The sequence below is a fragment of the Mesoplodon densirostris genome, chromosome 5, assembly GCF_025265405.1.
Source record: "Mesoplodon densirostris isolate mMesDen1 chromosome 5, mMesDen1 primary haplotype, whole genome shotgun sequence".
In the NCBI taxonomy this organism is placed as follows: Eukaryota; Metazoa; Chordata; class Mammalia; order Artiodactyla; family Ziphiidae; genus Mesoplodon; species Mesoplodon densirostris.
This window is the reverse complement of record NC_082665.1, coordinates 78,696,409-78,840,587: the sequence shown is the minus strand read 5'-3', so window position 1 is coordinate 78,840,587 and position 144,179 is coordinate 78,696,409. Positions and strand designations below refer to the sequence as shown.

General features: G+C 39.1%; 1 protein-coding gene across 1 annotated transcript; it reads left to right on the top strand.

Annotated features, from left to right (window-relative positions):
* Positions 1 to 25,297: 25,297 nt before the first annotated feature.
* Positions 25,298 to 135,650, top strand: COL6A5 (collagen type VI alpha 5 chain). Its single transcript, XM_060098823.1, is given in 42 exon segments — positions 25,298 to 25,364; positions 26,544 to 26,726; positions 26,729 to 27,133; positions 30,544 to 31,176; positions 36,298 to 36,858; positions 47,612 to 48,166; positions 50,210 to 50,785; positions 53,647 to 53,862; positions 53,865 to 54,221; positions 55,929 to 56,265; positions 56,377 to 56,462; positions 59,623 to 59,765; positions 60,608 to 60,700; positions 63,372 to 63,425; positions 65,312 to 65,383; positions 65,714 to 65,740; positions 65,854 to 65,898; positions 65,989 to 66,042; positions 67,917 to 67,979; positions 68,612 to 68,677; positions 69,119 to 69,172; positions 72,361 to 72,396; positions 72,888 to 72,943; positions 74,402 to 74,471; positions 75,713 to 75,775; positions 77,090 to 77,148; positions 78,590 to 78,644; positions 78,732 to 78,767; positions 80,430 to 80,492; positions 82,057 to 82,119; positions 83,057 to 83,114; positions 86,467 to 86,951; positions 89,645 to 89,738; positions 90,280 to 90,609; positions 90,612 to 90,932; positions 94,059 to 94,136; positions 96,919 to 96,931; positions 102,485 to 102,693; positions 133,520 to 134,023; positions 134,026 to 134,122; positions 134,124 to 134,200; positions 135,550 to 135,650. Coding segments are annotated over 42 exon segments (7,515 nt in total).
* Positions 135,651 to 144,179: the final 8,529 nt, after the last annotated feature.

Sequence of the window (144,179 nt, the reverse complement as noted above, 5' to 3'; positions counted from 1 at the left end):
CCAATGTCATTTATTCCCATGGGAAGTTTTGGCAAATGGAAGTATTAAAAAGATAAGCAAGACAATTTTTACTCTGGAGATGTTTATTCAAAAAATCTGGTGTGTGAGAATCTTATGGATTGGATGGTGGATGGGTAATAAATCCTGAAAAATATAAATCTAAGATGTTTGGGCCTCTCTTAGAGGAGCCTTCTGGATGTACCAGTGTTTTCTGGAAAGGAGGATGACTGTCTTGACTGAAAGGTCCAGACTTTGTGGGGATGGGTGGACCCCATTTCAGATCTTCAGTAGAGCCTGCAATCAATCCCAGAAGAATTAGGTTCTAATTCACAAAATGAGGGCATTTTATAGTGAAGTCCAGACCTCTTGTTTTATAAATTAGGAACCAAGTCTCAGGAAGGAACTCACAATTTGGATTATGAGTTCCAATTCCTCAATATTCTTTCCACCACCCCTGATCAAAGTTGTAGATCCCCTTAGAGTATATCAAGTGTTTTAGTATGTTTCCTTTTGCTATCTCTTCATAATGTGTTATATCTTATTCTTCAAACTTCATTCTAACTGAATTCTTCATAATTTATTCTGAAGTACCATGCTCATTTTTTCTTTCAAGATATATTCACTGTATTTTATCTTTTCACAGGACTACCCTGGCTCCCCAAGCAGGCTGTATGCTCTTGGAGGGAAAGTTTTATGCATTTTACTCTTTGTGCCCATGAATCTGTTACCGTTCCATGATCTGTACATGGCAGTGCTGGGTACTGACTGGGTGAGTGACAGCTGGTAGATTTGCTAATTAAGTTGCTGTCCATGTTTCTGATACACCTTATTTGTCTTGGTTTTAGGAGATGGTGGCATAAGAATTCCTGCCTTCAGTCTTAATCTGATTTGTTCTGAAGAAGGTGTCCTTAGAATGGAATATCAGACATTCCCCAAATAAGAAAACTTGAGAATCTGTTTCCTCGTGCTGATGCACTGTGTCCCCTAGCCATGGGCTCCTCACTGTGTTGGGTCCTTGATCTCTCCTCTTTGTGTATAATGTGACCTCTTGGTGTTGCAAAGTACATGAAGGGGCTCTCTAGTCAAGCTTCACCTGACACAAAGAACCATCCCTTCCTCAGCATCACTAGGGCTTCTCATTGCCACTCTCCCTTCAGCCAAAAACCATCATTAGCTCACAACTGCCAATGGAACAGTCTCATTCCCAAATGCTCCTCAGAGCATGTAAAGCCCTCTGCCATCCTGACATCTTTTGTCTGCCTCCCCTCATTCCTATCCTGTGCCACAGCCAGAGCAGAAGCTGCAGCTTCCAAGACACACTGCTGCTTGCTGCTGTCCAGAGCCTTTGCAGTCACTGCACCATACACACCAGAACTGCCTCCTCATATCACCTTTGCCTTTTGCTGTTACAAGCATCCTTCAAGTCTAATCCAAATGCCACCTTTTTCTTGAAGCTTTTCCTAAATTCTGCTCTACTTCCACGTACTTTGTGTATCCCTCATTGGAGATGATACCTCATTTTGCTTCGTTTGATAAGTATTTGCAGACCTTCCTTCATTTCCTTCTCTCCTTTTTTGGTTTTGTTTATTTATTTATTGAAGTATAGTTGATTTACAATGTTCTGTTAGTTTCAGGTGTACAGCAAAGTGATTCAGTTATACAAAGTTATATATGTATATATATATTTCAGATTATTTTCCTATATAGGTTATTACAAAATATTGAGTACAGTTCCCTGTGCTATACAGTAGGTCCTTGTTGGTTATTTATTTTATATATAGTAGTGTGTATATGTTAATACCAAACTCCTAGTTTATCCCTAGGAGTTTACTTTTTATGTCTGTGGGTCTATTTCTGTTCTGCATATAATTTCATTTGTATCATTTTTAAATTAGTTTTTATTGGAGTATACTTGATTTACAATCTTGTGTTAGTTTCTGCTGTACAGCAAGGTGAATCAGTTATACATATACATATATCCACTCTGTTTTTGATTCTTTTCCCATATAGGTCATTACAGAGTATTGAGCAGAGTTCCCTGTGCTATACAGTAGGTTATTAATAGTTATCTATTTTATGTATAGTATGTGTATGTGTCAATCTCAATCTCCCAATTTATCCCTCACCCTTTCCCCCCCCCCTTGGTAACCATAAGTTTGTTTTCTACATCTGTAACTCTATTTCTGTTTTGTAAATGAATTCATTGGACAATTGTTTTTAGACTCCACATATAAGCGATATCATATGATACTTGTCTTTCCCTGTCTGGCTTAATTCACTTAGTATGATCATCTCTAGGTCTTACTGAGTCCTCACTCTGTACCAACCACTAGGCATGTAAAGATATATCCAACACACTACAGTCCCAGCTTAAAGAAGTTTACTTAGAGAGGGAGGCAGACATGTCTGTAACAAGAATGGAAGTTTCACAAGAGTGAAGACTTTTGTCTGTTTTGTCCACTACTGAAGCCAAATTGCCTGCAACAGTGCCAAGAACATAGTTGGCACTCAAGAGATGTTTGTTGAATGAATAGATAAATAAATAATCTATCAGAAATGTACATGTATGTACATACACCTGTGCATACACATATGCATATACATGTAGACATGTATAGATAAATGTAGAGAAATGATATAAACAAAGTCCAATAAGATTGCAGAGGAAGGAAAACTTTGCTGAGTTAGGTTCTAAATCATGAGTTGCACTTTGCCTGACAAAGATTCTACTTCTGTTTTAGGCAAAGGTTACACCTTAATTTTTATTTCCCCATGTTGCCTGAAGTGAGCTTTACACAGCATGGTAACTCAGTAAATGTTTGTGGCACTGAACTGAAGCTCTGGCCCCTCACTGCTCACATGATTTGCCTGGCCTGTATTAAAAGACATACTGATCCAAGTACTGATGCCTGATCTCCTGACCCCACACCATCTACTTCCTCCCTGGGCTAAGCCCAGGGGATTTGGAAAGCCTCTGCTTATTATAAGGGTGGAACCAGGACTGTCCACACTGCATGGCCTCTGCTGCCAGAGCAGGCTCCAGGGTACTTGTCTGGAATGGTCTACTCTGGCAATGTAGCTTGGCCACATAACTGCTCAAATCGGTGGAGTTTGATTCTCTTGCATAAAGCATTATTTATCTATTTCAGTATACTCCAAATGTGGCCTTTTGCTCTTAGAAGTGCCTGGATTTGCTTCTATGTGAAGTTTGTTAGACAGTTGAGTGAAAATGGTTAGATTAATGGAGCTTCTAGCAGCTTCTCAGTAACTAATTCAACAGTTCTTTCTTTCTTTTTTTTAACATCTTTATTGGAGTATAATTGCTTTACAATGGTGTGTTAGGTTCTGCTTTATAACAAAGTGAATCAGATATACATATACATATGTCCCCATAACTCTTCCCTCTTGCATCTCCCTCTCTACCACACTCCCAATCCCACCCCTCTAGGTGGTCACAAAGCACCGAGCTGATCTCCCTGTGATATGCGGCTGATTCCCACTAGCTATCTATTTTACGTGTGGTAGTGTATATATGTCCATGCCACTCTCTCACTTTGTCCCAGCTTACCCTCCCTCCTCCCTGTATCCTTAAGTCCATTCTGTAGTAGGTCTGTATCTTTAGTCCCATCTTACCCCTAGGTTCTTCATGACCTCTTTTTTTTGTCAGATTCCATATATATGTGCTAGTACATGATAATTGTTTTTCTCTTTCTGACTTACTTCACTCTGTATGACAGACTCTATGTCCTTCCACCTCACTACAAATAACTCAATTTCATTTCTTTTTATGGCTGAGTAATATTCCATTGTATATATGTGCCACATCTTCTTTATCCATTCATCTGTTGATGGACACATCTGTTGATGACCTGACTATTGTAAATAGAGCTGCAATGAACATTTTGGTACATGACTCTTTTTGAATTATGGTTTTCTCAGGGTATATGCCCAGTAGTGGGATTGCTGGGTCATATAGTAGTTCTATTTTTAGTTTTTTAAGGAACCTCCATACTGTTCTCCATAGTGGCTGTATCAATTTACATTCCCACCAACACTGCAAGAGGGTTCCATTTTCTCCACACCCTCTCCAGCATTTATTGTTTCTAGATTTTTTGATGATGGCCAATCTGACCGGTGTGAGATGATATCTCAGTGTAGTTTTGATTTGCATTTCTCTAATGATTAATGTTGAGCATTCTTCCATGTGTTTTTTGGCAATCTGTATATCTTCTTTGGAGAAATATCTATTTAGGTCTTCTGCCCATTTTTGGATTGGGTTGTTTGTTTTCTTTTTGATACTGACCTGCATGTGCTGCTTGTAAATATAGAAGATTAACCCTTTGTCAGTTTCTTCATTTGCAAATATTTTCTCCCATTCTGAGGGTTGTCTTTTCATATTGTCTATGGTTTCCTTTGCTGTGCAAAAGCCTTTAAGTTTCATTAGGTCCCATTTGTTTATTTTTGTTTTTATTTCCATTTCTCTAGGAGGTGAGTCAGAAAGGATCTTGCTGTAATTTATGTCATAGATGGTTCTGCCTATGTTTTCCTCTAACAGTTTGAGAGTGTCTGGCCTTATATTTAGGTCTTTAATCCATTTTGAGTTTATCTTCGTGTATGCTGTTAGGGAGTGTTCTAATTTCATTCTTTTAGAGGTAGCTGTCCAGTTTTCCCACCACCACTTATTGAAGAGGCTGTCTTTTCTCCATTGTATATTCTTGCCTCCTTTATCAAAGATAAGGTGACCATATGTGTGTAGGTTTATCTCTGAGCTTTCTACCCTGTTCCATTGAGCTATATTTCTGTTTTTGTGCCAGTACCATACTGTCTTGATTACTGTAGCTTTGTAGTATAGTCTGAAGTCAGGGAGCCTGATTCCTCAGGCTCCACTTTTCTTTCAAAAGATTGCTTTGGCTCTTCAGGGTCTTTCATGTCTGCATACAAATTGTTCAATTTTTTGGTCTAGTTCTGTGAAAAATGCCAGAAGTGGTTTGATAGGTATTGCATTGAATCTGTAGATTGCTTTGGATAGTAGAGTCATTTTCACAATGTTGATTCTTCCAACCCCAAAACATGGTATACCTCTCCATCTATTTGTATCATCTTTAATTTCTTTCATCAGTGTCTTATAATTTTCTGCTTCCAGGTCTTTTGTCTCCTTAGGTAGCTTTATTCCTAGATATTTTATTCTTTTTGTTGCAATGGTAAATGGCAGTGTTTTCTTAATTTCATTTTCAGATTTTTCATCATTAGCGTATAGGAATGCCAGAGATTTCTGTGCATTAATTTTGTATCCTGCTACTTTGTCAAATTCATTGATTAGCTCTAGTAGTTTTCTAGTAGCATCTTTAGGATTCTCTATGTATAATATCATGTTATCTGCAAACAGTGACAGCTTTACTTCTTCTTTTCTGATTTGGATTCCTTTTATTTCTTTCTCTTCTCTGATTGCTGTGGGTAAAACTTCCAAAACTCTGTTGAATAAGAGTGGTGAGAGTGGGCAACCTTGTCTTGTTCCTGATCTTAGTGGAAATGCTTTCAGTTTTTCACCATTGAGGACGATGTTGGCTGTGGATTTGTCATATATGGCCTTTACTATGTTGAAGAAAGTTCCCTCTGTGCCTACTTTCTGCAGGGTTTTTATCATAAATGGGTGTTGAATTTTGTCAAAAGCTTTCTCTGCATCTATTGAGATGATCATATGGTTTTTCTCCTTCCGTTTGTTAATATGGTGTATCACATTGATTGATTTGCATATATTGAAGAATCCTTGCATTCCTGGAATAAACCCCACTTGATCATGGAATATGATCGTTTTAATGTGCTGTTGACTTCTGTTTGCTGGTGTTTTGTTGAGGATTTTTGCATCTATGTTGATCAATGATATTGGCCTGTAGTTTTCTTTCTTTGTGACATCTTTTTCTGCTTTTGGTATCCTGGTGATGGTGACCTCATAGAATGAGTTTGGGAGTGTTCCTCCCTCTGCTATATTTTGGAAGAGTTTGAGAAGGATAGGTGTTAGTACTTCTCTAAATGATTGATAGAGGTCGCCTGTGAAGCCATCTGGTCCTGGGCTTTTGTTTGTTGGAAGATTTTTAATCACAGTTTCAATTTCAGTCCTTGTGATTGGTCTGTTCATATTTTCTATTTCTTCCTGGTTTAGTCTCGGAAGGTTGTGCATTTCTATGAATTTGTCCATTTCTTCCAGGTTGTCCATTTTATTGGCATAGAGTTGCTTGTAGTAATCTCTCGTGATCCTTTGTATTTCTGCAGTGTCATTTGTTACTTCTCCTTTTACATTTCTAATTCTATTGATTTGGGTCTTCTCCCTATTTTTCTTGATGAATCTGGCTAATGGTTTATAAATTTTGTTTATCTTCTCAAAGAAACAGCTTTTGGTTTTATTGATCTTTGCTCTTATTTCCTTCATTTCTTTCTCATTTATTTCTGATCTGATCTTTATGATTTCTTTCCCTCTGCTAACTTTAGGGTTTTTTTTCTTCTTCTTTCTCTAATTGCTTTAGATGTAAGGTTAGGTTGTTAACAGTTGTTTCTTGAAAGCCCTCTATAGAGCCAGCAATGATCTAAGCAAGTGGGACATTCAATACTGAGGAATGGAGAGCAAAATCCTGCCTTCATCAAGGTTATAGGTGTTTGTGGTGAGTGTGTGTGTGTGTGTGTGTGTGTGTGTGTGTGTGTGTGTTTTATTGGGTGTGAGGGAGAAAAAATGAGGGATTAAAAAAGTAGTTCCATAACCACAGAAGAAAGCAAAGTGTAGCAAGCACCAGAGAAGAGGATTTCCTTGGCAGTCTGGGCATCTCAAGTTGGGGTCTGGGTGTGTCGATAGACTTGGGGGTGTGGGTGAGATAGCACACACTCTCTGAATGTGCCTTAGAAGAAGCAGGAGAAGCATGAAAACCAAGGGAAACAAAGCAATGTGGCATCTGCAATATGGGCAACAACCCCAGAAAAATAAGACTGGGTAATTATCTGGCCTCCTGGTCCCTATACTGAGAGGAAAAACCCAGTGTGCCTTCCCAGTGTTCCCAGAAATGAGCCAAAGCACCAGGGAGGCTGAGACCTACATCTTAAGCCTCAAATCTGCCATAGACTAGCTGTGTGACCTTGGATATGCCACACAACCTTACTGGACCTCAGATTCTCAGCAGGAAATGAGTGGGTGGCACATGTGTGGTTTTAGGACCTTACTGGCTGCAGGTTGTGAATCCTAAATTGTATCCTTCTCCCTCTGCTGGAGCCCCACATCCTGGTCAGAGCCTGTGGAAAGGCAGCCATTGTAAGGAAGGGAAACAGGGTAAAGGACAGGAGGGCAGATGACCTGACCTTTATTTCTTACCATCTTTCAGTAACTCTGGCACTTTTGGCTACAAAAAGAGAGGAAGAGAGAAATTCAGCTTGGTGGTTTTAGAATGCCATTTGTGCTGCGTTTGATTTAAGATTTAGTGGTATAAACTTCCAGTAAACTGATTACATGCTTATTTCCCATCCCGTGAGCTCAAGACTTACACCAGTGTGCCTTTGTTGAGTTATTATAACTTACTAAATTATTGCTGTTTTCCTTTAGCATCTGAACTTGCCAGAAGGTTGCAAGCTTTGTCATGCACCTTTGTATTTTGCTAAATTAACCTTTTTTTTCTTACTTCACCCAAGTACTTTTAGACTTCATGTCTTATGTTATAAAACAGATTCACCCATAGAAAGTACAGTTTACCATTCAGAATGTGTGAAATTTTTCTTCACAGACATTTATGACCAAAGGAATGTAATCAAAAGAAAGGAGGTAATTATTCATTAATCTAGTATTACTCTCCTATTTTGTCTCCTGGAAATGGCTGGGGAGTTTCGTTTCACATCTCTGCGTGGCTGGCTTACATGTGCTGAACATCCCCACAGGAAATAGCGAGGCCAGCTGGTTACTGCCCAGTATTCAGTGTGCAGAGTCTTCTCTCCAGAGAGACAGACCCTGAGCAATGACCCTGGGCAGCCTTGGAGCAATGACCCTGGGCAGCCTTAGAGTGTAGCCTACAGCCTTGCCTGATTGCTGAACAGGGCCTGAGGCTTTGCCCAAGTAGGGAGTATAGCCATTGACTCTGTCTAATTGTGGAGAATAGCCTGTAGCTCCAACTTACCAGGAAGCCCAGATGGTCACCCTACCCAAACTCAGAACACAGTCTCCAGCCCCACTCAACCACAGGATACAGTGGGACGCCCCACCCACCTAGAGATCCCAGACAGCATGTCACCCAACAGCAGAGTGTAGCCTTCAGACTACATGATTGTGAGCCTAGCCTGCAACCCCACACAACTTTGAGACACAGTGATGGCCCTGCCTGACTGCAGAGCAGCCCAAGACCCTGTCCAACCATGAAGCCTGGTCTGTGGTCCCACCTAAACATGGAGTCTAGTTAATACCATCCAGCTGAGAGCACAACCTGATTCCACCAGACCAAGAGCGAATACAGAGCCCAGCCACAACCCTGCGCAATCACAGAGTCTAATCACCAGCACTGCCCTGCTGAGAAACACAACCTACAACCTTGCTGGACCGGAGTTGATTGCAGGGCCCAGGTAGTGCCTCCGTAGAAATGGGAACACAACATACTGAAATTTAGGGGATGCAAAAAAAGCAGCTCGAAGAGGAAAGTTTATCACTATAAACTCATACATTAGGAAAAAAGAAAGATCTCACATAAACTTACACCTTAAGGACATAGAGAAAGTAACTTAGGCCAAAGTTAGCAGAAGGGAGGAAATAATAAAGATTAGAGCAGAAATAAATGAAATAGTGGATAGAAAAACAATAGAAAAGATCAACAAACTAAGAGGATTTTTTTAAAAAGATAAAGAAACCTTTAGCTAGATCACCAAGAAAAAAAAAGAGGACTCATAAATAAAACTATAAATGAAAGAGGAGACATTACAACTGCTACAACAGAAATACAAGGGATCATAAGAGATTACTATGAACAATTATATGCCAACAAATCAGAAAACTTAGAAGAAATAGATAAATTTCTAGAAACAAATAATGTGCCAGGACTGAACCATGAAGATATGGAAAATCTGAACAAGCCAATAACGAGTAAGGAGATTGAATCAGTAATCAAAAGCCTCCCAACCCAGAAAAGCCCCAGATGAGGTGGCTTCATCTTTGAATTCTAGCAAATATTTAAAGAAGAATTAATATAAATCTTTCTTAAACTTTTCTAAAAAATTGAAGAGAAGGGAACACTTCCAAACACATTTTATGAGGTTAGCATTACCCTGATACCAAAGTCAGATAAGGTCACTACAAGAAAAGATAACTACAGCACAATATGTCTAATTTGCCAGAAAGAATATATATGTAAAATTCTTTTTAAAAAATACTAATGAGGGAGGAGTTTCAAGATGACAGAAGAGTAAGATGTGATCACCTTCTTCCCCACAGACACATCAGAAATACATCTACATGTGGAACAACTCCTACAGAACACCTACTGAACGCTGGCAGAAGACCTCAGACCTCGAAAAGGCAAGAAACTCCCCATGTACCTGGGTAGGGAAAAAGAAAAAAGAAAAAACACAGACAAAAGAATACGGATGCGACCTGCACCAGTGAGAGGGAGCTGTGAAGGAGGAAAGGTTTCCACACACTAGAAGCCCCTTCGCTGGTGGAGACTGCAGGTGGTGGAGGGAGGGAGCTTGGGAGCCATGGAGGAGAGCACAGCAACAGGGGTGTGGAGGGCAAAGTGGAGAGATTCCCGCACAGAGGATCGGAGCTGACTGGCACTCACCAGCCCGAGAGGCTTGTCTGCTCACTCGGGGTGGGCGGGGGCTTGGAGCTGAGGCTCGGGCTTCGGTTGGAGCACAGGGAGAGGACTGGGGTTGGCTGCATGAACACAGCCTGAAGGGGGCTAGTGCATCACGGCTAGCCGGGAGGGAGTCCAGGAAGAAGTCTGGACCTGCCGAAGAGGCAAGAGACTTTTTCTTCCCTCTGTTTCCTGATGAGCGAGGAGACGGAATTAAGAGTGCTGCTTAAAGGAGCTCCAGAGATGGGTGTGAGCCGTGGCTATCAGCGCAGACCCCAGAGACAGGCATGAGATGCTAAGGCTGCTGCTGCAGCCACCAAGAAGCCTGTGAGCAAGCACAGGTCACTATCCACACCTCCCCTCCTGGGAGCCTGTGCAGCCTGCCACTGCCAGGGTCCCTGGATCCAGGGACAACTTCCCCGGGAGAATGCATGGCACGCCTCAGTCTGTGCAACGTCATGCTGGCCTCTGCAGCCACAGGCTCTCTCCGCACTCCGTACCCCTCCCTCCCCCTGGCCTGAGTGACCCAGAGCCACCAAATCAGCTGCGCCTTTAACCTCATCCTGTCTGAGTGAAGAACAGATGCCCTATATGCAGAGGTGGGGCCAAATCCAAAGCTGAACCTTGGGAGCTGTGCGAACAAAGAAGAGAAAGGGAAATTTCTCCCAGCAGCCTCAGAAGCAGCGGATTACAGCTCCACAATCAACTTGATGTACCCTGCATCTGTGGAATATCTGAATAGACAACGAATCATCCCAAATTGAGGAGGTGGACATTGGGAGCAAAGATATGTTATTTTTTCCCATTTTTCTCTTTTTGTGAGTGTGTATGTGTATGCTTCTGTGTGTGATTTTGTCTGTATAGCTTTGCTTTCACCATTTGTCCTAGGGTTCTGTCCAACTGTTTTTTTTTCTTACTTCTTAAAAATTTTTTCATTATAATTATTTTTTATTTTTTATATTAATAACTTTATTTTATTTTATTTTATTTTATTGTCTTTCTCTCTCTCTCTCTTTCTTTCTTCTTTCTTTCTTTCCTTCTTTCTTTCTTTCTATTTATTCTCGCTTTTATTCTGAGCCATGTGGATGAAACGCTCTTGGTGCTCCAGCCAGGAGACAGTGCTGTGCCTCTGAGGTGGGAGAGCCAAATTCAGGACACTGGTCCACAAGAGACCTCCCAGCTCCACGTGATATCAAATGGTGAAAATCTCCGAGAGATCTCCATCTGAACACCAAGACCCAGCTTCACTCAATGACCAGCAAGCTACAGTGATGGACACCCTATGCCAAACAACTAGCAAGACAGGAACACAGCCCCATCTATGAACAGAGTAGCTGCCTAAAATCATAATAAGGCCACAGACACCCCAAAACACACCAGAAGACGTAGACCTGCCCACCAGAAAGACAAGATACACCCTCATACACCAGAACACAGGCACTAGTCCCCTCCACCAGGAAGCCTACACAACCCACTGAATCAACCTTAGCCATTGGGGAGAGACACCAAAAACAATGGGAACTATGAACCTGCAGCCTGCGACAAGGAGACCCAAAACACAGTAAGTTAAGCAAAATGAGAAGACAGAAAAACACATAGCAGCACTTCCCTGGTGGTGCAGTGATTGAGGGTCCGCCTGCCAATGCAGGTGACACGGGTTCGTGGACCAGTCTGGGAAGATCCCACATGCTGTGGAGTGGCTGGGACCATGATCCATGGCCACTGAGCCTGTGCATCTGGAGCCTATGCTTCACAATGGGAGAGGCCACAACAGTGAGAGGCCAGCGTACTGAAAACAACAACAACAAAAAAATAAAAACCCACACAGCAGATGAAGGAGCAAGATAAAAACCCACCAGGCCAAACAAATGAAAAGGAAATAGGCAGTCTACCTGAAAAAGAACTCAGAATAATGATAGTAAAGATGATCCAAAATCTTGGAAATAGAATAGAGAAAATATGAGAAACATTTAACAAGGACCTAGAAAAACTAAAGAGGAAAAAAACAATGATGAACAACACAATAAATGAAATTAAAAATTCTCTAGAAGGGATCAATAGCAGAATAACTGAGGCAGAAGGATGGATAAGTGACCTGGAAGATAAAGTAGTGGAAATAACTACTGCAGAGCAGAATAAAGAAAAAAGAATGAAAAGAACTGAGGACAGTTTCAGAGACTCTGGGACAACATTAAATGCAACAACATTCGAATTATAGGGGTCCCAGAAGAAGAAGAGAAAAAGAAAGGGACTGAGAAAATATTTGAAGAGATGATAGTTGAAAGCTTCCCTAATATGGGAAAGAGAATAGTTAATCAAGTCCAGGAAGGATAGAGAGTCCCATACAGGATAAATCCAAGGAGAAACACGCCAAAACAAATATTAATCACACTATCAAAAATTAAATACAAAGAAAACATATTAAAAACAGCAAGGGAAAAACAACAAATAACACAAAGATATCCACATAAGGTTAACAACTGATCCCTCAGCAGAAAGTCTGCAAGCGAGAAGAGAGCGGCAGGACATATTTAAAGTGATGAAGGGGGAAAAACCACAACCAATATTCCCAGCAAGGATCTCATTCAGATTTGATGGAGAAATTAAAACCTTAACAGACAAGTAAACGCTGAGAGAGTTCAGCACCACCAAACCAGGTTTACAACAAATGCTAAAGGAACTTCTCTAGGCAGGAAACAAAAGACAAGGAAAAGACCTACAATAACAAATGCAAAACAATTAAGAAAAAGGGAATAAGAATATACATATCAATAATTACCTTAAATGTAAATGGATTAAATGCTCCCACCAAAAAACACAGACTGGCTGAATGGATACAAAAACAAGACCCATATATATGCTGTCTACAAGAGACCCACTTCAACCTAGGGACACATACAGACTGAAAGTGAGGGGATGGGAAAAGACATTCCATGCAAATGGAAATCAAAAGAAAGCTGGAGTAGCAATTCTCATATTAGAAAAAATAGAGTTTAAAATAAAGACTATTACAAGAGACAAAGAAGGACACTACATAATGATCAAGGGATTGATCCAAGAAGAAGATATAACAATCGTAAATATTTATGCACCCAACATAGGAGCACCGCAATACATAAGGCCAATGTTAACACCCATAAAAGGGGAAATCAACAGTAACAGAATCACAGTAGGGGACTTTAACACCCCACTTTCACCAATGGACAAATCATCCAAAATGAAAATAAATAAGGATACCCAAGCTTTAAATGATACATTAAACAACATGGACTTAATTGATATTCATAGGATATTCCATCCAAAAACAACAGAATACACATTCTTCTCAAGTGCTCATGGAACATTCTCCAGGATAGATCATATCTTGGGTCACAAACCAAGCCTTGGTAAATTTAAGAAAATTGAAATCATATCAAGTATCTTTTCCGACCACAGTGCTATGAGACTAGATATCAATTACAGCAAAACATCTGTAAAACATACAAACTCATAGACGCTAAACAATACACTACTTAATAACCAAGTGATCACTGAAGAAATCAAAGAGGAAATCAAAAAATACCTAGAAACAAATGACAATGGAGACACGATGACCCAAAACCTGTGTGATGCAGCAAAAGCAGTTCGAAGAGGGAAGTTTATAGCAGTACAATCCTACCTTAAGACACAGGGAACATCTCAAATAAACAACCTAACCTTGCACCCAAAGCAATTAGAGAAAGAAGAACAAAAAATCCCGAGTTAGCAGAAGGAAAGAATTCATAAAGATCAGATCAGAAATAAATGAAAAAGAAGTGAAGGAAACAATAGCAAAGATCAATAAACCTAAAAGCTGTTTCTTTAAGAAGATAAACAAAATTGATAAACTGTTAGCCAGACTCATCAAGAAAAATAGGGAGAAGACTCCAATCAATAGAATTAGAAATGAGAAAGGAGAAGTAACAACTGGCACTGCAGATCATGGGATTTTACCACAAACAACTCTATGCCAAAAAAAATGGACAACCTGGAAGAAATGGACAAATTCATAGAAATGCACAACCTTCCGAGACTGAACCAGGAAGAAATAGAAAATATGAACAGACGAATCACAAGCACAGTTATTCAAACTGTGATTAAAAATCTTCCAACAAACAAAAGCCCAGGACCAGATGGCATCACAGACGAATTTTATCAAACATTTAGAGAAGAGCTAACACCTATCCTTCTCAAACTCTCCTAAAATATAGCAGAGAGAGGAACACTCCCAAACTCATTCTACGAGGTCACCATAACCTGGATACCAAAAGCAGGAAAAGATGTCACAAAGAAAGAAAACTACAGGCCAATATCATTGATCAACATAGATGCAAAAATCCTCAACAAAACACTAGCAAACAGAATTCAACAGCACATTAAAAGGATCATACTCCATGATCAAGTGGGGTTTATTCCAGGAATGCAAGGATTCTTCAATATATGCAAATCAATCAATGTGATACACCATAATAACAAACGGAAGGAGAAAAACCATATGATCATCTCAATAGATGCAGAGAAAGCTTTTGACAAAATTCAACACCCATTTATAATTTTTTTAAAAAACCCTGCAGAAAGTAGGCATAGAGGGAACTTTCTTCAACATAGTAAAGGCCATATATGATAAACCCACAGCCAACATCGTCCTCAGTGGTGAAAATCTGAAACCATTTCCACTAAGCTCAGGAACAAGACAATGTTGCCCACTCTCATCACTATGATTCAACATAGCTTTGGAAGTTTTACCCACAGCAATCAGATAAGAAAAAAAATAAAAGGAATCCAAATCAGGAAAGAAGAAGTAAAGCTGTCACTGTTTGCAGATGACATGATACTATACATAGAGAATCCTAAAGATGCTACCAGTAAACTACTACAGCTAATCAATGAATTTGGCAAAGTAGCAGGATAGAAAATTAATACTCAGAAATCTCTGGCATACCTATACACTAATGATGAAAAATCTGAAAGTGAAATTAAGAAAACACTCCCATTTACCATTGCTACAAAAAGAATAAAATATCTAGGAATAAAGCTACCTAAGGAGACAAAAGACCTGGAAGCAGAAAATTATAAGACACTGATGAAAGAAATTAAAGATGATACAAATAGATGGAGACATATACCATGTTCTGGGATTGGAAGAATCAGCATTGTGAAAATGACTCTACTACCCAAAGCAATCTACAGATTCAGTGCAATCCCTATCCAAATACCACTGGCATTTTTCACAGAACTAGCACAGAAAGTTTCACAATTTGTATGGAAACACAAAAGACCCCGAATAGTCGAAGCAATCTGGAGAATGAAAAACGGAGCTGGAGGAATCAGGCTCCCTCACTTCAGACAATACTACAAAGCTACAGTAATCCAGACAGTATGGTACTGGCACAAAAACAGAAATATAGATCAATGGAACAGGACAGAAAGCCCAGAGATAAACCCAAGCACATATGGTCACCTTATCTTTGATAAAGGAGGCAAGAATATACAATGGAAAAAAAACAGCCTCTTCAATAAGTGGTGCTGGGAAAACTGGCAGGTACATGGAAAAGTATGAAATTAGAACTCTCCCTAACACCATACACAAAAATAAAATAAAAATTGTTTAAAGACCTAAATGTAAGGCCAGACACTATCAAACTCTTAGAGGAAAACATAGCCAGAACACTCTATGACATAAATCACAGCAAGATCCTTTTGACCCACCTCCTAGAGAAATGAAAATAAAAACAAAAATAAACAAATGGGACCTTATGAAACTTCAAATCTTTTGCACAGCAAAGGAAACCATAAAGAAGACCAAAAGACGACCCTCAGAATGGGAGAAAGTATTTGCAAATGAAGCAACTGACAAAGGATAAATCTCACAAGCAGCTCATGCAGCTCAATAACAAAAAAGCAAACAACCCAATCCAAAAATGGGCAGAGGACCTAAATAGACATTTCTCCAAAGAAGATATACAGATTGCCAACAAACACATGAAAGAATGCTCAACATCATTAATCATTAGAGACATGCAAATCAAAACTACAATGAGATATCTCACAGCAGTCAGAATGGCCATCATCAAAAAATCTAGAAACAATAAATGCTGGAGAGGGTGTGGAGAAAACGGAACCCTCTTGCACTGTTGGTGGGAATTTAAATTGATACAGCCACTATGGAGAACAGTATGGAGTTTCCTTAAAAAACTAAAAATAGAGCTACCATGCAACCCAGCAATCCCACCACTCGGCATATACCCTGAGAAAACTATAATTCACAAAGAGTCGGGTCTTCCCTGGTGGCACAGTGGTTGAGAGTCTGCCTGCTGATGCAGGTGACACGGGTTTGTGCCCCGGTCCGGGAAGATCCCACATGCTGTGGAGTGGCGGGGCCTGTGAGCCATGGCTGTGGAGCCTGCGCCTCCAGAGCCTGTGCTCTACAACGGGAGAGGCCACAACAGTGAGAGGCCCGCATACCAAAAAAAAAAAAAAAGAGAGAGTCATGTATCAAAATGTTCATTGCAGCTCTATTTATAATAGCCAGGACATGGAAGCCACCTAAGTGTCCATCAACAGATGAATGGATAAAGAAGATGTGGCACATATATACTATGGAATATTAGCCATATAAAGAAACGAAAGTGAGTTATTTGTAGTGAGATGGATGGATCTAGGGTCTGTCATACAGAGTGAAGTACGTCAGAAAAAGAAAAACAAATACTGTATCCTAACACACATATATGGAATCTAAGAGAGAAAAAAAAGGTCATGAAGAACGTAGGGGCAAGACGGGAATAAAGACACAGACCTACTAGAGAATGGACATGAGGGTATGGAGAGGGGGGAAGGGTAAGCTGTGACAAAGTGAGAGAGTGGCATCGACATATGTACACTACCATATGTAAAATAGATAGCTAGTGGGAAGCAGGCGCATAGCACAGGGAGATCAACTTGGTGCTTTGTGACCACCTAGAGGGGTGGGATAGGGAGGGAGGGAGGGAGGGCGATGCAAGAGGGGAGATATATGGGAACATATGTATATGTATAACTGATTCACTGTGTTATAAAGCAGAAACTAACACACCATTGTAAAGCAATTATAGTCCAATAAGGATGTTAAAAAAAAAACAAACGAAATTCATGGGGCCCAGAATATCCAAAACAATCTTGAAAAAGAAAAGGTTTGTAAGGCTCACCACTTTCCGACTTAAAAGCTTCCTACAAAAGTGGCCAAGACTGTGTGGTACTGGCATAAGAATATATACAAGTAATAGTATTTGGAGTCCAAGAACAAACTGAGATACTTATCGTAAATTTGTTATTGACATGGGTGCCAAGATAATTCAATCGTGAAAGAAAAGTCATTTCAACAAATTTTCAACAAGTGGTGCTGGGACAACTGGACATCCACATGAAGAAGAATGGAGTTGTATCCCTACCTCAAACCATATACCAAAGTTAACTCAAAATGGATCAGATATGTAAATGTAAATGATAAAACTGTAAAATTCTCAGAAGAAAAAACAAAGTAAATTTTCATGACTGTGGAGTAGGTAATGGTGATTTAGCTATGACACCAAAAATCACTAGTAAGAACAAAAAAATAGACAAATTGGACTTCATCAGTTTTTAAAATTTAAATATTATTGGCTTTACAATATTATGTTAGTTTCAGATATATGACATAATGATTTAATATTTTTATACATTACAAAATGATCACCACATAAATCTAGTTAACATCTCTCACCATACAAAGTTATTACAATATTATTGATTATGTTCCCTATGCTGTACATTGTATCCCCATGACTCATTTATTTTATAACTGGAAGTTTGTACCCTCTTGATCCTGTCACCTGTTTAATTCGTCCCCACACTCCCCTCTCATCTGGCAACTATCTGTTTGTTTTCTGTATTCTATGTTCTGTTCCATTGTTTTGTGTTTTAAATTCCAAATATAAGTAAAATCATACACTATTTCTCTTTCTCTTTTTGACTTATTTCATTTAGCATAATACCCTCTAGCTCCATCCATGTTGTCACAAACAGCAAGATTTCATTCTTTTTTCGTGGCTGAGTAATATTCTATTGTGTATATACACCACATCTTCTTTATCCATTCATCTATTGATAGACACTTAGATTGCTTGCATATCTTGGCTATTGTAAATGACGCTACAGTGAATATGAGGGTGCATATATAATTTCAAATTAGTGTTTTGTTTTCTACAGTAAAATAGCTGGAGTGGATTTGCTAGATTGTATGGTAGTTCTATTTTTAATTTTTTGAGGAACCTCCATACTGTTTTCCATAGTGGCTGTACCAATTTATATTCCCACCTACAGTGTACAAGCGTTCCCTTTTCTCCACATCCTCACTAACATTTGTTAGTTGTAGACTTTTTGATAATAGCCATTCTAGCAGGTGTGACGTGCTATCTCATTGTGGCTTTGATTTGCATTTCTCTGATGATTAGTGATATTGAGCATGTTTTCATGTGTCTGTTGGCCATCTGTATGTCTTCTTTGGAAAAATGTCTACTTGCATCCTCTTTCCACTTTTTAATTGGGTCGTTTTTCTTTTAATATACTGAGTTGTATGAGTTGTTTGTATATTTTTTATATCAACCCCTTATCAGATAGATGGTTTGAAAATATCTTCTCCCGTTCAGCATGCTGCCTTTAATTATGTTAATAGTTTACTTCACTATGTAAAAGCTTTTTAGTTTGATGTAGTCCCATTTGTTTATTTTTATTTCTGTTGCCTTTACTTGAGGAAACATATCAAAAAAATATTGCTAAGACTGATGTCAAAGAGTGTACTGCCTATGTTTTCTTCTAGGAGTTTTTAGGTCTTAGCATTTAGATATTTAAACCATTTTGGGATTATTTTTGTATGTGGTGTGAGAAAGTACTCCAGATTATATCTTTTGCATGTCACTGTCCAGTTTTCCCAGTATAATTTATTGAAGAAGTTGTCTTTCCCATTGTATGTTCTTGCCTACTTTGTCATAGATTGACCATATACATGTGGGTTCATTTCTGGGCTCTGTTCTGTTCCATTGATCTATGTGTCTGTTTTTGTGCCAGTACCATGCTGTTTTGATTACTGTAAATTTGTAGTATAGTTTGAAATCAGGGAGGTTGATACAGCTTTTTTCTTCCTCAAGATTGTTTTGGTAATTGGGGTCATTTACATTTTCATATAAATTTTAGAATATTTGTTTTAGTTCTGGGGGAAAATTTCATTCGTATTTTGATAGTGATTCCACTGAATCTGTAGATTGCCTTGGGGAGTATGGTCATTTTAACAATATTAATTCTTCCAATCCACGAGCATGGTATAACTTTCCATTTGTTTGTGTTGTCTTCAGTTTCTTTCATTGTCTTATAGTTTTCCTAGTACAACTCTTCTACATCCTTATTTAGGTTTATCCCTAGAATTTAATTCTTTTTGATGCAATTGTAAATGGAATTCTTTTCTTAATTTCTCTTTGATAGTTTGTTTTTAGTGTCTAGATACACAGCATATGTCTGTATGTTAATTTTGTTTACTGCAACTTTACTGAATTCATTTATTAGTTCTCATAATTTTGGGGGACATCTTTAGGATTTTCTATATATAATATCATGTCTTCTGCAAACAGTTATAGTTTTAATGGTTCTTTTTCAATTTAGATTCCTTGTATTTCTTGTCCTGTCTGATTGCTGTGGCTAAGAACTTTCAATACTGTGTTGAATAAAAGTGGTGAGAGTGGACATCCTTGTCTTGTTCCTGATCTTAGAGGGAATGCTTTCAACTTTTCATCATGGTGTGTGATGTTGTGGAGTTTTCATATGTGGCCTTTATTATGTTGAGGTATGTTTCCCTCTATATCCACTTTCTGAAGAGTTTTTATCATAAATCGATGTTGAATTTTGTCAAAAGCTTTTTCTGCATCTATTGAGATGATCATATGGGTTTCATTCCTCAGTTTGTATTGTGGTGTATCACGTTGATTGATTTACTGATATTGAAAAACACTTTCACCCTGAGATTAATCCCACTTGATCAATGTATTCTTGAATTTAGTTTGCTAATATTTTGTTGAGGATTTTTGCATCTGTGTTCATTAGTGATATTGGCCTGTAATTTTCTTTCTTGTGATGTTTTTTTCTGGTTTTGGTATCAGGGTTTTGCTGGCCTCATAGAATGAGTTTGAAAGCATTTTATACTCTTCATTTTGGGGAGGAATATTTTGAGACGGACAAATGTTAACTCTTCCTTAATTGTTTGGTAGAATTTACCTGTGATGCCCTCTGGTTCTGGACTTTTGTTTGTTGAGATTTTTTAAAAATAACTGATTCAATTTCACTAGGGGTAATCAGTGTGTTCATAATTTCTATTTCTTCTTGATTCAGTCTTTGGAGATTGTATGTTTCTAGGAATTTATCCATTTCTTCTAGGTTGTCCATTTTATTGGCATATAGTTGTTCATAGTAGTCTCTTAAGATCCTTTGTATTTCTGTACTGTCCATTGTAACTTCTCTGTCATTTCTGCTTTTATTGATTTAGGCTCTCTCTTTTTTTCTTGATGATTCTGGCTAAAGATTTATCAATTGTGTTTAACTTTTCTGAATCTGAATCTTAGTTTCATTGATTTTTTCTATTATTTTTCAGTCTTTGTTTAACTTTTTTTATTAGTTTCTGCTTTATAACAAAGTGAATCAGTCATACATATACATCTGTTCCCACATCCCTTCCCTCATGCATCTCCCTCCCTCCCACCCTCCCTATCCCACCCCTCCAGGTGGTCACAAAGCAACGAGCTGATCTCCCTGTGCTCTGCGGCTGCTTCCCACTATCTATCTACCTTACGTTTGGTAGTGTATATATGTCCATGCCTCTCTTTCGCTTTGTCACAGCTTACCCTTCCCCCTCCCCATATCCTCAAGTCCATTCTCAAGTAGGTCTGTGTCTTTATTCCCGTTTTACCCCTAGGTTCTTCATGACTTTTTTTTAAAATTCCATATATATGTGTTAGCATACGGTATTTGTCTTTCTCTTTCTGACTTACTTCACCCTGTATGACAGACTCTAGGTCTATCCACCTCATTACAAATAGCTCAGTTTCGTTTCTTTTTATGGCTGAGTAATATTCCATTGTATATACTTATTTCTGCTAATATTTTTATTTTTATTCCTTTTACTAACATTGGCTTTTGTGTGTCCTTGTTTTTCTAGTTCCTTTAGGCATAAGGCTAGGTCGTTTGTTTGAGATTATTTTTGTTTCTTGAAGTAGGCTGTATCACTATAAACTTTCCTCTTATAACTGCCTTTGCTGTATCCCATAGATTTTGTGTTGTTGTGTTTCCATTTTGATTTTTCTCTGGGTATTTCTGATTTCTTCTTTGATTTCTTCAGTGACCCATTGGTTGTTTAGTAGTATATTGTTTAGCCTCCTGTGTTTGTGTTTTTTGCAGTTCTTTTCTTGTAGCTGATTTCTAGTCTCACATCACTGTTTTCAGAAAAGATGCTTGATATGATTTCAGTCTTCTTAAATTAATCGAGGCTTGTTTTGTGGCCTAGCATGTGATCTATCTTGGAGAATGTTCCATGTGCACTTGAAAAGAATGTGTATTCTGTTGTTTTTGAATGAAATGTTCTGTAAACATCTATTAAGTCCATCAAGTCTAATGTGTCATTTAAAGCCAGTATTTCCTTGTTGATTACCTGAATGATCTATCCATTGAAGTAAGTAGAGTGTTCAAGTTTCCTATGATTATTGTGTTACTGTCAGTTTTTTCCTTTACATTTGTTAATATTTGCTTTATGTATTTTGGTGCTCCTATGTTGGGTGTATATATATACTTATAATTGTTATATTTTCTTCTTGGATTGATCCCTTTATCATAATGTAATATCTCTTCTCTGTCTCTTGTTTTAAAGTCTATTTTGTCTGATATAAGTATTGCTAGCCCAGCTTTCTTTTCATTTCCACTTGCAAGGAATACCTTTTCCATCACCTCACTTTCAGTCTGTGTGTGCCTTTAGATCTGAAGTGAGTCTCTTGTAGTCAGCATCTATATGGCTCTTGTTTTTTAATCCATCCAGCTACTCTATGTCTTTAGATTAGATTATTTATTCCATTTACATTTAAAATAATTATTGATAGGTTTGTACTTATTGCCATTTTGTTAACTGTTTGGGGATTGTATCCATAGTTCTTCTTTGTTCCTTTCTTCTGCTTTTGCTCTCTTCCCTGGTGATTTGATGACTTTACTTAGTATTATGTTTGATTCCCTTTTTTTGTGTGTGTATCTATTATAGATTTTTGGTTTGTGGTTACTATGAGGTTTATATATAGCAATATATATGTAGTTATATATATATTTAATATTATATATATATATATATATATATATATATATATATATATATATATATATATTTCAAGTTGATGATCTCTTAAGTTCAAACACATTGTAACTGCCCTGCCTTTTTACTCCCCCAACCACACATTTAATGTTTTGACATCATATTTTACATCTTTTTGTTTTGTGTATCCCTTACCTACTTATTGTGGGTATAGATAATTTTATTACTTTTGTCTATTAACCTTCCTACTTGCTTTATAAGTGGTTGATCTATTACCTTTACTGTATATTTGCCTTCACAATGAAATTTTTTCCTTTTGTAATTTTTAATGTTTCTAGTTGTGGTATTTTCTTTTCTATTGATACATTGATATGTCCTTTTAACAGTTCTTGTAAAGCTGTTTTAGAGGTGCTGAACTGTTTTAGCTTTCACTTATCTGCAAAACTCTTGATCTCTCATTCAAATCTTAATTATAGCCTTGCTGAGTAGAGTGTTTTTGGTTGTAGGTTTTTTCTTTCATCACTTTAAATATATTGTGCCACTCCCTTGTGGTTTGCATAGTTTCTGCTGAAAAGTCAGCTGATAGTCTATGGGAGTTCCCTTGTATGTAACTAACTGCTTTTTCCTTGCTTCTTTTAATATTCTCTCTTTATCTTTAATTTTTGCAATTTTAATTACAATGTGTCTTTGTGTGGATCTCTTTGGGTTCATCTAGTTTTAGACTCTCTGTGCTTCCTAGAGCTGTTTGTCTGTTTCCTTTCCTAGGTTAGGGAAGTTTTCAGCTATTATTTATTCAAATAAGTTATCTGTCCCTTTCTCCCTCTCTATTCCTTTGGAACTTCTATGATACAAGTATTAGTATGTGTGATGTTGTCGCAGAGATCCCTAAAACTAGCCTCATTTTTTAAAAATTCTTTTTTCTACTTTCTTTTCAGCTTGTGTGATTTCCACCACTGTCTTCCAATTTGCTGATCTGTTCCTCTGGAAAATCATATCTATGTTGATTCCTTTTAGTGTATTTTTTAATTCAGTTATTTTATTCTTATCTTTGGTTCTTCTTTACATTTTCTAATTCTTTGTTAAAATTCTTGCTGTGTTCATTCATTCTTCCTGTGAGTTCATTGAGCATCTTTATGATCATTACCTTGAATTCTTTATCAAGTAGACTGCTTATGTCTCTTCACTTAGTTCTTCGTCTGGGATTTTATATTGTTCCTTCATTTGGAACATATTTTTCTGTTATTTATTTTGCTTAATTCTCTGTCTTTATTTCTATATATTAGGTAGGTAAGTTACATTTTTGATATTGGAGGAGTGGTCTTATGTAGGAGATGTCTTATGGGGCCCAGCAGCACATTTCCTTCTGGTCACCAGAGCTATGTGCTCTATGGGTGCCCCTTATGTGGGCTGCATGTGTCCTTCTGTTGTGGTGGGGCTTACTACTGGCCACACTGGTAAGAAGGGCTGGACTCCAGGCCAGTTGGTTGCCAGGCTCTGCCTCATGCTCTTGGGCAGGGCTGGGACCCAGTGGCTACTTGTGGAGCCTATGGTGTCCAGGGGCTGGTGCTGGCCTGCTGGTGGATAGGGGCAGGTCACAGGTGGCTGGCTGCAGGGCCCCTGGGCCTGGGCCTGGTGTTGACTGGCTGGTGAATGGGTAAGTCCCCTGACACTAATAGTCTAGAGGGAGGAATCTAAAGTGGCAGTAACTAATACCAGTGTCCTTGTGGTAGAATGAACTTCCTAAAATCGCTGCTGCTGGGATGCAAATACTATTAATATACTAAAACACATTGAATTGTCCACTTTAAAGGGTAAATTTTGTAGAATGTGAATTATATCTCAATAATAAAATTAATGAATAAGTAAAATATATAATATATTAAAATATGATGAGTATAGATCTGAAAGTCGTCGCTAACATGATTCAGCCAATAACTACTGGGGATCCTCGATTTCCTCCTTAGCAAAATAAGGGTTTAGTCTAAATGATCTATAGGGTGACTTCCAAATCTAGTTTCCAGTGATTCCCTCAGTCTTCCCGCATGATTAGCAATTTTAAAGTAACTGATGGAAAGGTCACCTCTAGAATAAAATCCAGTCCTTATACCTTTGGTATCTCATTGAAGGCATCTCTATTTTTAAGTATTGGTTATTTTATCGATTTCCCTATTAATAGAGAACAACTTTGACTTGGTGGAATTTCTGTAAGTTTATAAATTCCCATGAAGATTTCTGATTGTGTGCTCATAGAGAGAAATACTGAAGTTAAAGTAATTTATAAAACTGAGTATAACCAGAAATGAGGGAACAGCTCTTACAAGGGTTTAATGAAGAAAGCAACATGGGTAACTGTTGGATTTTTGAGCCAAGTTGTGAACATATAAAATAGTCATTGTTGACATGAAAATAGATGGTCAAAAGTAGTGATTACATAAGTTCTGAGTCCAAAGATTTTGTATAAACCTCACGGCACAATGGTTAAGAACTTGGGCTCTGCAATCACCTTCTCTGGGTTAGGATGATAGATCCACCACTTACCAAGTCACTTGTGCCTGTTTCCTTATCTGTCACGTGAGTATAGTAGTTGTACCTCCCAGTAAGATGGTTGTGAGGGTTAAATAAGATGATGCTTAAAAAGCACTGAGAGGGCCTCCCTGGTGGCGCAAGTGGTTGAGAGTCCGCCTGCCGATGCAGGGGATACGGGTTCGTGCCCCGGTCTGGGAGGATCCCATATGCCGCGGAGCGGCTGGGCCCGTGAGCCATGGCCGCTGAGCCTGCGCGTCCGGAGCCTGCGCGTCCGGAGCCTGTGCTCCGCGACGGGGGAGGCCACAACAGTGAGAGGCCCGCATACCGCAAAAAAAAAAAAAAAAAAAAGCACTGAGAAAAGTATCTGAGCCATGGTAAGGACTCAGAAAACATTAGCATTATCTATTTTCAACAAATACTCAAACTCTTGATGAATGTTTTAAACATAACTGGCGTTGTTGACAAATACAGTGTTTACAGTGTATTGTGCTGTAAACCAACTTTACCAGTAGTTATTTCTTGTTAGACAATGAGATTTTTTATATTGTAAATAACATTTTTTACAGAGTAAAAGCAAGAAAACGTCACCAACAAAATGAAGATCATGCTCATTGTATTTGTTCTCATCCTTTGGACTGAAACACTGACATATCAGAGCCCAGGTACCAGTACATTTTATGTTTATTATTATCAGGAAAATAAATATTTTATGTCTCAACAAATCTTTATTTTAATAAATAGAAACAAGGAATTTATTTCTTTACTAAAAAAATCAAAGCAGACAGCATTTATTTGTAGTTGGTAATATATTATATCAAGCAAATGTAAGCTCTCAAAGATGATGGAAAGCCATGGGCAAAAGGCATGTATTATTCTACACCTGGCTAGGAAAACCTTTAATTATTCATTGATTTCTTGAAGTCCTGATGTTCCATGTCTGTATGAATAGAGTCAACCCATACGTTTTGTGGGTCAGTTTGCACCTTGGCTTTAATAAATGAAAGAAAAGGAAAAAAGGAACACCACAGAGGAAACTATATATATATATATATATATATATATATATATATATATATATATATATATATATATAAGCAATATAAAAGCTTTCATATTCCATACATGCATATATGGAATATGAAAGCTAGGTTTTTCTACTTTTCTGTAATTACTAAAAACATCATTCAAAGAAGTTTTTTTTTTTTTTTCTTCTTGCTGTATGCGGGCCTCTCACTGCTGCGGCCTCTCCCATTGCGGAGCACAGGCTCCAGACACACAGGCTCCGCAGCCATGGCTCGCGGGCCCAGCCGCTCCGCGGCATGTGGGATCTTCCGGGATAGGGGCACGAACCCGTGTCCCCTGCATCGGCAGGCGGACTCTCAACCACTGCGCCACCAGGGAAGCCCCAAAGAAGTATTTTTAACCCTGCACTATGCTACCCTAAGACTTCCTAGTAAATTTCAGGATCATTTTGAAAGAAATGTCCTGCTTAGTTAAACATTTACCAGTAGATCACTAACTGGGTGGGTGGAGGTGGCTGACCATGACTGCTAAAGTCAATGCTCCTGGTGCCTCCCCTTGTCCAGACTCTCTTTATGAGTCAGGTACACACTCCCCCACCCCCAGCTTCTGTGAATATTGCCTGCAATGGCAATAACTCATGGCTGTACCCCTCTTTCTCAGGACATTTGCCCTTGGCTTTCCCAGAGCCACCTTACCCGTAACCCTCCACTCCTTCCCTCCAGTTCTTGGGAGAAGTCTGCAGCTAATGACTGACTGATAGGCGGGTACAAAAACTATCCCTCTTGACCCAAAGGGTTTGTTGTCATTTTATTTTGTAGGGCCAGGCCCTGAGTATGCCGATGTGGTGTTTCTGGTGGATAGCTCCAACCACTTGGGAATTAAATCCTTCCCATTTGTGAAGGTGTTCATCAACAAGATGATCAGCAACCTCCCCATAGAGGCCCACAAGTACCGTGTGGGCCTGGCCCAGTACAGCGATGGGCTCCACGGAGAATTCCAGCTCACACCTTCAAGAACAGAGGACCCATGTTGAACCACCTCAAGAAGAACTTCAGGTTCCTGGGCGGTTCCTTGTGGATTGGGAATGCTCTCCAGGAGGTGCACACGACCTACTTTTCAAACGGGAGGGACAGGAGACAGTTTACTCCAATCCTGGTGGTCTTGGCTTCAGCTGAGTCCGAGGATGCCATAGAAGTGTCCTCCAAGGTGCTGCGCAGCGATGGGGTGAGGATCATCTCAGTGGGGATGCAGGGGATACCTGAGGAGACTCTGAAGGACATGGCCACAGGCCAGTTCCACTACAGCCTCCAGACGGTCCAAGATCTCAGCATGTTCTCCCAAAACGTGATGCAGATTCTCAAGGATGCAGCTCAGTACAAGGAGGAAGCAGTCCACTCTCATACAGTAGGTAAGGAAGCCTTTGGTTGAAGAGGTGTCCCATCCCCATGTAATCTGGTCCAGAGAGCCATCTCCTATTATCTCTATGGTGCCACTCACCAGAAATCTCAGTATTTCATGTGGAAATGCAGAAGACCTCCTTCTCATCAACTTTCAGTCTTGATCCCTTAGGCTGAAAGGAGGGCTACTTTTACCCCCATGACTTACAGCTTCTCATTTGAAAAATGCTTTATTTGTGTCTTAAGCAAGTTCTCCATGAAGACCTGAAACAGAAGACCCTTGAGTACAAGTAGTTTCTGTGGGAGGTAATCCTAGAAAGCATTAGTAAAGAAAGGGTAAAGTGAGACAGGAAGCTACACATGCACTGTTGATGAACAGACGAAACAGGCCAGTACACACTCATGGGAGGTGCCCAGTAAGTGTGCTGCACTGATAAGGGGCCCCAGCCATTGTCTCCAGAGTGAGGTAGAAAGAGCCCCAAGCAAAATGGATCTTCCTGGCTGTCTCTGTGCTCTATTGTTGATGAGGGGCTATTCTAAGTAGGTATTATCTTGTTCTAAGACTTGAGGAAGCCACCTGGTTTGGTACAAAGTACCCTGATCACAGGTCAAGAGGTCCAGACAATGCCACTAGCTGGCTGTGAACTTGAGGAAGTGATGTCATCTCTCTGAGCCTTGCATCATCATCCTCCTTTATAAGATATGAGAGTTGGAATGATCTTGAAATTTTTTCCTTCTCTATCATTCACCAATTCCTTGGCTATCACTATGGGTTGATTTTGCAGTCAGACCAGCCTAGGCCTTAATAACAAATAGACTTCCTGAATCATAAGAAGTTTATTTATTTCCCTTGTAACACTATAGGGCCAGTGTTCAAGTTGACAAGTTGTCTTTCTTCTATTTAGATAATTAGGTTGGCGGTGGCTCTTTCATCTTCAAATATTACTTTCAAGGTACCTTGGGAATTGGTATAGAGTTGGTGGAAGGGAAAAAAGATGGAACGTCACTCAAGATGTGGTTTTATGGGCTAAGCTTGGAAGAGACACACACTACTTCTGCTCACATTTCATTAGCCAGATCTCAGTCCCATGGCCACACCTAATTGCAGGTGAGGCTGAGAAATCAGGTCTAGGCCTATGAGCAAGAAGAGGAAATAGGTTTGGGTAAGTATCTAGAAGACTCTGTCACAGTTAGTGCTGCCCCTGAAGCATCAGGGAGTACTTTTACCTCCAGTCTTCCCATCCCTCACTCTTCCTGCCTTGGGAGAAATAGCAAGTTCTTACAGCACATGTGCTTCTCTTCCCAGAGAAAAAAACTTTCCTGTGACCCTTCACCCTGAGGACCTTGGAGATATTACAACCCTGTAGGTAGCCTGAGCTTTCCAAGACCATAGGACTTTACCACCTTCTTAGAAGGCTTTGTGTACTGATCTGTTTCTCTCACTCCTCCTAATTTATTTCACAGCAGTATACAGTACAACAAGGTTTTGTTTGTCAAGACCCTATCCTTGCCTTTAGAGGTTAAGAGTAAGGGCTTTGGAGTCTGGATTCAAACCCTGGCTTGGCTGCTAGAGACCTTGAGTAAGTTACTTAACCTCTGAGCTTCAGTTTCCTTACCTATAAAGTGAGGATAATAGTATCTACCTTACAATATGGGTGAGATGACTTGTATGGAGTTTGGCAGTTTACTGTCATTAATAGTAATAGCTCTTTGCAAATAAATACTGAGCTGAGTGGGCCATGCTGTAAGTTTGTTTTAGCCAACTATGTGAGGTTCAGAGTACATTGGTAGATTTATGAGAATTATTATAATTCCACAAATATTTCTGAGCTCCCAACAGGCACCAGGTACTGGAGAGATAGAGATAAGTAAGACATGCCTTCTGGCTTCTAGAGCTCATAATTTTGTGTATAGTTCTTGGCAAGATTGAGCTTATCTCTTGGCTACATCCCCCACAGTTGTGACTCCTCCACCTGTTCCTGGAGTGGGCATTCTGTGCATGTGATATACTCTCCTGTGGATTCCAGATTTATACAACCAACTGCTTACCTGGCATCTTCAATAGTATCACAAACTTAATATGTCTGAAATGGAGCTCTTGACTTCTCCCTCCAACCTGTTCTTCCCACTATCTCCCCTATCTTGGAGAAAGATACCACCAATATCCACTCAGTTGTTCAGGCCAAAAACCCAGGAGTTTTCACCACTTTCTTCCTGTCTCCCAATACTCATATTCAATTTCTCATCAAGTTCTCTCTGTTCTATCTCTAATTCATATATCAAAACTACTCTTGTTGTTCTGTCTTACCTGCTTTATTCTTGACCAAGAGCCATTATCTCTTTCCTGGACTAGGGCAATTGTTTTTTAATGAATTTTAATGAATTCATTATCTCCCCTCAGGAACTAGGGTGATATTTAAAAGATTTAAATAAGATCATCTGAGCCCCATATGATTGGGCCCTGCTTCCCTCTGACCTCTGACCATGATTGTTCCCCTCACTCATTGTCTCTGGCTACTCTGGGCTTCTTGCTTGTTTCTATTTCTTGCTTTTCTTTCTGCCAAAATTCTTCTTCCTTTCACACAATGTGTAGTTCAATCTTTCTCTTCATCTTTCTCAACCCAAATGTAATCCTTTCAGAGAGGTCTTCCCTGACTTTTTATGTCTCAGATCAGTTAGTGCTCATCCCACATCCCCAACATAGGGTAACTCAATTGAGTCACTTATTTTATTTCCTTGTTAGCATTTACTATGGTCTGAAATAGCATAATTTACTTATCTGTCCTCCCCATAGAATGTGAGTTCCTTGAGGTCAGGTATATTTCTACTAATTTATGCCTATATTTCAGCATTTGAAAGTGGTGGTGGTGGTTGTTCATACTGATAGTGGTGGACTTGGAGGTGGTGGTAGTGATAGTGTTGGAAGTTCAGGTGGTAGAGTTGCTGAAGATGAGGGGTAGTGGTGGTAGTCATAGTGGTGGTGATGGTGGTCACGAAGACCATGGTGGTGGTGGAGGTGGTGGTAGAGGTGGTACAGGTTGAAGTAGTAGTGGAGGTGGAGGTAGAGGTGGTAGTGGTGGTGATGGTGGTGCTGGTGGAGGTGGTTGCTGTTGGTGGTAGTAGTGGTGGTGGTAGTCATACTGGTGGTGATGGTGCTCATGAAGAACATGCTGATGAGATGTGGTAGGAAAATCGTAAGAAGCATTCTTCAGATAGAGGGAATAGCATTGCAAATCCTCTGAAGTCAATGGCCCATGTAAATTTTGCTGAGAGTTTTTATCCTTTGTTCACTAAAAAATGTGCTAACTGCATCCATCATGACTGCCTCTATTTTCAAATGCCTTCTGACAATCTGTAGAGTGCCTTTCTCACTCTGGGCCAGGGGTGTGTACTAACATTCCTACTTTTTCTCCCTCTATATTCCCCTTCCCCAGTGCCTGTCAGAAAGATTCGCTTGCCGACCTCATGCTCCTGGTGGATGAGTCTGTTGGGACCAAACAGAATCTAAGGAACCTGCAGAAATTCCTGAAGAATATCACCTCCTCCATGGATATGAAAGACGACTGCCTGTGGCTTGGTCTTATGAGCTACAGTGACAGAGTTCAGGCTTTTTCTCTTCTGAGCTCAAGCACAACCCAATCTGAATTTCAGAAGCAAATCCAGAAGCTTTCTCTGCGGGCTGGGAAATCCACTGCTGGTGCTGCCATTGAGAAGATGAGTAGAGAAGGCTTCTCAGTATCAAGTGGCAGTGGAAGGGCACAGGGAGTGCCCTAGATTGCAGTCCTGGTCGCTGACAGACCATCAGATGACAAGGTGCATGAGGCTGCACTGGATCTCTGGATGGAGGATGTAACTGTGTTTGCTATGGGCATCCAAGGGGCCAACAAGACCCAGTTAGAAGAAATAGTGTCTTACCCTCCAAGACAGACCATCTCCATGATGAAGTCCTATGCAGACTTGGAAATTTACAGTAAGAACTTCTTGAAAAGGCTCCAGAATGAAATGTGGTCCCAAATTTCAACTCATGCTGAACAAATGGAACTTGATAAAACTGGTATGTCTTAAAAAATCCTGTTCATAGTATAAAAATAATATGAGCAGTTGTCTAGGGCTGGGGCAGGAGTGAGGACTTGTTGTAGTTGGGTAAGGGAACTTTAGGAGTTATGAAAATGTTCTAAAACTAGATTTTGGTGATGGTTGCACAACTTTATGAATTTCCTAAAAATCATTGAATGATTGCAGTGGATGAATGTTTTAAGCATGTAAGTCATACCTCGATAAAATATAAAAAATGTTAATTATAAAATAGTTTGATAGTGTTGATGAACATAAAGAAGAAAATAAAATCACCTGTGATCTTATCTTTCAGATAAAGCCATTCTTATCATTTATTTCTCTTATCTTTTAGTCTCTTCTCTGTCTCTACACTCATGTACACACAAACACATGCATACACATTTTTTGAAAAACGATGTGACATTATGTGTATCAGTACTGCCAAACAGAGTTTTTTGTAATGATAGAAATGTTCTTTATCTTCACTGTTCAATAAGGAGGCCACTAGCCAATCATGGCTATTGAGCACTTGGAATGAGGCTAATGGAACTGAAGAGCTGCGTTTTAAATTTAATTTAATTTAATTTTTAGTTTAATAGCTACATGCTGGAGGCTATCCTATTGGACAATGCAGGAACACACTGTTGGATAGCTTGTATCAGTTACAATTACTTCTGAGTGTGACTAACTAAAGAAAAAAATAACAATGATTTCAATAGGATAAAACTATCTTTTATTTCTGTTTCACAAATAAGTCCTAAGGTAGGTATAAGGAGCTGGGTAGTACAACACAGTATCAGGGACCCTGTCTCTTTCTAAGTTATTTTTCTGCTCTTTGTGGTCTCTATTCCCAGCATCATAATCCAAGATAACAGCTCCTGGCATTACCTTCACATCCAACAACAAGAATTATAAAAGAGAAGGAAAAGACAGGCTTCCCCCTCTTTTTCTTCAAGGATATTCCCAGGAATTACACTCACCATCTTTGCTTACATTCTATTGGCCAGAACTTAGTCACATGTCACTCTTCATTGTAAAAATGAGAGGTAGAAAATGTAGTCTTTACTTGGGGCAGCCAAGTACCTAGGCAAATACTGGGGACTAAATTAGTGTAGAAAAGAGAATGGATATTGGGGATAGCCGGTATGATATGCCTTATTCACTTTTCTGTCAACCGTATAACATGAACTTTTGTCCATCTCCTTAAATATTTTTTGGCAATATTCTTTTTAGGTTGGGAATAATATTCCATCCTGTTATATATGGATATAACATAATTCATTTTTCTATCACTTTTTAGGTTGGGAATAATATTCCATCCATGTTATATATGGATATAACATAATTTGTTTAACATGTCCTAAATTGTTGGATATAGAGGTCATTGCCAATGTTTCGCTCTTATAAAAGTCTTGCAGGGATCATCATTGTACTTATATCTTTATACACAACCGAATCTGCTATAGTTTTACCAAGTTCTTTTCAAAGATGCCAGGACATACTGCCAAAAGATACTTGATGTGACTTCGAGTTTATCTAATTCTGAGATATCTGCTGACATTTCCCTGCAGATAAAATGCTTCTAAACAATTAGAACTCAAATTTGGCAGCACTCACATGGAAAAGAATCCTCCAATGATGTTAAAGGCTAATTTTAAATTCAGATTAGTCGATTGAAAGTTTAAAGATGCAATCCTGGACCAGCCCTTGATTTCCTCTTGCATATATACATTACAAGATAGCAGCAAAAGACCAGTCCCCTATTACCTCCTGAGTGATACAGAGAGGAGTCTCTCAGAGTGGCAGCTGCCTTGGTCTAGTAGCAACTTTTTGGGAATAGGAGGGATGTGTATCGTGATCTCTCTCAGAGAGTTTGAAATTATGTGACAAAAAACTATTATTGTCATTACAGAATTTCTAAATGGGAAGATATGGGACCAAGGCTAGGACAAGGGCCATCCTTATCTTCCATAAGACCTCAGTAAGTGGCTTCTTATTAATTCAGTGGCTCTCTAATACTGGTACCTGACTTAGATTGAGTTCCTCAGATGTAGATGTCAGATAAGGATTCATGTGAAACTGATATATTACAAATATACCCAGGAAAAACTGGAGATTGGTAGAGAAGGGAGGATATGGGACCAGGAAGGACAGGATGATAAGCAAAGACCCATGGAGGGTCAATTCCACAGGACCATTTGAGAGACAGTGTGGGTTAAACCTTAGATTTGTCCTAGTAAGGGGGCAATGTAACTGGAGAATTTATATTCCAGAACACAGAAGGGAATGTACATTTCCAGACACCTCTGGCTTAATACCAAGCAAAAAGGGTTTCAACAACCTGAGAGCAGCCCACCCACCCACAGACACAGGTGCTAGCTATTGGAATGAAAGTGCTGGGAACTGGTTACACAAAAATGGTAAAGGATTTGAGGGGATACAGGCGGAGCACCAGAAGTGTCTGCTGTAAATTTATCAGGACTTCCTGAGGAGCTTGTTAATAATTCAGTGGCCCAACCCAATGACTCAGTCTCTGCAAGTAGGGCCTAGGCCACCTGGATTTTAGAAAACTCCCCAACAAACTCACTCTAGCAATATCTGAGAACCACTACCTCAGTGAATTTGCCATGGTCTACAGTGGGGTGGTCAGCTTTGTAGTTTCAGAATGGTCAGACACAGAGAACCAACCTCTACTGACTTAATCCCTGCTGTATCCACCACCTTTGGCACCACTAGGTATTCAATTTATTAAATAGAACTTCATTAAAGCAAGGAAAGACTTACATTAACCAAACCAAGAGGCTATGCATAGAAAAAGATTGACAATTATCTCTGCAATGGAAATATTAGTGCCCAGGGACCTAGACATTCATGTCCGCTGAGCAACATAGTCTCTCCCTGTAGACATATAGACAAGTCAGAAGCTAAACTGTAATCAAAAGACTGCTGGAGGATGTGGAATCAGAGCAAGGGAGTTAGTTTTATGACTGAAATGTCTAGTGGTATTTAATCAGGGGAATGACTATTTTAAAATCAAATATATAGATCTACATCTCTGTCTATCTCTCTGTATAACTGTGCAGGTGAGGCCTTGTGCCAGGAGACACATTTCTCTTCAACCCTGTGCACTTGAACTTTTTAGATGGATATATTCTGTAATTACACTGTCCAATATAATAGCCACTAGCCACATGGGACTGTTAAGCACCTGAGATGTGGCTTTTGCAACTGAAGAGCTGACTTTTAAATTTTATTTAATTTTAATCAGTTTAAGATCACATTTTAATAGCAACATGTGACTCACAGCTCCAGGCAGGGTTGGATGGGTATTGCCATGGTTACCCTTGGACTCAAATTTTTCTCTTCTTCATTACCGACCACCATTCTTCTTTATTGCATATGTAAGTTAATTCATTCTGGTTGCTGTCAAGTTTTTGTGGCCTGGCATCACCCCTGTCTTTTACAGATAACTGCTTACCTTTGCCCTGCTACTTTTTTTTTAAAATAAATTTATTTATTTATTTTTGTCTGTGTTGGGTCTTTGGGCTTTCTCTAGTTGCAGGGAGCGGGGGCTACTCTTCGTTATGGTGCATGGGCTTCTCATTGCAGTGGCTTCTCTTGCTGCAGAGCACAAGCTTCAGTAATTGTGGCCCATGAGCTCTAGAGTGCAGGCTCAGTAGTTGTGACTCATGGGCTTAGTTGCTTAGCGGCATGTGGGATCTTCCCAAACCAGGGCTCGAACCCGTGTCCCCTGCATTGACAGGTGGATTCTTAACCACTGTGCCACCAGGGTAGTCCCTGCCCTAATACTTTATATGTAGATTTCATAGTTTAATTCTCAGCATCAAACTTATTTCCAGTATTTCTGATTTCTTAAGGACCAACTCCTCATAGCCTGAAGTAGTGTCAATAGCCATATATTGCCAAAAGCTATCAAGAAAGAAAATATTTCTGAAATGACTAAATTGTGTTGTATTTTAAAGACCTTTTCACATACTCAACCAGGAAATTGTGCACATAACTAAATTTTAAACGTATGCTTTTCCTTCTACCTAACTTCAAAAATGGTTAAATAGAGTTGTAAATAGACTACTAGGAAATTTAAAGCACATTTTCAGAGAAGCTGCTCAACAAAGGAAGGAACATTGAGAGCTCCTTTATTTACAATTTTCTGTTGAAATCCTGTGATATACCAGGCCTACCGGGCAGAAGCAGAAAATTAGGCAAAGTCTCGCCCTCATGGAACTGACATTCTGTGACAGGAGACAGGCTGTACTCATGAACAAATGAATAGGTAATTTCAGATAGTAATGGGCATCATAAGGAAAATAGACAGGTTAATAGAATAGACAATGATCAATGTGCTTTAGCTAGAAGGGAAGCCCTTCTAAAGAACTGACATTTTAATTGGCACGTCCAGGAGGTGAGAAGGAACCAGTCATGAAGATTTGGGGGGAAGAATATTCCAGGAAAGAGGGCAGGTGCAAAGGCCCTGGGGCACATTTAGAGTACAGGAGAAGCCCAGTGTTGCTGGAACACAGTGAGGAAGATGAAGAATTGCTGGAAATAGGGTCAGAGAGAAAAGAAGGGGGAAAGATCGGTTGATTTTTCATTTTTAAATTCTAAATACAATGATAAACCATTTAAGCAGAAGAGTAATATGATCTGGTTCTAGCTTTAAATACATATTCTAGTTCTGGACAGAAGAGGTTATTGGGGAAGTAAGAACAGAAGGTCATTTATCCCGTCCCATTTCTCAGGAAATGATAAGGCATAAACTAAAAAGCCAGGTGTCAATACCAGAAAAACGATTTTAACTAAAATCCTGGAGACTTGGGAATCTCGTCCTTACTCTTTAATTCACTGGCTGTGTGACCTCAAACAAACCACTAGGCCTCATTCAGTTTCAATTTCCTCAGAAGGTTGTGGTAAATTTCAAAGGAGAAAATGGGTATGAATGTGCACAGCGAAGTGTCCGGGCTCCGTGCAAACCTGAAGTGTTCTCATTCTTTAGAAGCTTTGCAGCCTCATCCTCCTCTCCAAACCCTCCTGCAATGTTCTCTCCAGATTCTCTATAGTTAACAGAGAATGGAATTTCTGCTTTCCATTTTTTTTGCAGGCTGTGTAGATACAAAAGAGGCTGATCTCTATTTCCTCATTGATGGCTCAAGCAGCATTCAGAATAAACACTTTGAGCAAATCAAGGAATTTATGTTGGCGGTGATAGAGATGTTTAGCATCTGCCCAGACAAAGTCCGAGTTGGAGCTGTGCAGTATTCCCACGAGAAGGAAGTGGAATTTGATATCAGTGACTATCCTAATGATGTGACATTAAGAAAGGCTGTTTCTAACATCAAGCAACTTGGAGGCAGAACTCTTACTGGGGCAGCCCTGGATTTCATTCTGCCACTAATAAGGAAGGGGAGGAAGCAGAAGATGAGCGAGGTACCCTGCTACCTCATTGTGTTGACTGATGGGATGTCCACGGATGGTGTCCTGGAACCTGCTGAGAGACTAAGTGCTGAACACATCACCATCCACGTGGTCGGCATTGGTGAGGCTAACAGAACACAACTGCAACAGATTGCTGGGACAGAGGAAAGGCTTAACTTTGGGCAGAAATTTGATTCTTTAAAAGGCATCAAAAATGAAGTTGTTCACAGTATCTGCACTGAGAAATGTAAGCAAAAGAAAAAGACTTTATTCTCTGTACTTCGTTGGTTGCTTCAGGTGGACCAATAGGCCGAAACAAGGAATGACGTGACCAGTTGTCTGGCTTACATTTTGCTAACTTCCTTTATAACTGTGGAGGGATTCAGCCCCTCACTTTAAGCCAGTTGCCAAGGTTGGAGAATCCCTCTATAGACAGCTGCCCTTTTCGAAAGCCATAAGTGTGAAGGTTGCTAAGAATGTCGTTGCTTTGACAAAGCCCACTGCTGTGGAGGATAAGAAACTTTTTATTTGTGTGTGTGTGTGTGTGTGTGTGTGTGTGTACACACTAATTCAGGCAGATGAGGACAGTGGAAAGAAAATGGGCTCTGGCTTTAAGTAGATTAAGGTTCAACTCACTTCACTGCTTGAACCTTGAACTTCCTCATCTAGAAAATGAAGATAATACCTACATCAGAGTATCCATATAGGTTTAGCATAATAAACACCAACCATTATTTCTCTATTATGAATGCATACCTAGGACATATGTAACCCTTGCTTATTTTTATTTATAACAGAAACACGTATTTGCATTTTTGTTCTGACTAAAATTAAGTAACAGAAGTAAGGAAGAACAATGTGCAAATTCCTGCACCTGATTGTTATTTCTCTCATTAGTAATAGCCACTTATCTAAAAAAAATACAAATGAACTTATTTACAAAACAGAAGTAGACCCACAGACATAGAAAACAAACTTATGGTAACCAAGGGGAAAAGGGGGGAAGGGATAATTTAGGAGGTTAGGTTTAACACATACACACTACTGTATATAAAATAAACAACAAAAACCTACTACTGTATAGCAGAGGGGACTGTACTCAATATTTTGTAATAGCCTATAAGGGAAAAGAATCTGAAAAAGTATATATATATATATATATATATATATATATATATGAATCACTGTGCTGTACACCTGAAACTAACGTGACATTGTTACTCAACTATACTTCAATAAAATTTAAAAAAATAATAATAGCCACTTACTAATTGAAGATGGTGTGTGTTTACCGCGAGTGTTAGCACCTGAAAATATTGTCTGTCAAGAGTCATGTTACTTATTGATTAAGATAAAGGATGATGGAGTCAAAGCATCAAAGTTCACAACCCATATTTATCAATTATTGGCTGTGGACCTTGAATTGGTTACTTACTGTCTACCTGCCTTTGTCCCATATGTGTAGGCATATTGTGAAGCTTAAAGGTACTAATACATGCAGGGCACTTAAAAGAGGACTTAGCCCATAGTAAGTGCTACATAAAACGTGGCTATTTTAAAAGTTGGTCAAGGTGTTCACTGATGTGGAAGGGAAAAGAATTCTAACTTACTTGAACTTACAAAAGTGAAAATGTGTTAGAATTTTTTCTGAGTCACTAAAATCCAAAGAAAAATAAGCCAGCAAATAAGTAGCATTAACAGCAAAATCCTAAATCACAACTTCATTGATTTTTTTCTTCCTGTTATGGACAGTAGTAGAGTAGGGTCTTCGGGATGTCTTAGAATGAGTGTAAGAGTACAGGTTCCCTGATGTTTCCTGGAGTTGATGCCAAGGAAAGTACAAGGGTTTCAGAAAACCTAAAATAGATTGTACTTCAGGTCTTCTCAAGGCAGAAAGCCATGGACCAAGCTGAAGAAAGACAGTATGTTTTTTGTTGATCAGGTAGTTGCAGGTCAGGTGCCAAAACCCTGGCACACCTGAGGCGGGGAGACAAACTGTGGACAAGGAAGTGAGCCATAATATGGTGAATAGAGAGGCAGGAAAACTAAGGACCCTATGCTGGAGGGCCTGGAAACCACTGACTGGTCTCAGAGCACATGTGGATGGAGTGACACTGTGTATTGGTTCAGGGGCAGGTTAAGTGGTTCTAGCAAAAAGACCCTAAACTACACAACATAGAATATTGTTTATCTTTTGTGTAATAGTCCAGGGTAAGCAGTACAGGTCTAGCAAAGAGGCTGGTCCATACTCAACACATAGCACCCATCTCTAGGTCAAATGGAGCTCCAGTCCTCATCACCCTGCATTTGTGGAAAGGGAGATAGGGCCAGGGGAGCCCACCATGCTCAATTGTTTTACTGTTAAGTCCCAGAAGTGGCCAAATCAGTCCTGCTAATATCTACTATCAAAAATTTAGTCACAGGGCCACATCTAGCTTCAAGGATGCCTGGGAAATATAGTCTTTACCTGGGCGAATATCTGCCTAGTTGAAACTCTTTTATTGACATGGAAGAGTGGGAGATAGTAGAGGGCAAGAAGCAGCTTCCATCACAAATAGAGATGAGGAGGTACATCCTGTGAATACTGAACCACAGGTAAAAGTCTCCTCTTTTGACATGTGTTCATGGAAGAGAACCTTCCACACTTTGCAGAGCTGGGGCTTTGCCAAGGCCACAAACGTCTTCGGGAACTTCCCTATTTACAACTTTCAAAATGGCTCCAGGGCAGCATGGATCTCAAATGATGGTTTTAATACTCTCTGGTGAGCCTTATACAAGTTATTAAAAAAAAGATAGCATCTTTTAATTCTTCTATGGCTGATACTGTATCATCGCTTTCAAATGTATCATCATTTGAAAATGATGATACATTCTCAAATACTATGGGATAGCTTCTGTGAGTATTGAGGGAGGGGCTGGTAAAAGAATGGCAGTGATAACAGATAGACAAAAGGGTTAAGACTAAGGAGATACATGCTAAAGAAAATATATTTACACTATATATAGAATATGTAATATAAATATATACTATGATACATATATATGTATATATATATATACACACACAACTCCTGAACCATGAATTAATAACACATTTTATGGCTTTTAGAACTTGGTCTTCTATGCATGTATATATGTACAGATACATATATATATGCATATAAACATCCACTTCCAGTCAGTAGGGTATCTACAAATTTTATGTATAAATAAAGGAACAGTCCATGTTGAATGGATATGTGCTTACTAATGTACTTATTATCTCTAGTAAAAGCTTTTCACCCAAATTTCTAATATTGATTTGTAGTGTTTATCACATCACTTTATTATGTTTTAACATCTTTATTGGTGTATAATTGCTTTACAATGTTAAGTTAGTTTCTGCTGTATAACAAAGTGAATTAGCTATATGTATACATATATCCCCATATCCCCTCCCTCTTGCATCTCCCTCCCATGCTCCTTATCCCACCCCTTTAACTGGTCAAAAAGCACTGAGCTGATCTCCCTGTGCTAGGCAGCTGCTTCCCATTAGCTATCTATTTTACATTTGGTAGTATATATATGTCAGTGCTACTCTTTCACTTCTTTCCAGCTTGTCCTTCCCACTCCCAACGTCCTCAAGTTCATTCTCAACATCGACATGTTTACTCCTGTCCTGCCCGTAGGTTAGTCAGAAACATTTTTTTTTTAGATTCCATATATACGTGCTAGCATATGGTATTTGTTTTTCTCTTTCTGACTTACTTCATTCTGTATGACAGACTCTAGGTCCATGCACGACACTACAAATAACTCAATTTCGTTTCTTTTTATGGCTGAGTAATATTCCATTATGTATATATGCCACATCTTCTTTATCCATTCATCTATCGATGGGCACTTAGGTTGCTTCCAGGTCCTGACTGTTGTAAATAGAGCTGCAATGAACATTGTGGTACATGACTCTTTTTGGATTATGGTTTGCTCAGGGTATATGCCCAGTAGTGGGATTGCTGGGTCGTATGGTAGTTCTATTTGTAATTTTTTAAGGAACCTCCATACTCTTCTCCATAGTGGCTGTATCAATTTACATTCCCATCAACAGTGCATTGGGGTCGCCTTTTCTCCACACCCTCTCCAGCATTTATTCTTTGTAGATTTTCTGATGATGCCCGTTCTAACCAGTGTGAGGTGATACCTCACTGCAGTTTTGATTTGCATTTCTCTAATGATTAGTGATGTTGATCATCCTTTCATGTGTTTGTTGGCAATCTGTATATCTCCTTTGGAGAAATGTCTATTTAGGTCTTCTGACCATTTTTGGATTGGGTTATTTGGTTTTTTTTGAAATTGAGATGCATGAGCTGCTGGTAAATTTTGGAAATTAATCCTTTGTCAGTTGCTTCATTTGCAAATATATTCTCCTATTCTGAAGGTTGTCTTTTCGTCTTGTTTATGGTTTCCTTTGTTGTGCAAAAGCTTTTAAGTTTCTTTAGGTCCCATTTGTTTATTTTATTTATTTATTTATTTATTTATTTTGTGGTACATGGGCCTCTCACTGTTGTAGCCTCTCCTGTTGCAGAGCACAGGCTCCAGATGCACAGGCCCAGCAGCCATGGCTCATGGGTCTAGCTGCTCCGTAACACGTGGAATCTTCCCAGACTGGGGCACGAACCCGTGTCCCCTGCATCGGCAAGTGGACTCTCAACCACTGCGCCACCAGGGAAGCCCTGTTTATTTTTATTTTTATTTCCATTTCTCTAGGAGGTGGGTCAAAAAGGATCTTGCTGTGATTTATGTCATAGAGTGTTCTGCCTATGTTTTCCTCTAAGAGTTTTGTAGTGTCTGGCCTTACATATAGGTGTTTAATCCAGTTTGAGTTTATTTTTTGGTATGGTGTTAGGGAGTGTTCTAATTTCATTCTTTTACATGTAGATGTCCAGTTTTTGCATCACCACTTATTAAAGAGGCTACTTTTCTCCATTGTATATTCTTGCCTCCTTTATCAAAGATAAGGTGACCATATGTGCATGGGTTTATCTCTGATATTTCTATCCTGTTCCCTTGATCTATATTTCTGTTTTTGTGCCAGTACCATACTGTCTTGATTACTGTAGCTTTGTAGTATAGTCTGAAGTCAGGAAGCCTGATTCCTCCAGCTCCATTTTTCTTTCTCAGGATTGCTTTTGGGTCTTTCTTGTCTCCATACAAATTGTGAAATTTCTTTTCTAGTGTCTGTGGAAAATGTCACTAGGAGTTTGATAGGGATTGCATTGAATCTGTAGATTACTTTAGGAAGTATAGTCATTTTCACAATGTTGATTCTTCCAATCCAAGAACATGGTATACCTCTCCATCTGTTTGTATCATCTTTAATTTATTTCATCAGTGTCTTATAGTTTTCTGCATACAGGTCTTTTGACTCCTTAGGTAGGTTTATTCCTAGATATTTTATTCTTTTTGTTGCAATGGTAAGTGGGAGTGTTTCCTTAATTTCTCTTTCTGATTTTTCATTGTTAGTGTATAGGAATGCAAGAGATTTCTGTGCATTCATTTTTTTATCCTGCTACTTTGCCAAATTCATTGATTTGCTCTAGTAGCATTTTTATGGTTCTCTATGTATAGTATCGTTATCTGCAAATAGTGACAGTTTTACTTCTTTTCTGATTTGGATTCCTTAAATTTATTTTTCTTCTCTGATTGCTGTGGTTAAAACTTCCAAAACTATGTTCAGTAATAGTGGTGAGAGTGGGAAACTTTGTCTTGTTCCTGATCTTATAGGAAATGGTTTCAGTTTTTCACCATTGAGAATGTTGTTGACTGAGGGTTTATCATATATGGCCTTTATTATGTTGAGGTAGGTTCCCTCTAGGCCTACTTTCTGGAAGGTTTTTATCCTCAATGGGTGTTGAGTTTTGTCAAAAGTTTTTTCTGAATCTATTGAAATTATCATATGGGTTTTATCCTTCAATTTGTTAATATTGTTTATTACATTTATTGATTTGTGTATACTGAAGAATCCTTGCATTCCTGGGATAAACACCACTTGATCATGGTGTATCATCCTTTTAATGTGCTGTTTGATTCTGCTTGTTAGTATTTTGTTGAGGATTTTTGCATCTGTGTTCATCCATGATATTGACCTGTATATTTCTTTTTTGTGGCATCTTTGTCTGGTTTTGGTATCAGTGTGATGGTGGCCTCACAGAAAGAGTTTGGAAGAGTTTGATTACAACAGGTGTTAACTCTTTTTTAAATGTTTGATAGAATTCGCCTCTGAAGCCATCTGGTCCTGGGCTTTTGTTTCTTGGAAAATTTTTAATCACAGTTTCAATTTCAGTGCTTTTGACTTGTTCATATTTTCTATTTCTTCCTGGTTCAGTCTCAGAAGGTTGTGCTTTTCTAAGAATTTGTCCGTTTCTTCCAGGTTGTCCATTTTATTGGCATATAGTTGCTTGTAGCAATCTCTCATGATCCTTTGTATTTCTTCAGTGTCAGTTATTTCTTCTCCTTTTTCATTTCTAAATATGTTGACTTGAGTCTTCTCCCTTTTTCTCTTGATGAGTCTGGCCAAAGTTTTATCAATTTTGTTTATCTTCTCAAAGAACCAGCTTTAGTTTTATTGATCTTTTTTATTGCTTCCTTCATTTCTTTTTCATTTATTTCTGATCTGATCTTTATGATTTCTTTCCTTCTGCTAACCTTGGGGTTTTGTTTTTCTTCTTTCTCTAATTGCTTTAGGCATAATTTTAGGTTGTTCATTTGAGATTTTTGTTGTTGTTGTTCCTTGAGGTAAGATTCTATTCTTACAAACTTCCCTCTTAGAACTACTTTTGCTGTATCCTATAGGTTTTGGATCATCCTGTTTCCATTGTCATTTGTTTTCTGGTATTTTTCGATTTGCCCCTTCATTTCCTCAGTGATCCTTTGGTTATTTAGTAGTGTATTGTTTATCCTCCATGTGTTTGGTTTTTTACATCTTTTTTTCTGTAACTGATATCTAGTCTCATAGAGTTGTGGTCAGAAAAGATACTTGATATGACTTCGATTTTCTTAAATTTACCAGGGCTTGATTTGTGATGCAAGACCTGATCTATCGTGGAGAATGTTACATGAGCACTTGAGAAGAAAGTGTTATCTGTTGTTTTTGGATGGAATGTCCTATAAATATCAATTAAGTCCATTTGTTTAATGTGTCATTTAAACCTTGTGTTTCCTTATTTATTTTCATTTTGGATTATCTGCCCATTGGTGAAAGTGGGGTAAGTCCCCCACTATTATTTTGTTACTGTCGATTTCCCCTTTTATGGCTGTTAGTATTTGCCTTATGTATTGAAGTTGTCCTATGTTGGGTGTATAAATATTTACAATTGTTATATCTTCTTTTTGGATTGATCCCTTGATTATTATGTCGTTCCTTCTTTGTCTCCTGCAATAATCTTTATTTTAAAGTCTATTTTGTCTGCTATGAGAATTGTTACTCCACCTTTCTTTTGATTTCCATTTGCATGGCATATCTTTTTTCCATCCCCTCACTTTCAGTCTGTATGTGTCCCTAGGTCTGAAGTGGGTCTCTGGTAGACAGCATATATATGGGTCTTGTTTTGGTTTCCATTCAGCCAGTGTATGTCTTTTGGTTGGAGCATTTAATCCATTTACAAGTAAGGTGATTATCATTATGTATTTTCCTATTACCATTTTCTTAATGTTTTGGGTTTGTTTTTCTAAGTCTTTTCTTTCCCTCTTGTTTCCCTCCTACAGAAGTTCCTTTAGCATTTGCTGTTTAGCTGGTTTGGTGGTACTGAATTCTCTTAACTTTTGCTTGTCTCTAAAGCTTTTATTTTCTCCATTCGAATCTGAATGAGATCCTTGCTGGGTAGAGCAATCTTGGTTGTAGTTTTTTGCTCTCATCACTTTAAATATGTCCTGCTACTCCCTTCTGGCTTGCAGAGTTCCTGCTGAAAGATCAGCTGTTAACCTTATGGGGATTCCCTTGTATGTTATTTGTTGCTTTTCCCTTGCTGCTTTTAATATTTTTTCTTTGTATTTAATTTTTGATAGTTTGCTTAATATGTGTCTTTGCATGTTTCTCCTTGGATTTATCCTGTATGGGACTCTTTGTGCTTCCTGAACTTGATTGACTATTTCCTTTCCCATATTAGTGAAGTTTTCATGTATAATCTCTTCAAGTTATCTTCTCAGACCCTTTCTTTTCCTCCTCCTCTTCTGAGACCACTGTAATTCTAATGTTGGTGCATTTAGTGTTGTCCCAGAGATCTCTGAGACTGTCCTCAATTCTTTTCATTCTTTTTACTTTATTCTGCTCTGCAGTAGTTATTACCACTATTTTATCTTCCAGGTCACTTATCCATTCTTCTGCCTCAGTTATTCTGCTATTGGTTCCTTGTAGAGAATTTTTTTCTTTCATTTATTATATTGTACATCATTGTTTGTTTGCTCTTTAGTTTTTCTAGGTCCTTCTTAAACATTTCTTGTATTTTCTCCCTTGTATTTCTAAGATTTTGGATCATCTTTACCATAATTACTCTGAATTCTTTTTCAGGTAGACTGCCTATTTCCTCTTCATTTGTTTGGTCTTGTGAGTTTTTACCTTGCTCCTTCATCTGCTGCATTTTTGTCTGTTTTCTCATTTTGTTTAACTTACTGTGTTTGGGGTCTCCTTTTCACCAGCTGCAGGTTCATAGTTCTCATTGTTTTTGGTGTTTGTCCCCAGTGGGTGAGGTTGGTTCAGTGGCTTTTGTAGGCTTCCTGGTGGAGGGGCCTGGTGCCTGTCTTCTGGTGGGTGGGGCTGGATCCCATCTTTCTGGTAGTCATGGCTGCACTGGTGGTGTGTTTTTAGGTGTCTGTAAACTTAGTATGATTTTAGACAGACTCTCTGCTAATGGGTGGAGTTGTTTTCCTGTCTTGCTAGTTGTTTGGCACAGGGCATCGAGCACTGGAGCTTGCTGACCATTGGGTGGAACTGTGTCTTACCATTGAGATGGAGATATCTGGGAGAGCTCTCACATATTGATATTATGTGGGGCCTGGAGGCCTCTGGTCGTCCAATGTCCTGCACTTGACTCTGCCACCTCAGTGGCTCATGCCTGACACCAGGCGGGAGCACCAACACCTTGTCAGCCACATGGCTCAGAAGAAAAGGGAGAAAAAAATAAAAGAAAAAAAATTTTTAATAATTTTCAAAATTATTCAAATAAAATAATAATAATAAAAAGAAGAGAGAAACAAAACCAATAAACCAATCCACCAATGATAACAAGTGCTGAAAACTATACTAAGATAAACATAAAAATCAGAAACCAGTCAGTTGCAGACAGCAAACCCAAGTCTACATTTGCTCCCAAAGTCTACCGCCTCAATTTTGGGATGATTCATTGTCTATTCAGATATTCCACAGATGCAGGGTACATGAAGTTGTTTGTGGGGATTTAATCCACTGCTCCTGATGCTGAATGGAGAGATTTCCTTTTGTCTTCTTTGTTCGCACAGGTTCTGGGGTTCAGCTTTGGTTTTGGTCCCACCTCTACATGTAGGTCACCCTCAGGCATCTGTTCCCACCCAGACAGGACAGGGTTAAAGCAGCACCTGATTATATGTCTCTGGCTGATTCAGGCTGGGGGGATGGGGGTATGGTAGTTATAATTGGAACACGGGGCGAGCCTGTAGTGGCAGAGCCTGCCATGACATTGAAACAGCCTGAGGTGCACCATGTGTTCTCCCAGGGAAGTTGTCCCTGGGTCACGGGACCCTGGCAGTGGTGGGCTGCACAGGCTCCTGAGGGGGTGTGAATAGTGACTTGTGTTTGCACACAGGATTCTTGGTGGCTGCAGCAGCAGCATTAACATTTCATGCCCATCTCTGTGGTCCGAGCTGATATCTGTAGCTCGCACCCATCTCTGGAGCTCATTTAGGTGGTGCTCTGCCTTCTGTGGGCAGACAGGGAAGGAATCCCCTCTCCTCATGCACCCCAAAACAATTATCTCTTGCCTGTTAGGCAGGTCCAGACTTTTTTCCAGACTCCCTCCCGGCTAAGTGTGGCACACTAGCTCCCTTCAGGCTGTGTTCATGCAGCCAACCCCAGTCCTCTCCCTGGGATCTGACCTCTGAAGCTGGAACCTCAGCTTCCAGCCCCCACCCATGCCGGTGGGTGAGCAGACAACCCTCTCAGGCTGGTGAGTGCTGGTGAGCACTGATCCTCTTTGAGGGGATCTCTTCTCTTTGTCTTCTGCATCCCTGTTGCTGTGCTCTCCTCCATGGGTCCGAAGCTTCCCCCTTCCACCCCCCGTCTCTACCAGTGAAGGGGCTTCCTAGTGTGTGGAAACATTTCCTCCTTCACAGCTCCCTCCCAGAGGTGCAGGTCTCATCCCTATCCTTTAGTCTCTGTTTTTTCTTTTGTCAGCATTCAATAGGATTTGTTCCACATGTATATATATTTTTGATGTAGTTGTGGGGAGGAAGGTGATCTCCACATCTTACTCCTCTTCCATCTTGAAGGTCCCTGCTCCCCAAATCACTTTAAATTATCCCAGAAGATAATGCTATATAAAGATTACCTGGAATTTTGTGTTTCAAGAATATACATAAAACCCTGGAATATTAGTCATATTAGAGCCAAAAATTGCTTACTTTTCTCTGTCCTTCTTTTTTGATCACCATTGCCTCTTTAATGCATGGCCTGATGCTTTCTATTTCATAAACTTTGAAAATTATGAATAAATAAATGCATATATGCATAAGTGAGTGAATGAATAAATACTTTTGAAGTTGCATTTCTTCTCTAAAACTTCTTAGGTAATCTTCAATGAATTTCTGATTTAGGGTTATAGTCAGCAGGCTTCTACAAAAGAAGCAGATAAAATTTTCAAATGCAATGGAAATTGCTTGAGTTAATTTTAGATGTTTTCCGATTAAAGGATTTACTTCTGCTTTACTGTCTTTTATACATTCTGAGGACAATTCCAACCTGGTTTATTTCTGGTTTTTTTGATTACATGCAGGATGTGAATACATGAAGGTCGATATCATGTTTCTGGTGGATGGTTCTAGCAGTATAGGATCTGAAAATTTTGGGAAAATGAAAACCTTCATGTAAAACCTGTTAGCTGAGGTTCAGATTGGCCCAGACAAAACCCGGATTGGTATCATTCAATTCAGTGATTATAAGAGGGAAGAATTCCAGCTCGATAAATACTATACACAAAAAGAAATTTCTGATGCAATAAACAGAATGTCTCCCATCAGCCAAAACGCTTTTACTGGAAGTGCACTAACCTTTTTGGATCCATACTTCACTGAGCCCAAGGGGGGCCGTTCAATGGTCAAAAAGTTTCTCATCCTCATCACTGATGGAGAAGCCCAAGATGATGTGATAGACCCTGCAAAATCTCTTTGGGACAAAGGTGTGGTCATCTTCTCTGTGGGGGTGTATGGGGCCAATAGAGCTCAGCTGGAGGAGATCAGTGGGGACGGCAGCCTGGTCTTCCAAGTTGAGAACTTCGATGATCTAAAGGCAATAGAGAGTAAACTCATCTTCCGCGTGTGTGCTCTTCATGGTAAGTGACCCTGTTATCCTTCAGGACTCAAGGGTGTGAGCTGTTGACTTTATAGTGGGGTGAACAGTGACTTGGACACTGGGCATGGCCTCCATCTGGACTTTGGTATTACATTTTGGTCTTATCTATGCTATGTTAAAATACCCATGACCTCAGGAACATATATACGAAATACCAAGGCATATTCTAGAATAAAAGTTTTGTCAACTAATTTGGCAAAATGTACTCTGATTTTGATGACTTTAAATATATTCCAAAAAGGTCTCAGAATTTTACATTAAATTTCCAACTCTTTAGTACCTGCATACCTAGATTTTCCAGAGACAATTTTTAATCCCAAATAATTCCCCAAATTGTTTCTTGGCTACCCATAACCATTGTTAAGCAGTAAATAGAAATACAAATTCATCTTCCTCTTAGTTAAATTAAAACCAATATCCTAAGCACAGCATCCCCCCAACAAAAATCCTCTGTATTTTAAAGTTATAGTGTATATTTTCATTACTTCACATTATTCTCTTACTCTCTATCACCTAAGTATCATGTATCAGCTGTTCATGTGTCTATCCCTTTGGAAATTTTTAATTTGCTACTTTTCTTAAAACAATTGCTTGAGGTCCTCACTTTTATCTGAAAAACTGTAATCCTTTTCAAATTGAATTGAGCAATGTTCAGTTTGAGCCCATCAATTTTAATGACTCGAGTAAGAACTTGCTATAAATCCACATGTAAGGTTAACTTTTAAATCTACCACGTGCTGTTGTTATCTGTGTTTTGGATACAACTAAGGGAACAAACCAAAACATTAGTAATTGTATATTGTTCCTCTGGCAACAGAGGCCTCCTTTGGACTTCGTTCTTCAGGATTATGTGTTTCAAAATTTCAGAAAGTTAACAAATAAGATGTCTGAGCTTTAGGCAATAGCTCTAAAATTTCTCTTGCAACAGCTTAACTGGAAATTTTTTTCTTCCTCCAAGAATGGCAGTGATTCCCAAACTCTTGGGATTGTGGAGACATTCTAAGAAAGGCTTACCTTAAGGCCACGGCCCCACCTTTGAAATCCAAAGGGCTCTTTCTGGCCTTTCTTCATTTTGAGAAATGTAATGTTTGTGGAGACCCTGTCTATAGCAAGAGGTGAAGTTTTAGCTGACTCATACATTAGATCAGTTCATAAATATTTATCAGGTTATGAGTAGTCACCAAATCACACTGGGTTTTTTTTCTGACATAGCCTGGGCTCATCCACATTGGATGAGACTTGAAATTTTGAGGCCTCATTGCCAGAAATAAGGATTGGAGGTAAGATAGGCAAGTGGAGGGTGAACCTTTGGGAAGCATGTGCTTAAGTTACTTAGGGAAGGAAAAGAGTGGAAACAAGCTCACACTTTGGAGACTGAGCCAGAATGGTTGCTTGGCTTCTAATGTGGAAGAGGGCTTGGGGCTGGGGTGAGGTGACAGGAGACTTAGCTCTCCCCCTACGTGGGCTTTTCTGGGTTCCAGTTTGAGAAATCAGGGGAAGGAATACATATAAATACAAAGAGGCATGGTGCACATGGGAAAGTTTCTCTACTAGAAGATGAGGAGACAGCTGGAGCCTGAAGGAGCAGGATGAAACTCCAAGTTTATCCACTGAGCCCCTGACCCTTTCAAAACTACAGGTCTGGCAAACATTGGTCGTGTCTCACCACTATACTACATTGAATTACCTTCTGACATTCCCTTCCAGTTGAAAGCCTGCTTAGAAAAAGTTGTTGCACGACCCGATGAAATTTAGCAGAATAGGGTCAGGAGGCATGAGGAGCACCAATCTGATCACGGAGTTATATAGATAAGGATGCCAGTGTCCTTAGAATCATGATATGGGCAAGTTGTACATCTCTCAGCCCTCAAATTCTTTCTCTTTAAAATGGCAACAGTACCTAAGCGAAGTACAGTATCTGGCACTTGGGAGGGATGTGGCAAATATAGTTTCTTCCCTTCTAGTCTGTCTGTGCAGAACACACTGCAGAAAGTTTGTGATGCCTGCTCTCTTCTCCTTTCAGATTGTAAAAGGATTAGACAGTTAGACATTGTGTTTGTGCTGGACCATTCAGGCAGCATCCTTCCCCAAGACCAAGAAAGCATGATCAACGTCACTATCCATTTGGTGAAGAAATCAGATGTTGGCCCGGACAGAGTTCAGTTTGGAGCACTCAGATACTCGGATCATCCTGAGGTTCTCTTCTACCTCAATACGTACTCAAACAGATCAGCCATCATCGAGCATCTGAGGAGGCCCAGGGACACGGAAGGGAATACCTTCACTGCCAGGACTCTGCAGCATGCAAACAACATGTTCATGGAGGAACATGGCAGCCGTCTCAAACAAAACGTGAAGCAGATGCTGATCATCATCACAGATGGGGTATCCCATGACCGAAATCAGCTCAATGACATGGCTTCAAAATTAAGAGCCAAAGGCATCATCATCTATGCAGTGGGTGTAGGAAAGGCTGACCAAGAAGAACTGGAGACTATGGTGGGGAATAAAAGCTATACTATCCACGTCAGTAATTTCAACAAACTGAAAGATATTTACCTGCCTCTGCAAGATAGTATGTGTACCAATGCACAAGAGGGTAAGTTGGGCTGTTAAAGTTTCTACAGGGATAGCAATACAAGTTTACACAAAAAAATATATGATAACTTGGCTTCCCATTACCTGGGTGTCACAGGATGAACATTTCTCTGCTCAGGCTACCAGTTTTCTCATCTCTGAAAGAAATGCATTTTTTTTTTTCTTTTTGCGGTATGTGGGCCTCTCACTGTTGTGGCCCCTCCCATCGCGGAGCACAGGCTCCGGACGCGCAGGTCCAGCGGCCACGGCTCACGGGCCCAGCCGCTCCACAGCATATGGGACCCTCCCAGACCGGGGCACGAACCCGTATCCCCTGCATCGGCAGGCGGACTCTTAACCACTGCGCCACCAGGGAGGCCCGAAAGAAATGCATTATTGATTAAGCAAGAGTCTAAAGGTCCTTTGCCACCATACTGAAGACATTATACAAGAAGGTTTCAGAAGCAGTCCTTGCTATCTGGCCTCCCTGTTTCCTTTTTCTTGGCAGAAAGGACTCTTCTTAGGGCAATATTCACCTTTCCTCATTTCACGGCTGCCTGTGCTACCCATTTGCTTAATGGCCCCAAGTGCAACTACTCGGTATCAGTTTCAGGCCAAACTCAAGTGGAGAGTTTCATGGTTTAAACAGATAGACTTTTGTCTTCAAAGTTCCAGGGGCCTCTAAATGGGATTGTTGGCATCCTGTAGGGCCATTGGAAGTCCAAGTGGTATAGTGAACTTTTCTGGATAAAGGCCAGGAATGGGGTAATAGAGACTGGCTGCTAGGAACCAGTAGGGAAGGGGCCAAAGCTGATCCATGAGATACCCCGGGGCAGGAGGGGCTGGAGGCATCACATCTGAAGGAGGAAATGGTGAGATTTGACACCTGACCTCAAAGCGGCAGATATTGACAAGTCATCTAGGAGATCTCTGTGCCTCCTTGGAAGGCTGGAATCCTGGCCAGATATTAACCCAGGCCTCCCAACATGGCAGATGCATCAGTCAACCAGCTAACTTCGTTTCTTCTTTCCTCTTCCCTCCCTTCTTCTGACTTCCTTCTCTTTTTCTTTTCCTCCTCCCTTCCTTCCTCTCTACCAGTTTGAAACCTACTTTTGTGTCCAACACAAATCATGTTTCTACGACTGACATTAACTCACTCTCATCTCTGTGAAATAGTCCAGCCCCAAACAAAACCTCCCCCCATATGCTGTGTCGGACCAGCATTTGCTAGGCTGGGTGAAACTACTTCTGATCTCCACAGCTCTACTTTACTTAAGTAAGCAATAAATTCAGCTTCTTGGTTTCAGATACTGAATAATGGTATTTAAGAAAAACATGACTTTTCCCAAGGGAGTGGGGCCAGCTCAATTCTTGCACCTGTCTGGTCCTTCCCTAGACCCCCACCCTTGCCATCTGTCCTGCTCCCTTCCAGACCATCCTTAACACGGAGTGATCTTTCTGATACACAATGGGCTGTGTCACTTATCTCCTCACAGGTTACAGTTTCTAAACTCCTGTGATCCACGTAGCCCCTGCTGACATCTCCCACTTCATCTCTTGTCCCCCATTTCACCTCTTGTCCCCCATTTCACAGTCTTTCCCATCATCCTGAAATTCCTCCATCTTTGCATGCATCATTCCACCCACCAAGAGCCTGCCACTTCCCTTGGCTGCACCTAGCTTGTCTGTCACATCCAGCCTTTGTTTGCCAGTTTCCTGACCCAGCACCTGGCAGTGTCCCCACCGTGGTCCTCAACTCCTGCACCTTCTATTTCTCCTGGTGGTAGCACTTAACACATACTTGCTATTTCATTACCTGTACCCATCACAAGACTACAAGCTCCTTGGGCAGGCTTGGGCTTTTTCTATCACTGGGTCCTCACCAAATCTAGGACATTAGTAGGACTACAGTCTTTTCCTAGGAATATGGGGACTGCTTTCTTCTCATCTCCCACACCTGTCTTTTTGGAGTACATGCTGAGATGGAGTTTGGGATGCAAGAAGTTTATTAGGGAGACACAGATGTGAAAGAAAGGGGGGAAAGCAGATCAGGCAGTAGAAGTCAGTGATGCATGCTCCGTCATCTCAGTTACCTTCAGTGATCACTTTAGTGCTGCCCCATCCCAGCCTTCGCATTTGAAGGGAACCGAGCATCATCCCTTGGTTATGGACCATGGACTTCAGGGAGATGACCCTGTACCCTGTTTATTAACACTTGTCCATGAAATTTTAATATTTGGGTTATGATATTATTAAAACAATTTGTAATATAAAAAAGTGCTGGGTTTAAGGATAAAAGGGACCTAGGTACCAGCTCCTCTGCATAGTAATTGTGTATTCTGAGGCAACTTACTTAACCTCTGAATTCCATTTCTTTACCTAACAAACAGAATAATTCCTCACAAGGTGATCATGAATACTAACCATTATTGTATGCTAAACAGGTTTTTTAAATGATAATTTTCAACACAAATGTAAAATGGTAGCATTAATAGTAACAGGATTACTAATAATAGTACAGTGGTACTTGACTTGGGTGAACGTTCCAGTATGGGTATGTTGAAGGGAGTTCAAGCCTTTGTAATGACTTTTTAAAGAATATATTCAACCTGGTCAAACATCTTACTTTCTTTCTCAGAGTAGTGTTCAGTGTCCTTTCAAATGAATCATGTAACTAATTGAAATTTGAAACAAAGTCTATTAGCTTTCTCGTCCCCACTGTTTTTTCTTCTCTTCGAGGGCCAATCGTGGTTCTCTCGTCTGTTACTTTATCTCAATTTGCATTGAAAGTGAGGATTTCGTAAAGCAATTTAAATATTTGAACAAAGGGAAAACTTAGAATGACTCACAAGAACAGTAACTGATTTATTTTTTCAACTGCAGTCTGTAACATTCAAGAAGCCAACGTGATTTTCTTTTGTGATGGCTCTGACATGGTATCTGATTCAGACTTTGTTACCATGACAGCTTTCTTGTCAGACTTAATTGATAATTTTGACATTCAGTCTCAACGGATGAAAATTGGGATAGCACAATTTGGGAGCCACTACCAAGAAATTATTGAGTTGCAAAACTCTCTGACTAAAACCCATTGGAAGTCTGAATTCAAACTATTACGAAGAGCAACGGGCTTCCACGAATGGACTTGGCCCTGAAACAAGTGAGCGTTATGTTTGAGCAATCCGCTGGTGGGAGAAGGAAGGCTGGTGTCCCTCAGACTTTGGTGGTTATCACATCTGGGGGTCCCCGCTATGATGTGGCAGAAGCAGCGAAGACTCTGAGAGAAGGCGGCATTTGCATTCTGGCTTTGGGCATAGGAGATGTTTATAAGGAACAGCTCTTGTCGATAACGGGCAATTCTGAAAAAATCATCACTTTTAAAGACTTTGATAAACTAAAGAATGTGGATGTGAAAAAAAGAATGGTCCGTGAAATCTGCCAGAGTTGAGGGAAAACCAGTGAGTGCTCCCTTTCTCTTTCTTTGTTATTATTTGATTGCAGCTTCCCAGTTGTCCATTTCCCAAGGTGTTTGTGGGTGAGTCCAGCAGAACACGTGTGTGGTGAGAATAGACATCTCCTCTGTTTCCAGAAATCGAGATCGGTCAGCCTCCCTCAGAGACAGGGGAAAGGATGCAGAGGCTGGAGGAGGCCCTGGGTTGTGTCCCCTGGTCAGCCCTGCCCCCTAATGTAATCCAGTGGTTATACTCCTCTAACACCTGGAACTCAGCCTCCTATTTCTACCCTCTCTGCTTCTGGAAGTCCTAGAGCAATGCCCTGCATCCCACAGGAAGTAAGTAAAATAAACATTTGCTGATTGGACATTTTCCTATTTTAACTTTGTTAAACCATCTTGTAAGGGATTCAGTGCGCATGTGTGTGTGTGTGTGGTCCATCTGTGTCAGATGTGTCAGCACACATCTGTACATTTTCTTCTTTGAATGATGGCATTCATATAATCATAACATAGTTAAGATCTGAGTTGTCCTTGGGAATTATTTAATTTCCAGAGTTCACCAATGCTGATGGCTACAAAGGCCGGGTGGGTCATGGAAGTGAGTCAAGTGGGCAGGGAGTGAAGAAGATGAACGCAGAGCCACGGCTCACCTGATGAGGATGTCATTTTTCAGCTCCAGCTGAGAGTTGCCGCGTGGGACTCAGGTTCTGTACACTTGAGGCTGAGAGTTGGGAGGACAGAGCAACAGTGAAGGCTAATATTTTGTGGAATTTGCACAACAGGCAGAAATTCCCCAGAGTGCTGCTGTTTCTAGACTCGTTATGATGGAAGCAACTTCTTTTACAAAACACATTGGTTTTTCCAAGCTCTCCATTGGGGTGCTCACTGGGGGCAGATGACAGTGGTGGAGAGCCCGGGACTGGAATCAGAATGCCAGGGTTCCCACTCTGGTTCAGCAACAGAAACCTCCATGCATGACCATCTCCTCGTGTGTAAAATGAGCAACTGGACAGGGTCAGGGGTGACCAAGTGGCAACTTGTAGCTGAATTGGGTTTGTCCTATTTGGTGTTGACAGCTTCTTAATTAATTGATAACTTTTACAAACTGGAGATATTGTATTAAAATGCAGATTTCAGGTTTCTTTTTGAAAAAACAGACAACGTAACCACATTAGGCCCCGTTTCCCACATGGCTACTCTCAGCTGGAACTGAACGGTGAACAGATGTGTTGTTGCTCTGCGTTCATTTTCTCATTTCCTGCCCACTTGACTCGTTGACATTACCCTCCCGGCCTTTGCCGCCAACTGAGTTGGTGGCCTCTGGATTAAATAAACTCTAAGGACAATTGAAATGTTTAATATGTTATAAGTATATGCATCATAATATGTCATCATTAAAAGAAGAAAATATGCACGCACGCACGCGCACACACACACGAGGCCAGCCACTGAGAATAAGACTAAACCATGATTAGACTTCAAACAATTACTGAAACATGTAACATTTGAACGGGACATGCAAGGGTGGGGAGGGGGAGGGTGAACCTGTGCTACATGTTGACCGAGCAGCCAGTATTTTCCTTCTTGGACACTTTTGGGTCCTAGAGACCCTCTAGCCCTAGACCATGACTGCTTCCCCTTTTCCTGACCCATCTGCCCTTCCTTGCTCCTGCCTGTTCATTAATTTGGCCTTATTTCCCTTGGTCTCCAGACTGCTTTCTGGACATAGTGGTCAGCTTCGACATTTCCACTCAACTGCTGGGGCAGTCATTGTTCCATGGCCACCCCCGGCTGGAATCATACCTCCCAGGTATCTTAGAGGACATTACTTCCCTCAGGGGTGTGAGCTGCAGGGCAGGCACAGAGGTACAGGTGAGTGTGGCCTTTAAGGTGAACAGTGACCAGAATTTCCCCGCCAAGTTCCAAATCTACCAGGAAACAATATTTGACAGCCTACTGCAAGTCACTGTCAACGGGCCAACTCACCTGAATGCACAGTTCGTGCAGTCCATGTGGGACACGTTTAAGGATACCTCTGCATCCCGAGGACAATATCCGTGTCACATTCTAGCTCCCATCTCTATGCTCTTGTATTGGTTTCTCCCTCCCAGTTATATGTTTTGTTCTCATGTCACCCCATTCTATGCTTTCCTCTTTCTCCAGGTATTACTCATCTTTTCAGATGGTCTTGGGGGTGAAAGCAAAATAATGCTTGAAGATAAATCGGACAGGCTCAGAGAAGCAGGTAAAGTTGAAATTGAAAAAGTAAATGATGAAGCATGGAATCTGCTGAACAAGTCTGTACCTACTAGGGTGCTCTGGAATTTGGGATTTGCCTGGCCACTTGAAGCAACTGCTGCTAGTGTCCTGCCCAAACCCCCTTGACCAGCTGCCCACTTATCCCCCAAAGGCTGCAAATGCTACAGCCAAGTTCTTATACCTGTGATCTTTTATAGATGTGTGCCCTTGACTGGCCCCAACAAGGACCTGATGCTTGGAATGGGGGTTGGGGTCACACATACCACCTGAGGGATGGGAGTAGGGGTAATTATTGCAGAGGGATACAGAAACCCAGCACTCTTGCCTGAAGTGGGTCAACTCTGGTACAGCCTACACTCCAGGGACCCTCAGAAATCAGACCCAGGTGAGGACTTTACTGAGACACATCCTTGCTCACAACCTCCCCTTCCCTTTCCTGCTTCTCTCTCTCCCTCTGTAAGCCACTTACACACAGATTCCTGTCTCAGATTCTGCTTCTAGGAACCTAAGACACTTCTTATTGTGTCTGATTTTCCATGGGATAGATTGCAGCATGGATTTTGAAAAGCACTTCTCACTATACCTCCCCTGTCCGTGTCATAGTTTCAGAAGAGCTGGGAGCTAAATGCAGAAGCAGAGAGTCACATACAGAGACAGGAGGCAGGCAGGTGACTGGCAGGTGGGGCATGTTATTGGAGGCTTCCTTGGTGTAGCCCTCATGGCTTCCAGTGTTCAGCTTCCATGGAAACTCCCAGGGGCCATAAATGTCCTGGTTGTGTCACCTTCCCTTCTTGAATCCCTACTATATATTCCCACTGTTCTTAGAATATCAAATTCCTTCATATGGCCTGTGAGGCTTTACAGGATCTGGCCCCACTTCCCACTCAGCTTTACCTGGCTGCTCACACTCTGTTCCAGCATCAGAACTTTTTCCATTCTCCCTCCAATGTCCTTTTCAACCTCACCCTCCCCACCCTTGCATGTCCTCTTTCCTTCTGCCTGGGACTCTCCCCACTCTCAGCTTCCCCCAAGTTCTCACCACCTCCCTTCTCTGGTTCTTTCCCTTGACCAACTTCCATTCATCCTTTAGGATCAGTCTAGACATCAGTTCTTCGCAGAAACCTTGTGTGACCTTCCAGAACCGAGTTAGGAGCTTCTTCTTCAGACTTTTGTAGCATCCTGACCCTCTCCCTGGTACAATGATTAATACATAATAGGCTCCTAATAAGCAAATATTTGTTTAATGAAAGGAGGGAAAGAGTAAATGGACCAGCAAATGAATTAATGAGTAAGTGAATGGGTGAATAAATGAATTCCTGGGTATGGCCAGGAGTTCAGCTGAGACTGGAATCACCCTAGGCATTCCTCAAGCTTCCAGGGCCCACCCAGCTGCCAGGGTGTTTGGCAGTAGAGATGATTTGAGAGCTATTTACATTCTATTTACAAATTTTGTGATTAATTTACAAATTACTGTGATTAATTTACATTCAGAAAAATTCATAGTTCATAGAAGCACTATTTACAATAGCCAAGACATGGAAACAACCTAAATATCCATCGACAGATGAATGGATAAAGAAGATGTGGTACATATATGTAGTGGAATAGTACTCAGCCACAAAAAAAGAATGAAATAATGCCATTTGCAGCAACATGGATGGACCTATAGATTATCATACTAAGTGAAGGAGATCAGACAGAGAAATACAAATATCATATGGTATCACTTTTATGCAGAATCTAAAAAAATGATACAAATGAACTTATTTACAAAACACAAATAGACTCATAGACATAGAAAACAAACTTATGGTTATCAAAGGGAATAGTGGTGGGGGAGATAAATTAGGAGTTTGAGATTAACACATACATACAACTATGTATAAAATAGATGAACAACAAGGACTTACTGTATAGCACAGATATTGACTATATTCAATATCTTATAATAACATATAATGGAAAAAATATATATATTCTGTTTATATATATATATATATATATATATATATATATATATATATATATATATAACTGAATGACTCTGCTGTGCCCCAGAAACTAACACAACATTGTAAATTAACTATACTTCAATTTTAAAAAATGGTGAAAAAAATAAATTAAAAAAAGTTACTAACTACCATGTTAAAAAAAAATTCAGAAGAGCTCTGAAGCTGAACAATATCCTTTCTTAAAAAATTGCTTTCAAATGCCCCAGAACTGCATTAAGATTGGTGGTGAGGCTACTGGGCATATACCCTGAGAAAACCATAATTCAAAAAGAGTCATGTACCAAAATGTTCATTGCAGCTCTATTTACAATAGCTCAGAGATGGAAACAACCTAAGTGTCCATCATCGGATGAATGGATAAAGAAGATGTGGCACATATATACAATGGAATATTACTCAGCCATAAAAAGAAACGAAATTGAGCTATTTGTAATGAGGTGGATAGACCTAGAGTCTGTCATACAGAGTGAAGTAAGTCAGAAAGAGAAAGACAAATACCGTATGCTAACACATATATATGGAATTTAAGAAAAAAAATGTCATGAAGAACCTAGGGGTAAAACAGGAATAAAGACACAGACCTACTTGAGAATGGACTTGAGGATATGGGGAGGGGGAAGGGTAAGCTGTGACAAAGTGAAAGAGCGGCATGGACATATATACACTACCAAACGTAAGGTAGATAGCTAGTGGGAAGCAGCTGCATAGCACAGGGAGATCAGCTCTGTGCTTTGTGACCGCCTGGAGGGGTGGGATAGGGAGGGTGGGAGGGAGGGAGACGCAAGACAGAAGGACTATGGGAACAGATGTATATGTATAACTGATTCACTTTGTTATAAAGCAGAAACTAACACACCATTGTGAAGAAATTATACTCCAATAAAGTTGGAAAAAAAAGATTGGTGGTGAGGAATTAAACACAGTTTCTGCTAGTGTTTTTCTGCAAGATTTCTTAGATTTCATGCTGAGGTCAGGAACCAGTGCCTCATGTGTGTACTGAAGATGCAGGCAAAGTGCTGTTGGGTTCTTCAGTATCAAGAACACTCCTTTCTCTTGGAAAGGAAATAAGATGGGCTTTCCTTCTTTTTTGTGTACAATTCCTGGGGTTTTATATCTGTTGTATTTACTGCCTAGGACTTGATGCTTTGCTGGTGGTTTCCCTAAACTCAACCTCTCATGATGAGATTTCCAGCTTTGAATTTGGAAAAGGATTTGATTACAGGATTCACCTGACCATTGGAATGAGAGAATTGGGCAATATGGTATCATAGTATCTGGTGAGTTGCTGAAGAAAAAAAACCCATTATTCGGGCCTCCCTGGTGGCGCAAGTGGTTGAGAGTCCGCCTGCCGATGCAGGGGATACGGGTTCGTGCCCCGGTCTGGGAGGATCCCATATGCCGCGGAGCGGCTGGGCCCGTGAGCCATGGCCGCTGAGCCTGCGCGTCCGGAGCCTGCGCGTCCGGAGCCTGCGCGTCCGGAGCCTGTGCTCCGCAACGGGGGAGGCCACAACAGTGAGAGGCCCGCATACCGCAAAAAAAAAAAAAAAAAAAAAAAAAAACCATTATTCAAAATGCCCTGGGAACATTGGAATTGGAATCCTGATGAGTATTCCCAAAGATTCCCTTGTTTGCCCTAAATTCAGTTACATGGTCTTTAACATATGAAAAAGTGTGAAAGCCCAGAGCATTGTTTTTTGCTTCCCCATGCCCTTTCATCCTTTGTCATCTCGCCAAATGAATGCATAGGAAGCTAAAATCCAACCAACCCTTAATCAAATCAAAAGCCCCCAACAGTTTATGCTGCTGAAATCCCAGGTAACAAGAGCTGTCAACTAGGAACCAACCAGTCTTGTGCACACTTGGCCTGTGGCCATCTGTATAGTGAGTGCCCCTTCTATAAATAGAGGTCATTTCCTTGGAAAAGATATGTCACCAGTGCAGTTACTGATCTCGTGCTCTCTCTTCAGGGTTAAGTCAAAAAGCACCTCTTATTCTCTGCAGCCCCTCACCCAATGAGAGAGGACAGGCTGTAAGTGGTGAATTATGATTTATGTCAATTCAGTTCTTATGTGATGAAGTTCCTCACCATAGTTGCTCACCCATTTTTTCTTTTTTCCAGGGAAACATTGTGGAGAGGACTTGCTGCTGTACGTTTTGCAAGTGTTCACAGACTCCAGGACCTCAAGGGATCCGAGGATCACAAGTCTTAAAGGTGCCATTCAGTTGTGACATGCTTTTACCTAATGGGCTTTGATTTGGTGTAGGTGGAGCTGAGATTGAGTAGCTGGGTTTGCAACCTTCGCTTGATGCTGATGTAATTACTCTGGGCCATTTGTGTGACTTCTATGGTGTAGAAGCCAGATCAGAAGGGCTCACATTTTTTAAAATATACATTTTATTGAAGTATTCATTTATAATGCTGTGTTAATTTCTACAATACAGCAAAGTGATTCAGTTATACATATATACACATTCCTTTTCATATTCTTTTCCATTATGGTTTTTCATGGGATATTGAATATAGTTCTCTGTACTATATAGTAGGACCTTGCTGTTTCTCTATGTTATACATAGTAGTGTGTATAAGCTAATCCCATACTCTTAATTTATCCCTTCCCTCCTTCCCCTTTGGTAGTATAAGTTTGTTTTCTATGTCTGAGTCTATTTCTGTTTTGTAAATAAGTTCATTTGTATCATTTCTTAGATTCCATGTATAAGTGATATCATGATATTTGTCTTTCTCTGAGTTACTTCACTTGGTCTGATAATCTCTGGGTCCGTCCATGTTGCTGCAAATGGCATTATTTCATTTTTTATGGCTGAGTAATATTCCATTGTATAAATATACCACATATTCTTTATCCACTCCTCTGTTGATGGGCTTTTAGGTTGCTTCCATGTCTTGGCTACTGTGAATAGTGCTGCTGTGAACATTGGGGTGCATGTGTCTTTTTGAATTAGAGTATTTTCAAATATATGCCCAGGAGTGGGATTGCAGAATCATATGGCAACTCTATTTTTAGTTTTTTGAGGAACCTCCATGCAGTTTTCCATAGTGGCTGCACCAATTTACATTCCCACCAACAGTGTAGGAGGGTTCAGAAGGCTCACTTTTGATGCTACTATTAAGAATGACTCCCTTTTCTCTTATGTATCCTTGGTGGTGTTGCTCCTTGGCTTTGCAATTTACACTTTTGCACATTAGACAGTTTGAAAGGTGTCAAGAGCTGTTAGAAATGGTGGGGAAAGTTGTGCTTCATCAGCAATGATATGTGATTGAACTGCAAAAAGAACATAGCACTGCAGATTAATAGCCCTTAAAAAAGATTATGAAAGATCAATTACACAGCAATAGCATAGATAAATATATCATGGTATTTTAATTCAGTAGAATGCTCTAAGGTAGTGAAAATGAATGAACTACAGCTACACATAACAACAGGGATAAATTTTACAAACACAATAATGGCCAAAAAAAAGCAAAACACAGAAAAGTACATATGGTATGATTTCATTTATAAAAAGTTTGAAAAGAGGCAAAACTAACCCATAGTGTCTAGGGATGAATGATTAAGTAGTGAAGTTGTTTGTTTTTTTTTTAAGTCCAGGAAATATTATCATAAAAGCAGGAGTATGTTCCCAGGGGAGGGGTGGGGAGTTGTTTGTGATTGGGTAGCTGCTGTGTCTGGGTACCAGCCATGTCCTATTTCTTGGCCTGGGCGGTGATGACACAGATGTTCACTTCATAATAATTAAGCTGTACCTTTATATTTTATTTACTTTTATGCACTTTTCAAATGCATTTTAGATATCACAATGAAAAGGAGTCTGGGCTATTTATTTATTTATTTATTTTTATTTATTTTTTTTTTTTTTTGCAGTACGCGGGCCTCTCACTGTTGTGGTCTCTCCCATTGCGGAGCACAGGCTCCAGACGCACAGGCTCAGCAGCCATGGCTCACGGGCCCAGCCGCTCCGCGGCATGTGGGATCCTCCCGGACCGGGGCACGAACCCGTATCCCCTGCATCGGCAGGCGGACTCTCAAGCACTGCGCCACCAGGGGAGCCCGGGCTATTTTATTTTAAGAGCTCAAACACGATTCTTGCTCCTCAGTGCTGCATTGTCCATCCTTGTGAAAGGATAATTGATCAAGGACCTCCCTTTAGGTCCTTGTTGTTTATCTGTTTTATACACAGTAGTGTGTATATGTTAATCCCAAACTCCTAATTTATCCCTCCCCTTGACTTTTTACTAAGTTACAGTGTTTTGTTTAACACAGTTTCGTCTCTTATTATGTTGCTTGGTACGAGAATTCTATTCCAAGAGCAGAACTCCCCAGTATACTGAGCAGACAGTGCGGACCTGTGTTAGAGGGTGAGGAAAGCAAACCTTAAAGGAAATCCTTGCCAAAAATAAACCACGAGGCAGTTAAACGCAGAGGGAGAGATGATAGCAACTTAAATATGCGTAACCTTGTTGTTGGAGAAGGGCTTATTCTTTTTTGAGCCCTCAAAAAAGCAGAAGAAAGTAAAATGATCTCTTTGGAAATGTTATCAATTTGCCTGATGAAAGGATCCTGGTGGCCACCACTGTCCTCCATGCAACACCCCCAAGCACAGGGCTGACCCTGAAGCCCTGAGCTGCACTGGATTTCAAACTCAGCCTCCTGTAGGCATCAGGAGGCCACTTCCACAGAGGCCTTCAGAGCCAATAACAAGGACAAAATCCAGCCCCAGAACTTGTCTGACTCTCTTCACACTCACAGCCACACCTGCAAAAACCACAACCAGGTTGGGGGGAGGGTCTTGCTTAAAATGCCTAATGTAACAAGTTTGAGTTGATGGAAGATGATTAAGATCGAATTTTCTCTCTTTCCTCCCAGGGTTTTCCAGGTCTGAAAGGCAGCAGAGGACACAAGGGAGAGGAGGGAGACCCTGTAAGTTTTCGTGACACACTGCCCACCATACTTACTGATTTCCTTTTTTCATAAAAAAAGCTTTATTTTCCAGAAGGGATAAATGGGGTTTTGTTTATATATTTTTTGTAGTTTGGGGGGAGGAGAAATGGGTTGCTTTTCTTTTTTTTTTTTCCTTTTCCTTGTTTTAATGATGAGGCACTTGCTAAACCTACTATTTGGGAGAAGGAGGGAGCAGACTCACCTACATTTTGCCTGGCACAATTTTGTGGGTGGCAGTGAGCTGGGCATCCTCTTTCCTGCCCCTGCGCACAGTGAAGCTGGGTTATTTGTGAGGGGCTCTCTCTGGACCTGCAGCCCAGTGCTTTGGACATGGAAATAGAAGTTGGCAAAGCACCCCCTAAACATGGTGTCGTGGTCCCACGCCACATGTGGTTTTCGAATCTCAATCTTTGACCCCCAAACCAGAACTCTCACTTGGTTCACCAAATTATAAAAATGGATTTGGAGGAACTGAAACCACTTAGGTGGTTCCATTGGGATAAGAAAAGCTTAGGAGACATCCAGCCTGCATCTCCATCCCCTTAGAATCCTTATGTGCACAGCAAGTTGTGATTAAAAGTATAGGCTTCCAGATTGGGATTGACATATATACACTAATATGTATAAAATGGATAACTAATAAGAACCTGCTGTATAAAAAAATAAATAAAATTCTAAAATTCAAAAAAAAAATAATAATAAAATCATTTTTGAGATCTGAAAATAAATAAATAAATAAATAAATAAATAAAGTTATAGGTTCCCAAATCAGACAGTCAAGGGCTGATCTAGATGTGAAACCTTAACAAGATATGTAACTTCTTGACCCTCGGTTTCCTCATCTGTAAACACTTATAAATTCCTCTAAGACTATAGTTTACCCACCCTGTACCTGCAGAGGGGTCATGGGGCCTACTGAGCCAGCTAGGGTTTGAGTGAGGGTAAGAGTGTCACCCAATGCCTGACTGTGAGCCCACAGCTGGCTCTCAGCAACTGTGGCCTTGGTGAGGCCTCCTGCTTTTACTGGGAACAATCCTCAGAATAAAGAAAACAAAGCAGCAAAAGGAAAACCACCTCTCCCCTCACCTACCTGGAAAGAAAGAACTAAGTTCATTTCTAAATGAGTATTTATCCACACAGCAAACCATTAGCACCTTCTGTGCACCCAGATCTGAGCCAGGCACCAGGGACACAATGGGAGAAGAGACAGTTGGGGGTTCCTGCTCTCAGGAAACACAATATCGTTCTTCTCTTGAGACTCATTTTATTCTAGCCCTTATCTGTATTTAAATATTTCCTGGGAGAAGGCAGACTGACGGGAGAGGCACATGTCATTGACCTTGAGTGCTCTTCCCTGTGTGGATGCTCTAACTTTGGGGATCTTTAACCTGGTGGTCCTTCCCATGAGCACTGGCTTGGGGCAGTGTCATTTCCTATCAACTGCTTCTACTCAGTTCTGGTCCCCTGGCACAAACTTGCTTCTCTGCCGTGAGCAATTTGGGGTTTTCCAGGCCAGCGTAAGGGCCTGGGCAAGATGTTAGGGCCAACATGTATCAGTGGAGCATTGGGAATGTGGCTGTGAAGTGAAGTGACTTCAAACCTTTGGCTGTGCTTTCTGATAAGGGCAGGGAAGCAACTGAGCCCATCCCACACCTTTGTGTGATCTTGGATCTGTAAGAAAGCCCTGAAGGGAAAATGTCTGAATCGAGGGGAAAAACAGAGTTAATTAATGAATTTGCAGGAGAGTTTGCTTTGTCTAGAGCTCAGAGTGTCCAGCTGCTCTGGCTTCACTCTTGAAAAGTAAACAGCTGGCAGCTTCTGGCAAAAGAGTCACTTTGGATACCTGTTTGGGTACCTTTTCTCAGGGAAGACAAGGAGACACTGGACCCCAAGGAAGTAGAGGGATTGCAGGATGTCCAGGGGAGTGGGGTCGAAAGGTAAATATTGTATTTTAAATTCTCTATGGCATCCTCTCCGTCTCTCCTCTGTCCCCTCCCTCTTCTGTGTTCTCTCTTCCATCCCCCCTCCCACTTTCCCTTTCTCCAATTACATGTTAGTTTCCTCTTCTGCAGAGTAAGTCTATTTAGTCATCTCAAATCTTGAGCATTATTAAATTCCACGTGTAACCTCTTTGTGGTTGGAAACCCAGAAGCTACTAAAGAAATACAAAATCACTCTCTTAATGGAGGCAGCTCCTTCCTGCCCCAATAGACTGTGAATCCACATTCTCCTTGACATGCCAGTGAGAGATATTTAATCTTTTACAGGGAGCCAAAGGATTTGCTGGATATAAGGTACTGTAGTTACTTCTTCAGTCCAATTTCACTTCCTAATGGGCTTTAGTTTACTGATAAGCACGTGGCAGAGATCTCCCTTGACCTGATTGCTGCCCATCTTTGTCTTTCAGGGAGAACATGGAAACGATGGGATTGATGGACTCTATGGGGAAGAGGTAAAGCCATTTTTCCTCAAGTACCATAAAATCGTCATGAGGTTGATGTATTTCTTTAATGGGAATTTTGTTTTCCTTGTCTTCTTTTAGGGCTTTCATGGGCTTCCTGGGAAAAAGGGAGAAAAGGGTGATCCAGGATCCCAGGTAACACTTTTCAGTACATCAAAGAAGGAGAATTTGGTGTTAGAGATAGTCTTCATTGTTGTGTGTCACAGGTTATGAGGAATAAATTTGACAGTAATGAAGCCTATTACCACTGAATAGATGTTACATCCCCATTTAGGGCAAGTGGGTAACTATGCAGTTTTCAAGAATTTCCAGCTAGAAAGATTCAAGACTTGCAAGGATCTTCTATGAGCATGTTTTTCAGAAGTCTGCAAATGAATGCATTTGCCTGTTAGCAGCTTACCTCTTCTCTTTATTGTATCAGAAAAAAATAAAAAGCAAGAGAAAGAGACAAAATTATTTTGGTGGCCTTGGTGTAGCAAATCACAGAGAAACATTTTTTTATTTTCAAATCATTTTGACAGTCATTAATGTGTGCCTCCTTGGTTCCAAGCGGCTCTCCTTTTATGTTCTGATTCACTTATTTATCAAATACTTCCGAATACCTGGCATGTGTCAGGCACTAAGTTATGTGCTACTGACTCAGAGATGAACCACACTGTCCTTGTCTTCAAGGATCCCCTGGTGTATTTGGAGAGACAGACATACCAATAGCTAATGATGACACCATATGTGGTTGGGGTCATGTTATAGGTAACTAGGTGGGAGCCCAGAGAAGGGCACCTAGCTCTGCAGGGTGGGGAGGGAGTGCAGGAAACCTTCCTGGAGGAAATGATCCCTGAGCTGAAGATGAATAGGAATTAGTAAGATGTGGAGAAAGGGCAGTCCACACAGAGGGAACAGCATAAGTAAAGACATGGAGGCTTGGGGGCCCTGCAAGTTGTTCTGCTCGGTGTGAGCTTTAGGGTACAGGTGGAGGAAGGTGAGGTTCAAGAACGGGTGGGAAGAGCTGGTGAAAGCACTGGTGAGCCATGGAGGAGGAGTCTGGATTTTAGCCATTAAAGAACGGGGAGCCTTAGAAAAATTGTAAGTAGGGAGGTCACAGTTAAATTTGCATTTTAGAAATATTCCGTGACAGTAGTGTGGAGGATGCATTGGGGATGACATAGATGCAAGGCAAATATGAGAGGCAGATCTGTAATAATCAAGGTGAGAAGTGATGAAGCCTTCAAGTAAAGCAACAGACACAAGACCCATGAAGGTTGTAACAGGGTCCAGGCTGGAATGAGGACCTAGTGTACAAAATTTAAGGAAGCGCTCATTCTCAGAGTGAAGGAAAGCGTGAGCGCCTTCCTAAATTTTGCACCCTAGGTACCTTGTTTGTCTCACCCTAGTTCTGACTCTGGGATATCAGATCTCCAGGTAACCAGAGAAGCAGGGAATGAGAAGCCAGTCAAAATACCTGCAAGGATCCCAACTTGGGCAAGTTTAGTTGGGAACAGTTGAGTTTGAGGTGACCATGGAACATCCCAGTGGCAGTTTCCAGTGGACAATTTAATTACAGATGTCAGAAGTTGCTAGACTGGCTGGGATGCCCAATACGATACCCACTAGCAATATGTAACTACTTAAATTCAAATTAACTAAAATGAAAAATTCTGCTCTCAGTTGTATTAGCCACATTTCGTGTGCTCGACAGCCAACTATGACCAGTGGTTACCATATTGGACAGTGCAGATGGAGAACATTTCCATCTCTGCAGAAAGTTCTGCTGAGCAGTACTCTGCTAGACCATGAGAAGTTTTCCCTTTTCCCAGCCTTTTTATAAATAATCCTGACTATAGGCTTAAAACTGGACCTTGTACTGTTTGAGAGGTCAAAGGCAATCTGGCTGGGATAGAGGAACGTGGATCATTTTGTCTGATTGATTTTCTCCCCTCCAAACACCACGACCCTTGACATTTTAACACTCTCCTACAAGCTAACTCAGAAGCTCATTTTATTTTTTTCAGGGCAGCCCAGGTTCCAGAGGCCCTCCTGTGGGATATGGAGAGAAGGGCTTCCCTGGGGATTCTGTAAGTTACTGGGGCCCAAGTGGCTCTTAATTGTGTAGTTTACTCCACACTTCTCATGTCTCCTGCTAACCTGTAGGCAAAGACATGTCTTGGGAGGGGGTGGTAGGTGTTGACTAAGGTTTATTGGTTTGGGGAAAACCTGCATCTGATTTGGGCTGATTATGTCAAAAATTCAGAGGTGGGAACTAAAATTCCATCTAATTCATCCTTATGTATCTTGAGACTTTCAAGTTCCTTTGGGAATGAAATTTCCATAATTTTGCTTATTGGGTTTCTAACCTTATTGATTCCCTATTTGAAGACTCGATTATAGGGGAATCTTACTACACCTTTGAGAGACTGGCATAAGCATGTTTGGATGAGTGCATCAGTGAAGCTGCCAGTACAGAGAAGGGAAAATTGCCATAGCTTCAGCAAGCACTCTTTTATTTCTTCATTTATCACTAAGCCTCCTTCAGACTTGGAGAAATATTGTTTCATTTTTTTTTTAATTCGTGAGTTTCAAATATGGAGAATTTTCTCACACCTCTCGTTACTTAACCCAAATTAGTTTAGTTCTTAATATTGTACCCTTTTGAGAAAAAAAAGCTGATGTTTCTTGATTCTAAAGTATTTTTTAAATCTTCCCCTAGGGTAATCCAGGACAAAGCAATAACATCAAAGGACAAAAGGGCTCCAAAGGAAAACAAGGAAGACAAGTAATTGGACCTATTTTACATATATGAGTTGATTAATTCTGTTATCAAGCTAAGGCTTTCCTGAAGTCTAAATTATTTAGTAAAATACATAACAGTTTTTCTAACTGAACAATCACCCCTAAGTTCCCATTTAAAAGAGCCTTATTTTCTTAAAATAAGGTATGCCTGTAGTAGGTTACACCTACTACAAAGTTATGGGCAAAGTTATTAAGTTTCTAGCAGGTGATATTATTATATGGGGAAATTGGTCATTAGCAGTGCACGTTGCTATACCATTTTCCTCTTTAATGGATATATACCCAATAGGGTTAATAATGCAGAAACATTCTGGCATGACACATTTATTCTGTTTTAATAGTGCTTGAGATTTTTATGCTGATGTCTTTGTCATTACTCAGAATCTTTTGCCTTATGATCTTGGGGGAACAACTGTGTTCCTAGGGTAGAACCAGCCCGAAAGAGACACAAGGCAGTCCTAGTTCCAGAGGGAGCAGTGTAAGTATTTCCGTGGACATTTATTTCCCCTCCTTATCACCTGGAGATGCCAAGAGGCATTCAGAATATGTGTCTCTGCAGTTTGCTGATCCAGGGCAGATACACTGACACTGTTGTCACTTGGGGCCAGGTAATTCTTTGTTGTGATGGGATAGCCTGTGCATTATAGGATGGTTTGCAGCATCCCTGGTCTCTACCCATTAGATGTCAGTAGCACCCACTTCTCCCCAGTTGTGATGTCCAAAAACGCCTGCAGATCTTGCCAAATGTCAGTCAGGGGTAATGGGGATGCGGTGGTGGGGCATATTACCCCTGGTTGAGAACAACTGTGACAGTCTGCCTTTCCCTTTCCACCTTCCAGAAACTTTTAAATGTCTTTGAAGAGAGCCAGTGACTTTCACATAAAAACCTTCCTCCAGGAGCTTAGCATCTTTGAGCTTCTGTAGAATATTAAGAAATAAGAAAATGTGCTGTCTTCCTCCTCATATGTCACCAAAGGGAAAGAAGAATTACAGATAAATTCTTCCTGAATAAACCAAAACATTGGCAATTAGAGCCAAACCAGTGGCAACCTGAAGATGCTGTGGTAATTTTACAGCATCCCGTGTGATATCAAGCCTAAAACAGAAATGTTGGATTTCTGCTTCTTTTTAAGGAACAACAAAGAAATCACTTTTCCCTTTGTGGACCACCAAAGTTAGAGAGGATGTTTATAATGTGTTAGAAACCCTTTCATCATGCACTCAGAACGGAGATCATCAAAAGAGAATAATGTCCAAATGTAGATTTGGCCCTGAGTTTTGTTCACGAGGACACTGAAAATACTTGGCTTCCTTTTCTGTCACAAAGTTGGAATCTTCTCACCACTTTGAAAGCTATGGCTGATTGCCTCCCCCTCTGGGAGAGATAGTGGATGAATGTTTTAGTTCCTCTTGCCTTTGTTTATCTTGACTCATAGTTCTTAAGGGAAAGGGTCTGCAGCTGGATGGCTTAGGCCTCCCAGTGCTTCTGGTGAAATTCATTGGGACTTTGCCCACCTCTCCATACAAGGGAATTAAAATTAATCAGAGGAAGCATGAGAGCAGCAAGATGAACTAAATGTTATAAATTTTAAAGATAAATATGTAGTTTTGTTGGTTTAAGAGAAAATACTTTTAGTTTGAAATAGCTTTATAGCTGTCATCATCAATCAGGCACTTTTAAAAAAAGAGTGGGGTCGGGTAGGGGATTAGTACTTGGACAAACCAGCCAATGACTAAGTCACTCCATGGACAGGAGGCTCTCAGCCTCCCTCCCTCATCCTCACCCACTTTGCTGCCCATCTCCTCCTTTGTAATTAAACAAATCAACATGGATGGATATAAAACAATGGCTTTTCTACCCCCTCCTTCACCTTTCCAGTGAAGGCTAGAATTCTCTATGATGGTCAGAGGATCTTAAATGGATGACAAATTCTAAAAACACAAGCAAACTTAAGACATCTCCTCCCACATGACAGAATTTCAACCTGTGTAAATTAATTGTTGCCCCAGCTATTGACAAAGCAACGGATCCATGTACTAAGAACCAGAGCATTTGAAACCATGTTCCAGGCCCATTGCCTTTGGCCTGTCAGGCACAAGGAATACATATAAATAATAGTATTTATACTTCTAGAGCACATATTTTATGCCAGGTCCTAATCAAATCACTTTTAAATATTAATTTGTTTAATCCTCATAACAAATCTATCAGGTAGATACTATTATTATATCCATTTTACAGATGGGAAAAAGCAAGAAACCTTGGACAAGTTGCACAGGATCAGGATAGGTAAATGGAAGAGCTGGGGTTTGAACCCAGGTAGTCTCACTCCTAATCAGCCAGGCTCAGACCTATTGTGCAATTGCTCTGTGCCACCCAGGCTTTAAAGGGAAGGGGTGAGCTCAAGGCTGTCTGACTTCTGAGGACACGTCCCTAACCATTGTGCTACTAAAATAGGAATGCTATTTTATCCTTGCTTTTTAATGTAGACAGAATTATGACATCATGGAAACAGTGGCTTCAAACTGTACTGTTTCTGCTCTGCTTTCATCTGTCAAGAGTTCTGTGAGTCACATCAAGGTACAAACAGCTGACAAGTTACAATGGGTAACTTCTCCCAAAGGGTATTTGCACTTTAAAAGCAAAGAGTACCTGAATTGAGGGGTAGAAACTCCATGGAAGAATTCTAATCATCAGCCAAACTGGTGGAGGTGATATTTGGTCAGGTGTTTTATTCTAAGGAAGTTCAGAAGCTGGACAGTTGAAAGAAAACAGCTGCTCTGAAATCATTTCCATGGCTACCTTTCCAAGTGAACGTAGGAAAAAGTTTTTAGTATTTGCTTTGTACATAAAATAATCATAGTTGTTTATCACCACACAAAGTAGATCAATGGGTGAGATGTTCTGCCGCTTTCTCAACAAGGCAGAGGTGGGAGGTGAGGGGTGAGAGTAGACTCATCATTGCTATTTAGGGAGAAAGTTAGGATCTGGGGCTTGGATCTTCTTCCCGCTTGGCTACACTCTGGAAAGCAGAGACAGCCACTAGGTGGAGAGCCTGCACTGGCAACTTCAGGTAGCTTCTGGAGAGGTGCTGCCAGATTTTAGCTTCAGACCAGCTTTTCTCAGACAACCCTGATGGTGGCATTTGGACCAGCACAGAGCTGACCTGACCCCATCAGCCATTTCCTCCTTGGAGAATTCCATGGAGTCTAACCCCACTGGGCCCATGGGAAGCACTGTGTATAATGAGTTTGTACTCCCCCCTAAGATATGATCAGGGACCCAGGACAGGGAGAGATGGCACAGCTTGTTCTCATGCAGGAAACCTCTGATCAGCAGACAGTACTTTGTAAGATTTGCTGGAGAGGGGAGGTATCAGACAGGTGCTTCAGGATTATTTCATTCTCCAAACAGCCTCCTGGATAATTGTCAGGGTTGTCAGACTGGAGCTAGGTCTGTAATGACTTTCGGATTGGTTTGCGATCAATCCTCCAAATGTTAATTAAATGTCCAGTGTGTAAACTTGTCTTTGGAGAGTGATTTCGGGGAAAGCATTTCTGCGAGCTGCCGTTACTCTGTCTGTCGGGGACAAGACAGGCCGGGTTGCCTCTAAGGAGTCTCCATCCAGACACCCACACACTAACATTTTGTCTTTTCTGATCCAGTAAAGAGAAGGCCAGAGGGGCATCCAGGGTGCCTTGGTGAGTATCCTTCCCCCCACCCCCATCCTCTGTGGAAGGTGAGGCCAAGGAGATGTCTCACAGGCAGATGGTACTGCCAATGAGTTAGCATTTGATGAGGCTGCTGTAGGAAGGGCTGAGCACTGGACATGAGCCCCACTGACTGGGGGATCAGTTAGACTGCCAGACACAGGACAGGCCTGACCTAAGGCCAGCCTCCTTCACAGACATTTCAGAGACAGGGGACCTGTGCAGCCCTGCAGGCTGTGCTATTCACACACCCTGGGCATTGACAGCAAGAGAGTGAAATTCTATCTTAGAGTAAGAAATAACCTGGAGTTCAATTCTCAGACAGTTTGGAAGAGTACAATCCTAGACCAAGTAGGTCATGAGCCAAGAGTCAGACAAGATAGTTCCTGGGTACCATGCTCTGAAGCCCTAGGTACTATGAAGAGAAAACGTATATGGAAACCATGTGAAGAGAATCTTAACACTGAAAACTCATCCATCAGGGGGAACCAGGGAACCCTGGACTTAAAGGTACATCAGGAGCCGAAGGATTACAAGGCTCACAGTTATGTTGGAATATTTGTAATACTGATAATGCTGTTATTCTGATGGGAAGATGTAGTTCTGTATAAAAATAAATAACTGAGACAATTTGAAGCTGCCCCCACCCTCCTCCACGGTACATTTCTCTGGGATTCTACGTTTCCCATTGAGGGTGGGTGACTTTGCTCTGTCAAAATTTGCAGCTTACTGATAGAAGAAAGACTTGCTCTTGTGTATACCTGGCATCATGTCTGCATTTTAGTCATAGTGAATTATTGAGACCTTAATACTATGTTAGTAATCAGTATCCAGATCAACAAATTGATTTTTCTTAAGTGAAGTCCTGCACGCAGACTCCGATGAAGGAAAGTTAGGAATTGGCAACTATTATTCACCTCTTCCAAAGCTGACTTTACAGGGGGTGACAGTGCTTCTGGAATATCATCGATAGGTCTCCATGTGAGTCATCTGCATTTTTTCTTGGTCATATCATTAGTGAGATGGGCATTGGAATTAGGACATCTCTGTTTCTTTTCCATGTCAGAAATATGCCAGGGTCATCCTAGAGAATGGTTTGCAACACATGGGTACATAGTCACCTGATGGAGTCTACTTTAAGCCTGAACTTTTCTGGGAGGACCTGCCTACATAGATGTGTCCATTCTAAGACCTTTCCAGGAGTTCATTTTTCTTCTAGAAAGTTCTAGATTCTTCATACTAAGCCTGAATTTGGAATTCTCTTGAGTGGTTCTGGTGTCCTCCAGAATGAGTAACCATGGGACCAGCCTAAATCCATCCCCAGACTTTTTAGGGAGAGGGGTGACATTACCCTCAGCCCCTCCAGGGTCCCTTTGATGCTCAGGCTGTGAAACAAGGCCAGCCCAGGGGCTGTAACTACCATTTGCACTAGGCAACCAGGACATCTTACAGCTGCTGCTTTGGTGATGAGAAACAATACCAGCACCTCTAGTTTTTCTTTCTGTGTGAGAGAACCATATGAGAACCATGCATTTGATGGGAAATATGACCAAAAAACTATGCTTTAATTCCTCTGACAGGGATCTGCTGCTAACATGTCCTTTTGTGCTAACTTGCTTTCTCTTTTACACATTGATGCACTTTGGCCCAGGTAACCTGCCCCATCAAAGGAATCCATCTTCCTATTGTTTATGTCTCACTTCCTTCTTCTATGGGCTTTATTTCTCCTTTTAGTCTCTTTTCCATTTCTCCCTCCCTTTCCATTTCTCCCAGACCAAGAGGGCTGAGGTCTTACACCCAAGCAGGATATTCCTCCATAAGAGCTGCTCCACTGAGTCTGGGTCTCCTTTCAACTCCTCTTCTGAGACATACTTAATCGTAGTGTTAAAGCTGCTTGAAGGTCTGGATAGATGCTTTTCCATGCAGGTGTTTCAAAAGCACTAATGAAGAAAGTCAGTTTTCATTGACTTCATTGCATTGTGTTTCTTTTGTTACCACCAAAGGGGTCAAATGGACTTCGCGTCAGGAAAAGAGAGAAGGGAAACCAGGGGCACAAAGGGCCTCAGGTGTGTGACTCAGATGGTACCGTCAATGGTCTCCAACCTTCATTTTCCTCTTGCTTCAAAGACATCTTCATGTAGAGTTTATTTTATATTATCTAGTATGAAGTATTTCATTTGGGGATTAACTTGGGACAAACTGGGGACAAATCTTTAGCACAGCTCAGATTCCTTGTACATTCATCTTTCTCCTTCCCGGGGATTTGACTTGGAATGCACAAACCCACTTTATCCACCTGAAGGAAGCCTTTAGAAGATTGCACATCTTGCTGACTCATGAACATTTCAAAACCTGATACATTATTCTGCTTTTTCTAACTTTTAAAAATTATCGGTGCCATGCCTTTCTCTATTGACTATAGATATTTGAAATGGACTCTGCAAAGATCCCTCGTTACCCAAATTTATTTGATTCTTAAGTTCAGCTTTGAATTCACCCTCTGAAACTACTTGATTCCCAAGTTTCTGACAGTCAGTAATGAGAGTTTGGATGGTGAGAGATTCGTATTAAAAATGTTCTGAATCGGGGCTTCCCTGGTGGCGCAGTGGTTGAGAGTCCGCCTGCCGATGCAGGGGACATGGGTTCGTGCCCCGGCCTGGGAAGATCCCACATGCCGCGGAGCAGCTGGGCCCGTGAGCCATGGCCTCTGAGCCTGCGCGTCCGGAGCCTGTGCTCCACAACGGCAGAGGCCACGGCAGTGGGAGGCCGGCGTACTGCAAAAAAAAAAAAAAAAAAGAAAAAGTTCTGAATCTATTCAGTTTTTCAGCACAGATAGCGAGAGTTTAGAAGGCAAGCGATACCCATGTTTGCTCAGTTATCTTCCCAGCATATTTGTGAAAGACCTTTTTGCCCCTTTGCAGATCAGGAAACTGAAACACATTTGACATCCCATTTTATATGTGTGGATGGCACAGAGAACAAAAGTGACAATGACAGTACAATGTCTTGTTCTAACAAAATCAGTCCATAACAAACTTGTCACATTCAGAAATAACATGTGTTGTGTCAAGAGTGCCTTTTTTATTTCTCACTAAGCCCCCATTTGAACTAGCGATGTCCCTGCCAATGAAGACTTGGGGTCCTCTAACCAAGACTGTAGCCTGAGTCACCTGGTTTCAGGCTGGGTTTCTTGTTAAGGAGGCATCAAGAAATTGTTATAAATGACACAAAGAAAAGCAAAACTAATCTAACAGGTTTTGTACAAATTGCTGTAGCACCAACATCTGTGTTTCCTATATTTTTTCAGGGTGCTCGTGGGCCAGTGGGAGATAAAGGGAGTGTTGGAAGGCCTGGACTTTTGGGGAAAAAGGTGTTATTTCTTACAGATTTCAGATACTGAGAAAAGAGTAGCTCCATTTTTTTTTCTTGATTTTCATGTTAATTCTTCACATGATCCAGGCACAATCAACCACTCACCAGCTTTCTGCCAATATTCTTTTCCTTCCTCTCTGAAACTGCCCCATTTCACTAGGAGAGACAAGGTTTATTCACCTGTCATGAAACAACTCTGATAAACTCAACTCGCTGGTTTCCTGAATGCATCAAGGCACTTGGTGGTAGAGTCAGCCAGGGTCATGGGGGATGTCAGAACTCAGATCTGTTCATGCATGCAGTTCTCGGTCTAGCTCAACCTACCTTCTCAGAAATGTCCTTATTGGAGATTGTTAGAGAACAGACCATTGGCTGTTCAGAATCTCACTCCCCTGCTCAAAATCTTTCAGCAGCTCCCTCCCCCAGGGCCAGCTTCATGGGCCTGGGACCCCTTCAGTCACACAGGGGGCCTCTCTTAGAAGGCACCCCTACTTGCACTCAAGCTCTGCTATCACAGTCTGGAAAGTTTGCTTTTGAGTTAAGGGTCCATGCTTTCATTTGAGTCCCACAGATTATGTCACTGGTCTTAACTTCGGATGACCCTTAGGAAAATCTCCAGATTTTCCAGTAGCTTAGAAGACCCTTTGACCCTGTTTAATTCTAAGGCTTCCTAGCTCATCTACCTCCTGTGTGCCTGCCCAGGCTTCTCACTGTGCCTTCCTCCTCCATTCTCACTCCTCCCTCAGTCCTTCTTCCAGCTCGCACAACTTATCCTTTAAGCCTCAGCATCCCTGCTCCTTTCCTTCAGGCAGCCAGCCTGCCCACCCCACCAAATCTGACTTACAGTCCCCTTCTCTCCACTGCCACAGCACCCTGAACTTTTTTCTTCTACTGTATATATACACAGTGTAGAATTGCCTAATTGTCTCTCGTTCCAAACAGAGTATTCTTGTGAGGGCAGGACCACATTGGTCATGTTCAACAGTTCCTTTTCCAGGACAATAAATAACTGTTGGATGGGTGAATAAATCAGCAAATGAATCCACTTTCCCTAGAGTAAATTTTCCACTCTTTCTCTTCTCCTTTAGTCCTTCTATAGCACTGGGAAAGCGGTACTGAGTCCAGCTTTGGGCTGTGCTGGTGTTTCCTGCTTGCCTTTGGGAAGATCATTATTTGTTTCCTACACTCCCTTGCTTACTGAGCATTGAACCCTCACCGAGAGCCCTGAGTGTCCCCAGTTAGTGGACAAAACATCCTATGGTGTGAGCCAGGTTTGATTTTTACTGATCTAAAGCTTTCCTTGTCTCACTAGGGAGAACCTGGAATTCCTGGAGATCCAGGGCCACTGGGGCAAGCTGGACAGCAAGGAAAGCAAATATGAGGTTTTAGGACTCTTACCCTTTAGCAACTCCAAGGGCTCAGTAAAGAGAAGGGGGCTGACACCATTAGCTTAAGCACCTGGGGTCCTGAAGGTATTTTGGGACCTCCTAGGAAGATGTAGGGACATTCCTCCTGCTCCCTGAAGCACTCATTCTATAGCTAGTCTGTCTGCTTAAACAAAGGGAGAACAGCAAAAGGGAAAGGAGAATGCAGAGAGAATAATGGATGAGCTCAGTATTTTAACAACCTATATGGCCATGTCAGTTGAAAATCAGGTGACTTCTTGTAAAACTCCAGAGTGACAAGAGGGTAGTAGGATCAAGAAACAGGATATCTGTTCTAGTTGCTCTGGCTATACCAGAGTCTCAGTTCATAAAGCAGTCAGTATAAGAAAAAAATAGGAAAAAAAAAAATTTCTTTTCAAAAATAACATTTATTACAAATGTTAGGCATAGATATTGTAGAAAATTGACTAAGCATAAAACATGGGAAATGAGAAAGAAAAATTACCCATAATCCCACCATTTTGAAATATTTATCATTAATATCCTGGAGATAGAAAAAAAAAACATTCTTTTCCCTATTAACAATGTATCATGGGCATACTTCCATATCATTATATTTTTCCCTCAAAGTTACTTTCAATAGCTTCAAAATATTCTACTGAATGTATATACCTTAGTTCACTTGACCAACTTCTTATTACTGGATATTTAGTTTGCTTTCAGTTTTTCACTGTCTTAAAATAGCACAGCAATGAATATTCTTGTATGTAACTAAGTTTTTGGAAAAAACCATAATTAATTTCTATATAGAAATTTCTAGAAGTAGCATAGCTGGTTCAAGGAATATGTATATGTTTAATTAAGGCTTTGAACTCTATTGCAAAGTGTCCTTAGGAAAATTCCAAGGACGTATGTACCCTTGTGTTGTGCAGGAAGAGTGCTCACTTCAGGGTATACACACCAACAATGGGTATTGTCACTTTCTTTTTTTTCATCTTTACCAATTTTACTGACAAAAATGATGTCTCATTAATGTTTCAGATTGCATTTCTTTGGTTACTAGTGAAGATAACATTTTTCAATATGTTTATTGTCCATTTACGATTCCTTTTTGGGGAATTCCTCACCCAGTGTTCTTTGGACCAGCTCCTAATTTTCCAGGCAAGTAACTGTCACTGACTCCACTGTCCTAAATGACCATCCCTCTGCCTCCTGTCATGTCTGCACAGTGGAGCTGAGCAAAGAAGTACCAGGGCATATACCAGGAAGTGTGGAAAACTAAACGGCATGAATATTCCCAGAGTTCAAGTTCATCAGGCCCCCTCCACCTGGAAGTCTCCGGTGCTTTTATCCTGACACCATAATCTCCCCAGTATAGGTTACAATTAATTTTCACTCTTGAGAAATTGAAATGAACTGATATATTCACAGGGTGATTATGGCATTCCGGGCTATGGTCCTATGGGACGAAAAGGAGTAAAGGTAAATATGGAAAACAATTATTTCTTTAATTGGTGAATCAGTTAAATGGTGTGTTGATTTATTTATGTTCTCTGCTGAAAATCGTAGGGCCGAAGAGGATTCCTTGGAGATATGGGTCAAAAGGTATTGTGCACATAACTTGTCAAAGTTACCATGATCTTGACCTTCTACTTGAGAATTAAGATAAGTCTGTGGATCTGAATGAAACAGGAAAAAAAAAAAGCAAGACAATCGGTTTGCCTGAGCTTCATGAAGAAAGGACCATACTTAACTCCTATGAACCTTTAAATTGGAAAATTTGTCCTTCACTGCCTGATGTCCCTTGTCTTGAAACCCTACCACTAGGTACCCTCTCAAGTTTGGTCCTTAGTCCTTTTCTTGATTTCTCTTCCCTGGTGATCTCATGCAAAACTCTTGCCTTCTGCTATTGTACTTTGCCCTTCATTATCGTGGCCTTCACTTCCTCTTACCTGAAAGATTACCATATTCTCATTAGTCTCCTACTTGCAACTTTAACCTGCTTCAGTTAATCCCAAACACTACTCTCTTGAGTATATAAAGTATAACTAGAATTCCTCATTGCCTACCAGCCTGAAATTCACCTCCAAGCTCTACGACAAGACATTCCTTCCATTTCAACCAGAGTAGCTCAGGTTATATCTGTTTTATACATTGGAATTCCATAATAAGATCTATTAAAAAAAAAGCATCCTTAAAAATGAACTTATTTACAAAACAGAAATAGACCCACAGACATAGAAAACAAATTTATGATTACCAAAGCGGAAGGGGGGAGGGATAAATTAGGAGCTCGAGATTAACATACATACACTACTATATATAAAATAGATAAACAACAAGGACCTACTGTATTTATAGCACAGGGAACTACACTCAATATTTTGTAAAAACTTATAAAGGAAAACAATATGAAAAAGAATATATATATATTATATATGTGTGTGTGTATAACTGAGTCATTTTGCTGTACACTTGAAACTAACACAACACTGTAAATCAATTATACATCAATAAAAATTAAATAAATAAAAGTATCTTGTATGTCTTCCAATCATTGATGCTCAAATTAAAATAGAAAATATGGATTAAAAAATAGAATGTCTAAGTAAATTGAATCAACTACAGTATAGGAAAACAGCCAATTTTTGATTCCCTCAAAAGTGCTTTTAATTGATGAATTACCAAAAGAGATTCTTTCCTTAGGTGGAGAAGGGTTCAAGAAGGGACTATATAAATAACTGTTAGGATATGAGTTCTCATTGTAAAGGACCAATTTTCTAATTTGCTGATAAAGAGAGAAAATTAGCATATTTCAATTTACAGATAAATGGTAAATTAGCATATTGATAAGTGTTAAATTAGTTTTCCACCAAAGTCAGAATAAATTTCTTTTTACCTTCAACTTTTTCAGAAATGATTCATGAATTTAGGAAGTAATTCATTATTTAGTACTTTATGTAGTCAATACCCCATATGTTTTCCTTGATTTTCAAGCATTTTTCTTTAGGTATTTTTAGTAACTAATTGGATAGCCTTTGTATTGATATTGATGCATAAATATTTGTATTCTCAGAAAATTAAAATAGTTTGGAGAATATCTAGGTGTATCAATGACTTAGTTCTAAATGACAAGAAGAAATGACATTTAATATTTAATATATGATATAGTTATAAGATCAATTAGATTTTGGTTTGGAGAGAATTATTTTTATTCTTTCATAGCAAGTATTTTAATATCTTGATTTCTTATATCTGAATCTTTAGGATGTTGTTGGTGATCCTGGAATTCCTGGGGGGCCTGGACCCAAAGGATATAGGGGACTAACAGTAAGTGACCTATAATTCCAGAAATAATAAATGTTTCTTTGGAAGATTCTGGCTTTTATGTTGTAATTATAAATGTGGATTGTCAATCCAACCCAGGGTCATCTGAAATGCCACTTCCTAGCTGTGTGATCTTCAACACATCTTTTCAAGGTCTCTATTTCTATAACATGGGAGTTAAACTTAATGACACAAAAGCTACTTTCAGCTCTAAAATTCTATGGTTCCATGAATCTGAACTATTTTAAGTATTTACAGATTGATAACAGGGTATTCTAAAAATTGCCAGTGTCTTCCAGTCTTTTCTAGGGCACATGTTAAAGCCCAGAATAGTAACCCTGTGAGTGGAAATGAAGCTGACATCTTCCTACTGTGTCCTGGAGCATTTTCTGACAGTTCCAGTCCCCAGAGCCAAAGTCACCTGGGGTATTCATTTTAAGGAAGGCTGTTGAGATGTTCTAAATAGCGAAGTGCAGAGTAGAGTGTTATACTTATTAAAAAACCAAAATGCCAAGACAAGCATCCTTTCATTTTAAAGTTTCAGTGTAATATCGATGGTCATTACCAGCATGAAAGAGATGCAATTCAACAGATATTTTACATCTGACTGGACAATTTCATTAGCATCTATATCCATCACCTTGAGTTATGGGAATGATACAGCCAACCCATGTCCTTATATATGTGGGGAGTTATTTTTCTTATTTGATTCTTTGCAGATGGCAGCTTTTTATTAGATCTCCATATGCTCTAGTGTATTCACTTGTTTAAAGTGCCAATTCTAGCTTATGACTAATTTAGATTTAAATGCACAGCCAGTGTCAGAACAAAGGATATCACTAAATGAAGAGGCTAAGAGCGAAATGGATGTTTACCCATAATTAAGAATGACTATTTAGGATGAAAGATTAAAATCATATGATCATCTCAATAAATGCTGAAAAAAACATTTGACAAAATTCAACATCCTTTCAATATAAAAATTCTTACAAATTGGGTATAGGAGGAAAGTACGTCAACATAATATAGGCCATATTTGAAAAATCCACAATTAATATCACACTCAGCAATGAAAGGCTGAAAGCTTTCCTGCTAAGACCAGGAACAAGACATAGGTGTCCACTCTTACTACTCCTTTTCAACATAATACTGGAAGTCCTAGCTAAAGCAATTAGGCAAGAAAAAAAAAAAAGTCATCCAAATTGGAAAGGAAGAAGTAAAAGTGTCTGTTTGCAGATGATATGATCTTATAGATAGAAAATCTTAAAGACTTCATTAAAAACTGTTAGAAGTAATAAACAAATTCAGTAAAGTTGCAGGATACAAAATCAACATATAAAAATCAGTTGTGTTTCTATACACTAACAATGAACTATGGGAAAAATTAATTTTTCTGTGAGTTCTGCGGGGAAAAAAATGGCAATTTATATTACACATAAGGAATTTGATTAACTTGAATTAATAGTTGCTTTTGCTAAATTTTTTTTTAAATTATAAAGTCACATTAAGGCTGAGGTAGTCTTCATGGATAGAGGATGTAGAAACTCATGTATATTTCTACCTGCAGCTCACTGTAGGCTTGAAAGGTGAGGAAGGCTCTCAAGGACCCCAAGGCCCTCCTGGACGGAGAGTAAGTACACTCATGAGAACTAAGGGGCATGTGCTGCTTCCTAGGGTGCCCACTGGAATGAGCACAGAATTTAAAGTCAGAATTACTGGTTCAAGTCCAGACTCTGCTTCTTGCTACCTGGGTCCCCTTGGACTAGTCCCTGGGTCTCTCAATTTCCTTCTAAAATGGGAATGACATGTCTTGTTGGAAACACCTCAAAAGGTAGCTGTGAGGATCAGATAGTCAAATGTGAATGCTCTTCATAAACTATAAAGTTCAATGCAAATATGAGTTGTGACTGTTAATTTTTACTGAAGGTTTAAAAATAGTGATGAGAATGCATAAGCTTCATTAAGGTGTCCTGACAGGTTGATAGAATTTCACAAACCACTATTTTTGCTTTACTGACCTTACGATATAGACGCTGGGGAGCTTTGGAAATAAAATTGCAACTTTCCACTGTGATTCAATTACAAAAGAAATGGCACCTCTAGAAACGTTCCTGGGCAGAGCTAGGCACATCTCCCACTGACAAGATATCCATATCTCTATTTTAGTGCCTTATGTGTTATTGTGATGACATTAACATGTCTCTCTCCCCTAAAGAGAACAGTCAAATAAGAACTAAATGTTGCCAGCATTTGTATTTTGTGTGTGAGGTGCAGGAAGCATTGTGTAAGGACAGGAGAAACTGCTTCTCTTGTTTTGTGTGTTGTGATTGTTTTCTGACTACCTGGAGGAGTTCTTTAACTTGCAACTTTATAAAGAAATCAAAAACATGGATGTTTTGTGGAAAACTGAATCCGTAGTAGAATGATAATCAACTCACTGTAAAGGATACTCTGGTACAATCTTTTCTTTCTTTTGAATTAAGGAACTGGTGACTATTCTTAGTCATGTAGGTGAGAATCTGGTCTCTGAGTCAATCTGGACTGGTCTGGATTTGCCTCCTTTCCAGATTCTGGAGCTCTCCCTGGAGGTCCCATATCCTTCTGCTCTTGTGTTTGGCCATGCTGGTCTGGTATACCATGGTTTCTCTGTCTCATGCCTGTGGTCCTCAGTCTCCCCTTAAGGAGTTGCTCGAAGTTATTCTTAAACTCAGTCTTTTGGAACCTACTCTCCAAAGTTCTGATCTTCTGTAGGATGTGGGCTGCCTACTCTATTCATTAGCTGGAAACTCTTCCTCTCTCTGTTTAAATGGCTGTGCATTATTTTCTGTTTTCTGCTGTCACTTGTAAATGGAAGAATAAGACTCTGAATCTTTTAGTGAGATGCATATTTCTTGATTTGGGTCAGGAAGAAAATATGCCCCCAGTGGGTAGAATCATGGATGCCATGACAGTTCTGGTTAATACCAGCAGTACACAGTGGGCCACCTCAGCATTCAGAAGACACTTAACTGTTCATTGGATGGATGAATGGATGGATGGATAGATGGATAGATGGATGGATGGACAGATGCCCAGTTGTCGTTTAGAACAGAGGTTCTTACACTGACATTCATGGATGAGCTTCTGAGGGGTCAGTAAAATCGTACAGCAATCATGAGCATGTGACAGCATTTTCTGAAGCCAGCAAACATCCTAGCTTTCAGTGTTTGATCAATTAAGCTAATGTCTACCTAGACTGAACTGAATGATTTTTCTAGGATGACAAGAAGGAAAGAAACAAAAGTACTTTTTAAAGATACTTGTACTGCAGATAGAACATTTAGCTGTAACTAACACAACACTGTAAATCAACTATACTTCAATAAATTTAAAAAAATAAAAGTAAATAGGCAAAATATTTGAATAAACACTTCACAAAGGAAAAAAAAGAAACTCTCATCCCCATGGGAAAAGAAACTTCTTCCTTCTGTGCAGACACTTATTATGACTATAATTTTAAGTGTCATGTTTGGACTTAACTATAAAATGCTGACTGCCAGCTCCCAGACCCTTCACACTGCTTTTCTTTCCAGGTCCTCCCAGTTTCCAACTCATTTTCTTCACGGGGTAGGTCCTGTGTTGCTAGGCAATTCAGTGCAGGGCTGCTCACTGCCTGACCCATTCTGTTGCTCCATCTGCTGCTGAGTCCGTGGACACTGGCTCCTTGGACAGGCGATGTTTCCTTTCCTCTCTCTGACCTCCATTCACACCTTTCACCTCCATGTGCCCACCACTCGTCAGCCTGAACCGGAGGATGGAGGATGGTCTTCCTGGGGCCTAGACTACAGTCGGTGTTCCATGGTGCCTTAGACCCCTCAGATGATGTCACCCCTGAGCCCGTTAAGTCAACTCCAAGAGATCTTGGTCTCCTACAAGCCTGCTGACATAGATCCACCGGATCTTTGAGCTCATCCCAAAGTTTGGCACCATTCACTTTATTCCAAAAAAAAAAATTTAGTAAATTTAAGCACTCAGTAACACTTCAGGGGTTTGAATTAAATTTATCAGGTACCCTGCTGGGCACTTAGAAAGGGAGAGATTAAAAATAAATGGAAACTGGTGCTGCCTTCCGGGAAAATCCGTGATGATAGGTCAGCTCTGAAGATGCTATCTACCACTTCGTTAATCATTTTTACTACAGGGCTAAGAAATAAGGCATAGTTCATTTTTCTCATTTTCTTGTTCATTATTGGCTTGCATATTTTAAAAATTTTTTCGCAGCAAAATGTCTTGATTCAAAATACATCTCGAAATCAACACTTTCTCTTCTATTTCTGTTACTGGGAACAATGGTTGGGAGACGCTATATTTTTAGTTTAATGCATTTTGAGAGTTAGACAGATTGAGGAGTTGAAGGGGTGCTTAATTTTTAAGTAATTTCATTTTCTCTTCCTGTATTCAGACTTTAACAAGGACTTTGAAAAGTTTTGTTTGATACATAGGGCAGATTACCTATGAAATTCCCAAAGTGCAGTCATCATAAGACTATTAGGATTGAGCTGGAGATTGCAGACAGTCCCATCTTTATAATAGCTTGTTGAAAGCCTGCCATGGTCCTCTGTGCTGCCCCCTTCCTCCTGCCACCCTCGCTGTCATCCCAAAGCCCCTGAAATCCTCTCTCTCTGGAAACAGCCTCTTTGTCCTCTGAATCCCTGTGAAGAATAATAATCACTCTCTACCTTTCAATATCATGATCCTCCCCAGACAAGTTCCTTGAGGGCAAACTTGCATTTGTTCATCTTCGTATGTATCTCACAGCACATGTTACCCTACATTTCACATGGTGGATACTCAATAAATATTTGCACATAAGTGGATGAAAATCTTCCAGCTGACTTTATCATTATTAGTAGATCATTTCTGAAGATTTTTGAAGAGAATAAACTTTCAGATATTTTTTGAATTTTACTTTTTTTATACGGCAGGTTCTTATTAGTTATCCATTTTATACATATTAGTATATACATGTCAATCCCAATCTCCCAATTCATCACACCACCACCCCCCACCACCACTTTCCCCCCTTGGTGTCCATATGTTTGTTCTCTACATCTGTGTCTCTATTTCTGCCCTGCAAACTGGTTCATCTGTACCATTTTTCTAGGTTCCACATATATGCGTTAATATACGATATTTGTTTTTCTCTTTCTGACTTACTTCACTCTGTATCACAGTCTCCAGATCCATCCACGTCTCTACAAATGACCCAATTTTGTTCCTTTTTATGGCTGAGTAATATTCCATTGTATATATGTACCACATCTTCTTTATCCATTCATCTGTCGATGGGCATTTAGGTTGCTTCCATGTCCTGGCTATTGTAAATAGAGCTGCAGTGAACATTCTGGTACATGACTTTTTTTGAATTATGGTTTTCTCAGGGCATATGCCCAGTAGTGGGATTGCTGGATCATATGGTAGCTCTATTTTTAGTTTTTTAAGGAACCTCCATACAGTTCTTCATAGTGGCTGTATCAATTTACATTCCCACCAACAGTGCAAGAGAGTTACCTTACCTTCAGATTTTCTGATAAGCCATAGTTTCCTTTAAAAAATTTCCATACAGTAAAATTCACTCTTTTGTTCAGTTTTTACACATGCATAGATTCATGTAATCATCACCACAATCAGGATACAGGAAGTTCCATCAGCTCAAATACTCCTTCCAATTTCTTTTTAAATAGCAGACTGATGGTGGGCAGTGAAGTCTGAGCATTATATAGCAAAATATCACTGCTCTGTATTTAGGTAACACCTTCAGGCTAACAAAGGAGAGTCTTTTCCTCCCTTTACATGTGGGTACCTCTGGTTCTAGAGTTTACGTGACACTTGCATTTTCCCAGACCTCAGTGTCAACCTATCTCACTGGAGTAAAGGGAATGGGAAAGGGTTCTGACCCAGTGAAATAACTTAATACTTTTGCTTCTCATTTTTGTAGAAAAATGTCCAGTGTATACAACAGAGCTAGTATTTGCCCTGGACAAGTCCTACGATATCACAGAGCAGAGATTTAATGAAACGAGGGACATCATCATTTCTATTGTCAATGACCTTCACATCAGGGAAAATAATTGCCCTGTGGGAGCAAGAGTTGTGGTTTCCTTCGACTCAGGCACCAGCTACCTCATCAGTGGGTCTGACTACCATAGCAAGAAGCAACTCCTTCAGCTTCTTTCCCAAATTAAATATCAAAACTCCAGGGAAGTCCGAGACATTGGTAACTCGATGAAGTTTGTGGCTCGGAACATATTCAAGCGTATGTTAGCAGGAGCCAATGTGCAGAGAGTTGCTGTGTTTTTTAGCAATGGACAATCTGTCAGTAGGTCATCCATCATCATGGCCACCATGGAGTTTAGCGCCCTGGATATCAGCCCTGCAGTCTTTGCTTTTAATGAAAGGATTTCCCTTGAGGAGGCTTTTGGGGTAAGTACTTCCCTGGTCAACGTATTTATTTTTAAGATAGTAATACTGGCAGGACGGGAATACTGGGGAGTAGGGGGACAGATGTGGCCTCTTGTCCCCCTTTGCAATTTTCACAGCTGTATTTTTGCCAGGTTCCATGAAACCCAATCTTTAATAGGCACAGTAGCCAATGATAGCAGCCACCTTTGTTCAGGTCCTGCTGGGCACCAGGCACTGTCTCTAGAGCTTTACATACACACTCAGGTATTCTCCAACCCTCTGAAGTAAATGCAGGTTATCTCCATTTAAAAATCAGGAAACTGAGGCCCAGAGAGTTTGAGTGACTTCTTCAATTTTGTACAGCTATTAAGTGGCTAAATCAAGATTTGAACTAGGGCTCTCAATATAATGCTTTACCAGCCCTCTGCCAACCTGGTGTTTCTCAAATCTGTCATCTGCTAGCTGTATCTCATTAAACAACTGGTCTTAACCTGTAATGGGTGAAGTTTAGGGGTTTTTGAACCCTTAATGTTGTGTAAAACTTTGATGAGTATGAAGCTTTTTCCCAAGAGAGGTTCCATCACTTTTGGATTCACAGATTCTCATGGGATCTGTGCTTCCCTCTTTCTCCCCGCAAACTGAAGAACTTCTCCATCTACTGTTCAACTATTTTAAAATCTACTCATATTATCCATGAGCTACATGCTCCTGGACCTGGGTGGAATCATTATGTCATCCAAGAGGTTATAAAGGTCTATTTTTACACAAATACACATGTCTACTATAAAAAGAAAAGCCCTCTATAACATGAAGAGAGTCACTCTGCTCGTAAGGTATCCATAAATATTTTGGAAATAGGAGTCATAGGGAGAATAGATCCTGACAGAAAGGACTGTAGGAATTTGAAGTATTTTCTATAAAAATAATTACTTCCCAACATAGATAATTTATTTATCGGTTTTGTTATGGTATATGTCCCCCCACCAGAATGTAGGATAGAGATTTTATCTGCTTTGTTCATTTCTGTATCCCCAGCACCTAGAATATTACCTATTTAACATTGTAGGCATTCAATAAATATTTGTTGAATGAATGCATGGATGAATAAAGAACATGTGGTTGACTCCTGTGAATAAACGTCCTTGATTACCAAGGTTGCAGTTAATCTTTACATGGGGAACCAACAAGGTAAAACAAAAATAACACCCAAAGTATCCAGTTTCATAAAAACTAGAGAGTAGGAATGTAGTAACTACTTTCCAACTATAATGCTGGAATGATAATAAATATTACCAAATGTTCAGTCAGCACTTTATAGAAAAACAGAGGGAGTGGTTTTTCTACCTTTTAATTTCCCAAGGGAGAAAGAACAAATGCATGAGCATCTATGTTGATTGAGAGATCCCCTCATCACCTGGGAATGATAGATTTCTATTATTGTATTAAAGTGTCTGTATTGCATGGTGTCTCATACAGAGTAAATGCCCAATATATAGTTATTGAGTCTGAATGAATGAATGCTATATATTGCCCATTTCAGTGAGTATCAAAGCAAAAATATAACCAAGAGACAGACAAAATCAGGCAGTGTACTACCAAGAATTTTGAATAGACTTAGTGTCCTCTGTCTACATCATTTTGGAATAGACCTTTTAAAAATTGAAGTATGGTTGATTTACATGCTGTGTTAATTTCTGCTGTACAGAACATGATTCAGTTATATATATATATATGTGTATATATATATATATATATGTATACACACACACATATATATATAGGCATACATATACATTCTCTTTTATATACTTTTCCATTATGGTTTATCACAGGATATTGAATATATTTCCCTTTGCTATACAGTAGGACTTTGTTGTTTATCCATTCTATATATAATAGTTTGCACCTTCTAATCCCAAATTCCCAATCCATCCCTCCCCTCCCCCCCTTGGCAATCACAAGTCTGCTCTCTTTCTCTGGGAGTCTATTTCTGTTTTGTAGATATGTTCATTTGTGTCATATTTTAGATTCCACTAGTGATGTCACATGGTATCTGTCTTTCTCTTTCTGACTTCACTTAGTATGATAATCTCTAGGCCCATCCGTGTTGCTGCAAATGGCATTATTTCACTTTATTTATGGCTGAGTAATATGGAAAAACTTTTAATTGGAATTTGTGGTTGGAGAAATCCACTTGACATCTGAAAGATATACCTTCTTCTAGATAGTGTGATTGGTTGGAAATAGTTGGAATCACTACTTAAAGAGGCTAAAGGAAACTTGTGAATGTAAAATTTCTGCAAGACCCAACCCCAGAAACTGATGTGTAGTACATAAACAGCTGGTACATAATCAGAAGTGTGTGAAAATTCAGTGCAGAATTGCAGGTTTGGAGATAAGAATGAGATATTAATATCTACCCCAGTGGGGTGAATCTTGTGGTTAACTTGTGGCAGTTTCCTCATCATAAAATTGGTTTGCTCATACCTGTTCTATATGCTTCCTTGGGTTATGTTTGGGATCAAGGGGGGATAGTGTGTGTGTGTGTGTGTTTGTGTGTGCATAAAGATGCACTGAATAGAACAATGGGCTACAATGCAAGGTGATGGTGATTAGTTAGGTGTTTTTCAAACTCTTAAAGTGTGTGCACAGTGTATTCCTGATGATGACTAAAGAAAATGAGCAAGTAAGCATATACTTCTTTTTCAATGCAGTTTGATAACACGGGAACATTTCAGGTGCTTCCTGTTCCTCCAAATGGGGAATATGAACCATTAGAAAGACTTCGGCACTGTACTCTTTGCTATGGTAAGACTAATGAGAAGAATTTATTGTGCTGAAACACTTAAATGCCTTCTGGGTGAGTTATTAAATCTACCTTTATCAAAGAATTATATTTTTGATTGTAGATTCTATTTTAAGTTTTCCAATCTTTCAACACCATATGTCAGAGTTTCAATCTCTGTAATGTTTGAAGTTTCCATAGAATGTGAAAATTGGTTTAGAAGATTATCCCAATTGATTCGGCTTTTCCTGGGGACAATTTGATAGTTTGTATCAAAAGCATCTAAAAGATTTTCTAAAAGAGTTTGGATATGTCTTATAGACTTTAAGTATACATGTTACTTACACCTGCTTTCAACAAAGACATTTCCAAATTGTCTGCTAGTGGCCACAGAAATTATGGGGATGTTGAAAATTCCTTATTAATTTAAATGATGTGAGATTGAAGAGGTATTGATCAGATGATTAATTTTTGGTAATCAGTCCCTTACTCTCTTGAAGATCTCAAACAACAGTGTCTTCTGTGCCAACATTGAACCAGTGATAAGTCTCTATGTGTTTTCAGATAAATGTTTTCCAAATACTTGCAAGAAAGAGATTTTCTTACCAGAAAATTCATACATGGATGTCACCTTCCTCTTAGACAATTCTAGGAATATAACAAGTGATGAGTTTAAGGATGTCAAAGACTTGGTGAGCTCAATGCTTGACAACTTTGATATTGACTCAGACCCTGTAACCTCAGACTCTGGTGATAGGATTGCCTTGTTGAGCTACTCTCCTTGGGATGGGAGGAAGAAGGATGTGGTAAAAACAGAGTTTGAGTTTACAACTTATGACAATCAAGCTCTAATGAAGAGGCACATCCAGACTTACCTCCAACAGCTAAATGGAGAATCACCATTGGCCATGCCCTACTGTGGACTGTGGAGGATCTCTTCCCAGGAACATCCAAACTGAGAAAACATAGGGTCATCTTTGTAGTCTCCGCTGGAGAAAATCATGAGAGAAAGGAATTCTTAAAGAAGATGGCTCTGAGGGACAAGTGTCAAGGCTATGTCATATTTGTGATTTCTCTGGGCTCTACACATAAGGAGGACATGGAGGAGCTAGCCAGCCACCCACTTGATCACCATCTGATACAGCTTGGGAGAATTCATAAACCAAACCTGGATTACATTGTGAAGTTTTTAAAGCCATTTGTGTACTCAGTGAGACGTAAGTCACTATTTTGTTTTCTCTTTGTTTTAATAAATTAGTGTTTGTTAGTAGTATTGATAACCTAACATACCTCTGTATCTATAGCTAACCAAAATATGTGAATTAGATGGTGAAAGGGGGACAGGAATAGGACACATCTTGATTATAACCTGTTTATGCTTTGGTCATAATGCGGTTAGACCTTTTTCATGATATAATGTCTCTTAGCCAAAATCTCAGCACTAGAAGGAACAGAGTGACTGGAGATCCCCTGAACTACACTTGCTCAACTTAAAGAAGTTCTAGCAGCTCTTAGGTGGTCTCCAGGTTGAGCATTTAAATAAAAGTTTTCCCTGCTACACCTGGTTTATTTCCAACCTTGGAGTACCCTGAAGACCTGTGTGAGAGTGCTGCTCCCAAAGAGTCTGAGCATACAGACCACACAGGAATCTTGTTAAAATGGAGGTTCTGATTCAGTATGTGTAGGATGGAGCCTAATATTCTGCATTTCTAACAGGTTCTTCAGTGATGTCAATGCTTCTGGTCCACAGATCACACTTTGAGTAGAAAGGTTCTAGGACAATGTACTCCAAAACGTTACCCATTGGACCAGTGTTAGTCCATAAACTGATGAGTAAAGAAAGAAATACAGAAATTGAGAATAAGCATCTAGAAACTTTTAAAGCAATTTGACATTGCCACATTATACAAGTGTATAAACAGTGGACATTGTCTCATTGAACAAGATATAAACCAAAAGTATCAGTCTGCAAAAGGCTAGAAATAAAAATACCTTGTCCTTCACCACAGGTGGTTTGAGAAATGCTCTTTCTAGAGAGGTGGTTCTCAACTGGGGATGATTTTGCCCCCCAGATGACATTTGGAAATGTCTAGAGACACTTTTGGTTGTCAGAACTAAGAGAGAGGATACTACTGGTATTTAGTGGGTAGAGACCGAGGATGCTGCCAAATATCCTACAATGCACAGGGCACTCCCCACAGCAAAGAACAATCCAGCCCAAAATGTCAATAGCATTGAGGTTGAGAAATCCTGCTCTAGAGGATCCCATGGAATCAGAGCTGAACCTTTTCTTTCTGGGAATCTGACAAGTGTAGAGTTAGGTTCTGTTGGAACCAATCCCACTACCCTAGGATTCCAAAGTCACCCTGGTATTCAAGGAATCTTCAATACCACCATAGTGACAATGTCTTGGAAGTTCACTCTTCATTGAAGAAGGAGCCTCCCCTCTCTCCTGTAACTCATATTCGACTGAAGAATCCAATAATTACCCCTTTGGGAATATCATGTTATTTCTTTAACTCTAAATGCCTTCCATTGTATAATGCACCACTGTATTATGAAAAATGAAAGAAAAAGTGCTTCCAGTTAAATGTTGATACTGACTTTCCTGTTAGAGTTTTTTTATTTTATAGTCCTCAAAAGAGTTCTTTTAGACAGACTATGATATGTCACCCTTGTGCATACATAAAAAGGGAATATACATGAAATAGACTTGGTTAAGGTATTCCTAAAACTGCTTCTAGTCAAAATTTGACTTCTGTGAGCTCTTTCTTGACTCAGAGTCATTGATACCCATCTTTTCCCATGCAATATTTTTCTTTATACCATCAAGATAGATGATGGATTTTTTTTAGAAAATCTTTTTTTTAATTTAACTTTTTTTTTTTTTTTTTGTGGTACGTGGGCCCCTCACTGCTGTGGTCTCTCCCGTTGCGGAGCACAGGCTCCGGATGCACAGTCTCAGCAGCCATGGCTCACGGTCCCAGCCGCTCCACGGCATGTGAGATCTTCCCGGACTGGGACACGAACCCGTGTCTCCTGCATCGGCAGGCGGACTCTCAACCACTGCGCCACCAGGGAAGCCCTAATTTAATTTTTATTGGAGTATAGTTGATTTAAAATGCCGTGCCAGCTCCTGCTGCACAGCAAAGTGAATCAGCCATACATATACATAAATCCACTCTTTTTAAGATTCTTTTCCCATACAGGTCATCACAGAGTATTGAGAAGAGTTCCCTGTGCTATACAGTAGGTCCTTATTAGTTATCCATTTTATGTATAGTAGTGTGTATATGTCAGTGCAACCCAATGGAGCAGCACTTTAAAAAGACTCTATGAAATAACACAAAACTGGTCTTGCTGGGCTCTTAAATTAGGCTTTGCAATTATTAGAGCTAGCTTACTTTTGATTTCCATCTGAGCAATGTTGTTAAACACATCCAGTTCACTGTCTTCCCATAACCACTTGGTTTGTAGAGGTTAAAAGTCTCCTTTACTAATATTTCCGGGAATTTTTTCTAAACTGCTGACCCCAATTCTACAAGTTTTGGTACTGGCACATTTGTTGTTCCCACATACACAGGCGATAACAATGGCATCACGAATCCTTCCTCACCAATAACAACTGTCAACTGCAATTGATTAGAAGACATAGTCTCATTTCAGAGAAATAGAAAAAAATGCTCATCTTAGAACAAGAGAAATATGATTATTATAAAACCATAAACATTCTGTGAGATATTTTCATGGAGTCTTCGATCATTCAATGGTCAAAGATCTCCTTTCACTAAAACCTATTTATTTTCCTGAATGAGGGGGAAATTATATATTTCTCAGTATTCCACAGTTTATAGAACAACAATAGAAAGAGGTAAAGAAACATATTATTGAGGTCAGTAAGCTAAAATATTTCCTGTGATTATTTTCCTCCTAGGAAATCAGTGTTAATTGGTGCAGAAGCACAGAAATAGCATCATGTAATAAAATATTACTTTTTCTATTAGCATAAGTCTGAGTGAAAATGTATTATAGGATCAGAATAAAATTATGTTAGCCTGAACATATGGAAATTGTGTCTCTGCATCACAATTAACCCTTAAATGAACAATTTGAGGAGGTCCGTTTCCATGACCCCAGTAATTCTTTGGCTGCAAAATGTTCTAAAATCAAATCCTGAATGCTATTTCTAGTTGCTACTATTTTCTGTTCTCACCCAAGCCAAATTGTGCTGAAATACTTTAGTGACATTTATCGTTTCAAGAAGATTCCTGTTGGAGTTCTCTTTCCCTAGTAAATACAATTTCTAGTTTGAAAATCTCACTATAATTTTCCTCTCTCACTAGGAGGATTCAATCAGTACCCACCACTGATGCTTGAGAACATCTGCAGACTCATCAATTCAAAGGAAGAGGATAATCGAAGTATCAATCTCCTGTGAGTTAGAAAGCTCTGATATTTACAAGTGACTGTTGATTGACTGAGGGGTGTGTAACTGGCTGATGGCAGATAAGGTCTCTGAAGGAAAGGCTCTTCATGTATTCCATTTTCTGTAGCAGAAGTTGCACACAAGCATGCTTTCAGGCTTGATGTTTGTATAATATCCTCATGAGCTTATTACAATTTTGCTTTAAAATTCATGGTTTCCTCAGAAATTTCCATATTGAAATTTACCCCAGAATTCAGTCTCAACCCACCTTAATCTTACCTCTCATCTCTCCCCATCATAAACTCTGAGTTCTGGCCACACTGGACTCTTATCTGCCTTGTGTGACCAGAGGCCCAAGAGTTCACCTTCCTGGACCTCTGGTCACACTGCCTGGGATCCTGTTCCTTCCAGTGAAACCCTACCCATCCTTCATGGTCCTGATTAAACCTGCCTCCTCTTCAAAGCCCATCTTTACTCTCAGTCAAAATCCACAGTTCTTCCTTTTTTAATAACTTTTTACACCTCTGCTGAGGCACTTATTACAGTTTATCCCAATGTCTTGTCTCACTGAAGTATGGGGTTCCATGTGATTCATTGTTTCATTCCCAAAACAGCATGAAAGACCCCACAATATCATTGCATATGTAAATAATTTTCTTTAAAATTTTATCTTGCATGAAAATATAAATAATTAATCTGAATGGACTTGAACTTCAAACAGAATGAGAATGGTCCATTTGGTTGCTCTGTGCTTTTCTCTCTATTTCACCAAGCTTGGATCCCAGACTACAGCCTGTGAAAGCCCAGAGTTAGCCCATAATGGCCCTGTCCTGTCAGATTGCAATTAAGCAAATAGCTTCTCAAAATAGATGCAGTCTTTCCCATAAATCCTATATATGCAAAATGGCAAGATGAAGTGTTCCTCAGAATTCATGCAAATACATGTTCCTCTCATGTCAGGTTTCATTTATACTTAGTAGTTTAACAAGGAAGTGTCCAGCAGCTCACACCCTCTGAAGGACAATATGGCACTGATGTCCTGTGAAGCAGTGTTTCCCAACATGGAATAGACAATACTCTTATTTAAAGGAAAATCGATTCTTACAGGACTACATTTTAATATAATGTTATTTTACATGTACAAACACAAATCTAGCTGCAAATACCATATGTGTATAGTTCCTATGCAACTATCAAACAAAAATAAATTCCTACGTCAAACCCAAGGAAACTCAGTAAGACACAAATTTAAAACAGTAATTTAATGTATTAGATGATTCTGCTTTGCCAAAATAGAATTCCTAAAAACTAAAAAAAGAAATTTTATAGCTAAGCATGTAAACAACCTAAATGTCCATCAATAGATGAACGGATAAAGAAGATATAATACACACACACACACACACACACACACACACACACACTGGAATATTACTCAGCCATAAAAAATGAAATAATGACATTTGCAGCAACATGGGTGGACCTAGAGATTATCATACTAAGTGAAGTAAGTCAGACAGAGAAAGACAAATATATGATATTGCTTATATGTGTAATCTAAAAAATGATACAAATGAACTTATTTACAAAAGAGAAGTAGACTCACAGACTTAGAAAATAAACTTAACAGTTACCAAAGGGGAAAGGTGCAGGGGAGGGGGATAAATTAGAAGTTTGGGATTAACATATACATACTACTATATATAAAATAGGTAAACAACAAGGACCTACTGTATAGCACAGAGAACTATACTCAATATCTTGTAATAACCTATAATGGAAAAGAATCTGAAAAAATATACATATATATGTATATATATATATATATATACACATATGTATGTATACATATACACATATATATGTATGTATAAATGAATCACTTTACTGTATACCTGAAGCTAACAGAACATTGTAAATTAACTATGCTTCAATAAAAAAATTTTTAATAATATGGTGCATATTGGTAAAATGTGTAAAACATGATGCATGCTGCAGAGTCACCTCTGCTCTCAGCTTGCCCACTCAGTTCTGTGAGTGCTTGATTCCCCAGCACTTGTCTTCACCTGCACTACTGCAAAACGCTCATTCCTACTCTAGTCATCGTATCATTTGGCTTTTGCTTGGTGTGAATGTATTGTTGATAATATTATGTCTGACTTTATTTCCTTTCCTCATTAACTCTCAACAGTTAAAGTAGTACCACTGGGTGCCAAACAACAGTATCAATGCAAACATAAACATGGACTTGAAATTGCATAAAGGTGCATTAATAGAATAAGAATAAACTTATATTGAATTTGTTTTTTGCCATCACCTAAATAAAAACACATTATTTTCAAACTATCATTCTTACTCCAAAGAATATAAATGTAGACACCATTTTAGGAAGCATGGTGTCAATGAGATATATTTTATATAGTTTTATTCTTCTCAGAGCAGTTGATGGTAGATTAAATGACTATTTTCTACATTTTCTGTGGAGATTGATATCAAACTGAGACACATTATTTGGTTGTCCCAAGTAACCTATGGGTTTCTTGTCATTTATCTAAAACTCTGTGACAAATCAGACTTGATTTATTCCAAAGTAGTGTTTCATAGGCTATAAGCAGATGGCAGGAAAGGGAAGGATAAATGGGAATTTACACAAATGTATCAGTATATGCTTTTTTTTAATGAAGTATAGTTTATGTACAATATTATATGAGTTTCAGGAGTACAGCAGAATTATTCAGTACTTTTACAGATTATACTCAATTAAGAGTTATTACAAGATAATGGCTATAAGTCCCTGTGCTATACAAAATATCCTTGTTACTTATCTATTTTATACACAGTAGTTTATATTTCTTAATCCCTTACCCCTAACCTTCTCCTTCCCCCCCCCACCTCTGGTAACCACTAGTCTGTTCTCTGTATCTGTGAATCTGTTTCTGTTTTGCTATATACATTCGTTTGTATTATTTTTTTAGATTCCACATATAAGTGATATCATACAGTATTTGTCTTTCTCTCTCTGACTTACTTAACTAAGTATAATATTCTCTAGGTCTATCCATGTTGCTGCAAATGGCAACAATTCATTCTTTTATATGGCTGAGTAATATTCTATTGTATATATACCACATCTTCTTAAGCCAGTCATCTGTTGATGGACACTTGGGTTGCTTCCATGTATTGGCTATTGAAAATAGTGCTGCTGTGAACATTGGGGTTCATGTATTTTTTCAAATTAGCGTTTGTGTTTCTTCGGATGTATGCTCAGGATGCAAATTGCTGGATCATATGGTAGCTCTATTTTTAGTTTTTTAAGGAACCTCCATACTGTTTTCCATAATGGCTGCACCAATTTACATTCCTACCAACAGTGTACAGGGTTCCCTTTTCTCCACATCCTCATCAACATTTGTTATTTGTAGACTTTTTGATGATAGCCATTCTGACAGGTGTGCGGAGCTATCTCATTGTGGGTTTGGTTTATATTTCTCTGATGATTAGCAACGTTGAGCATCTTTCCATGTGCCTGCTGGCCATTTGTATGTCTTCTTTGGAGAAATTTCTATTTAGCTCTTTTGCCCAGTTTTTAATTGGGTTGGGTTTTTTTATATTGAGTTCTATGAGTTATTTATGTCTTTTGAATATTAACCCCTTATCAGTCATATCATTTGCAAATATTTTCTCCCACCCCATAGGTTGTCTTTTAGTTTTGTCAATTGTTTCCTTTGCTGTGCAAAAGCTTTTAAGTTTAATAGGTCCCATTTCTTTATTTTTGCTTTTATTTCTTTTGCTTTAGGAGGCAGAGACAAAAAAAATATTGCTTGCAATTTATGTCAGAGAATGTTTTGCCTATATTCTCTTGTAGGAATTTTGTGGCTTCTGGTCTTAAATTTAGGTCTTTAATCTATTTTGAGTTCATTTGTGTATATGGTGTGAGAAAATGTTCTAATTTCATTGTTTTACATGTAGCTGTCCAGTTTTCCCAGAAGCACTTATTGAAGAGACTGTCTTTTCTCCATTGCATATTCTTGCCTGTTTTGTCATAGCTAGATTAAGTGACCATAAATGTGTGGGCTTATTTCTGGGCTCTCTATTCTGTTCCATTGATCTCTGTATCTGTTTTTGTGCCAGTACCTTGCTGTTTTGATTACTGTAGCTCTGCAGTATAGTCAGAAGTCTGGGAGGGTGGTATCTCCAGCTTTGTTCTTTTTTCAAGCTTGCTTTGGCAATTCAGTGTCTTTTGTGGTTTCATATGAATCTTAGGATTATTTGTTCTAGTTCTGTGAAAAATTTCATGGGTATTTTGATAGGAATTGCATTAAATCTGCATTGGGTAGTATGGTCATTTTAGCAATATTAATTCTTTCAATCCAAGGGCACAGGATATCTTTCCATTTCTTTGTATCATCTTTAATTTCCTTTATCAATGTTTTATTGTTTTCAGAATATGGGTCTTTTACCTCCTTGGTATTTTATCCTTTTTGAAGTGATTTTAAATGGGATTGTTTTTTCACTCTCTTTCTGATAGTTCATTATTAGTGTATAGAAAAGCAACAGAAAATATGAATAGACCAATCACAAGCACTGAAATTGAAACTGTGATTAAAAATCTTCCATCAAACAAAAGCCCAGGACCAGATGGCTTCACAGGCGAATTCTATCAAACATTTAGAGAAGAGCTAACACCCATCCTTCTCAAACTCTTCCAAACAATTTCAGAGGAAGGAACACTCCCAAACTCATTCTACGAGGCCACCATCACCTTGATACCAAAACCAGGCAAGGATGTCACAAAGAAAGAAAACTACAGGCCAATATCACTGATGAACATAGATGCAAAAATCCTCAACAAAATACTAGCAAACAGAATCCAACAGCACATTAAAAGGATCATACACCATGATCAAGTGGGGTTTATTCCAGGAATGCAAGGATTCTTCAATATACGCAAATCAATCAATGTGATACACCATATTAACAAGTTGAAGGAGAAAAACCATATGATCATCTCAATAGATGCAGAGAAAGCTTTCGACAAAATTCAACACCCATTTATGATAAAAACCCTGCAGAAAGTAGGCATAGAGGGATCTTTCCTCAACATAATAAAGGCCATATATGACAAACCCACAGCCAACATTGTCCTCAATGGTGAGAAACTGAAACCATTTCCACTAAGATCAGGAACAAGACAAGGCTGCCCACTCTCACCACTCTTATTCAACCTAGTTTTGGAAGTTTTAGCCACAGCAATCAGAGAAGAAAAGGAAATAAAAGGAATCCAAATCGGAAAAGAAGAAGTAAAGCTGTCATTGTTTGCAGATGACATGATACTATACATAGAGAATCCTAAAGATGCTACCGAAAAACTACTAGAGCTAATCAATGAATTTGGTAAAGTAGCAGGTTACAAAATTAATGTACAGAAATCTCTGGCATTCCTGTACACTAATGATGAAAAATCTGAAAATGAAATCAAGAAAACACTCCCATTTACCATTGCAACAAAAAGAATAAAATATCTAGGAATAAACCTACCTAAGGAGACAAAAGACCTGTGTGCAGAAAATTATAAGACACTGATGAAAGAAATTAAAGATGATACAAACAGATGGAGAGATATACCATGCTCCTGGATTGGAAGAATCAATATTGTGAAAATGACTCTACTACCCAAAGCAATCTACAGATTCAATGCAATCCCTATCAAACTACCACTGGCATTTTTCACAGAACTAGAACAAAAAATTTCAAAATTTGTTTGGAAAAACAAAAGACCCCGAATAGCCAAAGCAATCTTGAGAACGAAAAAAGGAGCTGGAGGAATCAGGCTCCCTGACTTCAGACTATACTACAAAGCTACAGTAATTAAGACAGTGTGGTACTGGCATAAAAACAGAAAGATAGATCAGTGGATCAGGATAGAAAGCCCAGAGATAAACCCACGCACATATGGCCAACTTATCTTTGATAAAGGAGGCAGGAATGTACAGTGGAGAAAGGACAGTCTCTTCAATAAGTGGTGCTGGGAAAACTGGACAGGGACATGTAAAAGTATGAGATTAGATCATTCCCTAACACCATACACAAAAATAAGCTCAAAATGGATTAAAGACTTAAATGTAAGGCCAGAAACAATCAAACTCTTAGAGGAAAACATAGGTAGAACACTCTATGACATAAATCACAGCAAGATCCTTTTGGACCCACCTCCTAGAGAAATGGAAATAAAAACAAAGATAAACACATGGGACCTAATGAAACTTCAAAGCTTTTGCACAGCAAAGGAAACCATAAACAAGACCAAAAGACAACCCTCAGAATGGGAGAAAATATTTGCAAATGAAGCGACTGACAAAGGATTAATCTCCAAAATTTATAAACAGCTCATGCAGCTCAATACCAAAAAAACAAATAACCCAATCCAAAAATGGGCAGAAGACTTAAATAGGCATTTCTCCAAAGAAGATATACAGACTGCCAACAAACACATGAAAGAATGCTCAACATCATTAATCATTAGAGAAATGCAAATCAAAACTACAATGAGATATCATCTCACACCAGTCAGAATGGCCATCATCAAGAAATCTAGAAACAATAAATGCTGGAGAGGGTGTGGAGAAAAGGGAACACTCTTGCACTGCTGGTGGGAATGTGAATTGGTACAGCCACTATGGAGAACAGTATGGAGGTTCCTTAAAAAACTAAAAATAGAACTACCATATGATCCAGCAATCCCACTACTAGGCATATACCCTGAGAAAACCATAATTCAAAAAGAGACATGTACCAAAATGTTCATTGCAGCTCTATTCACAATAGCCCGGAGCTGGAAACAACCTAAGTGTCCATCATCGGATGAATGGATAAAGAAGATGTGGCACATATATACAATGGAATATTACTCAGCCATAAAAAGAAACGAAACTGAGCTATTTGTAATGAGGTGGATAGACCTAGAGTCTGTCATACAGAGTGAAGTAAGTCAGAAAGAGAAAGACAAATACCGTATGCTAACACATATATATGGAATATAAGAAAAAAAAATGTCATGAAGAACCTAGGGGTAAAACGGGAATAAAGACACAGACCTACTTGAGAATGGACTTGAGGATATGGGGAGGGGGAAGGGTAAGCTGTGACAAAGCGAAAGAGAGGCATGGACATATATACACTACCAAACGTAGGGTAGATAGATAGTGGGAAGCAGCCGCAGAGCACAGGGAGATCAGCTCGGTGCTTTGTGACTGCCTGGAGAGGAGGGATGGGGAGGGTGGGAGGGAGGGAGATGCATGAGGGAGGGGATGTTGGAACAGATGTATATGTATGACTGATTCACTTTGTTATAAAGCAGAAACTAATAAAAACAATGGAAAAAAAAGCAACAGATTTCTGTATATTAATCATGTGTCCTGTGGCTTTGCTTAATTCATTTATTGTTTCTAATAGTTTTTGCGTAGAGACTTTAGGGTATCTATATAAAGTATCATGCCATCTGCAAATAGGGACAGTTTTATTCCTTCCCTTCCAGTTGAATGCCTTTTAATTCTTTTTCTTATCTGATTGCTGTCTCTAGGACTTCCAAAACTATGTTAAATAGAAGTGGTTAAATAGCCTTATCTTGTCCCTAAATTTAGAGGAAAACCTTTCAGCTTTCCACCACTGCATATGATGTTAGCTGTGGATTTGCCATAAATGGTCTTTATTATGTTGAGATATGTTCCTTCTGTATCCACTTCGATGAGAGTTTTTATCATGAATGGATTTGAATTTGAAATTTTTTTTAATTTTGTCAAATGCTTTTTCTGCATATATTGAGATGATCATGTGATTTTTGTCCTTCCTTTTGTTAATGTGGCATATCACACTGATTAATTTGTGTATTTTGAACCATTCTTGTGTCCCTGGAATAAATCCAACTTGACACAGTGTATGATCCTCTTATATACTCTTGTACTCATTTTGCTAATATTTTGTTGAGAATTTTTGTATCTGTACTCATCTAAGATATTGGCATGTAATTTTCTTTCTTTGTAGTGTCTTTGTCTGGTTTTGGTTTCAGGGTACTGGTGGCCTTGTAGAATGAACTTGGGAGTGTTCTGTCCTCTTGAATTTTTTGGAATAGTTTTAGAAGGATAGGTATTAGTTCTTCTTTACATGTTTAGTAGAATTCCCCTGTAATATAATGAATTATTTGAGTGAAATAAATTTAGATTTTTATCACCCAGTTGTCTTTCTTCTAAGAAATAATTAAGTAACTATATTAAGTTGTTGGGATATTTTATTTGTATTTCCCAAAGTTATATAGGCTCACCTAAAACTTTCCCTTTTATCTTCTAGATTTACCCCTGAGCCACATGAGATTTCTTCAGGAGAGAACAGCTTCATTGGCCAGGAACTGAGTGTGGGCAGAGATTCATCTTTTGTGTTGGAAGACAGTGGAAGTGACCATCTGGCTTACATTCCAAGCCAAATGTTTATGCCACAGAAATTAACAACTAAATATGTAAAAGATCAGGATTCTGAAAAAATTGCAAGTCTCGCTTCTGGTAAGGAAATGAAAAGTTATAGCGGTAATTTAAAAATAACTGGATCCTCATCTTTTAACACTAATAGAGAATCAAATAAATAAGGTGGGTATAAAAAGCAACTTTTTTCAAGTTCAAGATGGTGGCTAAAACTGCAGCTTTTATTTCATCTGAAGATTTAAATTGTAACAGGTACCACTCTGGAAATCACTGATAAGCTCTAAGAAATGTCCCTGGTATGCTCACCAAACTTAAGATTTCTCTAGAAACCACAATTTAGGTTAGTGTGATGTAGAAGGAGGTACTATAGAGAATAACATAGCAAAGGAGGAACTTTTAAAAGTTGTCCTGACCCAGAATTTGTGATTGCATGAGAAGGTGTAAGGTTTTTTCACTGGAAATAAAATAAACTACCCCACTCTCTATACATTTTAATGGCAAAGCAGTAATGCTTTTTGTCAGGATTTAATAGTTTCAAACAAATCAGATCATAGAATTTTGGCTGTATTTTCATTTAAAAGGGTGGGCATTCTAAACAGACTATTCAGCTATTCCATCTATGTATCTAGAGTCTCCCGAAATGCTCATTTGGCCAGAATGCCAGCATTTAACATATTATGTCATAAGTATCATGTGTGATGTTAGAATATGCAAGTTTGAAAGAAAAGGCGGCCAATCTCATAATATTCATTCTTAGTAATTTCCTTGGATAAATAAATGTTCTTTTCCTTGGGTTCAACACTGATGTCCCCATATTTCCCCCCATTTCTGAAATATACATGTTTGAATTTTGTCTTTAAGGCAGCTAAACTTTCCTTTATAGAAGCTAGAATTGAGAATTAAAGAGTCAATTAATCACTAGTTGAAAAATAAGACTTTTAAAAAAGTAATGAAGTAAACCTGTATGTACATAGTTCCTTGGCATTAAGGCATTCAAGTGTGTGAGTTCTTATTTAAAACAGTTTTTTATCATTATATAGACATAGCTTAAAGAAGAAAATACAAAATTTATTCTTCTTAATGGATGCAGTTAATTTGGGGTATTCATTTTAACGATATGGGAATTACAACAGCCCTCAAGGCATAGGAATTTATTATGGTTTGGTTTAGGACGAAAAGAAAAGAAAAGAAAAAGAGAAGTTATTTTGGCAGAGTTGGAATACTAAATTGTCATTTGTGATAGTATTGTTAGTGGTAAGCATTTTAAAGTCTAATAATTCAGAAGTGTGAAACTTTTCAAGAAAGACCGAATTAATTGGATATTTAAGGGAACAAAGGAGAAACTCATCTTTGCAGCCATCTTTAATGACCGTTGTTCAGTAGTAATAGAAACACTTTTCACTTGGTTTTTCAGATGTCTGGGTATCAAGATACTCATAACCAGTTTAAGGTCCTATTTGGCTGCAGGAATAATTGTTGCATGGTTCTATAGGAAAAATGTCAATTTGCTGTTACGCCCACCACACCCAATTTCTCTTGCAGTGGATTGAAGTGTTGAGAGTTCTGTGTAGGATTATGTTGAGTTGATTGCCTGGAAACAGAGTCTCAGACCTAAGGATAATATATATTTTTTATCCTTTACAATAAATCTGAGTCTCAGATCATCAGTGTTGTCTAGGGACTTCATACTATTCCTTTCTTTCTTTACTTTTATTTTCTCTTTAAAATCATTGCTAGCTAGTTGTCAAAAGCTGCTGAGAACTTTCTGTATAATGTGCCATCCTCAAGGAGAGTAAATCGTTCAGATATTTTATCCAGTCGCTAAGAGATGAGCTTTGATACACATTACAGATGTATAGCACAAATAAAAAGATTGATAACTTCTATAAGAACTTCCACATGCTATGCTTATTACTCATTTATAATGTGATTCTTATGGCCAAGGGCTGATTTTTGTGCACTTGAACGGAGAGTCCTGGGGAAGTCAAGAATCTTAACCACTTAAGAAATTTTTAGAGTTCCCAGAGTACTGTGGGCTGGCAATGAGTTGTGTATCACTCTCTTTCACAAGAAACACAGCCACTATCTCTCTACCTAGACCTCTCCCTTGCTTCTTCCTCCCTACTCCAGTTTCCAAGTTCATCCTTGATTGCATCACCTTTCTTGGCCCTCTCCACTCCTTACAGCAGCTCAAAGACAATTTGTATCAGGATCACCTGGAAGCCCTTCACAAGCATAGATTCCTAAGCCCTTCTCAGTACTACTGCTCCATATTTAGGGGTGTGAGTGGCCAGGAAAAAGCCACAAGCTTTAAAACCACCACAGGTGATTTTTGTAGGTCCTCATTTTTCAGATCCACAATCCCAGTGATTCTCAAAAAGTGTGTCCCTAAACCAGCAGCATCAGCATCACCTGGGAACTCATTAGAAGTGCACTGATCCTGGACCTACTGAAGCAGAAACTGGAGGTGGGGCTCAGCCATCTGATTTTTAACAAGCAAAAAATCTGATCCAGGCTGAAGTTTAAGAACTACTGTGCATGCTACCACTTTGGTGTGCTTCCAGATTTGCTCTGTGTTCTCAGCTAAAAGCAGTTGAGTAACTAGTATCACAGAACAGAAGAATTCCTATTGTCAAAGGGATCCAGGTAAACTGGATTATAATTTTATTTTACTCATCCAAGAACACTGAACATTCATCCACCCATCTATTCATCCAACATCTATCTAACAAGACATTTTAAGATCCAAATATGTAGGGGTTATCTAGAGATACTATTATGCATTTTGACCACGCATCCACAATATAAAAATTCCTTGGAAAATTCAGTTGCTCTTAATTACTCACCAATGGAATACACATAGTTCTTTGGAATTATGTAATGAAAAATGGGTGGTTTAATTCTAATTAAATTTCAACTGTTGACCCAATGGTGAGCCTAGCACTTTCATCAAAGATGCTATGTTAACTAATACTTAAGATACAGTTAGTCTATTGTCAAGATTAAAGAGGGACAGGATAATTTTTAATGAATGTTAAATAGCAACCCAAACTCAGCCTAGGGCACACTCATAGCTTTAAGCACTCCCTGGCCTTAGGATAATTTCAGCTGATCTTCTTTTCAATGAATTTTATTAAGAAATAAGAGGCAACACTTCCATCTTCAAACGAGGCTGGAGTTGTGCTTGAGGGAATTTGCATGGATTTTGTTTTACATTTTTATTTTGCTAACTTTGATTGTGATCTACAATCAGTTTTGTTTTTTTAAGCCAATGTATCTTTTAATTTTGAATCAATCATAAGGTATTAGAGCTGGAAAGGTATTTAGTGATTAGCTCTTGCAAATTCACCTGGGGATGATTCCACCCTACTCTACCCTAGGAGACATGTTGCAATGTCTGGAGACATTTTTAGTTGTCATAACTGGAGGGTACTACTGGCATCTAGTGGGTAGAGTCCACAGATGCTGCTAAACATCCTAAAATGCACACAGGACATCCGCTCACAACAAAGAATTATCCAGTCAGACTGTCAATAGTGAAAGAAACCCTGTTTTAGAAGAAACTTCAAGCCCCCAAGATAAGGGAACTAAAAAATTCAGTACAGGGACTCAAGATTTCTACACCCTGTCCACTGTTTCCCAGTACACCCTCAGGATTCTGCTAATTTTTTAAAAATTGTAAAAGTACTATCATACCATATAAAATTTTAATACAGAGTCACAAATCACACAATTTAGCAGACTGAGCTATTTGTGGTGTGGAGTACAGTCTTTGGTTTTTCCACAGGCATATAAGTTTACATAGTTTTATTCAATTTCATATCCTGCTTTTCACATATGTTATACCTTTTACATATTGCTGCAAGCTTCATACTGATTTTTCTGTGTTCTCATAATGTTACTTTCAATGAATGAATGTATTTAACTATTTATCTGTTGTTGAACACTTAGCTTGCTTCCAATTTTTGCTGTCACGTGTTGAACTTGAAGACATATATCTTGTGCTACATTTAAATCTGTACTGGAATTAAATGCAGCAGAGCTAGCTTCTGAGTCACCCAGTGGAGCAGTCCCCCAGCTGAATGTCCTACTTTCATATCTGTACACATGCTAAAGAGGTCAGTGATAGAATTGGGATCATGTCTGAATTGTAATGACATATTTCATGAACGCTTTAGGAAATCTCAACCATCTGAATGCTCTTTGGGGGACAAACTGAGTCTCCTGTTCATTTTAAGCTGTGGACTGAGGTTGTGACTTTCACTTTTGCTTGAGAATTTATTGTATAGTTATTATACTTTGGGCGTCTTCCTTGAAGATTTTGCATGCGGCAGAGCTAATGTGAACTACGAGTTCATGGGATGTGGATGATTTGACTTCATGGAGGCTGCTTCTGTAGGTCTCATGCAATCATTTGTTGCAATTACTAAAGCAATGTTCTATAGTGTTAGCAACACTTTTTTTCATGGGACCCTTTGCTAATGGAATAAAATGTAGATAGTTGAAGTGATAATTGGGTGATGGTGGTGGTGGCGATCAACAAAACAGTGGCAGCCCTCATTGAGGACTTCCTATAGGAAAGGACTCTACCAAGCATTTACATGGATTTTCCCATGAATATCCATGGAGCAAATATGTATCTGACTCCTGTTCTGAATTAAGCCCCATGCTAGTCTTTTGGGGGGTTAGAGATATTTAAAAAAAAAAGATTCAGACAGTGACCCTGTCTTCAAGGAGCTTGTAGTCTGATAATCAGAGTATACTCTGAGTTAAAAAAAAAAAAGCCTAATATAAGTAAGAAAGTATTCACTTTAATAAAAAGTGCAGGGAGATCAGCTCGGTGGTTTGTGACCACCTAGAGGGGTGGGATAGGGAGGGTGGGAGGGAAGGAGATGCAAGAGGGAAGAGATATGGGAACATATGTATATGTATAACTGATTCACTGTGTTATAAAGCAGAAACTAACACACCATTGTAAAGCAATTATACTCCAATAATGATGTTTAAAAAAAAAAGTGCAGGTGGAATGCTTTGGGGGCCAGTATTCATTTCAGCATTGTATTCACTCTCTCACTTGATGATCAAACAATGCATGAGAAATAATAGTAATCACAGAAGCTACCACTTATTTAGTGCAACTATGCGCCGGGCACTTTATATACATGGTTTAACTTAATCCTTACCACGAAAATCTATTATTATTATTATAATGACTATTACATATTACAGATGAGGACACTGATGTGAAGGTTAAGATCCTCAAGCAACATCACACAGCTTGTAAGTGGCAGAGCCAGGATTCAAATCCATGCCCATTTCCACAGAAACGTTAACAATGTAGGTTGTGTTGTCTGGCAAGGGCATTGTCTGCATTTTCCAATGACAAAATATATCCAGCTGCCAAATTTGACTATCATCATGTCATCAATGGGAGAGTTATTTTTAAAACAATTTTGGTGGTACAATTCAATTTTTAAATTTTAATTTAATTATTTTTCTCTCATGCTTTTTTATAAACCATACATGTTTAAAGCCATAAATATTTAATTCTTTTTTTCATATCATTACTGGAGTATAATGGCCTTAAAATGTTGTGTTAGCTTTTGCTGTATAACAAAGTGAATCAGCTATACAGTTACTTATAAACCCATATCCCCTCCCTCTTTCATCTCCCTCCCACCCTCACTATCTCACCCCCCCCATCCCACCCCTCTAGGTGGTCACAGAGCACCAAGCTGATCTCCCTGTGCTATGTAACTACTTCCCACTAGCTATCTACTTTATATTTGGTAGTGTATGTATGTCCACTCTCTCACTTTGTCCCAGCTTACCCTTCCCCCTCCCCGTGTCCTCAAGTTCATTCTCTAGTAGGTCTGAGTCGTTATTCCCGTCATGCCCCTAGGTTCTTCATGACTAATTTTTCTTTCTTTTCTTTTTTTTTTCAGATTCCATACATATGTGTTAGCATACGGTATTTATTTTTCTCTTTCTGACTGACTTCACTCTGTATGAAAGACTCTAGGCCCATCCACCTCGTTACAAGTAACTCAATTTCGTTTCTTTTTATGGCTGAGTAATATTCCATTGTATATATGTACCATATCTTCTTTATCCATTCATCTGTTGATGGACACTTAGGTTGCTTCCATGTCCTGCCTGTTGTAACTAGTGCTGCAATGAACATTGTGGTACATGTCTTTTTGAATTATAGTTTTCTCAGGGTATATGCCTAGTAGGGGGAATGCTGGGTCATATGGTAGTTCTATTTTTAGTTTCTTGAGGAACCTCCACACTGTTCTCCATACTGGATGTCTCAATTTACATTCCCACCAACAGTGCAAGAGGGTTCCCTTTTCTCCACACCCTCTCCAGCATTTATTGTTTCTAGATTTTTTGACGATGGCCATTCTGTCCGGTGAGGTGATACCTCATTGTGGTTTTGATTTGCATTTCTCTAGTGATTAGTGATGTTGAGCATCTTTTCATGTGCCTGTTAGCCATCTGTATGTCTTCTTTGGAGAAATGTCCATTTAGGTTTTCCACCCATTTTTGAATTGGGTTGTTTGTTTTTTTGTTATTGAGCTGCATGTGCTGCTTATAGATTTTGGAGATTAATCCTTTGTCAGTTGCTGCATTTGCAAATATTTTCTCCCCTTCTGATGGTTGTATTTTCATCTTGTTTATGGTTTCCTTTGCTGTGCAAAAGCTTTTAAGTTTCATTAGGTCACATTTGTTTATTTTTTTTATTTCCATTTCTCTAGGAGTTGGGTCAAAAAGCATCTTGCAGTGATTTATGTCATAGAGTGTTCTGCCTATGTTTTCCTCTAAGAGTTTTATATTGTCTGGCCTTAAATTTAGCTTTTTAATCCATTTTGAGTTTATTTTTGTGGGTAGTGTTATGGAGTGTTCTAATTTCATTCTTTTACATGTAGTTATCCAGTTTTCCCAGCACCGCTTATGGAAGAGACTGTCTTTTCTCCATTGTATATTCTTGCCTCCCTTATCAAAAATAAGGTGACCATATGTGTGTGGGTTTATCTCTGGGCTTTCTATCCTATTCCATTGATCTATATTTATGTCTTTGTGCCAGTCTTGATTACTGTAGCTTTGTAGTATAGGAAGTCAGGGAGCCCGATTCCTCCAGCTCCGTTTTTCTTTCTCAAGATTGCTTTGGGTATTTGGGGTCTTTTGTGTTTCCATAGAAATTGTGAAAATTTTTGTTCCAGTTCTGTGAAAAATGCCATTGGTAGTTTGATAGAGATTGCATTGAATCTGTAGATTGCTTTGGGTAGTAGAGTCATTTTCACAATGTTGATTCTTCCAATCCAAGAACATGGTACATCTCTCCATCTATTTGTATCATCTTTAATTTCTGTCATCAGTGCCATAGTTTTCTGCATACAGGTCTTTTGTTTCCTTAGGTAGGTTTATTCCTAGGAATTTTATTCTTTTTGTTGAAATGGTAAATGGGAGTGTTTCCTTAATTTCTCTTTCTGACTTTTCATCATTGATATATAGAAATACAAGATATTTCTGTGCATTAATTTTGTATCTGCTCTTTTACCAAATTCAGTGATTAGCTCTAGGAGCTTTCTGGTAGCATCTTTAGGGTTCTGTATGTATAGTATCATGTCATCTGCAAACAGTGACAGTTTTACTTCTTTTTCTGATTTGGATTCCATTTATTTCTTTTTCTTCTCTAATTACCATGGCTAAAACTTCCAAAGCTGTCTTGAATAATAGTGGTGAGGGTGGGCACCCTTGTCTTGTTCCTGATCTTAGAGGAAATGGTTTCAGTTTTTCACCATTGAGAACGATGTTGGCTGTGGGTTTGTCATATATTGCCTTTATTATGTTGAGGTGGATTCCCTCTATGCGTACATTCTGGAGAGTTTTTATCATAAATGGGTGTTGAATTTTGTCAAAAGCCTTTTCTGTATCTACTGAGATTATCATACGGTTCTTATCCTTCAATTTGTTAATATGGTATATCACATTGATTGATTTGCATATATTGAAGAATCCTTGCATTCTTGAAATAAACCCCACTTGATCATGGTGTATGATCCTTTTATTGTGCTTTTGGATTCTGTTTGGTAATATTTTGTTGAGGATGTTTGCATCTATGTTCTTCAGTGTAGTTTTCTTTCTTTGTGACATCTTTATCTGGTTTTGTTATTAGGGTGATGGTGGTGTCGTAGAATGAGTTTGGGAGTGTTACTCACTCTGCTATATTTTGGAAGAGTTTGAGAAGGATAGGTCTTAGTTCTTCTCTAAATGTTTCATAAAATTCACCTGTGAAGCCATCTGGTCCTAGCCTTTTGTTTGTTGGAGATTCTTAATCACAGTTTCAATTTCATTATTTGTGATTGGTCTGTTCATATTTTCTATTCCTTCTGGTTCAGTCTTGGTAGGTTGTACTTTGTATGAATTTGTCCATTTCTTCCAGGTTGTCCATTTTATTGATATATAGTTGCTTGTGGTAGTCTCTCTGATCCTTTGTATTTCTGCAGTGTCAGTTGTTACATCTCCATTTTCATTTCTAATTCTGTTGATTTGAGTCCTTTCTCTTTTTTTCTTGATGAGTCTGACTAATGGCTTATCAATTTTGTTTATCTTCTCAAAGAACCAGCTTTTAGTTTTATTAATCTTTACTATTGTTTCCTTCATTTCTTTTTCACTTATTTCTGATCTGATCTTTATGATTTCTTTTCTTCTGTCAACTTTGTTTTTTTTGTTTGTTTGTTTGTTTTATTTTTTGCTTTATAACAAATTTAATCAGTTATACATATACATATGTTCCCATATCCCCTCCCTTTTGCGTCTCCCTCCCACCCTCCCTATCTGACCCCTCCAGGCGGTCACAAAGCACCGAGCTGATCTCCCTGTTCTATGCAGCTGCTTCCCACTAGCTATCTACCGTACGTTTGGTAGTGTATATATGTCCATGCCGCTCTTTCACTTTGTCACAGCTTACCCTTCCTCCTCCCCATATCCTCAAGTCCATTCTCTACTAGGTCTGTGTCTTTATTCCTATCTTACCCCTATGTTCTTCATGACATTTTTTTTCTTAAATTCCATATATATGTGTCAGCATACAGTATTTGTCTTTCTCTTTCTGACTTACTTCACTCTGTATGACAGACTCTAGGTCCATCCACCTCATTACAAATAGCTCAATTTCATTTCTTTTTATGGCTGAGTAATATTCCATTGTATATATGTGCCACATCTTCTTTACCCATTCATCTGATGATGGACACTTAGGTTGTTTCCATCTCCGGGCTATTGTAAATAGGGCTGCTATGAACATTTTGGTACATGTCTCTTTTTGAATTATGGTTTTCTCAGGGTATATGCCCAGTAGTGGGATTGCTGGGTCATATGGTAGCTCTATTTGTAGATTTTTAAGGAACCTACATACCGTTCTCCATAGTGGCTGTACCAATTCACATTCCCACCAGCAGTGCAAGAGTGTTCCTTTTTTTCCACACCCTCTCCAGCATTTATTGTTTCTAGATTTTTTGATGATGGCCATTCTGACTGGTGTGAGATGATATCTCATTGTAGTTTTGATTTGCATTTCTCTAATGAGCAAAGATGTTGAGCATCCTTTCATGTGTTTGTTGGCTGTCTGTATATCTTCTGTGGAGAAATGTCTATTTAGGTCTTCTGCCCATTTTTGGATTGGGTTGTTTGTTTTTTTGCTATTGAGCTGCATGAGCTGCTTATAAATTTTGGAGATTAATCCTTTGTCAGTTGCTTCATTTGCAAATATTTTCTCCCATTCTGAGGGTTGTCTTTTCGTCTTGTTTATGGTTTCCTTTGCTGTGCAAAAGCTTTGAAGTTTCATTAGGTCCCATGTGTTTATTTTTGTCTTTATTTCCATTTCTCTAGGAGGTGGGTCAGAAAGGATCTTGCTGTGATTTATGTCATAGAGTGTTCTGCCTATGTTTTCCTCTAAGAGTTTGATAGTGTCTGGCCTTATATTTAGGTCTTTAATCCATTTTGAGCTTATTTTTGTGTATGGTGTTAGGGAGTGATCTAATCTCATACTTTTACATGTCCCTATCCAGTTTTCACAGCACCACTTATTGAAGAGACTGTCCTTTCTCCACTGTACATTCCTGCCTCCTTTATCAAAGATAAGGTGACCATATGTCCGTGGGTTTATCTCTGGGCTTTCTATCCTGTTCCATTGATCTATCTTTCTGTTTTTGTGCCAGTACCATACTGTCTTGATTACTGTAGCTTTGTAGTATAGTCTGAAGTCAGGGAGCCTGATTCCTCCAGCTCCGTTTTTCGTTCTCAAGATTGCTTTGGCTATTCGGGGTCTTTTGTGTTCCCATACAAATTGTGAGATTTTTTGCTCTAGTTCTGTGAAAAATGCCAGTGGTAGTTTGATAGGTATTGCATTGAATCTGTAGATTGCTTTGGGTAGTAGAGTCATTTTCACAATGTTGATTCTTCCAATCCAAGAACATGGTACATCTCTCCATCTATTTGTATCATCTTTAATTTCTTTCATCAGTGTCTTATAATTTTCTGCATACAGGTCTTTTGTCTCCTTAGGTAGGTTTATTCCTAGATATTTTATTCTTTTTGTTGCAATGGTAAATGGGAGTGTTTTCTTGATTTCACTTTCAGATTTTTCATCATTAGTATATAGGAATGCCAGAGATTTCTGTGCATTAATTTTGTATCCTGCAACTTTACCAAATTCATTGATTAGCTCTATTAGTTTTCTGGTAGCATCTTTAGGATTCTCTATGTATAATATCATGTCATCTGCAAACAGTGACAGCTTTACTTCTTCTTTTCTGATTTGGATTCCTTTTATTTCCTTTTCTTCTCTGATTGCTGTGGCTAAAACTTCCAAAACTATGTTGAATAAGAGTGGTGAGAGTGGGCAACCTTGTCTTGTTCCTGATCTTAGTGGAAATGGTTTCAGTTTTTCACCATTGAGGACGATGCTGGCTGTGGGTTTGTCATATATGGCCTTTATTATGTTGCGGAAAGTTCCCTCTATGCCTACTTTCTGCAGGGTTTTTATCATAAATGGGTGTTGAATTTTGTCAGAAGCTTTCTCTGCATCTATTGAGATGATCATATGGTTTTTCTCCTTCAATTTGTTAATATGGTGTATCACGTTGATTGATTTGCATATATTGAAGAATCCTTGCATTCCTGGAATAAACCCCACTTGATCATGGTGTATGATCCGTTTAATGTGCTGCTGGATTCTGTTTGCTAGTATTTTGTTGAGGATTTTTGCATCTATGTTCATCAGTGATATTGGCCTGTAGTTTTCTTTCTTTGTGACATCCTTGTCTGGTTTTGGTATCAAGGTGATTGTGGCCTCGTAGAATGAGTTTGGGAGTGTTCCTCCCTCTGCTATATTTTGGAAGAGTTTGAGAAGGATAGGTGTTAGCTCTTCTCTAAATGCTTGATAGAATTCACCTGTGAAGCCATCTGGTCCTGGGCTTTTGTTTGTTGGAAGATTTTTAATCACAGTTTCAATTTCAGTGCTTGTGATTGGTCTGTTCATATTTTCTATTTCTTCCTGATTCAGTCTTGGCAGGTTGTGCATTTCTAAGAATTTGTCCATTTCTTCCAGGTTGTCCATTTTATTGGCATAGAGTTGCTTTTAGTAATCTCTCATGAGCTTTTGTATTTCTGCAGTGTCAGTTGTTACTTCTCCTTTTTCATTTCTAATTCTATTGATTTGAGTCTTCTCCCTTTTTTTCTTGATGAGTCTGGCTAATGGTTTATCAATTTTGTTTATCTTCTCAAAGAACCAGCTTTTAGTTTTATTAATCTTTGCTATCGTTTCCTTCATTTCTTTTTCATTTATTTCAGATCTGATTTTTATGATTTCTTTCCTTCTGCTAACTTTGGGATGTTTTTGTTCTTCTTTCTCTAATTGCTTTAGGTGCAAGGTTAGGTTGTTTATTCGAGATGTTTCCTGTTTCTTAAGGTTGGATTGTATTGCTATAAACTTCCCTCTTAGAACTGCTTTTGCTGCATCCCATAGGTTTTGGGTCGTCGTGTCTCCATTGTCATTTGTTTCTAAGTATTTTTTAATTTCCCCTTTGATTTCTTCAGTGATCACTTTGTTATTAAGTAGTGTATTGTTTAGCCTCCATGTGTTTGCTTTTTTTTTTTTTTTTTTTTTTTTTTTTTTTTTTTTTTTTTTTGCATTACGCGGGCCTCTCACTGTTGTGGCCTCTCCCGTTGCGGAGCACAGGCTCTGGACGCACAAGCCCAGCGGCCATGGCTCATGGGCCCAGCCGCTCCGCGGCATGTGGGATCTTCCCGGACCGGGGCATGAACCCGTGTCCCCTGCATCGGCAGGCGGACTCTCGACCACTGCGCCACAAGGGAAGCCCGTGTTTGCATTTTTTACAGATCTTTTCCTGTAATTGATATCTAGTCTCATAGCATTGTGGTCGGAAAAGATACTTGATACAATTTCAATTTTCTTAAATTTACCAAGGCTTGATTTGTGACCCAAGATAGGATCTATCCTGGAGAATGTTCCATGAGCACTTGAGAAAAATGTGTATTCTGTTGTTTTTGGATGGAATGTCCTATAAATATCAATTAAGTGCATCTTGTTTAATGTATCATTTAAAGCTTGTGTATCCTTATTTATTTTCATTTTGGATGATCTGTCCATCAGTGAAAGTGGGGTGTTAAAGTCCCCTACTATGATTGTGTTACTGTCGATTTCTCCTTTTATGGCTGTTAGTATTTGCCTTATGTACTGAGGTGCTTCTATGTTTGGTGCATAAATATTTACAATTGTTATATCTTCTTCTTGGATTGATCCCTTGATCATTATGTAGTGTCCTTCTTTGTCTCTTCTAGTAGTCTTTATTTTAAAGTCTATTTTGTCTGATATGAGAATTGCTACTCCGGCTTTCTTTTGGTTTCCATTTGCATGGAATATCTTTTTCTATCCCCTTACTTTCAGTCTGTATGTGTCTCTAGATCTGAATTGAGTCTCTTGTAGACAGCATATATATGGGTCTTGTTTTTGTATCCATTCAGCCAATCTGTGTCTTTTGGTGGGAGCATTTAGTCCATTTACATTTATGGTAATTATCGATATGTATGTTCCTATTCCCATTTTCTTAATTGTTTTGGGTTCGTTATTGTAGGTCTTTTCCTTCTGTTGTGTTTCTTGCCTAGAGAAGTTCTTTTAGCATTTGTTGTAAAGCTGGTTTGGTGGTGCTGAACTCTCTCAGCTTTTGCTTGTCTGTAAAGGTTTTAATTTCTCCATCAAATCTGAATGAGATCCTTGCTGGGTAGAGTAATCTTGGTTGCAGGTTTTTCTCCTTCATCACTTTAATTATGTCCTGCCACTCCCTTCTTGCTTGTAGAGTTTCTGCTGAGAGATCAGCTGTTATCCTGATGGGGATTCCCTTGTGTGTCATTTGTTGTTTTTGTCTTGCTGGTTTTAATATGATTTCTTTGTGTTTAATTTTTGACAGTTTGATTAATATGTGTCATGGCGTATTTCTCCTTGCATTTATTCTGTATGGGACTCTCTGTGCCTCCTGGACTTGATTAACTATTTCCTTTCCCATATTAGGGAAGTTTTCAACAATAATCTCTTCAAATATTTTCTCAGTCCCTTTCTTTTTCTCTTCTTCTTCTGGAACCCCTATAATTCGAATGTTGGTGCGTTTAATGTTGTCCCAGAAGTCTCTGAGACTGGCCTCTGTTCTTTTAATTCTTTTTTCTTTCTTCTGCTCTGCAGCAGTTATTTCCACTATTTTGTCTTCCACCTCACTTATCCGTTCTTCTACCTCAGTTATTCTGCTATTGATCCCATCTAGAGTATTTTTTATTTCATTTATTGTGTTTTTAATCGATGCTTGATTCATCTTTAGTTCTTCTAGGTCCTTGTTAACTGTTTCTTGCATTTTGTCTATTCTATTTCCAAGATTTTGGATCTGGGAAATAGAATCTTGGATCATCTTTACCATCATTATTCTGAATTCTTTTTCAGGTAGACTGCCTATTACCTCTTCATTTGTTAGGTCTGGTGGGTTTTTATCTTGCTCCTTCTCCTGCTGTGTGTTTTTCTGTCTTCTCATTTTGCTTATGTTACTGTGATTGGGGTCTCCTTTTTGCAGGCTGCAGGTTCGTAGTTCCCGTTGTTTTTGGTGCCTGTCCCCAGTGGCTAAGGTTGGTTTAGTGGGTTGTGTAGGCTTCCTGGTGGAGGGGACTAGTGCCTGTGTTCTGGTGGGTGAGGCTGGATCTTGTCTTTCTGGTGGGCAGGTCCACGTCTGGTGGTGTGTTTTGGGGTGTCTGTGGACTTTTTATGATTTTAGGCCACCTCTTCTGCTAATGGGTGGCATTGTGTTCCTGTCTTGCTAGTTGTTTGGCATAGGGTGTCCAGCACTATAGCTTGCTGGTCGTTGAGTGAAGCTGGGTGCTGGTGTTGAGATGGAGATCTCTGGAAGATTTTCGCCATTTGATATTACGTGGAGCTGGGAGGTCTCTTGTGGACCAGTGTCCTGAAGTTGGCTCTCCCACCTCAGAGGCACAGCACTGACTCCTGGCTCCTCAATTTGGGATGATTTGTTGTCCATTCATGTATTCCACAGATGCAGGGTACATCAAGTTGATTGTGGAGCTTTAATCCGCTGCTTCTGAGGCAGCTGGGAGAGGTTTCCCTTTCTCTTCTTTGTTCTCACAGCTCCTGGGTCTCAGCTTTGGATTTGGCCCCGCCTCTGCGTGTAGGTCGCCGGAGGGCGTCTGTTCTTCGCTCAGACCGGACAGGGCCAAAGGAGCAGCCTCCTCGGGGACCCCGGCCCACCCAGGCTGGGCAGGAGGGAGGGGCACGGAGCGCGGGGCGAGCCCGCAGCGGCAGAGGTTGGCGCGACACCGCACCAGCCCGAGGCGCGCCACGCGTTCTCCCAGGGAAGCCGCCCCTGGATCCCGGGACCCCGGCAGCAGTGGGCCGCACAGGCTCCCGGAAGGGCGGCGTGGACAGTGACCTGCGCTCGCACACAGGTACCCCGGCGGTGGCAGCAGCAGCCCCAGCGTCCCACGCCCGCCACCGGGCTCCGCGCCCCCAGCCGCGACTCGCGCCCGTCTCTGGAGCCCCCCCAAGCAGTGCTCTTAATCCCCTCTCCCCGCGCACCAGGAAACCAAGGGGGAAGAAAAAGTCTCTCGCCTCCTCGGCAGCTCCAGAGTCCCCCCGGACTCCCTGCCAGCCAGCCGCGGCCCATCAGCCCCCTTCCGGCTGAGTTCTCGCCACCAGCCCCAGTCCTCTCCCTGCGCTCTGACCGAAGCCCGAGCCTCAGCTTCCAGCACCGCCGGGGTGAGCAGACAAGCCTCTCGGCCTGGTGAGTGCCACTCGGCACTGATCCTCGGTGCGGGAATCTCTCCGCTTTGCCCTACCCAGGTATGTGGGAAGTTTCTTGCCTTTTGGGAGGTCTGGGGTCTTCTGCCAGCGTTCAGTAGGTGTTCTGTAGGAGTTGTTCCACGTGTAGCTGTATTTCTGGTGTATCCCAACTTTGTTTTTTTTGTTGTTGTTTTTCTTCTTCTTCTTTCTCTAATTGCCTTAGGTGTACAGTTAGGTTGTTTATTTGAGAAGTTTCTTGTTTCTTTAGGTAGGATTGTATTGCTATAAACTTCCCTATTAGAACCGCTTTTGCTGCATTCCATAGGTTTTGGATCATCATGTTTTCATTGTCATTTTTCTCTAGGTATTTTTTTGATTTCCTCTTTGATTTCTTCAGTGATCACTTGGTTATTTAGTATCATATTGTTTAGCCTCCAAGTGTTTGTATTTTTTACAGTTTTTTACCTGTAATTGATATCTAGTCTCATAATGTTGTTGTCAGAAAAGATATTTGATACGAGTTCAATTTTCTTAAATTTACTGAGACTTTATTTGTGACCCACGATATGATCTATCCTGGAGAATGTTCCATGTGCACTTGAGAGGAAAGTATATTCTGTTGTTTTGGGATGGAATGTCCTTTAAATATCAGTTAAGTCCACCTGGACTAATGTGTCATTTAAAGTTTGTGTTTCCTTATTTAATTTAATTTTGGATGATCTGTCCATTGGTGAAAGTGGGGTGTTAAAATCCCCTACTATTTTTGTGTTACTGTTGATTTCCCTTTTTATGACTCTTAGCATTTGCCTTATGTTGGGTGCATAAATATTTAAAATTGTTATATCTTCTCCTGGAATTGATCTCTTGATCCTTATGTTTTGTCCTTCTTTGTCTCTTGTAATAGTCTTTATTTTAAACTCTATTTTGTGTTATATGAGAATTGCTACTCCAGCTTTCTTTTGATTTCCATTTTCATGGAATATCTTTTTCCATCCCTTCTCTTTCAATCTGCATGTGTCTCTAGGTCTGAAGTGGGTCTCTTGTAGACAGCATATATACAGCCCTTGTTTTTGTATCCATTCAGCCAGTCTATGTCTTTTGTTTGGGGCATTTAATCCATTTACATTTAAGGTAATTATCGATATGCATGTTCCTATTACCATTTTCTTAATTGTTTTGTTTTTGATTTTGTAGGTGTTTTCCTTCTCCTGTGTTTCCCACCTAGAGAACTTCCTTTAGCATTTGTTGTAGAGCTGGTTTGGTTACACTGACTTCTCTTGGCTTTTGTGTGTCTGTAAAGGTTTTAATTTCTCTTTCAAGTCTGAATGAGATCCTTGCTGGGTAGAGTAATCTTCATTGTAGGTTTTTCCCTTTCATCACTTTAAATATTTCCTGCCACTCCCTTCTGTCTTGCAGAATTTCTGCTGAAAGATCAGCGTTAACCTTATGGGGATTCCCTTTTGTGTTATTTGTTGCTTTTCCCTTCCTGCTTTTAGTAATTTTTCTTTGAGTTTAATTTTTGATAGTTTGATTAATGTTACTATTTCTCATATTAGAGAAGTTTTCAACTATAATCTCTTCAAATATTTTCTCGGACCTTTTCTTTTTCTCTTCTTCTCTTGGGGTCCCTATAATTCAGATGTTGGTGCATTTAATGTTGTCCCAGAGGTCTCTGAGACTGTCCTCAATTCTTTTCATCCTCTTTTCTTTATTCTGCTCTGTGGCAGTTGTTTCCACTCTTCTATCTTCCAGGTCACTTATCCATTCTTTTGCCTCAGTTATTCTGTTACTGATTCCTTCTACAGTATGTTTAATTTCATTTATTGTGTTGTTCATCATTGTTTGTTTGCTCTTTAGTTCTTCTAAGTCCTTGTTAAAAGTTTCTTGTATTTTCTCCATTATATTTCCGAGATTTTGGATCATGTTTACTATCATTACTCTGTATTGTTTTTCAGGTAGGCTGCCTATTTCCTCTTCATTTGTTTGATCTGGTGGGTTTTTACCTTCTTCTTCATCTGCTGCATATTTCTATGTGTTCTCATTTTGTTTAAGTTAATGTGTTTGGGGGTTCCATCTGTTCATTTTTTTTTTCTTTTCTTCCAAGCTGTGTGGCTGGCAGATTCTTGGTGCTCCAGCCGGGTGTCAGGCCTGAGCCTCTGAGGTGGGAGAGCCAAATCCAGGATATTGGTCCACCAGAGCCCTCCCAGCCCCATGTAATATTAATCAGGCTGCAGGTTCGTAGTTCATGTTATTTTTGGTGTCTTCCCCCAGTGGTTGAGATTGGTTCAGTGGCTTGTGTAGGCTTCCTTGTGGGGGGGACTGGTACCTGTGCTCTGGTGGGTGGGGCTGGATCTTGTCCTTCTTGTGGGCAAGGCCAAATCTGGTGGTGTGTTTTTGGGTGTCTGTGAACTTAGTATGACTTTAGGCAGCCTCTCTGCTAATGGGTGGGTTTGTGTTCCTATCTTTCTAGTTGTTTGTCATGGGGTGTCTAGCACTGGAGCCTGCTGGACGTTGAGTGGAGCTGGGTCTTAGTGTTGAGACAGATGTCTGGGAGAGCTCTCACTGATTAATATTACATGGGGCTGGGAGGGCTCTGGTGGACCAATATCTTGGATTTGGCTCTCCCACCTCAGAGGCTCAGGCCTGACACCCGGCTGGAGCACCAAGAATCTGCCAGCCACACAGCTTGGAAGAAAAGAAAAAAAAAATGAACAGATGGAACCCCCAAACTTATGGTAAAAACAAATCTAAACAGACAAAATCACACAAAGAAACATGCACACACACACTCACAAAAAGAGAAGAAAAGAAAAAAGGAAAAGAGCAACCAAACCAGTACACAAACACACCAGTGATAACAAGCACTAAAAACTAAACTAAGATAAACATAAAACCAAAAACAAATCAGACACAGAAAGCAAACTCCAAGTCTACAATTGCTCCCAAAGTCCACTGTCTCAATTTTGGGAACATTTATTGTCTATTCAGTTATTCCACAGATGTAGGGTTGATCAAATTGTTTGCAGGGATTTAATCTGCTGCTCCTGAGGCTGCACAGAGAAATTTCCCTTTCTCTTCTTTGTTTGCACAACTCCTGGAGTTCAGCTTTGGTTTTGGCCCTGCCTCAACATGTAGGCCACCCTCAAGCGTCTGTTCACCACCTAGATAGGAGGTGGTCAAAGCAGTGGCTGATTAGATCTCTTTTGCTCACTCAGGCTGGGGAGAGGGAGGGGCACCATAGCCATAATTGGAATGTGGGGCGAGCCTGCAGCAGCAGAGGCCAGCATGATATTGCAACAGCCTGAGGCACACCATGTGTTCTTCTATGGAAGTTGTCCCTGGCTCACAGGTCTTTGGCAGTGGTGGGCTGCACAGGCTCCTGAGGGTGTGTGGTAGTGTGACCTGCGCTTGCATACAGGATTCTTGGTGACAGCAGCAACAGCATTAGCGGTCCATGCCTGTCTCTGGGGTCTGAGATGATAGCCGCAGCTCATGCCTGGCTCTGGAGCTCACTTAGGTCATGCTCTGCCATCTATGGGCACACAGAACAGGAAGTCCCTCTCCTCACGCATCCCAAAACAATGGTCTCTTGCCTATCCAGCAGCTCCAGACTTTGTCTTGGACTCCCTCCTGGCTAGCTGTGGTGCATTAGCCCCCTTCAGGCTGTGTTCATGCAGCCAACCCCAATCCTCTCCCTGGGGTCTGACGTCCAAAGCCCGAGCCTCAGCTCCCAGCCCCCGCCTGCCCTGGCGGGTGAGCAGACAAGCCTCTCAGGCTAATGAGTGCTGGCCGGCACTTATCCTCTGTGCAGGAATCTCTCCGCTTTGCCTCCTGCACCCCTGTTGCTGCACTCTCCTCCATGGCTCTGAAGTTTCCCCCCTGCCCACACCCCATCTCTGCCAGTGAAGGGTCTTCTTAGTGTGTGGCAACTTTTCTTCCTTCATAGCTCCCTCCCAGAGGTGCAGGTCCCATCCCTATTCTTTTGTCTCTGTTTTTCCTTTTTTCTTTTGCCCTTCAGGTACATGGGGATTTTCTTGCTTTTTGTGAAGTCTGAGGTCTTCTGCCAGCATTCAGTAGGTGCTCTGTAGGAGTTGTTCCACATGTAGATGTATTTTTGATGTATTTGTGGGGAGGAAGGTGATCTCCACATCTTACTCCTCAGCCATATTGAAGGTCTCTTTAATTTAATTTTTAGAAATTCCTGCTTATAACTCATTTAAAGGACATAAGGCCAGATAGATTGGCCTTATAAACTCATCCAGAGGCCAGAGCAAAAACTAACACCATTAAAACCAAAATACCACTATTTACAATAGCCAAGACATGGAAACAACCTAAATGTCCATCAACAGATAAATGGATAAAGAAGATGTGATGTATATATACGATGGAATATCGCTCAGCCATAAAAAATAATGAAATAATGTCATTTGCAGCAACATGGATGGACCTAGAGATTATCATACTAAGTGAAATAAGTCAGACTGAGAAAGACAAATATTACATGATATCACTTATATATAGACTCTAAAATACAACACAAATGATATTATTTATGAAACAGAAACAGACTCACAGACATAGATAACAAACTTATGGTTACCAAAATGGGAGGGATAAATTAGAAGTTCGTGATTAAAATATACACACTGCTATATATAAAATAGATAAACACCAAGGGCGTTCTGTATAGTACAAGGAACTACACTCAATACCTTGTAATAACCTATAATGGAAAAGAATCTAAAAAAGAATATATATATGTATAACTGAATCACTTTGCTGTACACCTGAAATTAACACAACACTGTAAATCAACTACATTTCAATAAAATTTTTAAGAAAACAAAGATCCATGTGGTCTGGGTATAAATAACTCCTAAGGCATGCATCACTTTTCTCAGTATGCTTGTACCTTTCTGTAGATTGTTGTTTCAGAGTGTGACATAGATGGCAAGAGTGAGTCGTTTGGACCAAGTGCCACCTAGAAAAGTCTAGGCCAAGAAAGATATTTATTCTGTCTTTGGGGAAAATGATGAAGTCCATTTTAAGACAGTGACTCCTACTTGTTCAGGCAAGTGGTGGAGAGAGGAACGCATCTAACAAAATAAGAGATTGAAAAGTATGTCTCTATTTCCCTTTGGCATAAAATCAATGACACACAGTCACAGACACATAAGAGACCATAAGAGATTTGTGTCCCAGCCTAGAGCTTGACCAGTGGCCTCACTAGACAGGCCTGGATTGGCAGTGTGAAATGGAGAGGTGTGTAAGTCATTCCAACTCCTCTGCAGTTAAAGTATGTGTAAATGCAACAGAATGAGCTTGTACGCATGTCCGTTGTGTTCCACTAATATCAGCTGACTTTGCATTTTTGGGAAATTCTGGTTTACAGAATACAGTATCATGGGTAGGATTTTCAGATATCTGAGACTTTTCTATGTTTTTTTCCTTCTAAAAAATATATTTATAGAGTGCTTAGGATATGCTGTGAAATTTTTATTTAATTCTCTCAAAAACCTTATAAGGTTATAGTTTATTATAACAATTTTATAATTTTTTAGATAATGTAACAGAGGCATGGGCGAGACTCAGGATCACAGAGCTAACAAATGGTATAGACTCACCTCAAACTCCTAAGGTTCTGCTCATAACCACTGTTCCATAATGACTAAAGAAGAAAATACTGCAAATTTTATTTAACTGCCTACTTTTGGAAGAAAACTTTCTTTAGTAGCTTCAATCATTAGGAATAGCATTGACTGAGAACCTTGTTCTTCAAACCAGGTCCTGGGCCTTTGGCAAGGTGGCTAATGTGTCCCTTAATGTGTCTGTTCCACCCTCAAATCTGATGAGCAGTTCTTCTGAAGGTGTTACACAGAGCTGGGTGCAAATCCTGCCTCTACCACTTACAAGCTGTCTTTTCTTGACCAAGTCATTTGCCCCCTCCAAGCCTCAGCTTGCTCATCTGTAAAATGGGCACAATGATAATTTCATCCTTATAGTGCTGTGTGGAATATTAAATGAGAGGAGATAAGCATGGAGCTGAGCACAAGACCTGAAGCATCCTGGATGCTCAGTTCAATACTGAGAAAATAGAAAAATTGAAAAAGAAAGCATTGCCAGACTCATAGGAAGTCATAAAAAAGGTTAACTTGAAAAATATCTGCTGCAGTCCTTGTGGACAGAAATGTACATATAAAGTAACCACATTTGTCCATGTAGCTTGCCTATAGAGAACACATGGCTAATTTTGGCCCCTGTACAAATTCCAAGGCAGACCACAAGATAACTCATGCATATCTTGAGATTTCTCACAAACACCATAGCTCCACAGCATATGTAATCCCAGTCCAGATGGCTCAATCTCCCTCAATTCCCTTCCACATCTGCTTCTCCCAAAAGTTACTGGAGCACACCTGGCCCTGTGGCTTAAATCTCAGCTGAAATTAGGCTAATCCCTAGGGGCACTCCCCTGGAAATCCAGCTGCATCCCTCATTCTTTTCAAGTCATAACAAGTGAGCAAGCCCTTCCTCCTCTGCCATTCTGAGAAAATTCTTCCACAGAGTTGGAGATAAGAATTTGGCATGGTGACATTTCCAGAAAATGCACAGCATTGCTCTGAGCTGTGGGTAACCTTTATCCACACTTCTGCCAGATTTTCTTGAAGGAAAATGTTTTTAAAGGCCCAATATTTCCTAATAAGATAATTTAGACTCAAAGCAGAATAATCATAGGTGATTATTTAGTGTTTGACTAAATTTTAAAGTTTAGCATTTAACTTCTTTGATTCTCATGCTAATCCTGTAATGGGTAGAGAACCTATATTTAGAGATGTTGAAGGTAAAATATACCTCTTTAGAAAATAGTTCTGCTGGGTACTTTGGAAAAGGATTGAGATTTTGCTCATTTATAAAGAGAAAACTGGAAAAAAAAAGAGTACTATTTCTGGTGTGGGCAATGTATGAAAAAATATTTCACTAACATGGTAAGTCAACCCTTCCTCTTCTTTTAATGAAGTATAGTTTATTTACAATATTATATTAGTTTCAGTTGTACAACGTAGTGGTTCAATATTTTTATAGATTATATTTCATTTAAAGTTATTATAAAATATTTGCTATCTTCCCTGTGTTGTACAATATATCCTTGTAGCTTATTTACTTTATACATAGTAGTTTGTACCTCTTAATCCCCTACCTCTATCTTGCCCCTTCCCCCTTCCCTCTCTTCACTGGTAACCACTGGTTTGTTCTCTGTATCTGTGAGTTTGTTTCATTACATTCATTTATTTTTTTATTTTTTAGATTCCACATAAAAGTAAAAACATACAATATTTGTCTTTGTATGACTTATTTCACTAAGCATGGTATCCTCCATGTTCATCTATGTTGTTGCAAATGGCAAATTTTCATTCTTCCTTTATGGCTGAGTAATATTTCAGTGTGTGTGTGTGTGTGTGTATGTATATATATATATATATATATATATATATATATATATATATATATATATATATATATATATATATATATATATATATAAAATGTCTTCTTTATCCATTCTTCAGATGGTGGACACTTAATTTGCTTCCATATCTTTGCTATTGTAAATAATGCTGCTATGAACATTGGGCCAGTGACCTCACCAGACAGGCCTGGGTTGGCAGTGTGAAATGGAGAGGTGTGTGCACAAAATCTCATGTATCATACAAAGTCTAATGTATCTTTTCAAATTAGTGTCTTCACTTTCCTCAGATACATACCCAGGAGTGGGATTGCTGGATCATATGGTAGTTCTGTTTCTAGTTTTTTTGTGTGTGGAACCTCCATACCGTTTTCCATAGTGGCTGCACCAATTTACATTCCCACCAATAGTGTAGGACGGTTCTCTTTTCTTCACATCCTCACCAGCATTTGTTATTTGTGACTTTTTGATGATGACTATTATGAGAGGTGTGAAATGATATCTCACTGTGGTTTTGATCTGTATTTCTCTGATGACTAACAATGTTGATCATCTTTTCATGTGCCTGTTGGCCATCTATCTGTATGTCTTCTTTGTAAATAAGGTCTCTTCAGGTCTTCTGCTCTTTTTTTGATTGGGTTGTTTTTTTGATAACATGTTCTACGAGACCTTTATATATGTTGAATATTAACCCCTTATCAGTCATATCATTTGCAAATATTTTCTCCCATTCAGTAAGTTGTATTTTTGTTTTGTTGATGGTTTCCTTTGCTGTGAAAAAGCTTTTAAGTTTCATTAGGTCCCATTTCTTTATTTTTGCTTTCTTTTTTCTTTGCCTTAGGAGCCAGATCCAAAAAAGTATTGCTACAATTTATGTCAAAGAGTGTTTCGTCTATGTTCTCTTGTAGGAATTTTGTGGTTTCTGTCTTACATTGAAGTGTTTAATCCATTTTGAGTTTATTTTAGTATATGGTATGAGGAAATTTTCTAATTTCATTGTTTTACATGTAGCTGTCCAGTTTTCCCAGTACCACTTATTGAAGAGGCTCTTTTCTCCATTGTATATTCTTGCCTCCTCTGTTGTAGATTAATTTACCATAAGTATGTGGGCTTATTTCTGGGCTCTCTATTCTGTTCCATTGATCTATGTGTCTGTTTTTGTGCCAGTACCTTGCTGTTTTGATTATTGTAGCTTTGTAGTATAGTCTGAAGTCTGGGATGGTGGTATCTCCAGCTTTGTCCCTTTTTTCTCAATATTGCTTTTGCTCTTCAGGATGTTTTGTGGTTTCACATGAATTTTAGGATGATTTGTTCTAGTTTTGTGAAAAATGTCATAGATATTTTGGTAGAGATTGCATTAAATCCATAGATTGCTTTGGATAGTGTGGACATTTTAACAATATTAATTCTTCTAATCCACAAACATGGGCTATCTTTCCATTTATTTGTATCATCTTTAATTTCCTTCATTCAACAATATTGTATAGTTTTCAAAGTATAGGTCTTTCACCTCCATGGTTAAGTTTATTCCTAGGTATTTTATTCTTTTTGATGTGATTTTAAACAGGATTGTTTTCTTGCTTTCTCTTTCTGATAGTTCATTATTAGTGTATAGAAAAGCAACAGATTTCTGTGTATTAATCTTGTATCATGCAACTTTACTGAATTCATTTATTAGTTCTAATGGTTTTTTGGTGGAGACTTTAGAGTTTTCCATATATAGTATGTTGTCATCTACAAACTGAGACAATTTTACTTCTTCCCTTCCAATTTGGATACCTTTTATTTCTTTTTCTTGCCCTATTACTGTCACTAGGATTTCCAATACTATGTTAAATAGAAGTGGCAAGAGTGAGTATCCTTGTCTTATTCCTGAATTTAGAGTAAAACCTATCAGCTTTTCATCGTTGCATATGATGTTAGCTGTGGCTTTGTCATAAATGACCTTTATTATGTTAAGATATGTTTCCTGCATACCCACATTTTTTGCTTTGTTTTGTTTTGTTTGCTTTTACTTTATTTTTTTAAATTGAAGTATAGTTGATTTACAGTGTTGTGTTATTTTCAGGTGTAGATCAAACTGATTCACTTATGTGTGTGTGTGTGTGTATGTTGTATACATATATATAGATTTTTTCAGATTCTTTTCCCATATAGGTTATTACAAAATATTGAGGGTAGTTCCCTGTGCTATAAAGTTTTTATCATGAGTGTATGTTGAATTTTGTCAAATGCTTTTGAGGTGATCATGTGATTTTTGTCCTTCCTTTTGTTAATGTGGTGTATCACACTGATTGATTTGTGAATATTGAGCCATTGTTGCATCCCTGGCATAAATCCCACTTGATCATGGTGTATGATCCTTTTTATATATTGTTGAATTAGGTTTGCTACTATTTTGTTGAGAATTTTTGCATGTATATTCATCAGAGATATTGGCCTGTAATTTTCTTCTTTTTGTAGTGTCTTTTTCTGGCTTTGGTATCAGGGTAATTTTGGCCTCCTGGAATGAACTTGGGAGTGTTCCCTCCTCTTCAATTTTTTGGAATAGTTTGAGAAGGATAGGTATTAGCACTTTGTTGTAAGTTTGGTAGAATTCCCCTATGAACCTGATCAGTTCTGGACATTTGTTTGCTGGGAGCTTTTTGATTACTAATTCAATTTTACTACTAGTGACCACTCTGTTCAGACTGTATATTTTTTTCTGATTCAGTCTTGGAAGATTGTATGTTTCTAGAAATTTATCCATTTCTTCTAGGTTGTCTAATTTGTTGACATGTAACTGGTTTTTTTTCTTTAATTTTTATTGGAGTATAGTTGATTTACAATGTTGTGTTACTTTCTTCTGTACAGCAAAGTGAATCAGTTATACATATACATGTATCCACTCTTTTTTTAGATTATTTTTCCATATAGGTCATTACAGAGTATTGAGTAGAGTTCCCTGTGTGATATAGTAGGTCTTTATTAGTTATCTATTTTATATATAGTAGTATGTATGACATATAACTATTGATTGTAATATCTCATGATGTTTTGTATCTCTGTGATATCAGTTGTAATTTCTCTTTTTTCATTTCTACCCCTTCCTCTTCTACCAGAACATTTATGAAATACTTTTCCTTATGTTTTAACAAAGTGTGTTGATTGGCCTTTTTTAAAAAGCCAAAATGGAGATCCTGGTGGCAGAGCAGGTAATGATTAGTAAATTCCAGGATTGTAAATTCAAAAGGAAAGAAATGTCCATTTAACTAATCTCCACACATCCTCATACACTATTGCCAAGAACTCTAGAAGAGGTTTTGGCAGTATTTTAGGGCTAAAGTATATTATATAGCATCCATTGCATAGACAAATATATTTATGCTTTTGTCTGCACTTCCAGTTTTATATTTAGCAATTAAGAATCTTGATATTTATCAAAAATTCTAAGAATTTGAAACTAGGTTCTTGGTGGAGGATTGGAGGTGCATAGATTTCAAACAGCTCATGAAATGTAACATCCTGTTCAATAACTATGAATGTACTGATAAAGGAAAAGTCTGGTACATTAATGACCAGTTCTTAGTCCTTCATAAGAAGGGAGAGAACATAGGAATATCTCAAGCAAGATGGTTAGTTCTCATGTATTAGAAATGCCCAAGGTGAAGTAACAGGAACTGGATTTACCTACCAATTGAAATAACCAAAAGAAAAAAAAAAAAAAATATATATATATATATATATATATATATATATATATATATATGAAATGAAACAACAATTGTCAGGACACTGGACTTCAGGAAATAAAATGATCTCTGAGAGATGAGAAACCAATGAGATGAACCCTATGATTTCTCATGCTTACTGCCAAGAGAGAGTTTCCAGGCCATGGTTCAGGAAGGGGAATTCAGGTGGAACCCAGTGCACTCCTTGAGATGAGGAAGCAGAGCTGAGAGTCCAGGGAGACCAAGGTGGTAAGAATTCACAGGACAGAACACCAGAGAGGAGAGAGCTCTTCAGAGAGCAAAACTCAGAACTCTGCAGAGGATGCCTCTTCATCATTCATCAGAGTGCTGATAGCATGAGTATTGAGGAAATGACCAGAGCATGGGGGAACATTCTTCTGAAAGGATTAGAGGATAATGCCCATTGCTCACAGGGCCAGGGATAGTGCCTGTTACCACCAGCGAGACTGGAAAAACTCATAATTCATAGAGTACTGGGAAGAAAATTCAGGAAGGTCTTGCTTCAGTAGTGGGGAATAAGTAGCCTTAAATTAAGTACCACTCTGGACATACCTAACAAATCATAACAGCAAGACCCAAAAAGATCAAACCGTTTTCATGTAACTTGATTGCCTCCCAAAACAAGTCATATGGGTATTTATAAGAATATAAAACTATCCCATATCTAACATGGCAAATTTCATAATGTCTGGCATAAAAAGCAGAAAGAACCCATCATCAAAACCACAATCACTCAAAACCAAATCAGAACTGACAAAGATGTTAGAAGTAACGAAGAAATTAAAACAGTTATTGTAACTATACTCCATATGTTAAAAAGTTAAGTAGAGACATGGAAAATGTAAAAAAAAAAAATTAAATAGAATTTGTAGAGGTGAAAGCTGCAGTGCCTAGGATGAACAATATGCTCGATGGGATTAATGGGAAATTAGATTTGATAAAAGAAAAGACTAGTGACCTTGAAGATGTAGCCATAGAAATTATCCAAAATAAATCTCAAGGAGAATAAAGACTTAAGAAAAAAAAAAGACCCTCAGTGGGTTTCAAGACCTCTCTCAGTAACTGACAAAAGAATAGACAGAAAATCAGCAGTAATATCGTAGACCAGAACAACAGTATCAGTTAATTTGTCCTAATTGATATTAACAGAACACTGCACACAAAATAGCAAATACACATTCTTTTCAAGTACATGTGAAACATTTACCAAGATAGACCATACTGTAGACCATAAAACAATTCTCAAAATTTGAAAGGTTTCAAATCATTCCAAGTATATTCTCTGACCAAAACAGAATTAAGTTGAAATCAATAGTAAGATCTTTGAAAAATCCCCAAGTATTTGGAAACTAAATAAAGCACTTCTAAATAATCCATGGTCAAAGAAAAAAGCAAAGGGGAAATTAGCAAGTATTTTGAAATGAATGAAAATAAAATCACAATATACTAGACTTTGTAAGATTCCACTAAAGCAGTACTGTCTACTAAAGCAGGATGTCATTCATAGCATTAAATGCCTATACTGATAAAGAAGAAAGGTTTCAAATCAATGACCTCAACTTTCATCTTAAGAAATTAGAAAAAGAAGAACAAGTTAAACCTAATGTAAGGAGAAGAAAGGAAGTAATAAAATTAAAGCAGAACTCAATGAAATAGAAAAGAGAAAATCAATAAAACCAAAAGTGGATTTTTGATAAGATCAATTAAATTGATAAACCCATAGTCAAACTCACCAGTAAAAAAGAGAAAACACAAATTACCAATATCAGGAATGAGAGAGGAGAAATATTCTACAGATATTAAAAGGATAATCAAGGAATATTATAAGCAGTTTTTACCTATAAGTTAGACATTTTAAGTGAAATAGGCAAATTAGTTGCAATGCACGAATTACCAAGCCTCACTCAAGGAGAAGTAAACTAAATATTCCTAAACCTATTAAAGAAATTGAATTTGTAGTTCAAAACTTTCCATAAAGAAAACTCCAGGCCCAGATGACTTCACTAGTGACTTCAACAAAACATTTAAGGAAGAAATAATACCAATTCTGCATAAACTCTTCCAGAATATTAAATAGGAAGGAATGCTTCCAAACTCATTCTTTGAGGCCAAAACCAGACAAATACATTACAAGAAAAGGAACCTACAGACCAACATTCCTCGTGAACATAGATGCAAAAATTCTAAACAAAATGTTAGCAAATCAAATCCAACAATATTAGCTTGATGTGGCAATCATTATACAAGGTATACTTATATCAAAATATTGTACACTTTATTATTAATTTTTTCATTCAATTTTTAAATTTTTTAATTGAAATATAGTTGATTCACAATGTTGTGTTAGCTTCAGGTGTACATCAAAGTAATTCAGTTATACATACATATATATGTATATCTATATATTCTTTTAAAAATCCTTTTCTAGTATAGGTTACTACAAGATATTGAGTATAGTTCCCTGTGCTATACAATAGGCCTTGTTGGTTATCTATTTTACATATAGTAGTGGGTATATGTTAATCCCAAACTCCTAATTTATCCCTCCCCCTCCCTTTCCCCTTTGGTAACCATAAGTTTCTTTTCTGTGCCTGTGAGTCTATTTCTGTTTTTGTAAATAAGTTCATTTGTGTCATTTTTTTAGATTCCACATATAAGCAATATCATATGATGTTTGTCTTTCTCTGTCTGACTTACTTCACTAAGTATGATCATCTCTAGATCCATCCATGTTGCTGCAAGTGGCATTATTTTATTCTTTTTTTATGGCTGAGTACTGTTCTATTGTGTATATATACCACATTTTCTTTATCCATTCATCTGTCAATGGACACTTAGGCTGCTTCCATGTCTTGGTTATTGTAAATAGTGCTGTTATGAACATTGGGGTGCACGTATCCTTTTGAATTATAGTTTTCTCCAGATATATGCCCAGGAGTAGGATCACTGGATCATATGGTAGTTCTATGTTTAGTTTTTTAAAGAACTTTCATACTGTTCTCCATAATGGCTGCACCCATTTACATTCCCACTGACAATGCAGGAGGGTTCCTTTTTCTCCACACTCTCTCTAGCATTTCTTATTTGTATACTTTTTGATGAACGTTGTACACTTTAAATATATACAAATGTTATTTGTCAGAAAAAATCCTACAATAAATAAAAAAAGATAATGTGGAGTTTACCCCAGGAATGCAGAGATCATTGAGCATTCAGAAGTCATCTGATAGTATTTGTGTGTTGTTTTTCTGCATTCTATTTCAATATTAAACTTTTGTGGCATTTATACAGGTTAATCAATTCATTTGTGAGGGTGGTTGCTGTGAGGATTAAATAAAGTAATAGATGCAAAACATGAATAATGGGCCAAGCACAATTGGACAGTAATAAGTTTTTGCCAGTTAGGAATCTACTTCTTGCTTGATTAGGTTCTCAAACATACTTCTTTCATAGAAAAAAAAAGAACATTGACCACGTCCTCCTGTCTTTCTGAGCTGGCATTTCCTGTTGTGACCTCGCCAACCAGCCATCATCCCCATGATTGTAGACATGGTTTCATGACCCTTTAGAGCAGAGCCACTTGAAGTGCTGGCCTCCAACAAGATAAGAAGGTAGCATCAGAGTGTAACTGGGGCATTGTTTCCTTCCTTGAGAAGGTCTTGATACAAACAATAAATAAATAAAATAAAATAAAATGAAATAATGTGTGTGCTTAGTGATGTAGTTGACTTATATCATGGTGCAAGTTTCTTATCTTGTCATGGGCCAATAAGCTGTTTGTAGACTGGTACTTTGAGTACCAAGGTCTTAGAGTATGTCATGTCTTACACAGAATTTGGACTCTAAAGTCAGCATTTATACTTCTTCTCATGACATCATACTATGGTGCATATTTTAAGCATGTATATAAAGATGTCATCAATAAATGTGTCTTTGACATATTTACTTTTCTCTTGGGGTCATTACATATATTGAAATCTCATGCAGTATGTACTCCAAATTTTGTAACCATGTGGCATGCGCTAAAAATCGCTGTATGGTTTTCACCTTGCATATGAAAATAGCTGGAGGATCCATCAATCCTTTGACAAAGATCAGAGACGGGGTAACAAATAGGTTTCTTCACATGTGAGAATACCTGTCAAGTGGTAATGGCTCTCCACACACTGTGTAGAGATGTACTTAGAGAATGCATCTGGGAACAAGTACTGATATTGATTAGTAACGTATGCCATGGGTGTGGGAATGAAGTATGACAACACCTCATGCTGTGTATTGCCATTCTTGGCCAAGAGTTTCAAGGTTTTCCTTCTACTAAAAATAGTGACTTGAGTTATTCTGTTGTAGGACAGGAAAGCCATGGCAGAAAAGAAGAACCAAGTCTTACTTATGAACTCAGAGATGCCTCTCCTCAAGAATATTACATGGATGTGGCTTTTCTCCTAGATGCTTCCCAAAGAATAGGAAATGATGAGTTTAAGGAAGTGAAAGCTTTTATAACCTCAGTGCTTGATTACTTTCACTTGGCCCCAGATCCACTGACCTCCACCTTGGGAGACAGAGTGGCAGTCCTGACATACTCTCCTCCAGGCTATATGCCCAACACAGAAGAAAGCCCCATCTACCTAGAATTTGATTTGGTTACTTATAACAATATACACCAAATGAAACATCATCTCCAAGACTCCCTTCAACAGCTCAATGGAGATGTTTTTATTGGCCATGCCCTACAGTGGACAATTGACAATGTCTATGTAGGAACCCCCAACCTGAGGAAAAACGAAGTTATCTTTGTTATATCTGCGGGTGAAACCAACCCTTTAGACAGGGGAGTCTTAAGAAATGTATCTCTGGAGCCAAGTGTCAGGGCTACTCCATATTTGTGTTTTCCTTTGGTCCTCTACACAATGACAAGGAATTAGAAGAATTAGCCAGACACCCACTGGATCATCCAGCTTGGCCGAACCCACAAGCCAGATTTGAACTATATCGTCAAATTTGTAAAGCCTTTTGTTCATTCAATCAGATGTAAGTCATTAAAGTTTTTCTCTTCTGTTGCTTTTGCAATAGATACCTCTTTGCACAATCCACCAGTTGACTTAGTAACATGATTCTCACTTCAGTCAAGAGTGGTGAAGTCTAGGTATGAGTAGGAGGCAATGAGAAAACCACAGAGAAAATCCCAGGTCCTACTGACCTTGAGCTCTGCTGTCTCACTGTCAGGGTCTTTGCCAGAAAGTGAAAAGTGTCTTTTAACCCTAATCTGTGTTTGCTATGTGCCAAGTTTTTTAAAGGATTGTATCATATAATCCTCAGGATAACCCTCTAAGGAAAGTAGTAGTATCCCCATTTTACAAGTGAGAAAACTGAGGTTCACAGACATTAAATCAACTGCTCAAAAGCTGACAGTTAATAGTTGGCAAATTCTAGACTCAATCCTATGCATTCTGACCCCAGGGCTGTGCTCTTATCCATTAAACTATACATCGATTACTAAAGCTTTAATAAAGTATTACAGTGGTATCACTGTACTACATAATACCCCACTGCCACCACCCTCCACCCACTCCAAGGACTTCTGTTTCATCTTGTCACTGTAAATCAACTTTGCTTCTGACTTGAATTCTTAAGAGCCATGGGGACAAATCTCTTCTAGAGCCTCTTTCTCAGACAGCTGGCTCAGGCACAGCCAGGCAAGGGGTTTAAGGGAGTCTTTTCACAGTAAGCATTTGAGAGAGGCTGCCCAGTCTCTGTCCATGTGCTGTAATTCCAGACATGATTATAGTAGCAAACCTAAGAGCTTGTAGCATTAAGCAAGTCCGGGTCTGTGCCGGGAATTAGGAGTGTGATAGAGGCCACCCTGAATGGTTGTCTGTAGCTCCTGCAAGTTTAATGGGGAATCAGAGAGATGCAGATTTTTCTGGCACTCATAAAACCCAGGGCTCATGGAACTCTCAGCATCTTGGCACTCAGGATTTATATTTAGTGGCAAGCTTGTCACTTGCAAAAAAAAATGATGCCTTCTTCCAACCTCAAGATAAATAGGGCAGACAATTTCAATAGTTAATACTGTTTTCTAGAAATAACTTCCTTTTCGAGTGAGAGAACCAGATGTTATAAGGGAATAAGAGATATCTTTGAATTATATTGCAAGCTTGTGACACACAGAGCATGAGAATTTTTGACTCAATCACTGCTATATCTCACTGACTTTGCCAACAAGGTATTGCAAAGTCAGAAGGCACATATTTTGCTGAGTTCCTTATAAAATTAACTTGCTCTTGGAAACACCTCCAACCACAGGAAAAGATGAACTGACTTTGGGTGATAGAATGTGGAAGGGTAAAATTTAGACTAACCGCCCACTCTCTCTCCAGGTGCCATCAACAAATATTCCCCTGCAGATATGAGACCCAAATGTGTTAACATCACCTCTCCCAACCCAGAAAATGGTGGCACAGAAAATATTGTATTGTGAGTTGACAAATTCACAATTTGGGTAATACTACCACTGGAAACAGTCCTTAAGAAAATAATTTGAAAGAAATGGCATTTTAGTTTTCAGGATGCAAGTTTGGTTGTGGGGTGTATGGGTGTGTGTGGGGGCGGTTGTGTTTTAAATGTTCCTGATTTGTGACACACCACAGATCTGGTGTTAACAGTACATAGAATATGATCCATGTTCGAAAGAACCATGTTTCCAATTTTGTAGCTTTTATGAAAAATGAGACCCCTATTAATGCCTTATTAGTAGCTATATAATATCATTCAAATATTGGGTACTGTTAAAACAGAAAACATATAATATCAAAGGTTAGATGTAATAGTTTTAGAGCAGAAGAAAAAGATGAAAAAGAAAAACTCACAAAGCAGCAACAAAAACGTTTGCTGTTTCAAAAACAGAACCCATATGGAGACTGGCAGGAAGAATTTGTTTAAGTTTGATTTCGCAAAGTCCAACCCTAAGTACTCAGTAAAAATTCAGTGATGAAAATAATATTGATTTGGAGCCCTAAACCATGGGCACAAATGTCTAATTTCCCTTTGGAATTAAAAAGTTGCCCCTCAGTCAAATTTCATCCACAAACTGCATTTGGACTATTCCAATAACATGCATAAAATCGATTCCTGTTACATTATCTGTCTGCGTCTACACTGAATCCTGAAAGGGACTTGGTTAACATATTTTTTCATCGTTTTTCTCTGTTTTTCAGCCTTCTTCCTGATGTATATGAAATAGAGATGGAGAACAGTGAGACTTTGGGTGAATTAGATTCCCAGCAGCAGCAGTTCTTTGAATTAGGGAACGGTCAGAGCAACAGTTCTGGGACCACCACTGATTTGATCCAGAGGTTATACATGCTCTTTTTTTTTTTTTTGCCTTATAACAAATTTAATCAGTTATACATATACATATGTTTCCATATCCCCTCCCTTTTGCGTCTCCCTCCCACCCTCCCTATCCCACCCCTCCAGGCGTATACATGCTCTTTTCAACTAGGGAACTGATGATGAAAGACAAGGAAGAGGCACATTCAGAAGAAATTACAGCTCCAGCAAATGTCAGACAAGATGAAAAATGTAACCTGAGTGCATTAGAGTTGACAACTCTGAAATACCCTTGTTTGTTTGGATTTTCCCTGGTAGAAGATGAGCAATGAGAACTCATGGAGACAAATAGAGACTGTAGAATAGAGGGGCTTATCAGCTAGGGCTACAAGGGTCCCCAAAACCAGGGGGCAAGGGAGATAAAACTCTAGGAGGGCAAAAAAAGGAGCCACTGGCCTTGACAAAACCAGAACTAGATATAAATGCTTGGGGTGGGTCAAGGAATAGAAACATAAGAGGGAGAAGAGTAAGGACCACAGGTTCTGGGGGAGCAAGAGGAACCCTGCATTCTTGTGGAGATGGGATAGGAGAGGAACTGAGCAGCAGGCCTCCAGAATTTGAAGACTCAGGGTCTGCTTTCTCCCTTGTTGACCAGGTCTTTCCTTGTCCGAGATGTAGGCTCCTGGCCGAGCCCCAGAACAGTGGAACCTGGAGAGGACAAGGCTGCTATGGTTCTGAGATCTCTGTGCGCTTGTTAGGCTGCGTAGGGAAGTGGCTGTGAACGTGTAGCTAAAGAGAAAATAGGAGATGGAGAAGAGGCAGGCATAGTCAGTTCGAGGGCAGCTGTTCACAGTCTCTGCTATGTATCAAAATCATGGGAGAAGTTATTTTAAAATAAGTATTCCTGGGTGTCTACTAACGCTGAAAATGTGCATATCCTATGACCCAGCAATGTTACCCCAATGTATATATCCCAAAGTATGTAACAGAAAAATATATATTCGCTAAGGGTCAGGTACTAGAATGTTCATAACAGAACTATTTGTAGTGGCCTTAAAGTGGGAACAAAAATGCCCAACTGCACATATGATAAATGTTGGTATAATTATGCAATAAAACACTATATATGTATGCAGTATGTATGTAAAGTACTATATATGTATGTATACTTCATATATATATACATATATACAATGTATTTTATGTTATATATGGTATATACTGTATTAATATAATATAATATAATATAATATTAATAATATAATATAATATAATAATCCTTTTGATTCTAAGCTTATCATTTTCAGCCAAAAACTACATTGAAATATCTAACAGAACTGATTCAATCAGGATTTATAGTAGTGTTTTCCAAACTTGTATGCACACTAGAATTACCTGTGCAGCTTCTAAAAAGTATGGATGCCTGTGTCTCGACCCCAGAGAATGTGATTTAATTGATATGGAGTGTGGGGTGGACTGTGGAATTGTCAGCAAATGTTCAGCTGATTATAATGTATAGAAACGTTTGAGAAATGCAGATTTTTAAGGTTCCTTCCTGTGCTTACACTGTTAATTATATCTCCTGCTATGGACTAGATTGTGTGCCCCAAATTCATATGTTGAAGCCCTAAACCCCCGCTCCCCTGTGTGTCTGTATTGGAGGTAGGGCCTTTAAGGAGGTGATTAAGGCTAAGTGAAGTCATAAGGGTGGAGGCTTGGTCTGATGGAAGTGGTATAATTATAAGAGGAAGAGACACCAGGACTCTCCACCATGTGAGAACACAAAAAGGAGGTGGCTGTCTGCGAGCCAGGAAGAAAGCTCTCACCATGAACCAAACTGGCTGGTTCCCTGATCTCAGACTTCCCAGCCTCCAGAACTGTGAGAAAATAAATTACTGCTGTTCAAATCACCCAGTCTATGGTATATTTTATGGCAATCTGAGCTAAGACATCCCCTCTTACACCCACCCACTCTGCCTCTGATTTACCCTGAGTCCTTCCTCCCAGTGTTGGGAAAGCACACTGAATCAGGAGTTGCTAGACCAGGGACATGTCCAAGTAAAGCACTAAGCCTCTCTAAGCTTCAGTTTCTCCATCTGCATAGGAAAGATATTAATTCCTGTCTCCTGCTTTTGGAGGGGAACAAATGAGGTCATGTTTATGAGTTTGCCATATAAACGTGGAGCTCTGTGCCTGGGTGAACTACATCAGTACCTGCCACTTTTCCTTACTCAACTCAACTTTTCCTTACTCCCTTCCAACCCCCTACTTGATTTCTCACTTGTGTCCCTTCCTCAGTATCACCTTCCCAGTGCGTCCTCTCCCCCATCCAGTCACCAGTCATTTGACCTCACTCCAATTTCCTCCTATCAGAGTTGTCCTTTAGAATAGATACGTTGGCAACAAATTCTCTTAGTTTTCCTTTATCTGGAAATGTATTTATTTTGTCTTCACTCTGGACAGCTATTTTCATTGGGTATAAAATTCTGTGTTCACAGTTCTTTTCACTCAGCACTTTAAAGAAAAATGGTGTTCTACTGTTATTTGGCTTCCATGGCTTCTGATGAGAAATCTACAGTCATTTCAATAATTGTTCCTTTCTTTTGTAACATGTACTTTTTCTCTAGCTGCTTCCAGATTGTTTCTTTATCTTTTATTTTCAGCAGTTTGATTATGATATGTCTGAGTGGGGTTTTCTTTGAGCTTTTAAAATTTGTAATATTATGTCTTTTACCAATTGGGGAAGTTTTGGCCATTATTTCCTCAATTTTTTTTTCTGAATGAATCTCTTTCTACTTTCCTTCTAGAATCCCAGTGAAACAAATGCTGGACCCTTTTGATATTGTTCGTCAAGTCTCCAAGGCTCTGTTCATTGTTTTCAATTTCCTTTCTCTCTTCAGATCATGTAATTAATCTACCCTGAAATTCACTGACTCTTTCCTCTGTCATCTTCACTCTGCTACTGAGCTCATCAAGGGAATTTTAAAAATTTCAGATACTGTATTTTTTACTTCTAAAACTTCTTTTTGGTTGTTTTTTGTAATCTCTATGCCACTGCTGAGAATATCCTTCTGTTCAAGTTGTTTCCCTTTGTCTCATGGAGCACAGTTATAATAGCTGCTTTAATATCTTTGTCTGATAATTGCAACATCTGAGTCAATTAGAAAGTTGGCATCCATTGTCTTATCCTTTGAATACCATTCACATCTACTTGTTCTCTGTTATGTTACATAATTTTGGATTGTATCTTGAAAAAAAATTTTTTTAGGTTGAAGCATGTTGGTTTTTAAAACATACATATAGTTTTTACTGAAGTATAGTTGATTTACAATGTGTTAATTACAGGTGTACATCACAATGATTCAGTTATATATACATACATAAATATACATATATGCATATATATATATATATATATATATATATATATATATATTATTTTTCAGATTTTTCCCCTTATAGGTTATTACAAAATATTGAGTATAGTTCCCTGTGCCATACAGTAGATCCTTGTTGGTTATCTATTTTATATATAGTAGTGTGTATATGTTAATCCCAAACTCCTAATTTATCACTCCCTGTCCCTTTCCCCTTTGGTAACCATAAGTTTATTTTCTATGTCTGTGGGTCTGTTTCTGTTTTGTAAGTAAGTTCACTTGAATTTTTTTTAAGATTCCACATATAAGTGATATCATATGATATTTGTCTTTCTCGGTCTGGCTTACTTCACTTAGTATAATAATCTATGTCCATTCATTTGCTGCAAATAACATTATTTCATTCTTTTTATGGCTGAGTAATATTCCATTGTATATATGTTCCACATCTTCTTCAAATATTACATTTTGTAGACTGTAAATCTATTATAATTCTCTGTAGAACTTTAATTTTTTCAGCAGACAATCAATGTGCTAGGTTCAGAATGTCAGTGTCTCACTTTCTGTGGGCAGTAGTTCCAATCTCAGTTTAGTGTCCAAAGCCTTTGCTATCCTGTTTTTGAGTCTTTCATATCCATCTACCGCTTAGAGGAGAACCTGGGACTTATGTAGTTCCCATCGTTAAAATTAGAGAACCCCTTTCTCCAGCTTTTTTCTCTGAGGCTACCCCCACGTGCTGACCAACAGGTCCTCTTTTCTTGGTTACTCTGCCCCCAAAGAGAGGGAACAGAGTAATTTCTCTTTAATTTTAGCTATCTAGCCTTCTACTCAGCTCCAAACTGGAGCCCACCTTTAGAGCAAAACCATGAGAGAAAAGAAGAAAAAAATGGAGATTTCTTCTATGATCTTTGACACATAGGGAGCCCTTTTCCTAGTTCTTCTGGCCAGAAATATGGGGGTTTTATCAACACTTGCTCCATGGCCACCATGGAGCTGCAGGACTGAGGCTCTGCACAAGGCCAAAAAAGAAAATGGGAAACTCATGCCTCTTTACAATATCTGCTTCTATTTACTTTTCAGAGTTCTTAAGTAGTTGCTTTTTGTGTTTTGTCAAGTTTTCAGTTGCAATCAGTGGAAGAGAGAGACAGCATGGGCTCACTCCATCCTGAGGCCAAAGTAAGCTTAGTCCTTCTTGACCAGACCATATATTTCATCATATTTATATCTATTTTTCCTTTTCTTACATCTTATCTTCTCTCTCATCTTTGTCTATATTTTTCATACTTCCTCTTTCCTCATCTCTTCTTTTCCATAATTTTGCTGATTTTATTATATTCTATATGCTATCTATATCTACAATTATACCCATATCTAATATATATAGTATATATAATATATAACATACAATATACATTGTATATATGTATACATACATTATATATAATATACATACATTTTATAGATATATAAAATAATATATATGGTATATACTATAATTATTATCAAGTGAGCATTACCAATACCTTTCTTGTTTATTATCATTTCTCATAATTTTCTCCTTCAAAAGCTTTCCTCATTTTTCTATTTAATTATATATCATACATATAGAAGTGGATGATATCTTTAATCATTTCCCTCAGAGAGTTCTAGCTGACAGCTTGATTTGGTGACTTGGACAGCCTTGCTCCTTGAAGTCAGTCTGAGTCTTTTCAGAAAATCTCAGTTTGGCTTTCTTCTTAGAATTATGGGAGGTTAAAATTTGAAAATTGGAATGGCTTTAGAAATCTCTGAATTGTACTGTATCTTTTCACAGATAAGGAAATGGAAGCTGCAGACATCTGAAGTGTCTTCCCAAAGAACATTCACAGCACCTAATCCAATACTGTTTGTCACAATGTTTCATACTCTATAATTATGTTTATAGAACGCAAGTTCACCTTAAAGCTTGAAAAGGAGATAATAAAACCTACCTCTGCATTGTTGAAAATGCTACCTATGAAGCTCAGAATATACTGTGTTGGGCACATAACCAACAAGGCTTATCCCTCTATGAATTATCTGTCTGGTAATATGTTTGACAATTAAAAATAAAAATCCATTGTGAAGAATGATCAGCCTTTACACTGCTTTGCTTTGCTTTTGTTTTCCCAAAGAGAGGGCTTTTCTTTTCATCTGCCCATTTTTCTGATGTTTTCACTTTTATCCACCTACGTAATGTACACATTTTCTGTTTGCTCATTATAATGTACACTTGCAAGATTTTAATGTACATTTTTTAAAGTGTAATTGTATTCGTTTTTCCATTATGTGAACCCAGGGCTTGTTTCTTAGCCTTTATTTTTCCAACATCAAGTGCAGTGTTTCTCAAAGTGTGGTCCCTGGACCAGGAACATCAACATCACCTAAGAACTCATCAGAAATGCAGATTTGTGGATTCCACCAAAGACCTACTGAGTCAGAAGCTTGGGTTGGGGCCCTCCAGATGATTTTGATGCAGGCTAGAGTTTGTCATCCACTGACTTAGTGTACAGATATTGAGCCTAAATTAGCCGTCTTAATAGGGGGTCCAGTCACCAGATATTAAAAGTATTTGGGGAAGATCATTTTTCCATAAAACACTAATAAATAGGTGTCCTTTTTGCAGGACTTATCAGTGACTTTAATAGGCTCATGTTTATTGTGATTCTGAGAGAAGAGCTAATATTCAAACCATTTTGACCACAGCATTTTGTATCAGGGAGCATCTTACTGGGGTCATGTTTTATAGAAATCACTTTGGAAAACTAGTTGAAAGAGTGAATCCAGAGGTCAGACATGGATCTGAATCTTATTTCTGCAATTACTGGTCATTTGACCTTGGACATATCATTTTGCCTCTTGAGCTTCCATTTCTCCACCTGGGGTAATTGTAGAGCCTACATCATAGGCTAATATGAGCAGTAAATGAATGTAAAGTGCTTCAAACAGCAGTTGGCATAGAGTAAAAGCTTAATAAATGTTACCTATTGTTTAAGATGATGAGGATGATGAGGGGGAGGATGTTGATGACCATGGTGAAAAGAAGCCCAAACTGAAAATGAGGAGATCCAGAAGCTAGTTTCGGTTCTGTCACTAACTAGCTTTGTGATCATGAAAAGTCACCTGATTGCCCTGATCCTCAACTTTATTGTTTAAGGAGGCACTTGGGCAACACTAGTGTTTTTTATACTTGGGAACAATTGGAGACCTGCAAAGACTTTCAAGTGCATGGATTTCTAAAAACTAGTACTAAAGGACTCTATCTATCTGAGAATGTTTTTTTCTGAAGAATAATGGAGGTCTCTCCTGCATCCCCTTTTACAAGTGCTCCTCACATCACACACACACAAAAATGACATATTTCTCAGTCATTCTAAATCTTATGGTGCTTTGCACAGATGTAAAACCCTGTTAGGGAAACACAGAATGGGGGGGGCATGTTGTCAAACAAAGTTTCATTTTAAATATTGGATCTGTAGACCTCCTTTAAGCCAGGTAAGAATTCAGGTCTTTCCCATCCTGTACATGTTTCTGTTACAGAAGAAGTGTGTTGCTAGAGCTTTGTTATTTGAACTCATGCTTGGATATTCTGAACGCAGATATGTTATAGAGTGGGCTTGATTGGAATTATGATAAATTTCACTTAGTAATCTGCCCTGTTCCATTTCCCAACTCTTGTCAAAGGATGCATCTCTCTTGAGTGAGAATTCTGTGAGAACAAAGCAAAGAGAGCACCCAAGAGAAATAATCAATGGAGAGCAAGCGTGGTTTCATCAGACCAAAAAAATCATAGCAAGAGCCTTAATCATTTAAGTATCTCAGAATGAAATCTCAGGGTGTCATAACAGAGACCCTTAGTAACATACCTATTTCAATTGGAAGAAGAAATCTGTCTTTCTAAGGCAGAAATTAGTTTTACAGTAAGGACTAGTTGATTGGTTTTACAGTAAAGACTAGTTCTGCCAATTAGGATATATGGTGATATGTCCTATAAAGTGAATGAGCTAAGTTGCAGCTTCAAAATTCTGAAAAAAAAATAAAACAAGTTATAAGAAATATTATTTTATCAAAGAATATAATAGTACATGCGTCCAATGTGCTTATTTATTATGTAACTGGAGGTTTGTACTTCTTAATCCCCTTTTATCCCTTCTAGCTACCACCCATTTGTTCTCTGTATCTATGAGTCTATTTTCATTTCGTTTTGTTTGTTTATTTTGATTTTTAGATTCCACATATAAGTGAGATCATGTGGTATTCATCTTTGACTCATTTTACTTTGC